At 49.5% G+C, this 139,262-nt stretch overlaps 6 protein-coding genes across 13 annotated transcripts in view; 2 read left to right on the forward strand and 4 right to left on the reverse strand.

Moving 5' to 3' along the window:
* Positions 1-2,263: 2,263 nt before the first annotated feature.
* Dnaaf8 (dynein axonemal assembly factor 8) lies at positions 2,264-18,263 on the reverse strand. Of its 2 annotated transcripts, XM_057775381.1 has the most exons (10): positions 17,866-18,263; positions 16,275-16,434; positions 14,589-14,726; positions 12,556-13,020; positions 10,318-10,435; positions 7,842-7,983; positions 6,341-6,487; positions 6,043-6,126; positions 3,588-3,852; positions 2,264-3,177 (listed from the first exon to the last, which is right to left on the reverse strand). In XM_057775381.1, the coding sequence occupies exons 2-10, from the start codon at positions 16,380-16,382 to the stop codon at positions 3,160-3,162; spliced, it is 1,485 nt and encodes a 494-aa protein (XP_057631364.1). In that variant the 5' UTR covers positions 16,383-16,434; positions 17,866-18,263; the 3' UTR covers positions 2,264-3,159. The 2 variants fall into 2 exon arrangements, with proteins under 2 accessions (XP_057631364.1, XP_057631363.1); XM_057775380.1 differs by lacking the exon at positions 6,341-6,487.
* Positions 18,264-18,383: 120 nt separating this feature from the next.
* Anks3 (ankyrin repeat and sterile alpha motif domain containing 3) lies at positions 18,384-43,293 on the forward strand. 3 transcript variants are annotated; one of them, XM_057776385.1, is made up of 17 exons: positions 18,384-18,465; positions 21,386-21,557; positions 23,925-24,123; positions 24,318-24,439; positions 26,648-26,729; positions 29,929-30,064; positions 34,731-34,886; positions 36,574-36,711; positions 37,138-37,244; positions 37,464-37,631; positions 38,783-38,907; positions 41,059-41,200; positions 41,492-41,664; positions 41,968-42,053; positions 42,436-42,519; positions 42,712-42,800; positions 42,917-43,293. In XM_057776385.1, exons 2-16 carry the CDS (start codon positions 21,388-21,390, stop codon positions 42,786-42,788), a joined length of 1,965 nt encoding a protein of 654 aa, XP_057632368.1. In that variant the 5' UTR covers positions 18,384-18,465; positions 21,386-21,387; the 3' UTR covers positions 42,789-42,800; positions 42,917-43,293. The 3 variants fall into 3 exon arrangements, with proteins under 3 accessions (XP_057632368.1, XP_057632367.1, XP_057632369.1); XM_057776384.1 differs by having other exon boundaries at positions 42,717-42,800; XM_057776386.1 differs by lacking the exons at positions 18,384-18,465; positions 23,925-24,123 and having other exon boundaries at positions 21,440-21,557; positions 42,717-42,800.
* A 379-nt stretch (positions 43,294-43,672) lies between these two features.
* Positions 43,673-46,109, reverse strand: Nudt16l1 (nudix hydrolase 16 like 1). Its single transcript, XM_057773488.1, has 3 exons — positions 45,337-46,109; positions 44,993-45,253; positions 43,673-44,508 (listed from the first exon to the last, which is right to left on the reverse strand). The coding sequence occupies exons 1-3, from the start codon at positions 45,565-45,567 to the stop codon at positions 44,287-44,289; spliced, it is 714 nt and encodes a 237-aa protein (XP_057629471.1). The 5' UTR covers positions 45,568-46,109; the 3' UTR covers positions 43,673-44,286.
* Positions 46,110-46,259: 150 nt separating this feature from the next.
* Mgrn1 (mahogunin ring finger 1) lies at positions 46,260-95,460 on the reverse strand. Of its 4 annotated transcripts, XM_057773486.1 has the most exons (18): positions 95,200-95,460; positions 76,783-76,901; positions 75,648-75,736; positions 74,585-74,731; positions 72,591-72,708; positions 68,163-68,229; positions 67,787-67,836; positions 65,022-65,069; positions 63,716-63,784; positions 62,232-62,391; positions 59,685-59,794; positions 57,965-58,030; positions 56,353-56,579; positions 54,381-54,504; positions 54,059-54,101; positions 52,471-52,569; positions 50,273-50,317; positions 47,615-47,754 (listed from the first exon to the last, which is right to left on the reverse strand). In XM_057773486.1, the coding sequence occupies exons 1-17, from the start codon at positions 95,285-95,287 to the stop codon at positions 50,277-50,279; spliced, it is 1,665 nt and encodes a 554-aa protein (XP_057629469.1). In that variant the 5' UTR covers positions 95,288-95,460; the 3' UTR covers positions 47,615-47,754; positions 50,273-50,276. The 4 variants fall into 4 exon arrangements, with proteins under 4 accessions (XP_057629467.1, XP_057629468.1, XP_057629469.1 ...); XM_057773484.1 differs by lacking the exon at positions 50,273-50,317 and having other exon boundaries at positions 46,260-47,754; XM_057773487.1 differs by lacking the exon at positions 57,965-58,030 and having other exon boundaries at positions 95,200-95,458.
* A 5,559-nt stretch (positions 95,461-101,019) lies between these two features.
* Positions 101,020-107,912, forward strand: Ubald1 (UBA like domain containing 1). The gene is made up of 3 exons (XM_057776838.1): positions 101,020-101,849; positions 105,571-105,630; positions 106,121-107,912. Exons 1-3 carry the CDS (start codon positions 101,730-101,732, stop codon positions 106,469-106,471), a joined length of 531 nt encoding a protein of 176 aa, XP_057632821.1. The 5' UTR covers positions 101,020-101,729; the 3' UTR covers positions 106,472-107,912.
* Positions 107,913-112,536: 4,624 nt separating this feature from the next.
* C7H16orf96 (chromosome 7 C16orf96 homolog) overlaps positions 112,537-139,262 on the reverse strand; it is a 27,949-nt gene continuing 1,223 nt past the window's right edge. For both annotated transcript variants that reach the window (XM_057775693.1, XM_057775694.1), the window contains exons 2-16: positions 133,208-133,312; positions 130,909-130,989; positions 130,666-130,752; positions 129,170-130,586; positions 128,317-128,402; positions 127,899-128,009; positions 125,760-125,834; positions 124,480-124,644; positions 122,098-122,216; positions 121,597-121,659; positions 119,609-119,695; positions 118,439-118,610; positions 118,164-118,257; positions 115,973-116,053; positions 112,537-115,331 (exon numbers count right to left, since the gene is read on the reverse strand). In XM_057775693.1, the coding sequence (XP_057631676.1) occupies positions 115,120-115,331; positions 115,973-116,053; positions 118,164-118,257; positions 118,439-118,610; positions 119,609-119,695; positions 121,597-121,659; positions 122,098-122,216; positions 124,480-124,644; positions 125,760-125,834; positions 127,899-128,009; positions 128,317-128,402; positions 129,170-130,586; positions 130,666-130,752; positions 130,909-130,989; positions 133,208-133,312 (2,955 nt within the window). In that variant the 3' untranslated portion in view covers positions 112,537-115,119. The remainder of the gene's footprint in view (positions 115,332-115,972; positions 116,054-118,163; positions 118,258-118,438; positions 118,611-119,608; positions 119,696-121,596; positions 121,660-122,097; positions 122,217-124,479; positions 124,645-125,759; positions 125,835-127,898; positions 128,010-128,316; positions 128,403-129,169; positions 130,587-130,665; positions 130,753-130,908; positions 130,990-133,207; positions 133,313-139,262) is intronic.

A 139,262-nucleotide genomic window follows, 5' to 3' on the forward strand; every position in this document is an offset into this window, starting at 1 on the left:
CAGACATGTGGTAGTAGTTACTGAAGTTAAGAGGCAACTTTTGAAGCTGTGGAATTCTGAGATGTTCCATCCAGGTGGTATGTCTGCTCCTCATGGCTGAATACATTTTTTAAAACATTGCAAAGGGACTTCAATTCCCAGCACCCACATGGCAACTTGCAAGTATAACTCTAGTTGAGGACAAATAGACACATACATATATGCAACATACCAATGAACATAAAATTTTAAAACAACACATTTAGTGAAACTGGAGAGATGGCTCAGTGATTAAGAGCATTGACTGCTCTTTTAGAGGTCCAGAGTTCAATTCCCAGCACCCATATGGTTGTTGCAGAATATTTGTTTACACTGTGAAGATGTGTCTTTGCCAAGGTGCCTTATAATTGGTTTAATAAAGATCTGAATGGCCTCACACCTGGGTTCCCGACAATAAAAGAAAGATCTGAATGGTCCATAGCTAGGTGGAAAGAAGTCAGGCAGGACTTCTAGGGACAGAGAGGACTGGGGCGGGGGGGGGGGGGGAGGCAGGGTCACCAGCCAGAGGCAAAGGAAGCAACACTGGCAGTAGGAGAGATGAAGTATGAGCCACGCCATAGGATGTAGATGAAAATAAATGGGTTAAGTAAGTTATAAGAGCTTGTTAGGAATAAGTCTAAGCTATAAAAACAAGTCCAAGCTATAGGCCAAGCGTTTTGTAATTAATAAGAAGTCTTCGGGTTGGAGAGATGGTTCAGTGATTAAGAGCATTGACTGTTCTTCCAGAGGACCTGAGTTCAATTCCTAGCAACCACATGGTAGCTCACAACCGTCTGTAATGAGATCTGGCGCCCTCTTCTGGCGTGCAGGCACACATGAAGACAGAATGTATACATAATAAATAAATCTTTAAAAAATAAAAATTAAGGGGCTGGAGAGATGGCTCAGTGGTTAAGAGCATTGCCTACTCTTCCAAAGGTCCTGAGTTCAACTCCCAGCAACCACATGGTGGCTCACAACCATCTGTAATGAGGTCTGGTGCCCTCTTCTGGCCTTCAGGTATACACGCAGACAAAATATTATATACATAATAAATAAATATAAAAAAAAATAAAAATTAAAAAAAGTCTTACTGTCATTATCTGGGACATGGTGGCTCATGGGATCAGATGACGTTTTCTGATGTGCAGATCGATCTATGTGCAGACAAAGCATCCATATACATAAATCTTATTTAAAAATCATTTATGTGTGTGCATGTGCAGGAGGTGTGTTCCACCGTGTGTATGTAAGGTCAGAGGACAGCTGGTTGGTTGTCTCCATCCACCTGTGGGTCTCAGGCAGCAAACACAGGCTACCAGACTTAGCAGCTAGTGCCTTTACCTGTTGAGCCTGCTCCCCAGCCCCAGGGTGTCTGGCCCACGCTTGTGTTCTCATCATCTTTCAGGACCCAGGGCTGTCATTTGGTCTTTCTTCACTCACATAATAAATTCCAGAACTTTTCCTGAACCCAGGAGCTCTACCTGTTCTCTGGAGAATAGAGCTTTGAATGGCATTTATCTCCTAAACCAGCCTCAAGATCAGTCAGGGGGCACATGGAAACAGCAGAGGCCCCCAGCCCCCGGCCAAAAGCTAGCAAGGCTGTGCAGCCCCACCCTAGGTTCTTGTCTCTGCTGATGCCACAGGGCATGTGCATTTTTGGGCTTCTCATATGGAGACTCCCCCACCTACTGGGGCCCTTCCTGTTCGGGGTCCTGTCTTCACTTCATGGCCTTGTCATTCTTTTTTTTTTTTTAAAGCTTTTTTATATTTATTTATTTATTACGTATGCAATATTCTGTCTGTGTGTATGCCTGTAGGCCAGAAGAGGGCACCAGACCTCATTACAGATGGTTGTGAGCCACCATGTGGTTGCTGGGAATTGAACTCAGGACCTTTGGAAGAACAGTCAATGCTCTTAACCTCCGAGCCATCTCTCCAGCCCGGCCTTGTCATTCTTGATGAGGAAACTAGGTGTGTACCATGATGGCACTTAACCTGGTCTATAGGGGACCATCAGTTTTATAACCCCTCAAGACCCCACCTTTAGAGTCCTTTTTTTTTCCCTGTAGAGTCCGTTTGTACTTGTCTTCTCAGCCCCTCTGGTCTGCATGATTTTCTGAGACATGATGACGTTGCCCAGGTGGTAGATCTAGCTTTGGACCCGGGTCTGCTTTCCCACTACCACCCTCCTGCCTTCCCTTAAAGCCAGTGATTGACAGGCACAGTTGAAATTGCAGCAGAATTTATTTCCTATCACATGAGGCATTCTCAGCAGGTTTTCTACCATTAGTGGGGTAGGGTTGGGAGAAAGAAAGTTTAGGAACAATGAGGTGCTTTTGCTCTTGACGGCTAAGTGGAAGCTGCTGGGCAGAGGGTGGAGCCAAGCTGCCCTGGAGTTCAAGCAAGGGACCTCTGCCCTTGGGCAGGGCAGCCTGGCCCCCTTACAGGGAGGCTGCCTGTGGCCTTGGTAGGGGCCTGTCTTGCATGTGGCATCTAAAGAATATGTCTTGGGGTTGGGATTAATGGCAGTCCCTGTGACTATATCAGACAGGGTTTTTGGATCAGGATTCTGGGCGTGATGCTGGCTGCCAGTGACAACAGTGATCTGTCTGTGATCCTGTCACAGGACCTGTCTTGTGTGGCTCAGGACTTGGCACTGAGATCCTTGCCTAGCAGCAGGACAGCTGGCAGTTATAACACCCCCACACCACAGCTGAGTGCTAAAACATTTGTCAGATGCCAAGTATCCTTCTCTGCCATCCAAACCCTGCCTTGGTAGTGGTTTCTCTGTTCTTCCACGGAGGGAGGAGGCAGGGGAAGACTCTGGGGAGATGAGGTGGCAGAAAATCAAAGGGGCTGAGAAAGCAGGGACAACAGACCCTTAAGATGGAACCTGGGGTGGAGTGGATAGGGGGAGGGGAAACAAGTTTTGCAAAGTAACCAGGAGGAAGCTCAGGTGTCCCCTCTGGGGTCCAGGCCTCAGCTGGTCACACAGCTTTCATTGAGTACCAAGGAGGGAGAGTGGGTACCACTGCATTTCACACAGCGTGACTCCTGGTGTTGAAACTCCTGGTAGGTACGGTGTTCCATCCAGACTGGCAAAGATGAGTGTCACCTTCACTTGGAATGACCTGGAGCCTATGTGTGCTTTTGTGTCTTGGGTAAAGACAAAAAAAACGAATTTCAATTGTTTCCCCTTTTTTCAAAAAGTACATTAAGTCTGCATGAGTGTGGACATGTGTGTGTTAACTTAGGTACATGAAATACCAGAGTTCCAGGAACCTGGGGACCATTTCTTTAGGAAACTATAAATGCATTTAAATATGGGAACTGGAGATGTCAACCCAGTGTTAAGAGTAATTGCTTACTATGCATGAGGCCCTGGATACAGCTCCCAACACCACCACAACAAAAAGTTTAAATATGCTTAGACTGGCTGGGTAGGGTCCAGAGTGAGTGTCTCAGCCCCGAGGCCCATGCTATTAAAAACAGGCGGACTGTAGAGGGACCATGAGGGCTATGTAGATAGAAATCTGCCACCCCTACCTTCTTTTCAGGTTCTTTACCTGAGTTGAGTGTAGCTGGCCCATAGCAGGTAGCAGCACCTTTCTGGCTGGCTGTGTCCCAAGAGGGTCCCCTAGATCCAGGGCATTCTGCTTCTCAGCCCAGAGTTTTATGTGTTTCTTCCTCCCAGTTTGTGATTCAGCTGTATCTTCCGGGGCCTGGGCCTTCTGGTAGACAGGACGGTCACTGGTAGACAGGTGGGATGGACCAGCCCCCTTCCGAAATGCTCTTAGCTGTTGGAGAAGCTGGCTCTTCCCAGTACAGTCCCTGTGATGCAGGAAAACCAACCTAAGGCCTGGTGCTGAAGGCCAGACCTCCCAACACTGAGAAAGGAGGAGAGCCTTGTGTAGTTTCAGCTCCCATTCCAAAGCAAGGGCTAGCCTCCTGCTGTCTGGCAGCATCTGCGATTCGGTTAGGAAGCATGTGAGATGAAGATCCTTGTGGATCTTTCCCTTAGCAATGGGCACGGTCCTGGCTAGTTTGTCAACTTGACACAGGCTAAAGTCACCTGAAAGGACGGAACTGCAATTAAGAAAATGCCTCCCTAAAATCCAGCCAGGGAGCTATGGGACAATGGTCTGTACCCCCGTCACTTGTATTTTAAATAAACGCTGATTGGCCAGTAGGCAGGCAGGAAGTAGAGGTGGGGCAACGAGAATTCTGGGAAGAGAGAAGTTTCAGTCTGCAGTCGTGACCCAGAAGCAGAGGATGCCTTGCTGAAAAAGGTGCCTCACCAAGCCACGTGCCTAACACGGACAATAATTATGGGCTAAAATAAATTATAAGAGTTAATAAAAAGCCGGAGATAATGAGTTTATAATTAATGTAGACCTCTGTGTGATTTCTTTGGGACCTAATGACTACGGGAACCGGGCAGGACAGAAAACTCAGTCAACACTGGGGGGCATTTTCTTAGTGACTGATGGGGGCGGGCCCAGCCCATTGCAGGCGGTGCCATCCCTGGACTGGTGGTCCTAGGGTCTGTAAGAAAGCAGGCTGAGCAAGTGTGAGGAGCAGGCCAGTAAGCAGCCCACTCCACGGCCTCTACATCAGTTCCGCGTGAGCTCCTGCTCTCACTGCTTTGGTCATGGTTGTCAGCAGAGCAGCAGTTGCCCTGACTAAGCCAGGCATCGAGCCTTTGCCAGAAGCAGCTGCACGAACACAGTGACTCCCCACCCAACAGGAGAAGCAACAGAACAAACGTTCTAAGAAAGCTAAATCCGACAGAGGGAAAGGTCTGGAAAGCATGTGGGCTGACACAGTGAGACGGGGGACTGCCATGAGTCTGAGGCCAGACTAGCTACTGAGTGAGACTCTTGTCCTGAAAGGGAAAAACAAAACTATTGACAGAGATGTTCTTAGGATAAACATCCTCCACAGATGTATGGTTAATTTCCCATCTACACAGAGGGAATATTTTTAATATCCAAATCCTGGGCCACCCCGTAGCTGCCATCAACAGCATTTCCCATGTACACTGCCTTCGAGTCCTGTGAGGTAGGAACGGCAGTTTTCTCCTATATTTAAAGGAAGGCATCAGGTCCTGAAGGGATGAAGCGATAAGCTGAAGGGCCAAGTCTGAGTGTGCCCAGGCCTACTGCCTGGACCTGCCTACTGCCTGGAGCTACAGCCTTCATAAGAAGACCTAGGCCTGGTGCCTGGCAGTGAGCCAACTAGCGCCTCAAAGCAGGGCAGAGGGGCATCCCAGCCTGACTCCCTTTCCTTGAATGAGCAAGGCCTTGCCCAAGGGTATTGCGGGAGGAAAAAAGAGATGTCTATGGGGAGGTGCAAAGAAAAAGCCAAGACTTTGTGTAGCTGCAGCTTTCCTGGGGTGCTGCTGTACCACAGGCTCTGGCGGGGAACCTCCCACCCCATCTTCCTGGGATGTCCCATTCTACACCTGAGCCCTGACATTCCCAGTGCTGCAGGCAGCTATGACCCCCATTTCTCATTCATCCTGTGGCCACAGTCTGGGGTCTCGGGCATGTCTCTGACAGGACATTGCTCTTTTTTTGTTTTTCGAGACAGGGTCTCTCTGTGTAACAGAAGGCTGTCCTGGAATTCGTGCCATACTCAGAGATCTGCCTGTCTCTGCCTCCCAAGCCCTGGGGTTAAAGGCATGCGCCAACACCACCCGGCTGGACACTGCTCCTTAATCTACTAGCTCTTTTTCACATCTGGTTAACAGCTGGCCCTCCACGTTTTCTTTACCAGCAGCTGGAACAAGATCAAGCTTGGGAACTGTTTTCAGAGGCTAAACTAAGCTGCCCTGGAGTGGGAAGCTTGATGTCACTCATGATGCCTAGGTATAGTAGGCCTGGCCACACAGGCTTCCCTATGCCAGGTTATAAAGCACAATACCCACTCCCATCACACCAGATGCTGACCCACATGTCTAGGGGGCCCAGGGCACAGGGAGGGAGCTTCCCAATGGGGAGGGATAAACTCTAACGTTACCTCCATTCCCAGGAGGATGCCCCCTGTCCTGGGTCTGCTGTCTCCATGCCTTCCTCCTCACTGTCAGAGGAGCTATATTCAGAGCTGGAAGTAGAAGAAATGGGTTCTCAGCATGTGCTTCAGCCACCTTGCCAGGACCCCCTGGGAATCCAAGAAGAGTGACAGCCAGCCAAAGCTAAGGGGCCACTGGGCTTCCTGCCATTTCTGAAGGGAAGGTACAAGGTGCTCAACCCAGATGAGCTTTGCCTTGTGTCCCTCCTTCCCTCCTGCAGACACCGTTCTTAGCATTGTTCTGTACCTCTCCTGGGACTGGTGCTCTTGTGGTTCGGATGGCTCCGTCTGACGCAGGTCAATGAAGATGGTGGGAGGCTCTGACTTCAGCCTCCTACTCTCTGCCAGCTTCTGCACTGGCTCAGTTTGAAAGCCAGGCTCTGATAAAGCACTTCTGCAATGGGAGGGGTGAGGTGGCCCTTCTACGTGATTCCTGCCACCTGCTGAGCAGGTCTAATCACTGTGCTCACAACAGCTACTGAAGGTGTGTCTGTGGTGTGCGGGTGGGCATTTGGAATCCATCTGTTCTCTAGGGCACCACTACCCCCACAGATCTGGGCAAGTTTGATATGCTGTGTATCAGCTCAGCTGGTGGGCAGGCCTGTTGAAGTGTTCAGGAGGCTGAGGCAGGATAGAAAGTTCAAGGCCAGCCTAGGCAACTTAGCAAGACTTTATACATATATTTTTTGTGTATGACTGTTTTGCCTGCATGCATGTTTATTCACTGGTATGACTGGTGTTCATGGAGGCCAGAGAAGGCATCTGATCCTCTGGAACTGGAGTTGCAGACAGTTGTGAATCACTGTGTGAGTGCTGGCAATCAAACCTGTGTCCTCTGGAAGAACAACCAATGCCCCTAACCACTGACACATCGCTCCAGACTCTTAGCAAGACTTTAAAGATAAAAAGTAAAAAGGTGACTTGGGATGCCACGCAGTGGTAGAACATGGGCCTAGCATGTGTGTGGCCCTGAGTTCAGTCCTCATATGATAAATAAACCCTCAGCCTGTTCCACTCAGTTGGGAACCACTTAGCACAAGCTAAGTCACTCAAATAGATCCATAAAATGAAACCGTTTCCATCCCATTAGCCACGTTTCTAATGCTTGGGAGTTGTGTGGAGCTGGGGCTTCCTCACTGGAAAGCACAGGCTCTGTCCCTTCGGCTAGACAGGCAGAACCCACGACAACTTCAGGGGGGAAAGTCCCCAGACCTCTGAAAATGGTTGCATCTGGGAAAGGCAGAACATTGGGCCTCAGATGACCCCATCTCCAGCTTCACGCTGTCCCAGTTTGCTTCCCTGCTTGTCCAGGACAGGTGGCTGCCCACAGCCCTTCCATCTTCCGACCCAAGCCAAACTACAAAAGTCCAGGGAAAGGTTCCCATTGACCTGGCTGGGTTCAAGGCTAGACCAATCAATCTGGTCAGAGGAGCAGGGTAATGTGATAATTCTGCTGTTCCAAGGGAAGTCATGTTGGTGCCAAGAGAAAGTACCTATTGTGTTAGGGAATGAGACAGCTCTGGGGCTCAATACACAGCTCTGCCTCTGATGACCTGGGAGAGGCATGGCAATCTGAACCTCAGCTTCCCCATCAGTAAAAATATAGATAATGGAGCATTTGCCTACATGAGTCCTTATTCAAAGAGAAAGTACATGCCAAGTGCCCCACCAGTAGGCCCAAATGACACTGCCTAGAGGCAGGCTGGTTCTAAAGCAACGGCTGTGGGTGTGGCTGGTGGAAGTCCCACCTGCTTCTGGCTTCCAGTTCTTCAGTGCCTTGGGGGTTGTCAGCAGATACCTTCTGGGTAGGGTTGCAGACTCTGGACTGAGTGGCACACAGGAGGGCCAGCTGCTCCAGCAGTATGTCCTGAGGGAGTCCAGTGGTGTGCCCTGGGGGTTGCCAGGAGAGGAGGTTGCTTAGCTCAGGTCTGCCTCTCAGTGGTTGACCTTCAGGCTCCAATGTGCCCCACCTCAGACCTCTCTGAGGCTTCAGCTCCTCTTGGCAAAGTCAGGGGATTTTCACATCTTCAAGAGAGGCTGCTACACTTGAGCCTTGTGACATAGGGTCTCAGGTGACCACAGTAAACAGATGTTTGCACTTTCCAAAAAGTAGCAAACAGGCTTATATAGATGTGTGTGTGTGTGTGTGTGTGTGTGTCTCAGGGATGGGGGCACTTGGAAGTGAACCCAGGGCCTTGTGCATGCTATCAAGCATTCTGTCACTGAGCTACAACCCCAGCAACCCCATTCATCTTTTTACACCTTTCTATGAGTAGACTTTGTTCACTGAGATGAGTGCACTCTCTGATGAGCTTGATTTAGCTAGAGCAAGACCCCTATTGAATAGGAGCTGTTTCCAAGTTTTCAAAGCTTCTTTTTTTTTCCTCTTGAGACAGGGTTTTACTGTATAGCCTTGACTGCCCTGAAACTCACTCTGTAGACCCAGCTGGCCTTAAAATCACAGAGATCCACTTGCCTCTGCCTCCCGAGTGTTGGGATACAGACATGTGCCACCACCACCAGGCAATTTTTTGTTGTTTTACAGTGCACAGGAGTGAACATCCTGGGGTATGTGTTTAAACAAGAGATTTTCCAAATAGGATAGCTTCTCTGGTGGAAGTGGAAATCGCACCACTTGGAAGGTAGAAGAAAGATCAGGAATTCAAGTCCAGTTTCAGCTACATAATGAGTTTGAGCTACCTTGGACTACATGTCTCAACAAAATAAAACTAAACAAAAAGGAATAGCTTCATCCGAGAGTCATGAGCATTTAAAATAGAGACTAGGTCCTGCTGTAGCACCCTCCACAGAGGTGCTTATGATACATTACTGCCAACCTTGCAGAGGACCCACTCCACCACACCCGGAAGCTCTGCTGAAGCAGGAATGTTGTCACATGCTCATTAGTGGCACCACTTTGAAGTTTGAAGCAGGAGAATTGCCAAGAGTTCCAGGCCAGTCCAGACTACCATGTAAGACCTTGTCTCAAAACAAAAGTCAAGGTGATGCACACCTTTATATCAGCACTCAGGAGGCAGACACAGGCAGATTCAAGTTCAACAGATCTGGCCGACATATCATGTTCCAAGTTCCAGGTCAACCAGGGCTAAACAGTAAGATGGCATCTCAAAAACAAAACAGGTAGGGCTGGAGAGAGATAGATCAGTGATTAAGAGCAGTTTCTGCTCTTGCAGAGGACCTGGGTTCAATTCCCAGCACCCACACAGTGGCTCACAACTGTAATTCCAGTTCCAGGGGATCTGCTGCCCTTTCCTGGTGCATGCACAGATGACCATGTGGTAGCATTTACATGCCTACAGGCAAAACAATTATATAGAAGAAAAAAATGAACTTAAAAAACCTTCTTGCTGCCGGGTGGTGGTCGTGCATGCCTTTAATCCCAGCACTTGGGAGGCAGAGGCAGGCGGATCTCTGTGAGTTCGAGACCAGCCTGGTCTACAAGAGCTAGTTCCAGGACAGGCTCCAAAACCACAGAGAAACCTTATTTCGAAAAACCAAAAAAACAAAAAACAAACAAACAAAAAAACCCTTCTTGCTTTAAACATCCCAGTGGCTGTTAGTCTAGTGGAGTCTTTGGTCTGGAACTGGACATGGACACCTAGGCCCTGTCCTTGTTCCCCAGCTCAGATGTGCATCTACCTGCTCTTGGGGCCTACATGAGTGGAGAGAACGTGTGGAGCCTTTTACAGAGCTGCTCATAAATCAGGCGGTGGTGACACACGCCTTTAATCCCAACACTCTGACTTTGAGACCAGTCCAGGCTATAGAAGAGAGTTCCAGGACAGCCAGGGCTACACAGAGAAACTCTGCTCCTGTCTTGAAAAACAAAGAGAGCTGTACATAGCAAGGCCATGAGCACAGTGAGAGTATGATGCTTTCAAATAGAATGAGCGTTTCAGCTGCCTGAAAAGGAGCAAGAGACAGGTTCTGCTTTCCCGCAGAAGAGGAAGAGGAACGAAGGAAGCTGGAGGAAGAAAAAGGGTGGACCACAGGGCAGGTAAGTTTGAAGGCCTGAACATACCTGGCTGAGCAGGCAGCTGTATGTATGATGAATAAAGTCTTTTGTAAGACTGGGCAGTGAGTGTGCTGAGGACAATAGGGGGTGAGAGCCCTGCCCATTCCCTACCCCCACCACTGCCACTGAGAGGCTTGGAAGGAAGTACTTATGGAGATTCACTCGGACTTCTGTGATGAAGGTCAGACCTTGGTTTTGGCAGCGGTCAGCTAACCACCACGCAGTTCTGGGAGCATTGTCACCCTGGCTGTCTTTTCGCCCTGGCAGACTCTGAAGGATGTAATCCAAATCCCAGCCTTCAAGTTGCTGAAATGATAAAGCTGGTGATTACAAGGCTGCAGAAAGGTTCTGCAGTAGGAACCCCCACTTTACAACAGCTGCAGCCAGCAGAGTATCATGAGTCATCCATCATAGTGAGGCAGGCAAACATAGGAAACCATTTAGCTTGGGACAATCCCATTTAGTTTTGGTTGTCCGCACCCCCACTGCAATAACTCATTTTACAGTGTAGTTCCTTTACCTGCAGTGTACTAAACAGATGCACACCTCTTCAAACACTGCACTAGCAACATCAGAACTCCCTGCCACCCCCACCTGCATCTCTGCACTACAGTATAAATCTTCCCCGCTCAACTCTGTAACAATCAAATTTAGACAGTTTCCATTCAAGTGTATTCTCAGTATATCTAGGTATGGAGAAGATAGGGATTATCTTGCCGGAGCTGGTCTTGGGTGTTTAGGCAGTAAGGGAGAACTGTGCTCTACTAATCTTTTAGGGAAAACTCCCTATTTACTGCAATCTTATAACTGTGCGTAACTAGGCATTCAGATGATTAAAATCCAATGATTATGGGAAAGGAACATGTGCAGTAGGAAAAATATATGATCTAATCAATCAAAATAGAGAACCATCCAAATTATGTCCCCTTAGCAGCCAGCCCCTCCTTCCTTTAGACCTCATAAAATGAAGTCCTGCTGATCCTGACAGGACTATTTAATTGTTGTCACATAGCTCCAAAAAAGTTATTTTGCTTCTTTGGCACATCTGTGTGAGCCTTATTTTTAATTCTTTGGATAAGTGGCCAAGAGCCTGGAAGCACCCACCCCAGACTCCAAATACCAAATGGAGTGGTGCTGGAGTTTGGGTGTATCTAACATACTTGAATGCATTATCTTTTGTAAATGATTACACACTAAGCCCTTCCTTTAAGGTGAGACCTGCATTCTCCCCCACTTTGCCACCAACACACAGGGTTTGTGTAGCCTTGGCTGTCCTGGAACTCGCTCTGAAGAACAGGCTGCCTCCTGATTGCTGGAATTAAAGGCATGCGCGGCCGCCACCACCTGAACTGTCTAGGTTCATACCAAATTTTTTGCAACTTTAAGAACCTTGTGGTTCTAGCAGGTGCTCAAACTGGAGAGCTTGGCCCAGATGGCTCTGTAGGCACAGCAGGAGGGCGGGAGCACAGATCTACGATGAATGCTTGAGTGAACCCTTTCAAATTTCTGCGGTCATATAGGTGAGGAAGGATTAAAGACATGAAGAGGGACAGAATGAAACTGCTGGCTTATGTAAACAGCAATGAAAATTCTTTGCATGTCTGTGTGCTCACATTCTGTAAGCTGTTAAAGAAAGCAATTCAGGAGTTTATAACTTTTCCATGCCAGGCTGGAGAGTCTTCCAATATGTCCACCTCCACCTGGAAGAAACTCAGTTTGCACAGCTAACCAGGGTATTCTTCATAGCCTTTGAAAATTCAACAAGTATGATTGACAGGTTTCTTTGCTGGTCAGTGGGCAATCACAGAGCACAGTTGTGCTGCCCAAGGCTGCCCACCCACCATGGTGGGAAACAGTGGGAAACAGACTCACCAGCAAGGAATAGGGAGTCACTGCTGTGGTTGCAGATCCATGGTCCCAGCAGCCTTCACACTCCTTCCTCTTCTGCAGTCTCTCATAGAATCACCTCTCCCAACTCCAGTCTCTGTCTCCCTGACTCTCTGTCGCCAGTTCTCACTAATGTACTTAGTCTGACTTGGACAGCTGTTCCTAGCGTGTGGGGTCTGCCCACTGCAAGGACTTCACTTCAGCAGTGCCTGCTTCTGTCTTATGCATGACTATATTCAGTATTCATGCTTGAGGTCATCTCTGTGTTCTCCCTAAAGAAGCTGGATTTGTCTTCTCTGCTGTCATCACTAGTTCTCACTGAGGGCGAGTTCTGTGCCAGCTTTCCACATACTTGCTGGCCAGTGGACCTGAGATTTGGGCCTAAGGTCTTAGAGGACAGCTGATTCCAGCCTCAACAGTGTGGCAGGATTGTGGCCATGTTGCGGGGGAATGGCCTGAAGGCAGGCTAGGCAGTGGACACACTTACCTTGAGTGCGGGGGAATGGCCTGAAGGCAGGCTAGGCAGTGGACACACTTACCTTGAGTGAGAGCACTGGACACCCTTCCCGAGACTGCTCCGAGGATACTTCTGGCCAGGGTCCTGAGACTGCAGCCTGGCTGTGGTCACCACAGGCTGGGTTCTTGGAAGCCTGGGTCACTTTCTGAAGGATATCCTTCTCTATCATCCTCCTCCTCTCCCTGCGGAGGGTTCTGCACTCGTCAGTATCGGAGGGCTCTGTCTTCAGCTCTCCTTCCAAAGGAAAAGTGGCTTCTCCCTGGGAAGTCCATGGGGGACTCTGGGATCCTTTGGGGTTAGACAGGCTTCTAAGGTTGCCTTCCAGCCAAGGTGGGTCCTCCTCAGCCTCCAGAAGAATAGGGCTGATCTCGACACAGCTCTGGCAAGACCAGCCAGGGCCTCTTCTTTCCTGAGGGGCCAAGTCCTTCTGTCTTACCATCTGTCCACTTCTAGGTTCTACGGCTAGTCTTTCAGGAACCAGAATTGGCTAGAGAAAAAAGGCATCATTGGTGAACACCCGCAAAGACATACTTTACAGACACGCACACACACGCAGGCACACACACAGGGTGGTATTCACGATAAGGTAGAGGTCAGAGGGTAGCCAAGAATCAATCTTTCCTTCCACCATGGGCCCTGGGTATGGAACTCAGAGTGTCAGGCTGAGTAGCAAGTGCCTTTGCCCATCAAGGCATCTCATGGGCTCCATTTTGAGCCCTTTTAGTTCAACAACTTGTCATGTCATATGGACGTTGCCACTGTTTCCAAAACGATTCCACCCCCTATTGCCCTTCTCCCAAAGGAGTAGGTAGTCCTTACAGAAAAGAAGAAATCAGTTCATGAAAACTGCGTCACCAAAACTGACCAGAGTCCTGGTTGTCTTCCAGATTCTCCTGGGAAGGACGAGGGGTGCTGTTTTATATTAGCGCCTATGAGGGCTGGGCTTCACAGTGTTTTGGTGGAGATGGGTCAGGTGGACTTCTTCAGCACACCCAGTTTGCCTCAATGATGCTAGGAAGAACTGAGCAGATGGCGGTTACCCAGAGCTGAGAGGCTCCTGGAGCCCAGTCTGGCCCATAGAGATGCTTTGGCCTGCCAGTGTTTTCATCGGAAAGTATGTCAGTCACAGCCACATCAGAAGAGTTAACAGGTCTGACAGGCCTGGGTAGCTAAGAATAAAAGCTGCAGATGGGATCTATTGGGATAGCAATTAATTTTTATTATCAAGCCACTGATGGAGTTTTGGTTTCATGCATGTTTATGTGCACCATGTGTGTGCAGGAGTCCATAGAGGCCAAAAGTGGGGCTGGAAACAGAGTTACAGTTGGTTGTGAGCTACCATGCAGGTGCTGGAAACCAAACCTGGGTCTTCTGCAAGAGCAACAAGCTCTCTTAATTACTGAGCCTTCCTCTCCAGCCCCCGTCTTGAACTTTTGATGCTCCTGCCTCACCTTCCAAGTAGCTCAGATTACATGCTTATACCATCAGGTCTGGGGTAATCATTGAGTTCAGGTAGAGGTCTTGGTCTCTCCCTGGGCCGAGAGAGAGGAGGGAGGGAGGGAGGGATGGGCAGTTCCACAGACTGGAGGCCCAAGCCTGAGCTCCCCCCCCCTGATTTCCTACTAGGGTAGCCAGCATTGAGCACTACTGTAACGACACTCAGACACCTCCCTTAGGCTTCCTGGGGGAGCACTTAGACATTGAACATTCAGCAAGCTTGAGTGGCTATGAATTAGTTTGGTTAGGGAGAAATATTTGAGACAGGCAGCTGTGACAATGGCCAGACAGTACAGAGTGTCTTGGAAGAAAACAAAAAGGGCAGCAGGCAGCAAAAATCAAATAGAAACCCCAATGTACTTACAGTGTTGGGAGGTGCCATGCTTATATGTTGAACACCCAAGTGCTAGGCTGTCTTTGGGGGAGGAAGAGGCAAAACCAGTGGTTTTAAGCATTTAGACCTACACTGTTGGTGGAATCCTTGCGAGATTTGCAATCACCAACCCCATGACCCCTCCAGGGTACTTAGCAGGTCCCCCAAGCCTGTGTCCCACAGACCTCAGGTGAAGAACTCCTCCCTACAGCAATCCAGATCCCAGACTCAAGAGGGTCTTCAGCCAGCTCCTCAGCCAGGTCTGGAATCAGGACGGGTTGGTTTCGCTGAAAGATGAAGGGTTCTTCTTCCTCACAGTCAGACTGCAGACAGACCAGGGTGGTTCAGAGGAGAAGGCAGCCCTGCTTTGCCCAACCACCCAGAAGCCTCTGGGAAGATCAGTTCTCTACCAAGGGCCACATCCTGTGCTGCTTTCTGCAGCCAACCCCAAAACAGGCTCAGCAGCACCACCTCATACTGGTGAGATGTGAGCTTCCCTGATGCACGATTAATAAAAACTCAGAGACAGAAACTGGGGTTCAACCTTAAGGTCCAAAAAGCAAAATAGCCAGTCACTGGCTTTTACCTCGACCTCAGTCCAAAATGGTGATCCTGCCTAAATGGTGATCTTGCCTTCAGGAATCTCAGAATGAGACTGTGTCTGAGAGCTGTCTCCTCCCGCTTTATAATCCTCTCTAGGGCTAGGATTAAAGGCATGCACAGCCCAGTTTCTATGGCAACTAGTGTGGCTACTGGGATTAAAGGTGTGCGTTACCACTGCCTGTTCTGTAAGGCTGACCAGAGGGGCTGTTTTATACTCTGATCTTCAGGCAAGTTTTATTTATTAAAACATAAATGAAATATCACTATACTTCCCTTTTCACAGGCTATGCTCAAGATTTTGCATCCATGCTGGCAGTGAGTAATGGTAGTGAAGGGGTAGCTAAAGGGGAGGCCAGCTCATTTTCATACTGACTTATCATTTAACACAAGGGCTTTGGTTAGCTGTCTCTAACCAGAGAGGAGAGAGGCTGACACTGGCCTGCCACCTTACAGGGACTTCTTCACAAAGCAAAGACAGCACTAGGGCACCGAGGTACTGTCATCGTCTACTTCTTTTGCCACGCCATGCACTGGATAATGCCCGAGTCTTAGCTTGGTTATGTTCATCTTTGCAAATGCTCAGGTCGGGCACAATCAGCTGTTTTGCTTCAGAACCCTTGTTCTTCACTCTAAATGTCCTATGCCAACCTGAGTGCTGAGTCTCTGACCAGTGGATCACCTGTATAAATGACCACTGGTACTGTCAGTGACCCCAAACCACTTCAAGTAGCAGAATTTCTCCAGGACCATATCATTGTGTTCTGAAAAGGTTATTGCTCAGGCTGGAAAGATGGCTCAGCGGTTAAGAGCATTGCCTGCTCTTCCAAAGGTCCTGAGTTCAATTCCCAGCAACTCTGGAATGAGGTCTGGTGCCCTCTTCTGGCCAGCAGGCATACACACAGACAGAATATTGTACACATAATGAATAAATAAATTTAAAAAAAAAGGTTATTGCTCTCAGAGGTTGGCACTGGCCTGGACCTGACCCAAGAGTTGAGAGCAGCAAGTTGCAAAGACCTGAACTTTGGTGTTGAGTCCACCTGGGGGTCAAGACCACTGCAGAAGAGTACATGGAACACCAATACCCATACTCAAGAGTTCTGGCAAACCCAGAAAGAATCCTAAAGGGCGTGGGTACCCAGAAGTAAACTCAGGGATTGATGAGTAAAAATAAACCCTATAGATCAGAGGGGTCTGTAGAGAGGAGTACCCAAAACTGTCCTTGCCCCAGCTGGACAGCTGATATCCAGGAAGAAGCTCTTGCTCACCAGGGAGGAGTCTGAATCCAGGCATGGCAGCTGGTCTTTGGCAGCCTTAAGGATGGCATCCCAGGGAGAAACTGGCCAGGACACCACGTCTTTATCTTTGGATGTCATGGGGACCCAGGCTCAAACAATCATCTCATTATATACCATCATCAGAGGAGCCCTGTAGAACACACGGGGTAGACAGCAGTGTCTAGGCGTCCAAAACCAAACTAGCATGGGCAGCCTTTCCAAAGCCTTGATCATGGTGAAAACACACCTGCAAATTTCCATTTTCCACCAATTTCCTCCCGGTTCTGGAAGTTTATGTTACCAGGTAACAGGAGTGTGTGTGTGTGTGTGTGTGTGTGTGTGTGCAGTGATGAGTGAACAGGAGCACATGGTGTTTGTACATGTAGGTATGTGATGCTTACTGATAGGTGTGTGTGAAAGCAGAGGTGCATATACTGATAAAGTGAGAGATAGATAGATAGATAGATAGATAGATATGGATAGATAGATAGATAGATAGATAGATAGATATGCATGACATGGACATATATCGTGTATATAAATATGTATATTTGTGGTGGTTTGAAAGAAAATGGTTCCCGTAGGGAATGGCACTATTAGGAGGTGTGACTTTGCTGGAGTAGGTGTGACCTTGTTGGAGGAAGTATGTCACTGGGGGGTTGGGCTTTGAGGTCTCCTATGCTCAAGCTACACCCAGTGACAAAGTGCACTTCCTGTTGCCTGTGGATCTCTCAGATGTAGAACTCTCAGCTCCTTCTCCAGCACCATATCTGTCTGCATGCCACCATCTCCCACCATGATGACAATGGACTAAACCTCTGAAACTGTAAGTCACTCCAATTAAATGTTTTCCTTTATAGGAGTTGCTGTGGTCATGGTGTTTCTTCACAGCAATAGAAACCCTAAGACACACACACGTGCATATGTATGTATGTGTGTATGTGCTATAGAGGATATGGAGAAGTTGATAAGTAGCAGAGAGAGGTTGAATCACAGTTAAGGTCTGGGGATGAGCCTCTTTGGTAGAGCATTTGCTGGCACATATAATGGACAGGACATGAATCCAATCCCCAGCACTGAGAATGGGGTTTAGGGTTTGGAGAGACGACCCAGCAGTTAAGAGGGTCCTCTTCTGCTCTTGTAGAGGACCGGAATTGGGTTCACCAAATCACAACTACTTTTAACTTTAACCCTTTGGAGATCCTATGTCTCTGGTGTCCACTGGTATCCGCACTCGAGTACACATCCCAACCTTCACATACATACACATAATTAAAAATAAAATAAATCTTTAAAAATTTGGGGTTTAAGATCTATTATCCACAAGATTTTGCTAGTCATACTCAAACCCCACCCTTTGTATCTCACCCTAAAAAAATTTCCTTGGACCTCAGTGGACAAAGGGACTTTAGGATTGTGGGGTGAAGGCCTAACGGACCAGGCTGATCAGCTAGCGGTGCCGAATCAGGGCGGCAGCAGGGAGTGAGTCGGGTCTTTAAGCCTCTGAAGCTTGTAGGCAAGCACACATGCTTGGCGGTCCTGCACCGAGAGCCGCAGGTGGGGACGCTTTTGATATACCCACCAGTGGATGTCCCATAGCAGGGGCTCTGGTAGTGGGGCACCCAAGACTGATCGTCCTTTAGGTGCACAAAGCGGTGACCGGGTTGAAAGAAGGGTAGACCACGGAGGAAAGAGCATGGCCTGGCTTAGAGGACCGAGAAGCTCACTGTTTCTCCTAGAGACCGGTTGGCTCCGCCTCGCCCCGCCCCGCGCCAGGCGTCGTTGCCTAGGGGACGGGGAGGCAGCAGGACAACCGTGCCCGTACTAAAGCAGAGGGGAGGGTCGCACTGCCGGCCACCCGCAGCCGGGACCAACCCCGGGTACCGCCAATGGCCTCGGGTCGCTCCGCTCGTCCACTTGCCCTGTCCCAGGCTGCACGAGGCCACCGGCCGCCACCTTCTTTTCCGGGCGCCGCCCTCCTCTCCGCCTCAGGAGCGGCTCCTCGTATCTGTCATCTCATTGGCTGCTGTGGTGGGCCAATAACAGCACGCCCGCCAACTTCCCGGAGTGCTCCGCGCGCGACTCCAATCACTTCCGGGGTGGGTCGGGAGCAGGGCTGCTGGCCGGTCAGGGAAGGTGCGGCTGCATCTGGAGGGTGGCGCGGGGACCTGAGGCCTTGCAGGTAGGCCGGCGCCGGCGGGGCTCTCTGAGAGGCGGTGCCTGAGGCGCCCTGAGTCCGCTCCGGCTGCCAGCCCTGGCGCTCGCCGGGCTTGGGGTCGCGGGCCCGGCTCCTGGTGCTGCACTGAGGGATCACGCGAGGTCCCTGCCAGGGTCCAGCCACGCGGGACGCGGGAGCCTGTGTCGCACACGGTCGCCGGGACGCGCTTCTGGGCTGCAGGGCCTCCTCTCTCGAGGCCTTGACGGATCTCTTAAAGGAGTGGAGTGACAGTTGCCACCAGGATGGGATTTTTTTTTTAAAGAAGATAATTTTTTTTAAAGAGTACCATGTATCAGTGCTGCTACTGAAGTTCTGGTAGTGAGGTGCAGAAGACAGAAACATTTGTTTTGTTCGAATCGGTTTTGGGGGACTTGTTGGTTTTTTTTTTTTTTTTTTTTTTTTTTTTTTTTTTTTTGTGATTGGGCGGGTGGGGTTCCGTGTAGACCAGGCTGTCCTGGAACTAACAGAGATCTGTCCCCAAGTGCTGGGCGTGTGTCACTACGCCTGACAGGTTGTATGTTTTTTGAGTAAGCATCTTATGCACCACAGGTTGACCTTGAACTCCAAGGTTGTCCTATCTCAGCGTCCCAAGAGCTGGGGTTACAGGTGTGAGCCCTTCCAGGATTCTGCTATTGTCTTCCCATTAGAGGAGCATGTGTCTCTTGGTTCAGGCTCAGGAGTCTGACCTATGAGCCTGAGGTACAACTTGAGCCCAGGCTGTGCAGCTTGAGAAGCTAAGTGGTTCACGAAAGCAGGCCTGTTTTTTTATCTCACCAGCACACACACACTTCGCTCATCAAGAAGCCTGAAGACTGTTCCCCAGAATGGTGGTCTGTATGTGTTGTCCTTAAAAACAAAAACACAAAAATACAGCCTTGTAAGCTATTTATATGTGATTCTTATCACTGAGATTGATCCTCTACCGTCTTTCAACTTGTTTTAAATATTTTGACCTCATTAAGTTGCCCAGGCCCGCTTGAGATTTTGACCCTTCTGCCTCCATCTGGAAGTGTGCTACCAGGCCCAACTTTTGTGTGTTTTGACAAACACCAACACTGAAGAATCCTAGGGTGTTTAGGAACAGGGAATTAGTACTTTTGGGGCCACACTTCCTTCAGGCTTCCTTTTGGGTTTGCCAGAACTCTTGAGTAAGGGTATTGCTGGTCTGTATCCTCAAGGTCACTGTTGTGCTGTTCTCAACTCTTGGGTCAGGTCAGGGCCTGTGCCAGCCTCTGAGAGGAACCACCTTGCCAGGACACCGTGACATGTGGTCCCAGAGGGTTTCTGCCACTTGAAGTAATTTGGGATCACTGAGGTGGCCCCCAAGGATCCTTAGTACCAGTGGCCATTTAGCTGGGTATGATGGCACACATTTTTAATCTCAGCAAAGACAAGTTTATCTTTGTGAGATCAAGTCCAGCTTGGTCTACAAATTGAGTTCCAAGCCAGCCTGGGTTACACAGTGGGACCTTGTCTCAAAACAAAACAGTGACCGTTTACACAGGTAAAATACAAAACCGAGGCCCTGCTCACTGTAAACTGCCATTATATCTTCTCCCTTTCTCCTCAGCCCCTTTTGTTGCCATGCTGGGGATTAGATTCAGGACTCGAGCCTTATGCAGGAGGCAAGTGCTCTAGTAACTGAGCTATGTCCCAGAATTCTCCTCTCCCTTTTCTGTACTAGCTTCCTTTTGCTCCTAGACTTAGGAATCTACTAGGAAGTTAATGGCTTGGCTTTGGTTTGAGTAGGGTTCCCCAGAATAAAGGACTCACACACCACTCATTGTACACTTATCATTGTGGTGGTCCATCTCTCCTACTTAAGAGGGTTGCAGAGATAGATTCCTGCTCATGTAACATTTGCTGAACATCAGGGATCACCTATAGTCTGTGCTAGGAGCTTGCTTCCTCATCCCCTTCCTTGTCCTATTTTTCTTCCTTTTTTTTTTTTTTTTTTTTTGGTTTTTCGAGACAGGGTTTCTCTGTAGCTTTGGAGCCTGTCCGGGAACTAGCTCTTGTAGACCAGGCTGGCCTCGAACTCACAGAGATCCGCCTGCCTCTGCCTCCCGAGTGCTGGGATTAAAGGCGTGCGCCACCACCGCCCGGCTCTTTTCTTTTTTTGGAGATAAGTTCTTACTATGTATTCCAGGTTGGTCTTAAACTCATAATCCTGTCTCCACCTCTTAAATGCCATAATTAAGTTGGGCATCTCCGTGCATGGCCTTCTGTGTGGCTTGTGGATATGCAAGTGCTTAGTCACTGCATCTCTAGTCCTTACTTTTTTTTTTTTTTTTTTTTTTTTTTTGGTTTTTCGAGACAGGGTTTCTCTGTAGCTTTGGTGCCTGTCCTGGAACTAGCTCTTGTAGACCAGGCTGGCCTCGAACTCACAGAGATCCGCCTGCCTCTGCCTCCCGAGTGCTGGGATTAAAGGCGTGCGCCACCACCGCCCGGCTCCTTACATTTTTTTTAACTTTGAAATTTTATGTATTTTTTAAATCATGTGTGCACATGTGTGGGTTGTTTGTGTGGATTGGCATGTGCATATGAGTGTTGTATCCCCTGGAGCTAAATTTTGCTGCACACCCAAATTAGCAACTAGTGCTAAATAACTCAACTCGCACTGTTTTACCAACAGTGAGGGGGTGATCAGGTTCCTGGAAAATCTGATTGTGGAACCTGTTGTGTGAAGCAGATGCCCCCATCGTCTGCCTGGTGGCAAGCTCGCCAGTGTGGCCCTGTGATGATACTGCTGTTTGAAGAAAGCTAAGTCAGCCTCGGTGGCTTTAGTTTCTTAGGAATGAGATGATAGCCTGTCATTAGTAGGAGTATTTCATCTTTGTAACATCCAGGGAGTAAAAACTAACCCCTGGGCCTCCCTCCGCAGCCATGTCTGAGCTCAGTGATGAAGCCAGCGAGCCAGAGCTCCTGAACCGCAGCTTGTCCATGTGGTATGGGCTCGGTGCCCAGGTCAGCCGAGAGGAGCTGGACGTCCCCTTGGATCTTCACACAGCTGCCTCCATTGGCCAGTACGAGGTGGTGAAAGAGTGTGTGCAGCGGTAAGAGGTCTTGGGGAGCATCCCTTCACCTCACGTTTTAATTAGACTGGAGACTCGCAGAGCTCGAGCCCTATATTACACAGGGATTAGGCCCTCCTGCTTGTCGCAGATGTTGATGGCTCGTGATAGACTCGTAGAAAAAAGAACTTTGATTTGAGGAGAAAAATTTGCTTAAAACTTAACATGTGGCCTACGTTATAAACATCAATGTGTAGTTTACCAGGGAAAGACCCAGAGAAAACAAAAATAGGGATGGAAAGTCAGCATTTTGGCTCTTTGACTACAGGTTTGTTGTGGTTCCTCCAGTGCTTGTCCCCTCTAGCACAGAGGTGAGAGGCTGGCCTCCTGTCCTCACTGCCCACCTACCAGCTTTACCAACCTGCATGTGCGGATTTAGTCCCAGCGCCTGCCTGTTAGTCCATATGGTCTGAAGGGTGTGTAGAAGGCGTTAAGTGCTCATTTGGTACCTTGATGAGGTGCTGTCTCCCAGAACTCTCTGTGCCTTCTCAATTCCTGATGAGCCAGAAGAAAGCCTCAAAGCCATAGGTCTCTGGTTGCAAATCAGAGCCATCCGTTGTCCTTGCCAGTAGAGTATAAGAGCTCTCAGTCTAGGACTGCTTTCCCTAATGGCCTCAGGGATGGGCAGCTAGGTGTGTAGTCAGCACATGTCCTCATAGGATCACCAAGAATCCTGCTGTCATTCTTTGGAGTCTCAGGTTCTTACATGTTGAGTGCCCTGTTAAACAGCATGGTCCCAGAGCAGCCCCCAAAAGAGACTAGGAGGAGCTCTGTGCTCCCTCTGGAGTTCAGGCCCAGTTGAGAAGCAGACTTTGCTCATGAAGTCCAGGCTGGGACTGAGGGAAACTGGAGGTGAACGGGCTGAAGGGTAAGTGTTAGCTTTGCTGAGGCACTCGCCACTGCTTCCTTTGTGGAATTGCCACTCATGAAGGGAGGTAGTGCTGAATGTCAAGTCATTGCAGTGATTCCAGAAGTATCTGCATGTAGCTCTCCAGGCAGGGCTTCAGTCCATTCCAGAATGGACAGATGGCATATACCAGAGTCAGCAGGAGCTGCTAGCGTGTGGGAAGTAGTTGCCTGACTTAGCTTAGTGTGAACCCCACAAGGTACTGATCATACAGCAGATTGTCAGTTGTTGTCAGCCACCACTGGAGGCAAGAACTGTGAGGGGGAAGGCCTGGGGTGGGTGTTATTCTAGAACAGAACTCCCGTCCTCAAGTCTTAAAGTCTGGAGCCTCCACTCTGCTTTCCTGAATATAATTGCATTTCCAGAAGCATAATGGAAACCAGTGAGGAAAGTGGGATACTCAGGGGTGAGGTGACAAAGAAGTCAGCGGCAGTGGGTTTCTAGTTCTCAATTCCTTTCTCTTCCCCGAGCCCTCTGCACAGCTCTGCTGACATATTAGTTACTGTTTTGGTGGCTGGTGGTTAGGGTGTCTCAGCCTCACTGATAAACTAGGCAGTTAGTCTTGTCTGTGGTGGGTCCTTCACACATAGCCCTAACCTGCTGTGTGCCAACAGCTAGCTACTCCCAGATGTGGTAACTGTAAGGAATGACCAGACCTTGCCTAACTCCTAGCTTGAGCATGGTGGATATTGCTATAGGCACAAAGATGGTGAGTTGTTGGCCTTGCCAGGAGAATGGTAAGAAAGATGCGAGTATTAAAGTAGAGACAGTTATATTAGTCCCTTTTTGTTTGTTTGTTTGTTTGTTTTGTTTAGGTGGGAGTCTTACTAATACAGCCCTGTCTGGCCTAGGACTCACTTTGTAGACCAGGCTGGCCTTGAACTCAAAGAAATCCACCTGCCTCTGTCCCCAAGTGCTGCGAGTAAAAGTGTGTATCCGCACACCACATAGTCACCTCTTGTTGCTATGGCAATACTGACAGAAGCAGCTTAAGGCAGGTAGAGTTGTCTTTACTGGTTTGAGGGTTCAGTCCTATGGCAGGGAGGCATGGTGAGTGGGACAGCTGGACACAGTGCATCAGGAAGCAGGGAGAGGTGAAGGCTAGTGCTCAGCTCTACCTCTTTTTTATTTAGTCTGTAAGCATGGCCCGTGGAATGATGCTGTTTATATTTAGGGTGGCTTTTCCCGTGTCAATCTAGAAAATTCCTCAGACCTGCCCAGAGGTTTATCTCTTAGTCAATTTCAGATCCTGTCAAAGTCAAGATTAACCCTTACAAGAGTTTAAGGCAGAGAATGGAAACACCCGCTTGCCTTCTCCCTACTGGGACAGGTGATTACTGCCTTCTGGAAAGTCAGCTTGTCCCACTAGGCCTGGCACCTGGCTCTGATGAAGCCCACATGTGGGATGCTGGGAATATCTAGCATATCTTGCGTTTGTTTAGGAGAGAGTTAGATTTGAATAAGAAGAATGGTGGTGGTTGGACCCCGCTGATGTATGCCTCCTACATTGGACACGATACCATTGTCCACCTGCTGCTCGAGGCAGGGGTGAGTGTGAATGTGCCGACCCCAGAAGGGCAGACTCCACTGATGCTGGCCTCCAGCTGTGGCAACGAGAGCATCGCCTACTTTCTGCTCCAGGTGAGCTACGAGTGGGCACAGGCCCAGACCTAGGGGCTCCCTGGTGCTACACACCACAGTGTGCATATGTACACATGTAATCACTTAAGATTCTTTCAGCTGAAGGCCTGGTGGGTGCCTCCCACCCACCCACCGATGCACATGCCCACCTTTTCTGGAGACATGGGGCATAACAACATACTATTCTCTTGAAGCAAGGTGCAGAGCTTGAAATGAAAGACATCCAGGGCTGGACTGCACTCTTCCACTGCACCAGTGCCGGCCACCAGCAGATGGTCAAGTTCCTCTTGGACAGTGGAGCCAATGCCAACGTGAGGTGATTGTTGCAGCTAAGTGGTCACAGGAGTGGGCTGGGCTTCATCCAACTCTAAGCAAGGAGGCAGGGTCATCTTGCCCCAGTATGAGAGGTAAGATGAAGGAGTGGGATAGATACACCGTGGGACTTAGTGCGTATCTGTCAGTCATCATCATACTCCTGGGCCTCGAACCTTGTTTTATCTGAAAACTGAGGTTAGCCAGGTCCAGATCATAGCATTGAAAAATGGTATTTGGGTGATATATATTAGATGCTAATTCCTTTTTCTTGTTGTTTTGATTATCATCATGACGATAAGGCTTTGATAATAGTTTGTGTGTGTGTGTGTGTGTGTGTGTGTGTGTGTGTGTGTGTGTGTATGTCTGTCTTAATGGAAACAAAACCCTGAACCATGTTTGCTTAGCAGGCATCCTGTCACTGAATCATAACCCAGTGCCATCATGACCAACCAACCCATCTACTTGCCTTTCTATTTTTTTTTATTATATATGAGAGTGTGCACCTGTTCATAGTTCAGGGTGCAGAAGCATGTGTGCCATGCCACATGTCTGGAGGTCAGACAACTTTCAGGTTTTGGGCCTTGCCTTTCCACCTTGCTAGAGACAAGTTGGGTATCCCAGGCTAGCTGGCCTGTGAACTTCTGCCTCCTCCCTCCTACATACACATTTCTTGTTGGTGTGCTGGGATTGCAGACACTTGCAGACTTTTTCTTACTTTTAATAGTTGTCAGGCTTGCATAGCAAGTGCTTGTACCCACTGAGTCATTCTGCCAGTCTCCATTAGTATTTTTATAAGATGGAGTTACTGTGGTTTGACACATTATGTAAGAATCCCTTCACAGCAAGTACCAACTGAGCCCCCACCTGATGTTGGCATGGCAACTCTGGCTCTTGGTGCCCATTGGAAGATATAATTAATTCTGAGTTGCTGACTCTAAGGAAGAAAAAAAGAGCTACTAATTAAAACTCAACATCTTAAAATGATTTTAAGATATATTTTGGGGCTGGAGAGATGGCTCAGTGGTTAAGAGCACCACCTGCTCTTCCAAAGGTCCTGAGTTCAATTCCCAGCAACCACATGGTGGCTCACAACCATCTGTAATGAGATCTGGTGCCCTCTTCAGGCCTGCAGGCAAAGCACTGAGGATACTGTATATGTAATAAATAAATAAATCTTTAAAAAAAAAAAAAAAAAAGATATATTTTGACTTGAGCGACGTTAAGATGTGAAGAGTATGTGTCATCCTATAGTTGAGAGCCGGGTTTAGTATGACTCCTGACTTCTAGTCAAGCAGGGAATGAGGATGTTAGTGTATGGACTTAGTAGAAACAATAACTCATGGGCTGTTGAACTCAAAAGATGAGGCTTGAGTAGGTGGGGGAGACATTAGCACCTGTGAGAAGTGAGCAGTAACTGCTTCAGTGTTTGTTTGCTTACTTAGTTTTGTGAGAGACGGTCTCTTCAGGTAGCCTTGAAGGTAGCCTTGAATGTCCTGGAACTCACTATGCAGACCAGGCTGGCTACCTTTACTTTCCATTTGCTGGGATTAAGGGTGCATTCCACCAGGTCTGGCAGTAGTTGCTTTTTGAATGTGATTAAAGTGGAGATTTAGAATGTGGTAGGAATGGACTTGAGAGAAGGAAGGAAGGAGAGCTTGGTCTTTGGGACTGTTAATGAACCAGAGGGAGTTAGTAAAGCTCGTGTGGTCTTGTCTGTTCCCATCTCACCTCATTAGTTTCTTTGTGTACAATTGAGGCAAGTGTGGGTGGGCGTGTGTGTGTATGTGTGTGTGTGTGTGTGTGTGCAGAAGCTAGAAATGGTATTTCTTGGGAATCACCCACCTTTTTAAATTGAGACTGGGACTCTTACTAGGACTTAGGGTTCACAATTTGGACTAGTTGCCTGGCCTGGGATCTGCTTGGTTTTCCTCCCAGCTCTTTAATTACAAGCACACACAACCACACCGACCATTTTACCTGGTGCTGGGGAATCAAGTCAGGTCCAGATGCTTATGTGGCAAGTACTTTACCAACTAAACTGCCTCCTTAATCCTAACACCCCAGCAGTTCTAATTGCATGAGAGCCTAGGCCTGAGCCTGTACCCCTGCTCTGCATGTAGGGGTCTTGGCTTGATTTTGCCTTTGGCAGGAGAGTTCGTTCATTGCCTCACTCCTCTCTGTTAACCATCTGTCTAATCTCATCTTGCAGAGAGCCTGTATATGGATTCACTCCTTTGATGGAAGCAGCTGCCTCTGGCCATGAGATAATTGTGCAGTATTTTCTGAATCATGTAAGTAACTATTTATTACCTTGTAATTTAGTCACAGCAAATGGGACTCATTGATGAAACAATAGACTTTAACTGGGATTTCTTTTACATGGAAACCTATAGAGTCAGCACATGTGTGTGTACATACATATATACCTATGGAATAGAACATTTGTGGGAGTCTTGTTTTCTCCTCCTTCTGTAAAATAGATTCTGGAAACTGAACTCTGATGACGGAAGTTACAAAATAATCCCACACTAGTTCAGAATTACATATAATAAAATGTTATTTATTTAGGGGAGGCTCACAGATCACTGTCCTAGATCAAAGTCCTCTGCACGAATGGGGAACAGGAACCGAATCTAGCAGCCAGAAGCAAGAGCCGGAAGCAAGAGAGCCATCGCATGCTTTACAGCTGCATTTATAGTATTAGAGATCATGCCCACGTGGGCTGGTATCTTAAAGGCTATTGGCTGAAGAAGCTCACACAGCAGAACTCAGGTCTTGGGCTTTGCGGCAGGATCCTTTACCCACTGGGCTGTCTTGCTGACCTGTAGGCAGTACATGTTCATTGAGACTTTACAGTGTTATTTATAATGATGTGAACACACTTTGTTGTCGTTGTTGTTTTGATTTTTAGTTTTTCATGATAGGTTTCTCTGTGTAGCCTTGGTTGTCCTGAAACTCACTTTGTAGACCAGGCTGGCCTGGAACTCACAAGAGATCTGCCAGCCCCTGCTTCCAGAGTGCTTGGATGAAAGATGCTGCTGCCGCCTGGCTGAAGACACATTTTAGAAATTATGAGAAACTTTTTTTTTTTTTTTTTTTTTTTTGGTTTTTCGAGACAGGGTTTCTCTGTTGTTTTGGAGCCTGTCCTGGAACTAGCTCTTGTAGACCAGGCTGGTCTCTAACTCACAGGGAACTTTTAATCCTGGTGCAGGAGATTAAGACCTGACCTTGCACTTGCTATGCAAGCTCTTCATCACTGAGTTAGAGCCTTGGTCCTTTTTAAACTGTTTTCTTTTGAGACAGGATCTTACCAAGTTGTTCAAACTGGTTTGATCTCACCCTTTAGTCCAAGAGGACTTTGAATTTCTGATTCTCCTGCTTCAGTGTTCTGAGTAGCTGGATTATAGGCCTCTGCCAGCCAAGCCAAATGACTGGGATAGGAAGGAAGGAATCAAGTGTCAGTGACAGTGTCCAATGTAAACCTCAAAGGACTTCAATCTTAGGAAACAATCTGGTAATTGTTCTGGTAATCTATTTCTCCAGTAGATACATTTAGGATTATCATAGAACATACATAGAATTATCACAGTTTTCCCAGGTGTGTACCCAAGAGAACTGAGAACCTGTGTCCACACAGAACTTGTACCCAGTTCACAGCAGGAGTCTTCCTAAGAGCCCCAAAGGGGAAACAGCGTGCATGTTTTTTTATTTTTGTTGTTTGGTCTGTGAAGTTAGCATCTGATGTAGCCCAGGCAGGCCTCAGAGCTATCTAGTTGAAAAGCTGGCCTTGACCTCCTGATATTCTTGCCTCCACTGCCCAAGTGCTAGGATTATAGACATTAGCCACTATCCCATGATGTACTTTTTGTTCCTGCATGGATTTTTGGTGTCCTGTCCCTGCACTCCCCACTCCTCCCTACTTCCACCTAGTTTGTTGACCTCTACTGCAAGTTCCTCTGGATCACAGAGTGTTGCGTAGAGTTATGGTATAGGTCCTTAATTATCTCTCCGGTTAAATTCCTGGAAGAATCTTAAGAGTCACCTTTTATGTTTTAAATTCCTTCTGATTTGTCCTCCAGAGCCTTGGTAAGCCAACTTACCACCATGGTATTAGACTGTATGGCTAAGGCTTTTAAGGAAGAAAATTTACTTTGGCTTCTTTAGTTTCAGAGTAATGCTGTAGATGGAGTTCCTGTCCCAACTGCCTTTTCTCAAATACCTGGCAGCCACTTTCCAAATTACCACACAAAGGCTTATATTAATTACAAATGCTTGACTGATAGCTCAGGCATGTTAATAGCTAACTCTTACATTTAAATTAACCCACTTCTATTAATCTATATATTGCCACGTAGCTCATGACTTTACCTATATCATCTAGCATGTTTTGCCTCCTGGGCCACACTCTCTGTATCTGGCTGGTGACCCTCTTACTCCACCCTTTTCCTTCTCATCATCCTTAGTTTGGTCACCCTACCTATATTTCCTGCCTGGCTACTGGCCAGTCAGCATTTTATTAAACCAATTTGAGTGACAAATCTTTACAGTGTACAAGAGAATTATTCCACAGCATAAGACTTCTAGTAGTATTCTGGGCAGTTGTAGCACAGGCCTTTAATCCTAAGACTCGGGAGCAGAGACAGACGAATCTTGTGAGTTCAAGACCTGGTTTACAGAGTGAGTTCCAGGACAGCCAGGGCTACACAGAGAAACTCTGTCTCAAAAACAAAAACAAAAACAAAAACAAAAAAAAAACCCTAGAGAGGAATGAATGCAAGTTTTAGCTTTCTTTTTCCATTTTATGTGTATGAACCTCCAGCTGACACAACATTGATACCCATATTCAGTGTGGGTCTTCAGTTAACCTAGGCTGTAATCTCAGCTAGGCTATCCTAGCACTTGGAAGATTGAGGCAAGAGGATTGTGAGTTCAAGGCCAGCCTAGATACACAGTGAGACCCTGTTTGAACAAAGCAAGTGTGGTGCTGCACACCTGGAATACCAAAATTTGGGAGATGGAGGCAAGATGAAAAAGTCAAGGCCATCCTTGTCTGCAGGCAGTCTCACAAAACCAAAGGATGAGAGACGTCATGTTGAGTTTGGGAGGATGTGTTGAATGACAGGTTCTCTATTAGAGATAGACATAGGGGTGTGGAGGGTGAGGGTGGGCCTCTACCTACAGGTCCCAGCTTCTTTTTCTCCTTGCCAGAACCATTGGTACCTGGCAGGCAGTACTCAGGAGGGAGAATGGCTGCAGATGCTTGGAAGGGTTGATGAATGCTCTTCATGATGGGCTTTCTGGCCCTCTTCCTTGTTGTGAAGGAGACAGAAAGTCACTAGCCCCTCATCCCTACCTCTACCCCAGTGGTATCTCAAACCAGGGGAAGTGATCATGAACCTACTTTGTCTTCTCATTCCTTTGGGCCTGCAGTCTGCTGAGCTGGGGGATTTGGTGAGGAGTTTCTGACTCTTCTTTCCTGAACCTTCTTAGGGAGTCAAAGCAGACACAAGAGACCACAGTGGGGCCACAGCCCGCATGCTGGCCAAGCAGCATGGCCACATGAAGATAGTGGCCTTGATGGACACTCACTCGCCTGCACTGCCTAAGAGCCTTTACCGGAGCCCAGGTACCTGATTTGCCTCTGTCCTGATGGGATCAGGGCTGCCCTGAGCATCCAGGATACTAGGAGAGACGGAGCCCCTCCCTGGATCCCCTTCTTTGCTCAGGCTGGGCTCTACCTAAAACAGCCTGTGCAGCCTGAGGATAAGGGGAGGAGGAAGCCTCACAGAGAGGCTCCTGGCTTCTAGTTCTTGGTTTTGACAATCTTGTGCCATGCATATTTTACTAGTGTATAATCAGGTGTCCTTTGTTGCCTCTGGATGTTGAATCATAACCATTTTTTTCTCAGAGCCCCAATAGTCATGATGGTCATGCCCCTTCTAGCATTTGTATGTTTTAATTTTTTACATTTAGATGTCTGACCCACTGAGTTGTGTCTCTTGTGTGGTATGAATTCTGGAACCAATTCTCTTTTCCAAATGTTCACACAATTGTGCCAGCATCATTCAGCATGATTTACATGGGGTTAGATACAGCACCTCTATCACACATTGACTTTCCATCTTATTAGGGTCTCTCCCCAGAGTTAGATTCTGGTGGTCTCTGTATCCATGCACCCAAATACAGTTTTATCAGAGGCTTTTTTGTTTTGTTTTGTTTTTTGAGATAGAATTTCTCTGTGTAGCCATGGCTGTCCTGGAACTCACTCTGTAGATCAGGCTGGCCGCGAACTCACAGAGATCCACCTGCCTCTGCCTACTGAGTGCTGGGATTAAAGATGTGCACCACCACCACTCAGCAACCAGAGACATTTTATAGTGTGTTTTACTGTTGATTAGGACTTGTCAGTGTTTCCTCGGTTATTATTTACCATTCTGTATGAACTTGAGTGTCAACTTGTCTTCCACCTTAAAAAGTGTTAATATTTTATTTTATTTTTTTATTTTTTTGGGATTTTCGAGACAGGATTTCTCCGTAGCTTTTGGTTCCTGTCCTGGAACTAGCTCTTGTAGATCAGGCTGGCCTCGAACTCACAGAGAAATATTTTAATTGATATGGTAGAAAAGGCATATGTGATGGTCTACAGCTGCAATCCCAGAATTTTGGATTGAGAGGCAAAGGTAGGGGGATGCAAGTTCAAAACCAGTGGGCAACACAGACCTGATCTCAAAACAAAAGCTCACATATGTCAAAGAGACTATAGGAAATCTGTAAATTCACTGGTTTTATGGTGTCAGCTTGTCCCATCTAAGAACACAGGTTGTGTTTTTGTTTTTGGTGTACTTTTTTTTTTTTAAAGGAAGGCTTAAATTTTTCCTAATGTCTATTTTTCTGTAACTAAGTTTATTCTAAAGTATTTATCATCTTGTCTGATGGGTTGATGACATTGCTCCATCTTTTTGGTATTTCCATGTACAAGGCAGTTGACTTTTACAACTGATCTTGATCAAGTTAGTTTCATTTCCACATCTCCAGGAGTTTCCAGGTGTGCTACCATGCTGCTAGTCTGCAGGCAGAGCTCACTCTCTGCCTGTCATGCTTTTGTGCCAGATTTCATTCTAAACACTGGAGATAATGCACATCCTTTTGTAGGACCTTTGGCTCTGGGAAGGTGTGTGTACCTTTCACCATATTGGGAAAGTTAAGTTCTCCATTGATTCTGAAATTCTTATTTATTTATTTATTTATTTATTTATTTATTTATTTATTGTCTGAGCGTTCATTACCCATAAAATTTATTTTTGACTGGCCTCACGCTTAGAAGTAGAAGCTCCCAGGACAGTCTGCATCTCTGTCAGTCTGTCCCGGCATTTTTCTTTCACTTCTTTCATTCTCTTGCCCAGAAGTTTAACACATTCTTGAGCCTTCTCATTTTTCGTAGTGTATTGTTCCTTCAGAGCAGTACATCTGCATTTATGTTGCAAGACATTTGCAGGAATAAGACACTGAATCTCAGGTGCTTTGGTCCTGGGCTTCTTACCCTTTTTTTTTTTTTTTTTTTTTTTTTTAAGGGCTTTCTGACAAAATACTGGCAGATACCATCATCTATCTTTAGAGGGCCTGAAAAGTTTTCGGATTCTGCTTGCTCTTTGGGCCCCAGCTGACAAAGCATAGTGCTGTCTGTCAGGCCGGTAATATCCTTCTCTTGCTTTTTTTTTTTTTTTTTTTTTAAACAATAACCAAGTTGAATGCTCAGATTGGTATGCACAGTACATCCCCTAATAGACTAAAGCTTCCTTTCTCCAGTTCTCCTTGGTCTACAACAGGAACACCCCTCATTGAGCAGCAGTCGTACTGTGCTGTGAGTCAAAGCACCTTGCTTAATGGGAAAGCCTTGTATGTCACTCCCACCGACTGGACGGTATAACTCTTCCACTCTTCCCCCCAGCATCAGCAGCTACTGATGTAGTCATGCATATCTCCGAAAGTATGAAGCTCGCTTTCATGGTCCACTTCAGTGAGTTTCTGATTGCTAGTGACTGGGAAGGAGGCATTCAGCTTCCTCTTGATACAGCCTCGAGTGCGCCACAAAAAAAAAAAAAAAAAAAATGGGGCTGGAGAGATAGCTCAGTGGTTAAGAGCATTGCCTGCTCTTCCAAAGGTCCTAAGTTCAATTCCCGGCAACCACATATTAAAAAAATAAGATTCTGATATTCTTTGAGACAAGATTTTAACCCAGGTCTTCATTCTTGAATAGCAAGCACCTTACACACTGAGCCATCTCCCTAGCCAGCTCATGTCTACTGTTTGCCTTTGCCTGTGAAAATCTGCAGTGGATTTCGTTTTCTATTAGTCACATGGCAGGTGTTTAGAACATAGTTGTTAATTCTCCAGGAATTCTGTAATTTCGATTTGTATTTTCCCTTTTACTTAAAAGTTGTTTAATAGAGGTTTTGCTGTATTTTTGGTAGTTTTTTAAATTTTTAGATTGAAAGTCCTTTTTAAATTGTTTAATATCTCATTTTATCCTATTCATTTTTTTCCTAATTTATTCGTCTAGAGAGTAATTACTCTTTCCAGTTTATGGAACCCACTGATGCCTTCTTTGTCACCTACTAGTCAGTGATTTTTTAATATTCCATATGTGCTCACTTATCTGTTGATTGTATTTCTTTTTCCTCACATTTGCTGTAGTTTCTGGAAGCCTTGAGAAAATGACCCCTAGGGGCTGGAGAGATGGCTCAACTATAGAGGACTAGAACTTGGTTCCTAGAGTGCACATCTGGTTCAGGAACCTGAAGCTCCAGGGGACCCAGTGCCTCCTACTGGCCTCTGTGGGTATCCTCATGCCTGCACACACATGCCCACAAAATTAAACACACACACACACACACACATCACTGGATGGTCCATTTTCAGAGCTCTTACCTAGTGAAGGATGTGGGCATGCTGAGCTGGTCAATTTGAGTGGCTTTGCAAATAGCAAACAGATGTCATTTACTTCCTTAGAAGTCATTCAAATTGGAAATAGGAAATTGTTTATTTAACAAGTTGTGATTAATAATATTATTTTTATGATGCCACCAATTTATCCCTTGAACTTAAAAGAAGACTTCTGATTATAAACAGTATGGGCTTACAAGAAGCATTTCTTGACGCTAGGTAAAGAGGAAGAATTAATGGTTTCAGCTCCCTATTATAGAACAGTGGCTTGCTAGTTGTGATGCCTCCAATATCCAAAAACAGTCCTGGTGAACATTTCTTTTTTCTTAAGACAGGGTCTACCTCCCAGGTGCCTGGATTAAGTGTACGTGTGCACCACTACGCCCAGCCCATAAATTGTTTTTTTGTTTTTTTTTTTTTTTGTTTTTCTCTTCTCTTTTTTTTTTTTTGTTGTTGTTGTTTTTTTTTATGTATACTGTATTCTCAGTATTCTGTCTGCATGTCTGCCTGCAGGCCAGAAGAGGGCACCAGATCTCACTATAGAAGGTTGTGAGCCACCATGTGGTTGCTGGGAATTGAACTCAGGACCTTTGGAAGAGCAGGCAGTGCTCTTAACCACTGAGCCATCTCTCCAGCCCTTTTTTGGTTTTTCGAGACAGGGTTTCTCTGTGGTTTTGGAGCCTGTCCTGGAACTAGCTCTTATAGACCAGGCTGGTCTTGAACTCACAGAGATCCGCCTACCTCTGCCTCCTGAGTGCTGGGATTAAAGGCATGCACCACCAATGCCCGGCTTTTAAGTTGGTTTTTTTGTTTTGTTTTGTTTTGTTTGTTTTTTTGAGACATGTACACAAGGAGGCCAAAAGAGGGCATTAGATCCCTTGGAGCTAGGATTTCAGGTGTTTGTGAGTTGCTAATGTGGGGACTAGCTAGAAGTTGAACTTGGGTCCTCTACAAGAGCAATAGATAGAGCCAGGTGTGGTAGTGCACACCTTTCATCTCAGCATTCGGAAGCTGGAGGCAGGGGAATCTCTGTGAATTTGAGGCCAGCCTGGTCTACAGAAATTCCAGGACAGCCAGGGCCACATAGAGAAACCCTGTCTATGTAGGCTCAGACTGGCCTTGAACCTGCTGCAATCCTCCTGCTCTGTCCCTAATACTGAGGTTATGTGTAATACCACCATACTCTGCTTAATATTCTCTAAGATTTTATCTTCAGTTTTGTTTGTATGTGGATTACAGCAAGTGAGTCACTGTCTCAAAAGCACACAGATACAGTCTGTTAGACTGTAGTGTTGGCAAATGAGCTTATCATTGAATCAACAATCTTAATTTTCATGTCTGACTTACAGAAAAATATGAAGATCTGAGCTCTTCAGATGAGTCCTGGCCTATTCCTCAGCGTCAGAGGCCCTGTAGAAAGAAGGGCCTCAGCATCCATGAGGGGCCACGCGCTCTGGCCAGGATCACAGCTATTGGACTTGGAGGCAAGACCCAGACCAGCTATGGTAAGAGCCACAGTTCCCAAAGCTCTTTGGTATCATTTCCCAAGACTGTCTTGGAAGGGTACAGGACTGTTCTGGAACATGGCCCCTGGCCTCAGGCTACAGTAATAAGTACTATAAGAGCGAGACTCAGAACTGACCTAGTGAGTCACTGCTAATCCTGAGACTTGGTTTCATTCTGGGGATCTTCCTTTTTGTTGGCTGTCCCATTTACATAGATGGCATAGCAATTGTGACGTATAAGGATTTTAGTCCCACTGCCCTGGCTGTGCCCACGTTCTGATCCTGAGTAGCTGGATTGCAAACATGGGTCACTTCTTTGCTTCTACATCCCTTCCCTTCCCTTCTGGATTTCACCTCTTAGCCTGGGCTGGTCTTAGACGTGCCATCCTCCTGTTCCACCTCCTGAGCGTTGGGATTACAGGTGTGTGCTGTCATGCTTGGTGGATTTGGAGTTTGTTGTTTGCAATGCTGGAAAGAAAGCCCAAGGCCCCGTGAATGCTAGGGAAGTACTGCATCATGGAGCCACATCCATCTTTTTGCTTTCTATGGCAGCTATATTCAGGAACTATATGAATCTCTATTGCATTGTTCCTTTCTAGGTCAGAGTTCTCTAGACCTAGAAAGGGACTTTCTTTGGTTGGGGTTGGAGTTCTGAAACTGTACTTGTCCAGCACATAAGGCTTCAGATTCCATCCCCAGCAACATCCAAAAAGAAGGAAGAATTCCATAGTTACATAGACATCTAGTAGATGGATATACGCATGTAAATTTGGGGGGTTTTACTAAATGTACCCAGATAACCTTTTAGTTGAGAAGTCTGTAGATTGAGCATTCTACTGTCTGTAGGAGGATTTTTTGTCCTATCTGCCAGCTCCCAAATAACCACACAGAGACTTCTTATTAATTATGAAAGCTTGGCCAATAGCTTAAGCTTGTTTCTAACTAGTAGTAGCTCTTATAACTTAAATTAATCCATTCCTATTAACTTACTTTCTGGCTCATGGCTTTATTACTTTTACTCTGGCCATGTTGCTTTCCTACTTCCTCTGTGTCTGGCTGGCTCCTCAAGACTCAACCCCTTTTTTTCCCAGCCTTCTCTCTGTCCTCAAAATCTGACCTAGCTATTGGCTGTTCAGATTTTTTCTTTTTTTCTTTTTTTTTTTGTTCAGATTTTTTCTTTCTTTCTTTCTTTCTTTCTTTCTTTCTTTCTTTCTTTCTTTCTTTCTTTCTTCCTTTTTTTTTTTTTGAAGCAAGGTTACCCTGTAGCTTTGGTGCCTGTCTGTCTTGTAACTAGCTCTTGTAGACCAGGCTGGCTTCGAACTCACAGAGATCTGCCTGCCTCTGCCTCCCGAGTGCTGGGATTAAAGGCATGCGCCACCAATGCCCAGTTTGGCTCTTTAGCTTTTTATTAAACAAATCATTATACAGTGTAAAGAAATATTGCACAACAACTGTCTGCTTCTGCCCTTAGAAAAACATTAGCAGGTGCTAATGGGGACTGACCTTGACCTGGGTGCTAGTCTTGACTACACCAAGCTCATTTCCTGTGATGTGCAAACTAATCTCTCTTGAAGATGACCAAGTTGCTGTACAAGGAAATGAGGTGGCAGCTGTGGGGCTCCCTCAGCCCTAGAGGGGTGATGCCTTCACTCATATCTGAGGGCTCACATGTCCATTCCGTACACAGAGCAAGTTCCTCCACGGGGCTATGTGACCTTCACCAGCAGTGATGAGAACACCTTGGAAGTTGAGGGCCTCTGCTACCGAGATGTCACCTCCCCCATTAATGAGCAGGATGTGGAGAGCAGCAGCAGCAGCAGCCGGGGTACGCACCCCCAACCTGTTGGGTTCCCATAGAGGAGATAGAGAAGGCCCCAGTTCTTGTGAGGTAAGCCAGAGTTGGCCATGGGCAGGTGAGGGCAAGCATCCCAATCCAGGGTTCCCACAGGCCAAAGAAGCATTCCGTACTCACAGGGTCAGTCCAAGGGCTTCCTGGAAGTCTTCCCAGCAGGAGGCATGTGCTATGACCTGGCAGTGCTTTACCAAGTTCCTACTTCATGCCAAGCTCTGTTGTAGGTGCGTGAGATTTATGAGCACACAGTTAAAAACTACAAGCTCTGCTGCCCTTTAGTGTGGGGTTGTGATAGGCAGCCAGGCCAGACAAGCAGTGCTGAGTTGTTCAAGAGCCAGTTGAGAATAAGCTAATAGGACACAGGAGCCTCACTGGTGAGACAGGTGTTTCTGTTACCAGAGGAACCCACTTTCTGTACCAGTCTTGGGCCTGTGTGGAGGAGCAGCAGCGATGGCCTAACAAGAGCCCAGGGGCTCAGCAGTGAAGCTTCCATAGAAAGCAATGAGGTAAAGTTCCCTCCCCTCCTTCCTCCCTTGGTGTTGTAGGAGACAGGTGAATATTTAATGTGTGTCCACACCATGCCTGGAGGACTCCTAACCTTAAGTGTGGGGGTCCATGCTGCAGGTAAATCATGATAGATTTCACATCTTACCCCTGCCATTAGTGAGGAGGCCAGAAGTTTAAAGCCAGGCAAGGGCTGCTCCAACACACCCCTTTCACCGCAGGATTCTGATCATACCCGCAAAAGTTCAGTCCGTAAACAAACCAAGAGTTATTTGAAGAATAAGAATCGTTACAGCAACAGTGACAGTCAGTGGCCTTCCAGCACTGGAACTGTATGCACTCCAGGCTCTGAACCTCAAGCTGAAAAGTCCCCCTACTCAGGACCTCAGGTGAGACCATTTGAGAACCCGATGGCTGAATGCTTAGGGAGGTGGCACATCTATGACTGCTGCAGGGTGGGGGTTGGGGTCATTTATTGTGTATTCATGACAGGCCAGGCACTTTTGAAAGGAGAGGAGGGTACTGGGTTCTCCCCACAGGGCTCAGAGGATTCCTGATGAGCAGCAGGCAAGCAGTGGGCTTGGTGTCTTTTTCTTTCCAGGAGCAGGGACTGCCTATTCCCTTGCTGTCCTACTCTCTGGGCCTCCCCAAGATTAGGGAGATAGTAATAGGATGCTTATGAGCTGGGGACAGAGTAATGGCATGTGGTTTGTACGTAGCAAAAATGTAGCCATCCCCCCACTGTGGAGCACCCTGGTGGAGCATTGTCATCTCAGGGTGTGATGCACACGTGCCGTAAGTCCCAGCTCTGCTGCTCTCTAATAGCTTGTAAACTGGGCCGGCTTTTACCTGCAGCCCTTTCCAGGGTCTTAGGCCTGGAACACAGGTACACCTCTCAGTTGTACAGGCATGTTACCAGCTGTGCTGGGATCTCAAAGCTGTTTCTCTGAGAAAAGTGGTAGAGGAGCAACCTTGGGACATTTTTTTTCCTTCATCTTTAGCAAGTAATCATGGGCAGAAATGCATATTCTGGTGTTGAAAACTAGTCAAGAGGCTAAGCAATTGAACTCAGCAGTAGCTGACATGGCAGGGTCAACAGGCAGCCTGTGCTGTCAGTAACCATTTAGTCTGAAAAATGAAAAGTTTGTGCCATCACTAAGCACCCCCGACACACACATGGTATTTTGGAAGGAGTGCTGTGGGCCTGGTGGAGGCAGGATAAGCACAACGATGGCCACACAGACATGGAATCAAACTGGCCCCGAGTTCAGCAGGATAAGGGGCTGAATAGAGCCTTTCAGAGGGAATTAAATGTCTCTAGACACAGACCTTAAGACCAGGAGGCAGAATATTAGGGAGTCTCTGAGCTCCCTCCTGAATTCTTAAGCCTTTAGCTATATCAGCACTCATTCTCCTCTGTTGGAGGCACTATGCCCCAAAAAAGGGCAGTTTAGGGGCTCTAGTCAGGCTTGGGGTCAGATGGGAGAAGATCAGCTCTCCATTTCTGGCCTCAGGCTTCCCAGTTGTCTCTTCCCTTCAGGACCTTGCCACACTGCTGGAACAGATTGGGTGTCTGAAGTACCTGCACGTGTTTGAGGAACAGGATGTGGATCTTCGTATCTTCCTGACCCTCACTGAAAGTGACCTGAAGGAAATTGGCATTACGTGAGTCCCCTAGTGCTCCCACCCCAGTCATCTCAGCTTCCTTCCAGCCTAAGAGGCTTTCTTCCAGGCTGGCCTTTGTGCCCACACAGCTCCCAGGTGGCCTTGCTGCTGTATGCTGGACCTTTTGCCTTTGTTTTTGTCAGTTCACTTTCTTGTGATTTTTAATTTTTTCATAACTGTCATAGTTCTGGAGTTAGTGTTTTTATAGCACAGGTTTCTTATTTCCTAAAAGCTTGGATATAAAGTCTTTTAATATAAAGCCCAACCATATAATATGCCTTTTCTCCCAAAACATTCCATACACAAAATTGTAGTTTGTGTCTTGACTATAACTCTTCATGGGTGACCCTCACACTTGAAGTGCTCTCCCCTAGGTGGCTCTGGTGCGGCAGGTGTCCTGTTCTCAGCAGGGCTTCCTCAGTGTTTGCCTATCTGGGGATGTCTGAATCTCTCCTGCACTTTGGAAGGACAGCTTTGCCAGGTAAAGGATTCTTGGTGACAGCTGTTTGCTTTGGCACTCTGGCTGCCTCAGCCTTCCAGGGTTTTGAAGGATAATGTGCAGGTACTTTTACTGAGGGTCCCTGCATGGACAGGCTGCTTTTCTTCTGTTGCTCCAGGATTCTGTATGTCTTTAACTTGGGTGTGTGTCCTGGTATCCATCATCTGTGGAGTTCATTGGGCTTCACGGATGTTCATGTTTTTCATCAGTTGTCGAAGTTTCCAGCTGCTAGCTCTTGAGACCATTATCTGCCTTGCCTGTCTTCCTGAGGTCTCCTGGAAAGACCCGGCCTAGCCAAGGTTTTTTTTTTTTTTTTTTTTTTTTTTGGTTTTTCGAGACAGGGTTTCTCTGTGGTTTTGGAGCCTGTCCTGGAACTAGCTCTTGTAGACCAGGCTGGCCTCGAACTCACAGAGATCCGCCTGCCTCTGCCTCCCGAGTGCTGGGATTAAAGGCGTGCGCCACCACCGCCCGGCCTAGCCAAGGTTTTTAATCTCATTCCTCAGACTGAGTTTCCATTGTGTTCCGGTTGCTGGCTCCCCCTGTGCCTGCCATGGGCTGTACCTGCCTGTTTTAGACTTTATTTCAGTTACCATACTTCTTTGTTTGGTTCACATTTTCCTCCATTGTATTTCCATTTTGTATTGAGTGTTTCCACATCATCTTTTAGGTCTTTGATTATCTTTAAGATGTTGGCCTTTGTCTAGCAGATCTGCTGCAGGACTTTCTTGGAACTTCTGTGATTTATTTTTCTCTAAATGATGCATGCTCTACTTGTCTTTTAATTTTATTGCTGAAAATGGATATTTAAGTCTCATGAAATAGTAACCATCAAAGTCAGGACTCCCCCTTTCCCTGGGATTTGCAGGTTTTGTTTTGAGCTTCTTGTTTGCAGCCTCTGTGCAGAGGACTAGCTGGAGGCTGAAACCTGTAGGTGTCCTCAGAGCCTCACCTTTCCTTAGGCACATGTTGTGATGCTAACTGTCCACCCATCTGTAGTTACTATGACACAAGCTGCTTTTATGTAGTCAAGGCTGATCCTGAACTCTCGTGCCCACCTTCCATGTACACCAATGTTCTGAGCATGCAGGTACTTTTCAATGTGCTAGTCTTGTCTGGCTCTTACAGGAGAATGGAGAAGGTGCTGCCCCTTAGACCCACTACTTATTCCCCTATCCCTATCTTTTTAGCCAGAGAGTGAGTATGGCTGATAGCAGTGGCCCTCAGTAATTGCTGTACTTGTATTCCATGCTTCATACTGGGAGAACCAGGGTCTGCCTTGCCTACCCTGCTTCCTGCATGCTGGGTCTGGGTGACTGCTGCTATACAGAGCTGAGCTTAGCCTAAGCTGGCTGTACTCAGTCACAGCCTGCAGTGACCCAGGTGGCTCCTGCAGATTCTGCCTGTGCACCTGTCTGGAGGGGAGAGATTCCTGGAGATCTCCCTTGAGAGCACAGACATAGTTGTCCAAACCTGAACCCAGTGATGGTAGAGGCTATTTGGACATTCTTGTTTTTGTCCTCATCCCCAAGATCATCTGAAACCTTCCTCCTTCAGAGTTAGGTGTTCCCTAGCAACTGGCCTTGGTGGCAGGTTGGTACCAAGGCCCATGCACATGATAGACGCTGACTTGTACCTCTGATTCACTCTTTCAGGTTGTTTGGGCCTAAAAGGAAGATGACCTCTGCCATTGCCCGCTGGCACAGTAGTGCCCGCCCCCCTAGTGATGCCCTGGAGCTGGCTTATGCTGACCGACTAGAGGCTGAAATGCAGGAGCTTGCTATCCAGTTGCATAAAGTAAGTGGAGAGTTCCAGGTGGGCTATGGATACAGGTGTCAGAGTACATCTAGAGTTACACCTTTGTAGCAGAGGATATGGTGTTGGCAGGGGACTGGAGACAGGAAACTTGAAGGGGTCAAAAGTCATCTGAATGTAGGAGGGAAGAGCAAGTAGCCCACAAAGGAGCCATTCCTAGAATGGACTACAGAAAAGCAGACAGGCAGTCCAACAGACTCTGCCCTTTGGGGAATCAGCAAGCATGGGTCTTGGCTCCTGACTTAGCCCCTCTGGCCTGGTGTTTGCCTGCAGTGCTGTGAGGAGGCAGAGGCCCTTCGTGGCCAGGTGTCCCAAGAGCAGGAATTGCGGGCTGTAGTGGAGAGCTGCCTCCTGGAGCAGGATAGTGCCCAGAAGGACATCCATGCCCAGCTGCAGGAGGCCCAGACCCTAGCCAAGGATGCTGCCCTTGTCCTGGACCAGCTTAGGTAAGTGGGTTCACACACTCAGGCAGTTACCCCCCACACTTGCCAGTCATCATCCCTTCCTGATCCTCTAAATAGGTGGGAAATGGGGGAAAACCATGGCGCTTGCCCCTTACTTTCCTGTGGCTCTGTCCACCACAGTGCAGACCCAGGCTTGACTAAAAGCAGGCTGGGGAGCAGCATGACAACACCAGTATGGGGCTTCCAGGGCTGGCTTCAGGGCTGAGGTGGTTTTTGTTGCTCTGTCTGGGTTGGGGTTGACAGCAGGACCTCTTACACACTAACACTTGGTCATATGTCTGGCAGGGCCTGTCAGGCTGAGCTGTCAGCTCGAGTGAGGCAGGACCAATCCCCTATTGAAGCTTCCCTAAGTCCACCTTTTCTCTCGGCAGGTGAGAACAATAACCTGGCTTTGGACTAGGACAAGAGTGGTGGGCAGGAAGCCCTAGGCTAAGTTCCAACCAGTGGGCTCTGCCTGTTACAATGGCAACCCTGTCCCCAGAACTAGCCCACTTGTGACAAGAGATGCACTATTACACTTAGGGGTTAGATGGCAAGTGTAAGGGCCTTTGTTTCATGGCTGACTGCACTGTCCCTGAGCCCACTAGTGGAGTTGGGTGGCTGGGGTCATCAGGGTTGAGCTCTACTTAGGCCTGAACCTTAAATGGCAGTTGTTAACTTGTAGCTGGGTACATCCCTGCCTGGGGCAGTCACTCATATATCAGCAATGAATGAGGACATAACCTGTGGCCAACCTGCCCTTTTGCACCACAGATTCCCAAGGCTGGCCTATTCCCCTGCAGGCCTTGAGCCTCCCTGAGTTGTCAGGGGCCCTGGAAGACTGTGTCCATGAGATGGGTAAGTCTCTAGGAGGGCAGCCAAGGCTTTAACCTCACCCTTCCCCAGATCCTCTTCCAAGGATTGAGACTGAGAGCTGGCCATACCCAATCAGCTCAGACCCCAGGGCCACCTATTCCTAGTGCCCCGAGTTCCCCTTCTACCTTGTTGCTGAGACTTGACACACAGAACACTAATTGGCCCTATCCTTAGGGCAGGCATTATGCTCTGTAACACAGAGCCTGGAGAAGCTACAGACGCTGAATGGGAAGAAATGGCGGGAACCGTAGCCAGGAGGGATGGTGAGAGTACCCACATGCCCATGGACACCCTGGACCACCTAACCTCCCTGTCCCTGCTTACCAGGTTGTTGGTTTTTTTTTTGTTTTTTGTTTTTTTTTTTTTTAAATTTTTTCAGATTCTGACGTTGGGTGATGGATCCACCCTGAAGTTATATGAGTCATGCAAGACAGGGCAGTGAGCAGATGTCCACAGCCGCCTAAGGGGTGGAAAACCAGCCCAGGGAACAGCTTGTGGACAGGAGGACAAGACTCAGTCCCTGCTTGGGCAGCTTGGGCCAGCCCTGAGGCAGGATGAATGGCCTGACATCCAGGTCCTGGTGCAAAGACCCCAAGCGGGTAGGAAGCTCTGACCCAGACGGGGCTGTGGGAAGAATGTGTCCCCCCCCACATGCAGGTGCCACTTTGAGGTTTGGTCTTAAGGTGAGGTCTGGGGTGTCTAGAAAATGTGCTGTTTGTTGGAAAATAAAATTATCTGCAGGTTGATTGGGGGCTCATTTCTGATCATGTGACATGTATTTCTGACTATCAACAGCAGACCGTAGTAACCTATCTATAGTTAGTTCTGTTCTCCATCTGTTGCTCCAGGATCTCTCCCCTGCTTGGTGACTGTTCTAAGCCCTAAAGTGAAGCTGGCAGACAGCCTTTCTTGAGCTGTGGGAGTTTTCCAATTGTACCAGTGTTTGGACAGGCTGTAGGTCAGCCAGCGGTGGCACAGAGGTGCTGCTGTTTTTCTTCTGCACATCAAGTCTGTGCTTCCATCTACGCCACACCACAAGGGCCAGACTGCTTGTCTTTAGGGCTCAGAGTCCTATCGTGTTCTTGAACCCAACCTCCACACACCTCAAAGAAAGATGTCGCCATGCCACCCAGAAGCAAATGTGAGCATCAGAGGAATGGCTTTATTGTCTTCTTGTTTCCTCAGTTCCACAGAGTTGAGCCCTTCTGGGGAGGAGGAACCAAACCATGTGGGACACAGCCACTCTGAAAGCAACCCACAGTTTACACACCAAGAAAGAAAAATCTAACAGAAAAATCCAACAACAACCCAAATGAATAACAGCCTATTGCAAGCTGGATCAGGTTCTGGGCTAAGGAAAGGAGTGGTCTAACATGGGTCATCTCCATTGAATGAAACCCCTCACCAATCCAGGAGCCATGTACCAACCAAGTGGTTACCTCGGAAAAGTGGGCTCTAGCTGGGCCTCCACCTGTCATGAACAGACTCACAGGACAGTCTGAGCCTTGGAATGAGTGAGAACATCCTCAGCTTGAAAAGCTAGGCCCAGGCCACCCCACTGAACAAACCTGAGAGGGTAGTTAGGTCCCAGGGACTGCTTGGGACAGTAAAGATGAACAGCTGCCTGCTTGTCCCTTGCAGTCAGAAGGGGTGCAAAGCCAAACACACTAGAAGGCACACTTCTCGGGAAATCCAGGGCCTGTAGGCAGAGACAGCCAAGGGAGGGCAAGAATCCACACAGGAACCTCCTCAGGATGAGGCCGGGAGCAGCTTTTCTAGGGCCTTCTTCTGTTTCTCTGTGGCCGAGGCTAAGGCCTCGGCCAGCTTTTCCGAGGGCATCATGTTGAGTACCTTAAGGGCAAATAGGAGCTGGTACTTGGCAGTGCTGACAAAGGCATTGCTCAGGAAGTTAGGAAAGCCTCCTACTCGATCCTTCTGGGTGTACAGTGGGACACGAACAAGGCCCAGCACCTGTGGGACAGAGGGCATGGGTGGGGCTGGGCTCTCCTTTCAGGGGTAGGACCCTGGCAGGGTCTGGCCAGGCATGGCTGGAGCAGAAGAGCCTATGCACTCCCCACCCTGTCTGCCAGCACTCATGATCCCTGGTATTTAGGATCCCTAAACCCCTTCCGCCAGAGTATCCATAAACCCTAAAAGCTTTCACATAACCTCTCATGAGACAACCCCAAACCCCACCACCTAGCCTTTTTGGTCTGTCCTCAGTTTCCCAAGCAGACCCTGACCGTCCCTTCTTTCCAGGGATCCCATGCCCCACTCCCAGGATTGACAACGGCAGGCAGCAAGGCAAATGTAAACAGCCCCAAGTCTCTCTTCCCACCCAGCGTGGCCAGGGTGAGGCCCCTGCGGGACACTTGTTACCCATCGTTGCCTTCTGTGGTGCCAGAGTCAAACCTCAGGAGTGGGAATGGGGGCGGGCCCCAGGCAGTGGTCCCACCTCCAGACCGTGGTCCCGCGAGTGCACAGCGCTAATCTCCACAGCATGCAGCTGCTCCAGTGTCAGCTGCCGTGCATACAGATGTGCCACCACGCGTTGTGGACCCTCAGTCAGGTGTGAGCTCAGGTAGTCAGCTTCGGTAAGGCGCAGGCCGCCCAGGCCCAGACCCAGCACACGGTTCAAGCCATCCTCCAGTGACCAGAAGCGCCGGTCCACAAAACCCCCGGGGAAGCCCAGCAGCCCGTCGAAGCGCATCTGCATCTGCAAGGTAAACCAGATCAGGGCGCGGGGTTCACAGGGCGCCCCAAGCCTGTGTCTGCCCGCTCGCCCACCCAGCTCCTCACCAGCACTGAGAACCGCATGGGAATACGACCGAAGAGCTGCCCGGGGTTGGCGGCATACAACATGGCGTGGCAAGAGTGGCTCCAGCCGGGTCCCAAGCGCATTGCTTCCTCCCGGCTGATCTGCTTCAGCTCCGGAACCGTCGTGGTCGACATCTTGATACGCTCCAGGCCCACCGCCCAAATGAGCATGCGCGACTCCGCCCACGACACACAGGCCCAATCCACGCGCATCCACGTGTATTGGCCCGCCCCCACCAATCCTGAGAGCCTGGGGCAGAACTCAGAAGACTGGAGCCCCAGGCAAGAGGGTGGCGTTTACCACCCTCCAAGGTGCACAGATGACCGCACCCACAGACCAGAAAACTATAATTCCCAAGATGCACCGCGCAGACGCCAGGTCATCTGAGTGAGATATATATACTGAGCATCTAGAGAGTCCCAGACATCCCTAATGGGACAGCTGCAAATCTTAATATCTACTTCATCTCTGAGGATGCAGATTTCCCCTTGTGCTTCGACCCCGAGCTTGTGGCTCCACCGTTGTTCTGTGAAACCATGCCATTAAAAATTTAAGCATCTAAGTGACCCCCTTTGCCCTCCTGCGGGACATCAGAAGTGCGGGGATGGGTGTAAGAACTGGGACAACCTGTCTGGTACCTGGAGGCTAAGATCACCAAATTGCTCAGGAGAGGTGGGCTAAATACCATGTCCAGCTTCACTCCAGGCAGAGCAAACAAAACAAATAGCAAAAAAAAAAAAAAAAAAACCTTTGCCTGTATACTACTCACTGCTCTTCTCACACAAGCAAATGAAGGTGGTACCAAAATCAGTCAGGAGTTACCAAAAGCCACTAAGTGTCCTGCCACCACACCAAGGACCAAACCTGCCCACGGTGCTGTGCCAGAACAAAGGCACACGCAGAATATTGCTGCATGATTTTATTACTATAAATATACAGTAAAAACAACCCCAAAACTAGCCAATCAGGGTCCATCAAATGATAGCACATGTGAGTCTGAAGTCTGCCTCCCACCTTCCAAAGTGCTGGCACCAGTACACGGCCAGAGGCCAGGGTGTTGGCAGGGGGGGGGGTGGGCATGCACATGCTGACATGTGTGCATTATGTGTGCGTTCAGCAGGAGAGGGCAGATGGATATGCAGACAAGGCTCTGTTCACAGAGACCAGGCCAGCCACTGCTAGAAAGGGGCAGAGCCAGAGCCAGAGCTCAAGCAACCCTGAGCCTAAAAGGGGGGCTCCAAGCATTGCTACAAGTTGTCACCTGGGTGAGTGGCAGGGCAGTTCCATACCTGCCCACCAGGTCAGCCGCACTGCCTAGGCACTTCTGTCCTAGGGCCACCCAGGGGCCTTTACCTTAGAAACAAAGTATCACAGCCTGGCAGTGGTGGCACACGCCTTTAATCCCAGCACTTGGGAGGCAGAGGCAGGCGGATCTCTGTGAGTTCGAGACCAGCCTGGTCTACAAGAGCTAGTTCCAGGACAGGCTCCAAAACCACAGAGAAACCCTGTCTCGAAAAACCAAAAAAAAAAGAAAAAAAAAAAAAAGAAAAAAAGAAACAAAATATCACTGGGGCACTGCTCCTAGGCTGGCTCGGACAGGAGCCTTAAGACAATTAACCAACGGGAAACAAAACAGGACGTGTAACTGCCGATGTCTGCTATGGAAGCTGCTCAGGCTCTTCCCTGGCAGGTGGTGGGCAGTGCTGCCCTGCAAGTGTGAACATCTTCATCTTGGAGGCTGTGAGGGAGGGAGTGAAGCGGGGCCTGTAAGGGGTCCTGGGTACCAACCACTGCAATGGCTGTCTTGTTAACACACTCTGACCACTGAGGTCTGCCCCAGCTGCCCCGGCTGTCAGAGGTCACTAGTAGGGAGTAGAGAACAGGACACACATGGGACAGGCAGACAGGCACCATTTCCTTCATCAACCGTAACCAGGGTTGCCCACCCTTCCCGAACTTCACTTCTTGGGTAGATTCTCTTCTGTTGGTTTAAGTGCTCAGAACACCAACCTTGGCAGTTGGAAGACCCTCTAGGGCCTATGGCCCATGGAGGAAGCTGCTGTCCTTCATCTTGTACCATTTACAAATATATCGACCATAGAAAGGAGGGTGTGTGGAAGAGCAGTCCACTGTGCAATTTCATCAAGGTTCACTATGGCCCCTCAAAGCCCAGAAGCCACATCAGGCGTGCAGACAGGAGAGGCCAGGGTCTCACTGGGCTCCAGGGAAGCCTCCTGGCAATTTTGGGGATATTGAGGGCTCTGTGCTACCAGCTGAGCCAGGCTCTCAGAGTGGGGTCAGCTCAGTAGCTCCAGGCTCAGAACTAGAGCCACTCAGCAGAGGCCAGGGGGAGGTGGTGGTGCCAAGGCTGTGTGGCGTCTCCATGGAGGTGGACCATCCTGTAGGGGGGATCAGAGGAAGGAGGGGTCATGATGGGCTGTTGGTCACACATCTGTTCCCATCAACCCAGAGCCTCGTGGGGGCAGGACCACCTAGCGCCCTCTACCTCGCAACCCAGGTACATGCCATCTAGCAGGAATAGATGCGACCTCACTGAAGGCTAGGGAATGGTATCTGTCTCCTACACTGAGACAGAGCACCCTTCAACACCAGGCAGCAGAGCTGCAGGCACAGGGTAGCTGTGGGTTGCTGGCCCGTGGGTCTCCTGCCCTGGACTACCATTCCTGGACCTCAGCAGCAGAGTCTGGCCAAGAGCTTTGCAGCTGGGTTAGCTGGAGTTCAGGCAGCTCGAGCAAGGGAAAGTGAGCAGATGGGAACAAAGCAAGGTGGTACTTGGGTTGCCTGAGCAAGCAGCTCCACTGGAGCAGAAAAAGCTTCCAGGGGTCCACTCTGTGATGCTGTGTGGTGTTATCCCAGGGAAACGGTATCTGCAGAAGCAGCGGTGACACAGACAAACCAATCCTACCCTCTTATTTTTTTTTTTTTTTGATTTTTTTCGAGACAGGGTTTCTCCATAGCTTTTTGGTTCCTGTCCTGGAACTAGCTCTTGTAGACCAGGCCTGCCTCTGCCTCCCGAGTGCTGGGATTAAAGGCGTGTGCCACCAGCGCCCGGCTTTTTTTTTCTTTATGGTGCAGTCCCCAGCTGTGACCTAAGGTTTAACTGCTGAAGTCCAACCTGAATTCCAACACAGCTGTCTCTTCCTCCTACAGAAGCTATAACGACAGCGCTGTTATTTCAGGAGCACAGCTTAAGGGGCACAAGAATGTTCTGAGAAAAAAATGAACCCAAACAAAAGCAAAGAAACCACACCAGGCCAGGTTCCCTAGCTGCAGTCTAGAGTCTGGACACCAGCTTGGCACTTCCCAGACAGACTGTTGAATCTGCCATGGTGCCATTCTTCTGGGGAACCTGACATGAAAGGCTACCAGCCTCTCTGTAAGAACCTTAGGAAGGCCGGGCAGTGCTGGCGCACGCCTTTAATCCCAGCACTCGGGAGGCAGAGACAGGTGGAACTCATTTGAGGCCAGTCTGGTCTACAAGAGCTAGTTCGAGGACAGGTTCCAAAAATAAACCCTGTCTTGAAAAACAAACAAACAAACAAACAAACAAACAAACAAACAAAAAGAACCTTAAGAAGAAAGAGTCCCCACCTTTGGGCCTAGCTTTCAGGGATGTTTCTGTAACCAGCAATCTAACAGGACTAAGAGTGGTGTGTGTGTGTGTGTGTGTGTGTGTGTGTGTGTGTGTGTGTGTGTGTGTGCGCGCGTGCTACTACAGAAGGCTCCAGAGACAAGATGGACAGGTTTTCAGGGGCAACGATGGTCTCAAGACAGGAAAGCTCAGCAGGGCACGAGAGAGTTGGATGCCAGAGAGGGGACAGAGGCCACAATGACAAGTGAAGAGAGGCATGAAGAAAGCCCTCTGGACAGAAAGCAATGGGGTTTGTCTTGAGACAGGGTTTCTCTGTGTAGCCCTCACTGCCTTGGAACTCAGATCTGCCTGCCTCTGCCTCCCAAGTGCTGGGATTAAAGGCTTGTGCCATCACACTGGCATTATTTTTTTAATGCTTACTTTTATTTCCATTTTATAGTATGAGTGTTTTGCCTGCATGTAACTCTGAAGTTGCATGCCTGGTACCCACAGATGCCAGAAGAGTGTTCCAATCCCTTGGAACTGGAGTTATAGTTGATTGTGAGCTGCCATGTGGGTGCTGGAAATTGAACCAGAGTATTCTGGAAAAGCAGTCAGTGCTCTTAAACACTGAACCTTCTCTCCAGCTCCACAGGACACAACAGACCTGGGAGGACACATGTTCCATAGACAGGAGCGTTGATGGGAATAGGTGATCTACAGTCTCCCATGGCTGGTACAAATTTGAACTACTGCTTAAAGCCAGGATGAATATTAAAGAGGGATGAATATTAAAGGCCTATTTGGGCTAGAGAACAAGTTTAAGGCCAGTCTAGGGAGTTAGTAAGACCTTGTCTCCAGGGACAGAGACCTGTAAAGAAGGCTGGGGATGTAGCTCAGTAGTAGAGTGCTTCCTACTTAGGTTTAATCCCCAGTACGAAATTTTTGTTTTTAAAAACCACAGTGAGACTACTGTATGCAGCCCCCAGGATGCTGGTCCACATATTCCTAGGCTTCCTGATCCTCCAACTCCTTCCTCCAACGACGGACAGGAACTCTAGAAGCCTGGGTTGAGTCACTGTTCAAACGACTCTACATTATTACTTTCAAAGAGCCTGGATGGGCACCTGTCTGAACGGGAGACTCTCTGGTTCCAAAGCCAGGACCCCAGGAAGCCACCTTTCAGACACAAAGGTGCAGCAGCCATCAGTGGGCTCTGGACTCTGACTCCAGAAAGACCTTGCAGGGGATTGGGCTCTTCTCTGCAGATACACCGCAGATACACCCAGTCAAGCCAGCAGAAGTATGGAGGAAAGGTCACGTACCAGCTTACTCCTCTATACCAACAGAGCAGGACTCAGGACCCAGGGCTGTGCAGAGAGGAGGGAGAGACAGATGGAGCTCAGTTAGCAGAAAGACATGGACTTTAGGGGCAGGGGCAGGAACTTTCTAGAAACAGACTGCCCACACATCGCCTGCTGAAACCAAGTAGTAAGTACAACGAGGACAGACCCTGGAGAGCTTTCTAGCCGAGAGAGACGTGTGTGTGAAGGCAGCAGGCACAGTCCTCTTGTGGCTATGGAGTCAGGCCTCAGGGTCATGGAGAGGAGCTGGCAGAGGCACCTGCTTTTTCAGTTTTTTTTTTTTTTTTTTTTTTTCCTGGCTTCTCGAGACAGGGTTTCACTGTAGTTTTAGAGCCTGGCCTGGAACCAGCTCTTGTAGACCAGGCTGGCCTCAAACTCACATAGATCCACCTGCCTCTGCCTCCCAAGCACTGGGATTAAAGGCGTGTGTCACCACCACTCGATTTCTTTTGTTTTTTGAGACAGGGTTTCTCTATGTAGCTCTAGCTGTCCTGGAACTTGCTCTATAGACCAGGCTGGCCTTGAACTCACAAAGATCCTCCTACCTCTGCCTCCCAAGTGCTAGGGTTAAAGGCGTGCGCCACCACCGCCCGGCTAACTTCCTCACTGTCTTATGAACTTTCCCCAGCCTCGTTTTCCCATCTCCAGGGGAACTGGATTCAGTGACTTCAGCTGCACCAGGAGGTGGTGGTGCCAGTGTCAGAAGTGAAGACACCAGCTGCATGTGTGCTCTTCACCAAGATGAAGATATGCAGCCTCCTCTGACAAGAGCCAGGAGAACAGACGGTAAATGTCATTGTGTAAGGAAAAACACGCAGGTGTAAAGCCACCATACAAACTCCTTCCCCACACCCCAGTGCTGAACACATCAATGGTAGCACCAACAAGATGTGCAGGAACAGCAAGCTGGCCTTCTGTCACGGGCAAGCCTCTACAGGGGTGGTTCTCGGAGAGCAGCTAGGATCCGGAAGCAGTCACCGTGCAGAACCCTCTCCAGCTGACTGCCTCCCTCCTACTTGGTACACTTAAACGAGGCCTACAGTTATCTCTGTGACCAGTCCTGATGTACTGCAGGCCACAGAGGGAATAAAGTATTCTGTGCTTTCAGGTCCACCTGCAGGAGCAAAGCTCATACTGGTAACTCAAGAGACCCAGGGACCTCCCCCAAATTCCTGCTTAGCCAAGCTTACAATAAAGATGGGTACTTGAGGTGCTTCCAAGGAACATACTGCAATTGTGCCCTTTAGGATATGCTGCTCCCAAACATGCTTCCGGTAAGATGACCCATAGCTACTCTCCCACACCTCACGGCCCATGTTCCCAATCAGCCTCTATGGGTCACGTCACATTCAGGAGACAGAGGCCCTTTTCATCAAAGGGTGTCACAATCACCCAGTACCAAGTAGCCCTGGAAAAGTGAGCAACACTGACCTCAGGGCCAAGCAGGGAGCAAAGGAGTTTCCCTGACACGTGGAGTAGCCCATCTCCTTAAGTGGCTGCTCTAAGAACCAGTCTCAGAAGGTGAAACAGCTGTTTATCAGGATTCTCAGGACCAAAGCAGTTGTAAGTTTGAGAGACCCACTTATAACCAAGATTTGGAGCCCCAAGTATGAACCCCAAGTGTAAAGCTGAGAACTTCATCCTAAAAGAACAGACAGCAGACGAACTAAGTGATAGCTTGTGCCTGAACCTTTAGAAAAGAACACTAAGTACCTAGCCCACTGCCTGTGGCCACACGCCCAGTGCTCTGGCCTGGCTGGAATGAGCTGCTGTACACCTGGGTAGTGGCCTAGGTAAGCCACAGGCATGGGCCACAGAGGAAGGCAGACTGTAGCCTCCGCAGAGCAAGACTGGCCTCCCTGGGCCTCCGCAGGCAGCAGCCAGAGAAAGGACTTAGTACTTTGGCAAATAGCTTGTCCTGCCTTCCTCAGTCCAAGTTCAGGGTGGGAAAGAACCCTAGGGCTGCAAGAAGGCAGAAGGCAGACTAAGCCTGGCTGAGTCCTGGGCCGGCTTAGCAGAGTACAGCTCAGAGTCAGAGAGATGCCCTGGACTCTGAAGGGACACAACATGTCTCACTCGAAACTCCCCTTTCCTTCCCTTACCCTCAGAGACAGAGGTAGGCTCTGCCCAAATGTCTATACGAGACTTGGTGCCATTACCTGGTAGGTAAATGTCGGCAGGAGGGACTGGTTGGCTGCAACCATGGTGCTGGGGGCTGCCATCCTGCAGGACATCATCAATAGAGGGCACTCGGCTCCCTGCAGCAGGTAGAGGAGAGAGATGAGGACGCACAGGCAGGGCCAGGTCCCTGTGGTCCACTCTGACCGCAGGGACTCCAGGGACCACAGTGAGGAGCACATCCATGAGGTGGGAAGGTTTCTTTCTTTCTTTCATTTCAAAAACAATCTGGCTGGGGCCAGGTGGTAACTGTCTTTTGCTTTTCCTTGAAACTGAGCAGTAAGGAGTGGCCCCATGACCCTGAGTGGTGGTGGGCTGTAGGGCAGACTTCTGAAGCAGCCCTGAGAACCATGGCTACTTTTGCCCCACACAATTCCTCAACAGCTTGAGCCTGCATTCCTGATTCCTGTTTCCTATAGGTGACTCTTCTGCCTAGGTAAAGAACTCTCAGAGGGTGGGAGGAGCCTAGGCACTAGGTGGGAAGCTGAGGTCCTCCCTGCCTGAGATAGAAGACAGAAATACAAGGTCAGGCTAGAGTGGCTAAAGACACAGCACATTGCCTCACAAGGGCCACTTTCCTCACTCCCAGGGTGCCAGCCCCCTGCAAGTGGACCTCATGGGGGAACCTCTCAGCAGGGCACGACACAGCAGCTGCACGGATTGAGTAAGACATCACCATTCTGCCGGGCGATGGTGGCGCACGCCTTTAATCCCAGCACTCGGGAGGCAGAGGCAGGCGGATCTCTGTGAGTTTGAGACCAGCCTGGTCTACAGAGCTAGTTCCAGGACAGGCTCCAAAGCCACAGAGAAACCCTGTCTCGAAAAACAAACAAACAAACAAACAAACAAACAAACAAACAAACAAAAAGACATCACCATTCTCTGGACCTCACTGCCAGTTACAGCCATGTCCTAGTCAAGTGGTTTTGGACATTCCCTAGATGTCAGTCCTGAACCTTGCTTTACTTTTCTGTCCAGCCGTGACATGATAAGGATTAAGCAGAGGCAGGCCTGGGGGCTCCTTACCACCTGACATGTCCAGCAAGAGGAGTGGGGGAGGGCTGGAGAGATGGCTCAGAGGTTAAGAGCATTGCCTGCTCTTCTAAAGGTCCTGAGTTCAATTCCCAGCAACCACATGGTGACTCACAACCATCTATAATGAGGTCTGGTGCCCTCTTCTGGCCTTCAGACATACACAAAGACAGAATATTGTATACACAATAAATAAATAAATATTTAAAAAAAAGAGGAGTGGGGGAAGCCAAGTCTCCTAGGCTACCCATTAAGCCCTCCACTATAGAGAGGTAAGGAGATATCAGCTGTCCTCAATTTGTCAGGAAAAGAGATAGTAAGGCAACTTCAGAACACACCATGACAAATAACTCGCACACCCGGGCAGTCCTTCCTGAACACACATGAGGTGCTGGCCAGTGACACAATGCCCTTACCACCACCCCTGCACACTGACCGTTCAGGTCTCTGAAGGTAAGAGCTGGGGCAGAAGACTGTCCCTAGCCAGGACCCAAAGTTTATCAAGGGTGTGAGGACAGACCTGGAGAAGGGGCTCACCTTGCTTTAGGGATGGCTCATCCACCTCCTCTGTTCCAAAACTCTAGGAGACAAAGAGGAAAAGCTCTTGTGCAAACATCCTCAGACCAAAGGGGCCAAATTCCTGAGACTAGGCTAAGGGCAGTGGGCGGCAGCTGCCACCCAGGACACAAGGATGTCACTGGAGGCTAGGTATCACATGTGGTCTTGCTTATAAACCCTCAAAGTGACTCCTCCACAGGGCACCATAGTCAAGGACACTGACTTGTCTGCTGTAACATCACCATCACATTGTGGCAGTGCTTAGAGGCCCAGCCAGGGTCTCACCAGAAGCAAGCCTCACCTCAGGGGAGCTGCTCTCCCGCAGCGCAAGTTCCACACTGCTCGGTGGGAGAGGAGCATCCGAGTCCTCTGAAAGCTTCTCCTCGTCCTCCTCGTGGATGGGGGATGATGGAGACCGCAGGGTGCTGGAGAGGAAGGAGGTAGTGCTGTAGAACGGCTACATTAGGAACACAATCCTGCCAAAGCCACACTGGGCCAGCAGCCTTTGCATATGCATACCTGGAGGTCTTTGGGGAGAGGTGGCATCTCTGCACAGATTCAAAAACACAGACCTGACCAACAGAGGCTCCCCTAGGAGAGGTGAACTTCAGCACAGGCCTGAACAACCAGAGAAGTGGACCTGCCCAACAACCTCCCACCCCCACAGATACCAGCACAGGCCTAACAGCCTGACACTAGAAGGGACACACTGAGCCCAGGCAAACAGCAGAAGGGACTGTATGTCTCTGGAGTTGTTCTGCCATGTATTCATAGTATAGGGGCCTGGGCAGCTTGCAGAACACATACTTTCTTTTACTTGGCTCCTTAAGGAAGTCAGCACAGTCAGACTGGCCACCCCATGCTAGTCTCCAAGTGAGCAAGCCTGACTCTTGGCCAGCCTGAGGAATGTGCTACTAGAGAGGACCCTTGTGGTACCAAAGATGAAGGTGCAGCTCTGCAGCAGAGAGAGCACGGGGCTGGCATGCACACGGCCCTCAGCTCTGCAGCAAAGAGAGCACGGGGCTGGCATGCACACGGCCCTCGGACAAACTCCAGAAACAACCAGATACACAAAATCCAACTCTGACAGATTAATAACTAGGGCAGAGAAAAGCACAAAAAGTTGTACTCCAAACACCAAATCATCCAGTCATTAAAAGATTCAAGTTTGCAAAAGAAATATAGCTCACGGGCTGGAGAGATGGCTCAGAGGTTAAGAGCACTGACTACTCTTCCAGAGGTCCTGAGTTCAATTCCCAGCAACCAAATGATGGCTCACAACCATCTGTAATGAGATCTGGCGCCCTCTTCTGGTGTGTGGGCACACATGGAAGCAGAATATTGTACACATAATAATTTTTTTTTTAAAAAAAAAGAAATATAGCTCATAGTGGTGACATATGCCTATAACCCCAGCACTAAGGAGGTAGAAGCAGGAGGATCAGGGCTTCTAGGGCAGCCAGTCTAGGTTGCATGAGAGTATCTCACAAGAACCAAAAGTAATAAAACTGCCAGGCACGGTGGCGCACGCCTTTAATCCCAGCACTCAGGAGGCAGAGGCTACAGAGCTAGTTCCAGGACATCCAAGGATACACAGAGAAACCCTGCCTTACATAAATGAACTAAAGCCGGGCGGTGGTGGCGCATGCCTTTATTCCCAGCACTCGGGAGGCAGAGGCAGGCGGATCTCAGTGAGTTCGAGGCCAGCCTGGTCTATGAGAGCTAGTTCCAGGACAGGAACCAAATGCTACGGAGAAACCCTGTCTCGAAAACCCCAAAAAAATAAAAAATAAACGAACTAAATAAAATACATACATATATATGTATATATGTATGTAATGGTCTTGGACATTCCGTAGATGTCAGTCCTGAACCTTGCTTTACTTTTCTGTCCAGCAGTGGCACGATAAGGACTAAGCAGAGGCAGGCCTGGGGGCTCCTTACCACCCGACATGTCCAGCAAGAGGAGTGGGGGAGGGCTGGAGAGATGGCTCAGCGGTTGTCTTGGGGGCACTAGGAGCCTCAGCCCAGCACCGTTCCTGATGTACTGTTCTGCTCAGTGTTGCTGGCTGTCATCAACTAGAGAAGGGTCTGACCTGTTGCTGGACATTTTGAGTCCCAGTGATCATGCATCATGAAGTTCTGTAAAACCCACCAATAAACCTCGCCAGTCTCTCACATGCACACATAAGTAGCCGCACGGCCAGCAGAAAACACCCTTTTACTCAATGTGATAACACACCTCACCAAGGCAGACTGGGCACTGGCCTCACCTGTCCGGAGATTTACTCTGTGGCTTTCCCTTCTGTAGGCCGCTTTCTATGATTCGATCGAGTCCAGCGAGAGGACAGCTGGCCTGGGACAGACCATCCGAGATGCCTGAGTAGGTGATTTCCTCATAGAGGGGAGCTGATGGGATAGCCGGGGAGACAGCCCGTAGACCATTGAGTGCCTCGAGTAAGGAGATGGGCTCATAGCCAGGTGGGACACTGTCAGAATTCTGTGGGGACAAAGCCAATGAGGAGGGCCCAGCCAGGCTTCTTGCCCACAGCCATGAAGCCCCAGAAATGGAACATTCTCCTCCCCAGACTTGCTTTGCTGACTGTGTCTTGCTCATGCCACCTTCCAGGGACTCAAGCCCCAATTCCTGTCAAAAGCTACCTTGCAAAGTAGAAGCTATCCTGTTGAAGAGTCCCTCAGCCACCAGCTTCAGCACACACCCAATACCCAGATGATCAGCAAGGCCCACAAAAGCCACTGTCTCCATCATTGCCAAGCCCTTACACAGCTGCTGTTCCCAGCTTGCAGAGGTCAAAGTGTGAGGGGTTAGTGACAGCAAGAGAACTCAGGAGCAGGCAGAGCAGAGCCATGCCAGAGGCAGGAGAGCGTTGCCAGTGCTGCCCTGGGCCAGGAGAATGCGGCCTCCGGGGACCCCAAGCAGGGTGTCAGTAGGAGCGTGGCTACCATAGCCCCGCATCAGGAATAGATGGATTTGGCAGGGGTAAGGGAGAAGGAACGTGCCCAGCTTCCAGAGAAGAACAGTCAGGCCATGGAGTGCTGTAGGATTATGCTGTATTGCTCCCATAGGCTCTCACAAACCAAGTTAGAGGAGCAGGGCTCCTAAGTGCTTCCTATAGGAAGCTCTGGCCTGCCCGCCCTTGGCGCTGTGGATAACAGGATGGGGCGGCACCCCTAGGGAACGTGGTATGCACCAGACTGGTGGTGGGTCTTACTCCTCTGGCTAACTCTCACCTACTCCCACATGCCTTCAACTTAAAGATGAACCAAGCTCCTCCCCCAGTTACAGTAGTTACATTAGCTCTCAACAGGCTCCTGCCAGGCCAGCAAGCCTCCAGGAAGAGGTCCAGCCTGGCTGCTACCTGACTTTTGATCTCCCTGTCTGATCCCGGGGGTGCAGGGAAAATGTCAGAAAACCAGAGTCCTTGGCCCGAAGAGTCAAACTTGAAGATATAGCCAGCCAGGGGTGCAAGACGGACAAGCATGCCGGGGGTGGGGGGGGGAACATGTGCAAAAAGGAGCAGCGAATACCAGTTCCACCTTCAACATCCATTCCACTGCCAGCAAGAAAAAAAAGGGAAACAGGGCACTCAGAAGCCATGGCGAGCAAAGCTGGCGAGAAGGGCAGTGCCTGAGGTTGGCCACCACCTGGCACCAACACCAAAGAACTGGCTTTGCGCCAACAGACCTTCGGCTTTGCTTGGTCCACAAAACTCCCTTCCTGGGCAGGGGCACCGGGACTAGGAGAGCGGATTTGACAAAGTGTGTTAAACAGAGTAGCTGGGGTTAAAATGACCTCCCACACTTACTGGTTTCAAAAACAGGGTCTGGGGCAAAAAAGAGAGCTATATGACCAAACACACTTACTGTTTCCCTTTTAGGTTTCTTGCTGGCCAGGGAGGCAGGGTGCGACTTTGATTTTTTAAAGGGACACTGTCAAAATAAAAATCACATGTTTTACAACTTCTACCTCCACATGGCATGGGGACTGGTGGGCGAGGCGGGCCTCTGGTTTACTGCCCTCCATGCACGCCCAGGAATTCTATAACTATGGTTGACCTTAAGACCACACTCAACACAAGAAGAATTCTGCATGAGGCCCTGTGCAGGCTGCCTGCACATCAATACCCAGTTCCTGGGAGCCCTGTAGTGTGCCCACTCAGAGAGGAGCCTAACCTCAGCCCAGCCTATTCATGGTCTGGGGCTCCGGCCAAGGTGACCTGAGAGTGGCTAGGCTCTCAGGCTCGCCATTACCCTAATGATTCTCTGGAGACCACATTTGGGCACTTCACAGGGCAGGTGGCAGAGAACAAGAACCCACTAACAACTTAAGTACTTCGAACCCTGCAAAAGGCAGGTGGTTCCCAGGTAGATTAGAGTTCCTGGCTAATTACAAATCAAGATTATACCCACCCAGTAACTGGCTCATTCAGGATAAGAGGGCCAACAGGAAGGGACCTATCTGTCCCTCAACCACCAGGACAGAAACAACAAGCAGCCCCACACTGCTGAGCATGAATGGGGTCTCTGCGACACTCAGATTCCTGCTTTCACTGGGCATTCCCACCTCAGGCCGTCTCTCCTGCAGCCAGCAAGCACACGGTTGGCGAGTGTCCTAGTACGCTAGAAGGCACAGGTGTCTCAGCAGCCCTTGTGTGTGTGGCAGGGGATGACCCACCGGAGTGGGGATTCTACACCTCGAGTCCAGGTGTCTGAGCACAACCTCAGTTTTTGAAAAAAAAAAAAAAAAAGCCAAAAATCTGCATTTCATGGGTCCTTTTAAATGTTGACAAAAGGCAGTTACAGTGGTACACGTCTTTAATTCCAGCACTCAGCAACCAGAGACAGGCCGAACTCATCAGTTCAAGGCCATCCTGGTCTACAGAGTTAAGTTCCAGTACATTCAGCACTACACAGACAAACTCTGTCTCAGAAAGATAAATCAAACAAAAATGTTGGCCCAGTTTTCAGAAATCTACTGTGAGAGTGCATCGCATCTGGGGAACTTGCTAATTGTAAATAAATAAAGCAGACCTTCCAGGAACAAAGGCTATGCCCCCTGGATGTCAGGCCACAGGGCTTATTGCTCTTTCCTCTTAAAGTGGAGGCAAGACTTTCAAAAGTCTGTGGTCCCTGCAACAGATAACATGGGAACCCAAGAAGGCCCTGGCCAAGACTGGGCTCTCCCTCGCTCTCTAACTGCTGCAGCTTTCTGCAGACTTCCACCCATTTCTAGGCATCTCTCCCTCTCTCTGAGCACTTCTGCCTGAGTCTTATCTCTTCATTTATGTCTTGCTCTTTCCATCCTTTAATTGACAAGACCTTTCTGGTCTGCCTGAAGCAAAATCTACATAGACAGTGGGTCTACGGAGAGAGCCTCCAGACTGAGGCTGAAGCCAGCCCACAGGCAGTAACATATAGGTGCCCTCCAGACAGTGTCGCCTAAAGCAACAGTGGAAATGCTGGCAAACATTCAGCTCAGAGGTCCCACCCTTGCCCAGCAGAGCCTGGTCCCGATTAATACCTCATAGGCTGCAGTGGGAGCTATGCCTGCCTAGCAGGCAAGATGAAGAGGAAAGGCACTTACAGAGTGCTCATCATGGTCCACACTCTGGGCCAAGACAGGGCTGAAGGAGATGGGCGACAGGGCCCCTGGCTTCTTCCGAACAGCCCGGATCTGCAGGAGAGCTCGGAATGCTGTGGCAGAAAGAGAGAGAGAGAGAGACATCTGAACAAGGACAGAGTCTTCAGAGGCATGGGTGGACAGTCTAGACTATGGACACTGCCGCTCACAGTGCCCAGGAACAAGGAACATGTTTCCAAATCAGAGGTGGAGGAGATCCTTAGCAGATGGGAGTCCTGGGCAGCTAAAGATCAACAGCTGTTTAAGGACCTCTGCTTAAGTCACAGAGGCTGTGGCCACCACTCACGGACCACAGAGATCTCCTGACTACAGGCTCCTGCCTGTGAGTTCTTCAGAAGGCAGAACAGGAGCAGGGAAGTGCAATGTCTATCACAGAGACAACTGACATCACTAGTTATACAGCAGAAAGGACAAATTAGGACAGAGGTCATCTCCTAGTGCCAGTTCTACCCACAAGAGCGGCCCAGCAGGAAACCAGGCTACATTCCTTAGACACAGTGAGTAGAGGTGAAGCCATGAACCTGTGACAAATGTGCCACAAGTCAGGAGCCTGCACCCTGAAGAATCAGCAGGCACAGGACACTGGCACTTCTAGCCACATCTGCATTTTTCAGTAGGATTCCCACTCTCTCTGAAGGACAGGCCAGTGACACCTTGGTCTGTGATGGGAACCTTCCGTCTCCACCTCCTATTTGAGGACCCTAACTTGAAGTCATGGCACACATGAAGATTTCAGAGGCCCAGTGGCAAGTCCTGGTTCCTGCAGTAAGTTCTGGTACATTCTAGGTCCTACACCAGGGCCCTTTCTTCCCAGTCTTCCGACCTCAGCCTTACACAAAGCAGCTATCCTGACCATAACCCATCACTTTTATGGTTTGTTCTGCAGCTTCCCATCTGCTTCCAGCACTGGACACAAAAACACACAGCTATCAGGGCGGTGGTGGCTCACACCTTTAATCCCAGCACTAGGGAGGCAGAGGCAGGCGGATTTCTGTGAGTTCGAGGCCAGCCTGGTCTACAAAGTGAGTTCCAGGGCAGGCTCCAAAGCTACACAAAGAAACCCTGTCTCGAAAAACAACAAAAAAAAACAAACAAGCCCACACACAGCCTGTGTGCCCTGTTCATCTGGGGTTCCTACAACAGCCTCATGTCTCCACAACCATCCATACGTGGATACACAGCAGCTAGGTGAGGAAGGCTACGCATTGAGGGGTGGAACTGAAGTCATGCTCTCTATATACAGTCTAGCCTAGGGCACATACTTGCTCTAGCCCTGTCTGACCTCTGGATCCCACCAACACTACCAGAATACTCCAGGACACGACAAACTGGGTAGAGGTGCTCAGCTTCACTAGCAGGGAAAATTTGCCCAGGCTGAGGCCTGTAGTGAGGTCTTGGGACACCCTAAGCAGCTCTGTGTATTCAGGACGGTAGGTTCACAAAGGGACACCCTAAGCAGCTGTGCATTCAGGACGGTAGGTTCACAAAGGGACACCCTAAGCAGCTGTGTATTCAGGACGGTAGGTTCACAAAGGGGTAGTGCTGAAAGGATTGTTCCAGAAAGATGCAGGTCCTGGCCACCCTGTTCACTGGGTACCACCCTGTTCACTGGGGACCACGTATGGAAGAAAAGGACCTCTCCTTTGTCACAAGTGGGCACCAAACCTGCAGAAATCTAGGCTGGAACACTGTCTACTTTCCTTGAAAAAAGAGCTATGAACCGCCCAAGCCAGTCCCACCTATGGTCCCCTGTCCTACCTAGGCTAGGTCTCCCCTGGACACTGAGAAACCCAGACTAGGTACTATATTGTCCTTGTCTGTATATGCAACCTGTCTTGTGACCCAATGGAACTGCCACAGTGCAAACTCACACATTAGATGGACACACATCCAACTCTTAGGGGACAGTGACTATGGTGGGCTGCTTTCAGACAATGGGATCAAGAGCAGTAGCCGAACCCCCCATTTCCGAATGAAGAAGCCATTTCTGATACTTTATAGCCATGAGCTAAATGTTGGCAGACAACCTGACCACCACCCAACACAATTTTCTGCTTTTGACTCACTGTAAGATTTTCAAAAATAGTTCCTACGAAACCTTAACAATAGATTTTGTTCAGAGCTGAATCTGCCTTGGAGCACTTCTTTGTCTTTTAGCTTTCCCTGTCCTGGAGACAGAAGGATCAACATCATGCCTTGCATGAAAAACTCATGGAGGCCGGGCGGTGGTGGCGCACGCCTTTAATCCCAGCACTCGGGAGGCAGAGGCAGGCGGATCTCTGTGAGTTCGAGGCCAGCCTGGTCTACAAGAGCTAGTTCCGGGACAGGCACCAAAGCTACAGAGAAACCCTGTCTCGAAAAACCAAAAAAAAAAAAAAAAAAAAAAACAACAACAAAAACTCATGGAGTTTCTATTCTTGTGCAATAGGGAGTGGTGGTCCCCAGACTGGATCCTGCATCTTCCACAACAGGGCCCCGGGTAATGCTCACGCAGCCGGCAGATGGGGCAGTTGTTGGCCTGGTACCGCAGTGTGTCAGCACAGGAAGTGCAAAGGCACAGGTGGCGGCAGGGCAGGATCAGCGTGTCCCGCAGGTCTGACAGGCACACCACACACTCACTGCTGTTGTCACTGTTCTCGTCATCGGAAGGCTGTGGAGACAAGGGCCTGTGTGTCAGTGGCTTCACAAGAGCCTGAAGGTGGGCCGATGCTGCCTGGAGCAGGCCCCCCTGTGTTTCCGTGTGGCACCATCCCCAGGGACTGTGTGGCAAAGGGAGTAGGAGGTGTCAGGGCACAGCAGAGCAAACACCAAGGAGGGAAGCACCAGGCTCACGTGGAGGGGAAGAACCCTACTCTCCCAACCGCAAACATGATGACTCTGCTATTAGGAGCAGAGAAAGGAGGGACTGCACTGAAACACGTCTTTACAGCAGCCGGGGTTGTTCAGCCAAAATCATGGAGCAGCTCTAACTTGGAAATACTTTCATTATATGAGCTTTCAGAAAGCACACCAGGACCTGAAAAGTGAATGAGCAAATGCCTTAAACATAACTGGGTTAGCCGGACCTGCTTGTTTATTGGAACACCGCCACATTTAATTATCTTTACACCGTCTGGGGCTACTTCTGAGCTATGGATGCAGCACCAAGTAGGTGCCATAGAAACCAGTGATGGCTAACGCGGCACAGTGGTGCACACCTTTAATCCTAGCAATTGGGAGGCAGAGGCAGGAGGATTTCTTTGAGTTTGAGGCCAGCCTGGTCTACAGAGTGAGTTCCAGGGCTAAGGCTACACAGTGAGGGAGAACCAGTCTTGAAAAAACAAATAAATGACAGATGGCTCACAAAGCCAAAAATATGATCTGAAAATTTAGTGATTTAACAAGATGCTGGCCAACTTGCCGGGAGAGGACAAAACATTCCAAAACTGCTGTCTTCTGCTGTGGTTGGGGTAATGAAGTGTCCCTCTAAAAGACTTATGGATTGGAGGATCTGAAACCCAGCTGTTAAAGGAGGTTCCCGGAACTCTGGGAAGGAGGACCTCCCTGGAGAAGTAGGTCACTAATGGCAGGTACTTCGGGGGCACGTAGTTTGGGTCTAACCCTTCCCATCTCTTCTGCTTCCCAGCTGCCATGACATGAGCTACTCTGCTCCACCTCACTTTCCCTGCCATGGACTGACACTTGTAAAACTGTGAGCTGAAATAATCATTCTTGCTGGAATTGCTGTTTCTCGGGTAGTCAGTCAGACACACAAAAGCCTGATAGCTTAACTACTAAAAGGAGATTAAGGGAAAATGATGGACCCTGGGTTCCGGACCTCCAGGGAAAGGCATTTTTCCCATCAAACCTTGTGGGCCCTGGGTCAGGCCTGTGAAATCCCAGCCCATCACCAATGATGTGCCCTCTAAAAGGCAGGTAGAAACCTGAGGCATATTACCAGCCTGGAGCTCAGTTAGCTGCCCACAAGGACACACCTTGGTCTCCTGGTTGTTCTTATTCTCAATGCCGTAGATCTCCTGCAACAGGTAGCTGACACGGTCCACCTAGAGAGCAGAAACATGTGCTAGGGTTTGGTCAGTCTCCACTAGTGGGCTTCCCTGTACGTAGACCACCTCCAGAGTCGCAGGTTCCAGGGACAGTGTGGCTGAAAGTCTGTGGTACCTGTTGAATCCCTCCTCCTGAAGAAGGGCAAATGCCAGGAAAAAAAAGCAGGGAACCCTGACCTGTGCTGAGTCAGCAAACAACACAGGAAGCAAGGAATGAAGTCAATGGTCCCCCATCCATACATCCCAGAAGCCCAGGTCCCAAGCTGCCCACAATTATTGCCATTACCAGAGAAAAAACACTTTGGACACATTCTGTCACCCACAAGAAGGCCAGAGCTGCTGTCTGTAGGTAGCAGATAGCAAATCATGCAACTGTGCTTTTCACAAGACATGAGAGTCGTATCTAACCAGTTAGTTTTGACCAAAAGGCCTCATGCTGTTCACTCCTGAAGTGCCCTAAGTTAATTGTTTCTAAAGTTCCATGGGCCACAGCACCCATCCAGAAAGCCAGGATCCTCGTAGCTGACTTTTAGGAAACAAAACCCTACCCCCAGTGGTATCATCAGGGTCTGAACCCGCCAGGCTTCACTCTATCCATCCTTTAAAGGCTAACAAACTATACCCTACACTAACTAAGCAGATCTCTAGCACTTGGGTAGTTACACACATGGCCTTGGAACACAGGCTCCTGCCTGACAATCAGTCTCATGATCGAGGTCTCAAATGGTTCTGGTAGGCATCCCACTAAATTCTTATTTTGCTCAAGTAGGCCGCCAGGAGTAACTGCTCTGCGTAGGATCACAGAATGTGATTCCCAAGAGTTTTCCCAGTCTCCCTGTACCTGGGATTCCTCCCCATCTCCGGTGCTGAAAGAGTCAACCGAGTCTTCACCTTGTGCTGCTTTATTTCCAGGAATTTGTATAAGCAAGAGACGGCTGCCACATTTCTGTTCCTGTCTTTCCTAACCTCCTCTGCCCACTCATTTAGCAATACTAACTGAATGAACTAACTGCATTCTATGCACCATGGTTCAAACTGGGCAGGATGGAGGGACCTGCCCTGGTTGCTGTACCACAGGGTAGCTATACAACCCATGCACTCAAAACGCAGACCCCATTATCCCAGAGCACAGCAGGGCAGACTCAGGCAGGCAGCTCCTGCATGACCAGGAAGAACAGCCCACGGAGTCGTGTGTGCTTTCTGCAGTCCAAGGGCCATGATGTCTGGCACTTACAATTTGCTTCTGCTTTAACGGCTTCACAGAGAAGCTGCCATCCACGTGCTGTGGGGAGAGAGACAGTTAATCTCAAATTGGTCCCTCCAAGCACTCTTGCCCATGGCCTCATGCCTGCCTTCTACAGAACCTGGAGCACCTTCTTCAAACACTCCTGCAGAACCCAACTACCCTGAGTGATCTCCAGCATGCATAACTGAAGCCACTCAGCCACACTCTGATATTGGCTAGCCAATTCCATTACCCAGAGGCAGTATTTATGGAGCAAGAGCGAATAAACAAGAGTTCTTGGGTTTGGCTCAGTCGGGAAGGGGACACAAGCGCACACTCAGAACTAAAACATAAGAACAAAATGGAATAGAACCACAATGTGTTCAATGATATCCACGGAAACAGACTGCTCAGAACTGGAAAGATTTATTAAGGTATTAGAGTTGAGATTTTTTTTTGTTTTTGTTTTTGTGCGTGTGTACTTTATTTATTTATTGATTGATTGATTGATTTTTCGAGACAGGGTTTCACTGTAGCTTTGGAGCCTGTCCTGGAACTAGCTCTTATAGCCCAGTCTGGCCTCGAACTCACAGAGATCCGTCTGCCTCCCAAGTGCTGGGATTAAAGACATGTGCCACTATGCCTTGCTTTAGAGCTGAATATTTTTTGCAATAATTAATGTTATTATACTTTGAGTCAACCAAGATCAGCACTCAGGAATGCCCAGTAAAGTTGATGGGCACTTACGGAAATTTCTAGAATGTGGTACTACAAAAACAAGCCTTTCTTTACTGAGCTCCAAACTGCAAGGACTAAATGGAATGTCTGTTGGTGATAGGCCATCCGCCTCACCAGATCCTGTTGGGAGCACTTTTCCCAACAAGACCCAGACATGGGTACTCAAGAGGAGGCTGGCCTCTGTCCAGCCCACTCATGTCACCTGCACTTCTGGCCCCAGGGGAAGCCCAGAGACCGAGGTCACAATAGGAATGGGCTCTGCATTGAAAGAACACCTTGGCAAAAAACCCCAAGTCAGCAGGACTCAAGATGAGTCAGCAAGAAATAAGTAATCCCAGGCCATTTTCAGTGGGGTCCTTGTGACCTAGGCTCCAGCCTGAAGCTCTGAAGCTAAGTCTTAGCTGCGTGCTGAGGAATAGTAAACAGCCTAAAGGAGGGTGGGGTCTCGGGGGCATTAGCAAGCAGGAACGTAACACCCACATCTCTGACAAGTAAGGCGATATATGTATGTATGTATGTATGTATGTATGTATGTGTATGTATATGTATGTATGTATATGCTCCATTTTTTATTGGATTATTTGATCTTTTGATGACCAATTTCTTGAGTTCTTTGTATATTTTGGAGATCAGACCTCTGTCTGATGTGGGGTTAGTGAAGATCTTTTCCCATTCTGTAGGCTGTCGTTTTGTCTTGTTGACCATGTCCTTTGCTTTACAGAAGCTTCAGTTTCAGGAGATCCCATTTATTAATTGTTTCTCTCAGTGTCTGTGCTACTGGGGCTATGTTTAGGAAGTGGTCTCCTGTGTCAATGTGTTCAAGTGTACTTCCCACTTTCTCTTCTTCTGTGAGGTTCAGTGTGGCTTGTTTTATGTTGAGGTCTTTGATCCATCTGGACTTGAGTTTTGTGCATGGTGATAGATACGGATCTATTTTCATTCTTCTACATGTTGATATCCAGTTATGCCAGCACCATTTGTTAAATATGTTTCTTTTTTCCATTTGATATTTTTTGCTTCTTTGTCAAAAATCAGGTGATCGAAAATGTGTGAATTAATATCCGGGTCTTTGATTTGATATGTGTGTATACGCACACACACACATATATGTATGTGTGTATGTATGTATGTGTGTATGTATGTATGTGTATGTGTGTGTATGTATGTGTTGTGTATATGTATGTGTGTATGTATGTATGTGTGTATGTATGTGTTGTGTGTGTATGTGTATATATGTATGTATGTGTTGTGTGTATGTATGTGCGTATGTATGTGTTGTGTGTATGTATGTGTGTAAGTATGTGTGTATGTGTATGTATGTATGTGTGTATATATGTATGTGTATGTATGTGTATGTGTGTATGTATGTGTATGTGTGTATGTATGTGTGTATATGTATGTATGTATGTATGTGTGTGTGTGTATGTATGTATGTGTGTGTGTATGTGCCTGGGGTTGCACCACAGGTGGCAGATTCTCATCCAGCCCACCACTGTTCATTGAGCATCTACATTGCAAATCAGGTACCATGCCAGCTCTGAGATGACAGACAAGAGGCCACTCCTGCCCTGGCACAAGTAAGAACAGTAAACACTTGCTCAGAGGGTCAGGAAAGGCCTCCCGTGGGGAGGAAGCCTCCCCAGCCCTATCTGGACTGCAAGCTGCAGCCAGCAGGAGGGCAAAAAGGAACAGATCCTAAGTGAGGCAGACACACATGCCAGGCAAGGCCAGTGCTGGGTGGCACCTGAGGATACTCAACCTGGTGGAGGTGGTGGCTGGAAGAGGGAAGTTAGTCTGTGGCATGGGTCTCTATGTGGGCATCCTAGCTTGTGCTGGTGAGTTCTTAGGGGTCCTACAGGGTTGGCTTCAGTCTAAACATTCTACCTCACTGTGACTCTAAAAACTCTTTTAACAACCCCAGAGGATAGTCAGCCTTAGGACCAGCACCTTGGGAACTAAGAATCTGTCATTTAGCCCTGCACCAAGCTCGGACCCCCACACTCAGGTCACAGGGTGGTGGCCAGGATGGCACTTACCTTCTCAAAGGCAGCCAAGAGCACATGAGCATGTCCAGCCACTTCCACAACTGAAGCAGGGAAAGACAAGAGAGGAGAAGCCACAGTGAGGTCATGACTGGGACTCTTTCCCGTCCCCTGCAGGCATGATTTCTAGGAGTCACAACCAGTGGCAGAGCCCGGATCCACTCCTGTCTTGCCCTCATCTCACCTCACCCTTCTCTTTTGAAGATGTTCACATGGGAATGCCACCGTCACGAGCCTCTCTGTGGGGTGTGGTGGACACCTTCCATTTCCAAAAGAGGCCTTTTGATGACCCGTGAAGAAGGAGCTCGCTTCCTCCCCCACCGGCCCCCACACTTGAAAAAGAGGATGAGGAAAGACCAAAGACGCTCACCGTCTCCCTCGTCCACCACAGCCTGTATGACAACTGGAAACACACCCCGATCCAGGTCAAAGTTCAGCTGAAGAAAGGAGGCAAAAATGGTCAGACTCATGGACGTCAAGCAGTGAATTAGTCAACCTGAACTGGAGCGAGCAGACGGAATCAAGGCCCTGGCGACATTAAATCACTTGGGCCATACAGTTCCTGACGGGCTCTCCAAGCAGAAACTCCGCTTTCCCTCCTCTCAGTGGGTGTGCCTGCTCTGGACAGTTGCTATAATGGATATCTCAGTGTCTATCTTTTTGTAACTAGATTTTTCTTCACTGGGCATGCTTTCCAAGTTCAGTTGGAATCCCAATCCTTTTTATGGTTGCAGTCATTCCGGCGGGGGGGGGGGGGGGAGAAGCCATATTGTTTGCCCACTCACCAGTAATCCGTGGGCTGCTTCTACATTGTGACCACTGTGAACAATGCTACCATGTATCTGTGTAGTCTCTGTCATCCAGACCCCTGGAGACATAGCTCCAAGTTTTGGATTAAATTTAGCTATGCAATTGCTTGATGAAAAGCATCTGGTTTAAACCCCACCAAAGATGGAATCAGACTGACACCACTTGGTTCATCCTTCCCTTTCTCAAGACAGTAGCTGCCCCCCTCCAGTGAACTAGAAACCCCAGAACTGGTACCATCTTCACCCACGCCCCTGGCCCTCATTCCCTGCACCCTCCTAGCAGAGGAGTACTCTGGGATTCACCTGATCCACATCTGTGGGCTACTCCCTGTCCCTGTAAATACTCTCAGCTCCTGCTTCTTCCTGTGACTAGGTTGTCCTCTGTCCCCAACTCCCTGATAGACAGAAACTGTAGAGGACAAAATCCAGCCTAATTCAGCCTACGCAGTCTCCAGAACTCTCCTGGTATCTCAGGGAAGCAGCAGACATTTCCATTGTTCTCACTAAGGAGTCACTCAAAGAAAAGTGGACGGGCCAGATGTGACAGTGCACAGCTGTAATTCCACTACTCAGGAGGCAGAGGGTAGTGAGCTCATCAGTGAGGCCCTGTCTCAAACAATGGTGGTACACATCATTAATCCCAGGCGGGAGGATCTCCTTGAGTTCAAGGTTAACCTGGTCTGCACAGTGAGTTCTAGGAAAGTCAGAGCTACACACTTGACCCTGTCTTAACAAACAAACCAAAACAAATAAAATTAAAAAAAAAAAAAAACTCTTGTAAACTGTGAACATACTAAAAAGCATGGAATCCTGAGAATGAGCAAGCTGTGGCACGTGGATCACAGCACAGTTAAAAGCAAACCAATCACAGAACAAGCAAGTGAAGCAACTAGAGAAAGGGCCAGGACAAAGCACAGCCTAGGCCCTGTTCATCAGGGCCGAGGACAACGCCCTCTCCTCACAAGCAGACTTTAGCCGGGACCTCCACAGCCTCACGACAGAGCCCTAGAGCCCTGGGCTGATGACTAAGCACACATAAGTGAACGGAGACTCACTGGCCAGAGGCACAGCTCTCAGCACATACAGAGCTCCCTTCTCCCTCAAGGTCAGGCTAGACCAGCCTGGAACACAGGACAGAAAGGCCTGTCTCTCCTCATCAGAAAAGCTGTCCCTCGTGAAGTGAGCAGGAGGAATGAGCTTGGGCACCATCTCCACCTAAACCCAGGGCCAGGTCTGTGTTTCCACATGAGGCTGCTCCTACACCAGTGACAATGACTTCTCCCGTGGACGTCCTCCCCTAGGCCAGCTCTGGTCACTGCGGGCTGTGGATGTTAGTGTTGTTTATAAAACAGGAAAAGTTTCTTCCACACAGCCCGGGCTTGAGGGGTGTGTGTGCGTGCTCTAAGCACACACTTTTAATTCCAGCACTCGGGACAAAAGCAGGTGGATCTCTGCGGGTTTGAGGCCAGCCTGGTCTACAGAGCAAGTTATAGGACAGCCAGGGCTACAGAGAGACCCTGTCTCAAAAAAAAAATTCTTAACACAGGGAATTTCCCACTGAAAATATAGATGAAAAAGGAGTCAAAACACTACAAAAAACTTTCAGGAGGGTATGGTTATTTGAATGAGCACACCCTCTCCCCCAGGTTCACAGAGTCGAATACTTGGTCCCACTAGTGAAACCCTTTGGGAAGGAATAGGAGGTGTGGTTGCTGCAGGAGGTATGTCACTGGGGAATGGGCTTTGAGGTTTAAAAAGTCCATACCCTCCCTGCCTGGAACTTCTGGTAAGATGTTAACTCAGCGTCTGCCCCAGTGTCATGCCTGCCTGTCACTGCGCTCCCCACCACGATGGGCAAAGACTAACCTGCTGAAAAGCAAGCAAGCCCCCAATTAAATGCTTTCTTTAAAAGTTACAATGGTGCCTGGCAGTAGTGTTGCACACCTTTAATCCCAACATTCGGGAGGCAGAGGCAGGCAGATCTCTGAGTTCGAGGCATACCTGGTCTACACAGTAAGTTCCAGGACAGCCAGAACTTTTATGCAGAGAAATCCCGTCTAAACCCCCCCCCCCAAAAGAACCCACATCATTGGTTATGGCATTTCATCACGGTGCAGGAATGGAGCCACACACAGGACTTCCAATAGAATTCTCTGCTCATTCACTGTGAACAAGCCTCAACCTGAGCCTGTTTCTCATCTCCAGTCTCAGTGCAAGGCTGAGCACAATGCCTGGGACAACATGCTTAACACAACACACTTGCTTTTGTGTTGAGGCTACAGTGTCAAGGAAGACTTGTGAGCAGGAAGCAGCTGCTCTGGTCCTTCAGAAGGAAGATACAGGCAATAGACTGGGATAGCAGCAAGTGGCATGCAGGGCAGTCACAGCACCTGGCTGGACAGGGTCATTGTGGAACAGCAATATGGGGCCAAGTCCTGCGCATTTACCCAGCGCAGAATTCCCACAAACTGGGACTTCTAGCACCTTGCTCTGTAATGAGGTCTCTTGTGAGACCCCTGCAGAAGAACAATTCAGAGTGATGCTGGTGATGATGACGCTGGCCACACGCCGCCTTTACAAGGTCCATAAACTAGGCCCAGGAACCGTTTGTTTGGGTGCAGGTGAGCTAGCTAGGAGGAGCAGAGCCCTGCGCCATCCTAGGCTGGAAGTTCATAGGAAGCCTGAGTGCATGGGGCCCTCTACACTCTGAGTAGCCTCCAGGCAGTCTGTACTGTTCTCAGTGGTACTCTGCAGCTGTGCTGGGGGAACTCAGCCCAGAAAACAACACTCTGGGGAGGGTGGTCAGTGATCTGGTCCTGCCCTCCTCTCCCTGTGGTATCTCAGGGCTTACAGAGCACTGCACATAGCACAGCTCCCTCAGAGACACCCTCCTGAAACCTGCACACAGCTGTGCACTGTGGTGCACACACAGAAGCCTTGGACCAAGAGAGTGACAATGGAAGAGGACAGGCTTCCACCACCAGAGGGAGCCTGAGGAAGCTGCTTGTTTGATCTGCAGGTATGTTTGTGCACCAGCTCAGTGCCTGGTCCCCCAGGGGGCCAGAGGAGAAATTAGAATGACAGACTCTTGAGCTGGTCTGTGGAATCTAGGAATCTGAATTCAGATCCTCTACAAGCGGAGGCAGCACTCTTTTCTTTTTCCCCCTTTGGTTTTTTCGAGACAGGGTTTCTCTGTGTAGCCTTGGCTGTCCTGGAACTCACTCTGTATATACCAGGCTGGCTTCAAATTCACAGGATCCGCCTGCCTCTGCCTCCCTCCAGAGTGCTGGGATTAAAGGCGTGCACCACCACCTGGCTGTCTGTTTTATCTTTAAGGTAGAACAAAAGAAAGCCTCATATGGAAAGAGGCTGTTGGGACAGGGGGAGCCCAGGCAGTTGCCACCAGCATGAGTCACACCCAAGTTCTTATATTCAGAGACCAATCCAAGCCTTGGAGTTTCACAAAGGGGCTCCCAAGCAAGGGTCTCTGCAGGTGGCTGCCGAGAAATAAGGACAGAGGAGAAAGACTCTGAGAAAACTAAGTAGACACCACAGGCAAAGAAGGGCGGGGAGTAGGGAAGACTAACAGAAGCTACTCAAGCTGTAACCCACAAGAGGCCTGGGAGGAAAGGCTGTGCTGTGACACGCAAAGCTGTGCCGTGTGATTCAGAAACAAAAGGAAAAGACGATGAGGGACAGCAGCTAAACTGTCATGCTGCTGTCTGGGGACAATGACAACAGGGAAACCTCTCTCTGAACCTTTCCAGAACCCAGCACTATAGCCTCCAAGACTACCACACTTGTGGCCACTAAGCCTTGCCCACATCTTACTCGTTAGTCCCTCTGCATATCTGACCCAAGACAAAAACCTGGCCATTCCCAGGCTGCCAGGGCCAGGAGGAATCTCCTTGGCACCCAGTATAATGTACCAGGCAGATGACAGAAAAACCAAAGAAGAAATAAAAGAAAGTAGGGGTTCCCCCAGTTACCTCATCATCCTTCCACTCGGAAAAGTCAATCTTGAAAGAAGGCAGCGAGAACTGTTGGCTAACGCCCCTCTTGTAGTGGACGGTCTCAGACTGCAGAGAAGGGTTTTTACAGCTGTACCTGAAGGCAGCAAGGCAAGCACCTGACTCCTGTGGAGCCATGGGTCCCTGCACCCAGCCTCCCACCTCCTTCTGTTACTCATCTGATAGCCAGCTGAGCGGGCAGCCATTTGTTTTACAGGGGTTAAGAGCCTCAGTTATCCCAGATAGGAACAGGAAGCAACCCTCTTGGCCAGGTGGTCCTGGCTCTTACAGGTGCTTCCCACTACCAGCTCTGCTCACCACAAGGCTGCCCTGTCCTGCCCATTTCTTCCAGAATCCCTGCCAGCCCAATACCTCTGCTGCCCTCTGGATGGGAAGAACATGTCTATGAGGCATTTAGTGCATTTACTTTTTCAGAATGATCGTAGTGCAGAACTCCCTATGCCAATGCTTGCTCCTAGCTGCCTGCTTCGCAGTCCCAGCCTGGCACTGCGCATGAAGAGTCCATGCACATGCATGCCCACAGCCGCTCTTCTGCGGCTTTGCTCTAGTGACCCAGGCCAGCTCCCTGCCTTGCTGGTCCCCGCAGTGCTGCAAGGACCATCCTTTCATTTATGCAGAAACTCATCTCACTCCCCAGGCTGATCATTAGAAAACAAGAGCTGAGCCAATGTCCCCCATTCACGAACGCAGCCATTACCCATCCTATTCCCACTTCTCACCCCTGCTTACTGTCCCAGGGCTTCTCTGGGTATCTAAGACAAAGGCCACATTCAGAGCCTGGGAAGCTGGGGGATATCCCTGCTGTCCTTACTGTCAGTGCCAGTGTGAGAGGGAACCCCACAGAGAGGTCCAGCCTGGATACAGTAAAAAAGGCCAGTCCAGGATAAGAGTCTCAGCAGCCTGGGCCTTCAGGTATAAGCTGTGGAAGCCCAGAACCACTCTATTTCAATTTTCATGACAAGATGTTATGGGGCAAGAAAGGACCAGAGGACTGCCTAGCCTGCAGCTCAGCACAGGACCCTGCAGGCTGGGTCCCGGAGCCTAGCCTGCAGCTCAGCACAGGACCCTGCAGGCTGGGTCCCGGAGCCCAGCCTGCACCTCAGCACAGGACCCTGCAGGCTGGGTCCCGGAGCCCAGCCTACACCTCAGCACAGGACCCTGCAGGCTGGGTCCCGGAGCCCAGCCTGCACCTCAGCACAGGACCAACTGTGGAAAGGCAGTAATTTCCTAACTGCCCACTGCCACTCAGGAGAAAGTCTGTTGGCTGCTCAGGGAGGAGTCCTAGAGGGAAACCTTTTCTCAACCAGCAGCTAGTCTGATGTGTGGGGAGCTGGTCAAGGACACCGCTGTAAGAGCTAACTCCCCAACCTTCATTTCCAGCTGAGGAAACTGAGCAACAAGCGGTTGTATGTACTGATCACATCGGAAGGCACAGAGCTGAGAAACACTCCAAGCTAGCGTTCTCGGTCCTTACTCCCCAGGGCTAGATCTGAGCCTTTTCAAGGTCCTCTCCATCACAGCAAGGACACAGACACTTTCTGCCCGTCTGTGAGGCCACTCAGACCAGGGCTGGCTTTCCTGCTGAGGCAGCCCCTGCTATGGTCAGGCTGTGGTTACAGGCTGCAAACTCCTGAAACTGTCAAGACTCATTTTAAAGAGAATCTCCAAAAGTTCAAATCTGTAATTATAACAACAAAATACATGTATGTGGTATCCACCCAAACTCCTGACATACAGCTCCCAATCTTTTCAAGTTTTCTGGGTGCTGGGTATCCCTCTATCCAAAGGAGGGACTCTATGGAGGCTTTTGGAGGAGGCTGATGACCTGAAAGACCAAGCCACCACTAGCAGTTGGGGACCTGTCAGCCCACTGCCCTCTCCAGGGAGGGGGAAAGCCCATAAGACACTACAAAGCCTGCATAAAGCCCAACGTGCCGCACCGAGGGACTCACACTGCCATGCCGTTCAAGAACTCCTCTACTGCCTGGCAATAAATGGTGATAGCCACGCGGGCATCAGCATCAAAGGTGAATTCCAGACTGTAGAGCACACGGGGCTTCTCACCGTCCTCTGTAGGGCTGTCTGCATCGTCTTTGTACCTACCAAAAGTGGGCAGAAGATGGCAGGTCAGGAACCATAGCACCAAGAACTGGCCTGCCCACACAGCTGCAGGGCATAAAGTTAGCTGCTTGGCTATGTTTGCTTTGCTAGCAAAGGTAGAGGGAGGCCTGGTCCCTGTGGTACAACAAGATCTATAACCCATTGATGTGGGATTCCCTTCTGTATGCTGTGAATACCACTGGTTAATAAAGAAGTTGTTTTGGTCAGTGGCTTAGCAGAATAGAGCGAGGCGGCGAAACTAAACTGAATCCTGAGAGAAAGAAGGCAGAGTCAGGGAGAAGCCATGGAGCCGTCAGAGGAGAAAGACGTGAGCTGTCATTTGAAACCTTGCCAGTAGGCCACGAACCTCGTGATAAAACATAAAATAATGGAAATGGGTTAATTCTAGATTTAAGAGCTAGCCAGCAATATGCTTAAGTGATTGGCCAATCAGTGATTTAAATAATACAGTTTCTATGTGATTATTTCACGAGTCTGGCAGCCAGAAAATGAACAAGCAACCTTCCTACAACAATCCTGGTCTGCTCCCCTTTCTTACTGCCCCCAGAAATAAGGGAAAAGTGTTTTTGGTATGGATATCTTAGGTTTAAAGCAATTTACATGCTATTGGCAACAGACTAACTCATGCCAAGTGTAGCCACCTTGCGTACCCTATGCACAGCAGGAAACTGAGCGTGTTTCCCGCCCCCACACTTCAGATGCAGGGGCACCCAGTAGGCACAACCGCAAGGGGTGGAAGAACCTCTAGCTTATGGCTCAGGGTCCTGTTTACAGAGTCTAACTGCACGTGAGAACAGAGACCAGGCCCTCCCGATATCCCTACCCCTTCCTAAGCACCAAGCAGAGCCTCTGCGCCACACAGGGTCCCCAGGAGGGCAGCACTAGCGGAGTTACCTCACAAGCCGGAGGGAGTCTTTGCGGATGTTCACCAGGCTCCTCAGGGTCTTTACTGGCTCATGGGGGGCAGGAGTGACATAGGGAAACTAGGAGAGAAAAATACAAGTCAATGCAGATGACTCTCCTAGCAGCAGCAGAGACCAGGAGACAGACGTCAAGGGAGACCCCAACAGGTATTCCTGGGCTCTAGTCCCCATGTGAGGTGCTGAACCGATACTGGACATACTGCTCAGAAGACCTGAGCCATTTGGCCAGGATATGGGGAGGGACTGGCCACACCAAGCACTTGGTTATTTAGCCAGTGTTCTCAGCTGTATGCAGGACCCTCAGAAGTGGCCACAGTTAGGTTCTGCAGGCATTCTCCTATGGAAGGTCACAACTCACTGCCCACAAAGACAGTCTGCACAAAACACCAACCCAAGTATTTGGGAAGATAACACATGTGTATACATGTGTGCATGCTATATAAATATATATGTAACTGGTGACATGAAACTATGGCTGATTCTGTCTATGTCTTCTGCCCACAATACTGTGCTGGAGTTTGAAAGGAGAGACTAAGTCTGGTACAGGTACAGAGATTGTCCGTATTCTCTATCACAACCCAAGTGGATGTCCAACTGCAGTAGGATCGTTTCCTCTCACTTTTTCTCTGTTCCTCTTTGCCCTCCCCCCAACTGCCTACTTTTTTCTTCTTTATGATCCTCACTATCTGAAAAATGGGGAAAGGGTCTGACTTCAGTCTTCATCCCAACGCGAGAGCCCTAGACATATACCAGTTGCCAAACGGGTACTGAAGGAGTGGACAAATACGCTTAAATTATGTATCTCCTTGGCAATTAGTGGGATCATGGCTCGTTCCACCATTCCACAGAACATGGCTGTTATTTCTGCTCATACAAAAGGCCTAGAATGAAGTCGCCAACTCTATGCAGCCTGGATGCACTAGTTCAATAATGGCTATTCTGTCCCTTAGTGGCCCAATCCTGACTGCCTGTCAGAGGCAGCCCCAGGTCACATGCTCCCTTCCAGCTCTGCCCCATCTGGGGACACTTGGTGCCTACTCATCCTCGCAACTAAGATGGTCCCAGTACTCACCCCAGTCACGAGCACCAGCCCTGCGGAGACCCACCTGGACTGGACGACTGCCCAGGAAGTTCAGATCCATGTTCTCTCCAAAGAGGTAGCCTTCAGGATGTGGGGTGTCAAATTTCTCGCCTCCCATGAAAAAGTGCGAAGCAAAGTAGTTTCCTGCTTAGAAAAAGGAAACGTGTTTGTCCCTAGAACACGGCGTTCAGCACAACCCTGTGGGGACAACCAAGAAGCCCCAGGGCTTCATTCTGAGCGGCTCGAGTTCTGGTTCTGCCTTCTGTAAACAGCTGGCCACTACAACCTGCCTCTCCCTGCTCACAAGTATCAGCAAGTTCTGAATTTGAATGTCACTGTCCTCAGGAGTCCCGTAAGTCACACCCTAACTGCAAAGGCGCATTCAAGCTCCACCCGTACCCCGGCCTTGGGAACAGGTGGAGTCGCTGTTGGTGTGCTAGTCACAAAAACCCCAGAGGGCTAGGAAAACTCTCACCCAGTGTCGACAAAAGCATGGAAGAGGGAGATCTGGACACGTGTACACAGAGGGAAGGAAGTGGGTGAAGATACGGGCAGAGACCGAAGGGAAGTAGCTACCAGTCAGGGGTAGAATGGGTCCTCCAGAAGCCAAGAGAGAAGCAAGGAAGGATTCTCCTTCAAGTCTTCACTGGAAGAAATTGATTCCTGATTCCTGGCCTCCAGAGTTGTGAGGGGACACACAGCAGTGGTCTTACAGTCATTGTTGATGCCTGCTTCTCATAGCTTCTCCAGAAATCCCACGTAATTCTTACCCTCGCACTGTCTGTACCTGTCTCCCAAATCTGAGCGCCATGAACTTAATACCCAGCGATGATCAAAGTTTAAAATTTGATGTTGATCTGGATTCTTTCTCACAAGTACTGAAACTTTAAGAAGCTCTACCTAAGCCGGGCGGTGGTGGCGCACGCCTTTAATCCCAGCACTCGGGAGGCAGAGGCAGGCGGATCTCTGTGAGTTCGAGACCAGCCTGGTCTACAGAGCTAGTTCCAGGACAGGCTCCAAAACCACAGAGAAACCCTGTCTCAAAAAAAAAAAAAAAAAAAAAAAAAAAAAAAGAAGCTCTACCTAGACCCTGGAGCACTTAAAACATACAGGGCACAGTGGTTAAGAACACTTGCTGCTTTTGAAGAGGTGTGGGTTTGGTTTCCAGTACTCACAACCACCCCTGTGTGAACCAGGCATGCACGTGATGCAATACATACATGTAGGAAAAATACTCATATACATAATAGAGAATAAATATATATTAAAAAACGTTAAACTTGCATTTCTCTCCTGAGGAAAAAGATGAAGAGCTTCAGATGTTGAAAGAATTGAGTACACATACCCCTGAAGAAAACCAGAAGCCAGGCCTCTCCCAAACATCCAGCCTGAGGCTGGTCCACCACCCCAGTACTCTCCAGCACAGACGACCTAAGCAGAAGCCTCGGTGACCGTGTGCCCATGGATGTTAGGACTGTCCAGACTGTATTATCCCTCAACTTCACAAACATCAGGAACTTCTGGATCCCTAAATCCATGAGAGTTCTTAGGGTCCCTGTGGGAATTCTGGGCCTCTCAGGCAACCAGGAACAGCCAACATAGGCCTGTGACTTAAGAACCACAGCTCCAAGTTAAGCAATGATGACACATGCCTTTAATTCCAGCACTTAGGAGGCAAAGGCAGGCAGATCTTGGTGAGTTTGAGGCCAGCCTGGTCTTCAGAGTGAGTTCCAGGACAGCTAGACTGTTACACAGAGAAACCCAGTCTCAAAAAAAAAAAAAAAAAAAAGGAGAAGAAGAAGAAGAGAAGAATCACAATCCCAGCTATTGTAGGGACAAGGCCATAAGGTAGATCAGGGCCCAGGAGATAAGGCCAGGCAACTCTTACCCAGGGTAGGAGCCCAGAGCTATGAAGTCAATTCAGCTGTCCCTGACTATGGGAGCAGCAGGCAGGACCCAACCTCAACTCTAGTGCTTGCTTACCAGGTGTACTGGGCAGTCAACTGCAGCCAAACAAAAAGAACAAGGTGACAAATAGTTCAAAACTTAAGGCCTGGGTTTTATAGACTGCCTCACAATGCTCCATAAAAGACCTGCACACCCGGCAGAGCAGAACGACTCACACACGTGTACAATGATGTGCGCTAATAAGGTCAGAAGAGCATACTGGATGTACTCCTGGGTCCTGTTTGACAGACACAACACACAAACTGTGAGAATAAACAGAATGGTCTCACAAGATATACTGAAAGGCTACCAGACAAAGCCATGTGGGGTCCAAGAAAAGGGCCAAAGCCCAGGCTTTCTGTTCTGCAATAGGTCTTCGCAGTAAACATTTCACATGGTGGCTTTGCCAATAAAGAGAATGACTGCAACAAAGACAAGTATAAGAACATATTTCCAAATCACCTGCAGCCACACATAGCTCTGCTACCATAAAAGTTCTGGTAAAGCCGGGTGGTGGTGCACGCCTTTAATCCCAGCACTCGGGAGGCAGAGGCAGGAGGATCTCTGTGAGTTCGAGGCCAGCCTGGTCTACAAGAGCTAGTTCCAGGACAGGCTTGGACAGGCTCTAAAGCTACAGAGAAACCCTGTCTCGAAAAACAAAAACAAAACAAAACAAAAACAAAAAATGCTGGTAAACATGAGCACCTATGGGGAGAGAATCTCAAGGCGGTGTCTGATCATGTCTGGCCTTGGCTTCAATTCTGGCTGACCTCTATACACCTAATCGTGCGTCTGAACCATGGAGCAGCTGTAAAACAGTCTGTGTATGTCTATCCTCACATTCACAGCACATGAACGGCTGCTAGGAAGCTCGCCTGTGCTAAGATCCTTCGGATTGGCTGGCACTGCACTAGTGGGCAGCAAGAGATGCAATAGGAAGATGCAAGGAAGATGCAAGGAAACCCACTGATACCACACATGACCTATGGCCCAACTCTTAAATACCCTTGGAATATCTATTCCTTTGGGGTACACTCCACAGCAAGGGTAGCCTTGGTCTGAAAGGAAGGCTTGAGAGAAGGCACAATAAACACAGAAGCTGAGATGCCCCAGAGCCCCAAGCAGGATATAGGTATCTGGTTGGGAAATCTTCTGCCCCAACCTCCTCCAGAGGTCCTTTAAGAAACAACCACATTAGCCAGACAGTGGTGGTGCCTGTCTTTAATCACAGCACTAGTGAAGCAGAGACAGGTGATTCTCTAAATTCAAAGCCAGTCTGGTCTACAGAGTGAGTTCCAGGACAGGCTCCAAAGCTACAGAGAAACCCTGGATTGAAAAATAAAAAAAAGCACTCGGGAGGCAAAGGCAGGCGGATCTCTGTGAGTTCGAGACCAGCCTGGTCTACAGAGCTAGTTCCAGGACAGGCTCCAAAGCCACAGGGAAACCCTGTCTCGAAAAACCAAAAAAAAAAATAAATAAATAAAAGATAAGAGGTAATAAAGTAAACAGTATCAGTATGTTTCAATCTCAGGCCCCTTGAGAACCATCCCATGGTATACAGGCAGAACAGTAGAGGAGGGACGGTACAGAAGGACGTGCCGGAACTTCACCCGGTAAGCCACAGCCTCGTGGCAATACACAAAATAATAGAAATGTTAATTTAAGATATAAGAGCTATCTAGAAATATGCTTAAGCCATTGACCATAGTTTCTGTGTCCGTGTGGCCAGGAAACGAAAGAGCAATCTCTGCCTACACATGCTCACAAATGTGTTAATAAAACGAAAATTTTTTTTTTTTTTTTTTGGTTTTTTAGAGACAGGGTTTCTCTGTGGCTTTGGAGCCTGTCCTGGAACTAGCTCTGTAGACCAGGCTGATCTTGAACTCACAGAGATCCGCCTGCCTCTGCCTCCCGAGTGCTGGGATTAAAGGAGTGCGCCACCATCGCCCGGCTTAAAACGAAAATTTTTAAAAGGAAAAAAAGAGAGAATGAAAAGACAAAGCATGTCCTGGAATCCCAACCAGGAATTTAGGGCAATCTGGGACACACCAACTCCAAAACAAAAAAGGAAAAGTACAGACCAACCTGGAGAGAGCTAAGGAAAAAGATCTGGAAAGGGCCACAGGAAACCCTGTTGACAAATCTCAGAGGAAATCACAAGAACATGGAAGTGGGAAACAACTTCACTACACTTTGCAAAACCAACAGCAATGCTAATTCTCACCCATTCATTCAGGTTCTTATTGCTGTTTTAATCTCATCAGAGAGAATCCGGGACTAGGGAAGAGGTTCTTGATCTAAACCAGTGATTCTCAACCTTCCTACTGTAACCCTACTGTTCCTCATGTTGTGGTGACCCCACCAACTATAAAATTATTTTGGGGATGGGCGGTGGTGGGCACACCTTTAATCCCAGCACTCGGGAGGCAGAGGCAGGTGAATCCCTTAAGTTCGAGGCCAGCCTGGTCTACAAGATCTAGTTTCAGGACAGTTAGGACTGTTACACAGGGAAACCCTGACTCAAAAAAACAAAAAGAACCAAAACAAAACATAAAAGTATTTTTGTTGCTATTCCATAACTGTAATTTTTCTACTGTTATGAACTGAACTGTAAATATCTGATGTGCGACTCATGTGAAAGGGTCTTTTGACCCAGAGGGTTGCGACCCACAGGTTGTGCTAGACCCTTACTTAAACATTCGCAACCAAATCCACTAAGCCTTTGACTCAGACCTGGGCTGAAGGCAACTTGCTCAGAAAGGCCTTCCCCTCAGCACCTCAACATCCCACACCCTCCCCTGAACATGAGGGCAGAGGCTCTGCATTTGAATGTGGGTGCTTCTCACCTTGCCTGAGACCTTAGCATCCTAGGAATGTGGACTCCTGATCCATACGTTCCAAAGGTTCCAGTCAGTTTAGTCCCTTCCCCTCATATTCCAGGCACCCAAGGTGGAATAAAATGTCACTGCATCTGGCCCTATGTTCCCTTCCCATCTATTTACTTAGCTTTCCTCCTGCCCTCTAGTCCAACAGGTTGTGCTTGCCTTGAACTCTGAAGTGAAGTCAACCTCAACCACCTAGAGGCTGCTCACTGTCCAATCTTCCCTGAACAACCCTGAATCACAGCATGCCTCTGCTATGATGGCCTATGCAATTAGAGTTCAACACACACCAAATGAGGGAAGGCAGAGGATGTTGTGATCAATGTTTGACAACAGAGGAGACAGAGGCACAGAGAGGTCATGAGTTTAGGTCATACAGCCAATGAGATGTGCTCACTGTCCCCCTGTGCCCTTGTCCTTCAAGCAAAGTGACAAGACAATGCCTCATAGTGTGCATACTCTAAGAAACCCAGCAGTTCCTGGGCCCAGTGAGGGAGCATCAACTTGCTGGATGGTTTTGATCATCACCCCTGTAAGGGAGCAAGAAAGGCAGAAAAAAGATCATTGCCATGCATGAGAAAGCATACTAATTGTGCCTGGTAAAAACTCTTCTTGACCCCTCACAGGACAGGTGTTGCCAGTCCACAAAGTGCTGACACACTGCCCCTAAACCCAGCTCCATGATGCAACCTGCAAGATCAAAACATCATAGGTCCTAGAAGAACAGTGCTGTCAGGAAAGCCACCCCACACCCAGGCTCCAGGCCTCCTGCTAAGTGGGAGGCAGTGAGGGCAGCAGACCTACAGCTTGCCAATTGTCAAGGGTAAATCCACCCCGCTACAGTGAACTGTTCACTGGCCCCGGGGTTGAATCCATAAGTGCACACAGACCAGGACTTCTCTTTGCTCTAGAAGGAGCTCCCAGTCTACTCCTCTCTAGGGCTCAAACCTTTATGTAACCTAACACGGGAAGAGATGCTGACAGGACAGGAAGGCGAGGGAAGTCACCCCTAGAAGGGCTCTTGACTTATCTGCAGACTAGAGACAAGAGGCCCAGTCATCACCTTACCTCACTCAGGACACCCTGAGGACAGGCAGGAGCGAGCATGCAGAGGAACTCTGGCAAGTGAAGACGCTTCTAGTAATGTTACCCACACTCTTTTTGCCTGAAGGATACCTGTGGCTCCCCAACTCCGAGCATGAAGGAGGGATAACAATGGCAAATCAAGTCAAGCACAACACTGAGTACAAAAGATTCTAGCTCCTCTGTCTCCACAAGCTTAGCCTTTATAGCCATTTTCTGTAAGTTTCCACAACCTCCAGGATGGCCCCAGCTGCTGGGCACAGGAGGTGGCTGCATGCAGGGCAGATGGAATAATTCTACAGCCCTTTATGGAAAGCAGTCAGTAGGATACACCAAATGTTCCCAAGTAACAAAACAACCCAGAAACAAGTGTCAGGTCCCAAAGAAACGGAGAACAAATGGCTCTCACCCCCACCCCCAACCTAAAACCTCTCCTGTGCCTCAGCTTCATCTCCTTTCACCCAGCTTCTGATTCCTACAGAACCCAGCCATTCTGGCCACACAATCTCTTGGTTCTTTAGCTCCTTCACTCTTGATTCCTGGTCCTCCCCACAGTTCAGTCCAGTCCAGATGCCCTGGCTGAATTCTCCCTACATCTACAATAAAAGCTTTCTCACTCTACCTTGGAGACATACTGCCCTCATTTCCTTTATCTGATGCTGAAACCCAGGAGAAGCATATAGGAGTCTCAGTCCCAGGAGCTTAGTCTCTCTCCTAACTAAACAAAGCTACTAACCTGACTCTCCCAAGGTATGTATGGATCATTTGTTTCTGCTGGTTTCTGCCATCACCAAATCCACTCCAAATTCTAGTGTCTGCCTCTTCAGCCACTTCTTCCCTCCACCTGTTCTAATCAACCATCTCTTATTGTCTACTCGGGAAGTGTCTCTCTGGTCCTGAAGCCTGCTATGCCCTCCTTGGGAGCCCATCACCCAATCTCTCCATCTCTCTGGCCTGCTATGCCCCCATAGGCATGTCCTCCCCACTGCTGGAAACCTCCCTTTCCCCCAAAGCCTGCCCCACTCCAGCCCTTTGGCTGTTTTCTGCCCTACCTTTTCCTCCACTACTGGGAGGAGCTGCTGCTCTCTGCCACACTGCTGTGCCAGAAAGCTCCGCTCAGCCTACTGGGCCTGTCATGTGGAAAGGGACACCTCTCCTTTGACAAATTTCTTGGTCCCCTTGGGGACGACTTGGATTAACGTTCACCTCCTCAGGAGCAGCAGTGCCATAGCTTCTGTAAGTCCTCTAAGACACCAGAACCCTCCCCAGAAGGAACTCCTGTCCTAGAAGTCCCGCTGCATCCCACCCCTCCCGGGCCTTAGATATGGCCTTTCTCTCTTCCTCTTCTGACTCGGAGATTTGAAAGCCTCATTGTCTAAAAACGGCTTGACCTCAGTACAGCTCAATGGCCAAAAATTAGCACACTCAATTTTCAAATTCTCTCATATGGTGACAATTTCTGCCACTGAACAAACAAACAATCCCCAAATCTCTGACATCTCAACTTTCTCTGTTCTATACTTCTTAAAGCCTCTTATCGCTAAGGTTTCTCTACTTTCCAATCTTAAAAACCTTTTATTTCTAAGATTTCTTTGTTCTCTGCTCTCCAAAAATCTCTTAAGACTATGCTGTAAGCTATTAGGATTTGTAAATTCATTGGATATGGTTAAAAAATCTGTAATATCTGTAAGAGAAGGGGCTGGAGAGATGGCTCAGCGGGTAAGAGCACTGACTGCTCTTCCATAGGACCTGAGTTCAGTTCTCAGCAATCATATGATGGTTCACAACTATCCATAGTGAGATCTGGTGTGCTCTTCTGGCCTATAAGTAGACATACAGGCAGAAAACTATATATATAATAAATAGTCAGATGGTGGTGGCGCACCTTTAATCCCAGCACTCGGTAGGCAGATGCAGGTGGATCTCTGTGAGTTTGAGGCCAGTCTTGTCTACAGTAAGTTCCAGGACAGCCAGGACTGTTACACAGAGAAACCCTGTCTGGAAAAACAAAAATAAACAAACAAAAATCAATGGAGTTCTGATAACCTATTACTCTAGCCCTGGTAAATCACTATCCTAGCCACAAGTTCAGAATTCTAAGTTTCCTTCAGCTGTTTTCTAAGTATAGACTTAAGGTGTGTTTCAGCATGCTGAAAACCATACACCCAATCTAGATTTACAGCCCTCTGGACAGGAGAGAGTGGACATGCTTTAAACCCAAAACCATAGCTTTTGCTATGACTCAAAGGGGTGAGTCTACTGCTTTTTCTACAATGTGGATTCCATACAGAGTACAAACAGTAGTGATGCTAATATATCTAAAACTTTTATCTTTTTCTGTAAACTTAAAAAATTCTTATAAGCAAACCAGACAGTGGTGGAGCACACCTATGATCACAGGGGGTACACAGCAAGATTTTGTCTCAAAACAAAACAAAGAACAACAAAAACCCCACCCAAACAAACAACAACAAAAAATCATGTAAGGTTCAGCAAGTTGCGACTTGGATTCACCTGTCATGGGTCAAATTGACTCCAAATAAGTATTCCTATCAATCAACAGCCTAAGCTTCCCCTCTACTGCCTGTCCTGAGAGTGGGCTTCTCCTTTCTCTGGTCTTGGAAATCCTCTCCTCCCCTAACTACGGGGACCATGGGCCTGGAAGTTTCAGCCGTACATCCAAGACACATATTTTCCTCCCAGCTCCTTAACTTTATCTTCTGTCCCTAGTCTATATCCATCTCAACAGATATGCAATCAAATGAAGAGTGTGAAATGCTCCTACAACATGGCAGCCCCAAGGGTTCCCTCAGAAACTGCATCCCAGCCTGCTCCAAAGCAGCTTGCACTTCACTAGGCCCAGGTGGTTCTTGAGAACCTGGGCAGTGAGTAAAATAGATGTCCCTCAGCCCACACTTGAGAGGGTCAGGCAAATATCATGACAGGCCCCTAATAACTCAGTTAAAAATTAGGCCTCAGTTCCCACCTCCTGGAACTGAACAAGTCAGTTCCTGAGGAAGACCCAACAAAGGGCCATCGATCACCAACTGCCCCGACAGTAAGGGGCAATCGATCGCCAACTGCCCCAACAGTAAGGGGCAATTGATCACCAACTGCCCCCACAGTAAGTGCAAGGGTAATGGCAAGCACTAAGCCAGAGCCAATCCCCCACCAACCACCCACACACATACACACACCAGGTACCTCAAAGCAATAACCAAATAAGGACAAAGCCTGGGATTTGTCCAGATTTGCCCATGCCTACTAGCCCTAACCAATTAGAAGCGTACTAATATGCCCACTTGCATAAACCAATCCTAAGCAGAACAATCACACTGCTTTTAGAATTCCTTTATTATATATAAAAGAGTATGCACGCTTTTCTTGGGGGGTCACTATTCGCCATTTTTGCCTTTGTGTTGGATGTGCTGTCCCAGCATGCTGGTACCTTGAAATAATAAATGCTCTTGCTGACTGCATACGTGGATGGTGGTCTTTTGTGGCACATCTCCAGGACCCCCTAACAGCATTCCCACCTCCCTTCCCAGCCTTTGGCCAACACTGCAGCCTTCCTGCACCCTGACAACAAAGCTCTAATCTCAGCTGAGAAGCAATTATAGAAGAGACAAAGTTGCCCCTTCTCATCAACAAAAGGCTGGGATTTCAGGTCCCAAGGAAACAGAGAACAAATACTAACTGCCATGCCTGGTTTTTTTTTGTTTTTTTTTTTTTGTTTTTGTTTTTGTTTTTGGTTTTTCGAGACACGGTTTCTCTGTGCCTTTGAAGCCTGTCCTGGAACTAGCTCTGTAGACCAGGCTGGTCTTGAACTCACAGAGATCTGCCTGCTTCTGCCTCACGAGTGCTGGGATTAAAGGTGTGCGCCACCATCGCCCAGCATGCCATGCCTGTTTAATACAGCAAAGCACGTGTTGGCCAGGCTCTCCCGGCAGCACGGGTGCCTGAGTCCTCTCAGCACTCCTCATCCCACTCCCAACCCTCAATCTCTACAGCCTCCGAGCTCGCTTCCCTTCTGTTCAGCTGCACATCCAAAAAGCCCCGCCCCCTCAGAGACTCGCTGAACAAAGACAAGGCACCAAAACATTCAGATCCACATTCTTGGTGACTATCACAACTTCCTCCATTGTTGCCGCGGGCAGCCCAAGTCCCCACTAAGTGCTCAGCTTTTGACTACACCTGTGGTGGGCACATCATCACCCCTCACCCACAACTTATAAAGTCTCCCTGCTTTATTTAGTTCAGGGGTGCAACTTCATTGGCCTCAATCTCTGTGACTGGAGAACCCACCTGGGAGTTGCTCTGCTCAAATAAACTTGTATTTTTTTCAATTCATCTTGATCTGGTTTACTGTGTAGGTAAGAAACTTTTGGGGGTGGGGGTGGCAGAAAACCTATTCCCTTCTCCCAGCTTTACTTTCCTATAAAAACCTGCCACCTCAGTTACTCATTCTCGTTGCCCTCTTGGTCCTCTTCTATTGACTCGTGGTCCCCTCTCTTGTCGCTCTCTTCTCATCCCCTCCCACCCGCCATGCCTCAGTCTATTCTGCAGGCCATGTTCAGTCTGTAGTTTCCCTCATGTCTACAATACAAACCTGCTCCTCAACCATGCCTAGAAGCAGTCATGTCCTTGCTTTCATCCAGCAAGCAGGTAGACAGGTGCATGGGATCCAGACTGAAGTAACACCAGGCAGGCCCACAGAGCAGCCACCCTTGATTTGAAGGTGGTATAGGCAGGAGTCAGCACTGCCCAGAGTCATCCAGAAGACTTCCAAGACTCATACCAAACAGACTCTGGCGGGCCCAGGGCTGGTCCCTTGAAGAGAGCTGGCTTTCAAGGCATGAGGTCTAGAAGCTACACCTGGTTTCCGTCAGGGAGCTGGGCCACAAGAGGCAAGCAGCCTTTCAAGGACCAGAGTAAGTTGTGGGCACAGGCATAAAACCTCTGTTCCCAGATGTCTAGCCCAGTGTTCTCCTGACAGTTTGGCTGGCGGCTCCCACCGAGTGAGATTGGAACAGAGCCCCAGTAAGATACGACTGACCAGCAACTCTCCCTGGCATATTTGTTGCAGGGAGCATTGAAAACAAAGAGGCTCCCAAACTGCGAGAAGGGCACACCTCCACACCTAACCCATTATGGTGCCCAAGCTGGTCTCGAACTTAAAGGCTCAAGTCTCCTCCCTCAGCCACTTAAGGGACTAGGCTACACTTTGCCTCAGCTTTTATACTTTTGGGGGTGTATGTGAAAAACTGGGGATAAAACCCAGGGCCTCATACGAGCTAGACAAAGGTCTCCCACTGCACTGCACACACCTCCAGTCCATGAGGTAGAGTCCTGGAACTCTGCCTCTAACAGAGGCTTCAGCCCCACCCAAGGCAAGGGGACTTGGCCTGTGCCACACATCTAAGGAAAGAGGAATACCTCTAGGTAAATGGAGACACTATTGCAGAAACTGCCCCAGTGTCTGCAGGTTGATGACAGGGAAAGAAATGTGGGCTACCCAAGACCATGGAGGGTTACTCAGCTACTGCAATGAATGGAACTCACATACCACCAGAAGGTAGGTCACAGGTCTGAGCCCCCCACCTCTCCTCCATTGCTTCTTTTCAGTGACCTGGTAGGTTGTGATTTCTTCAAATAGTAGGGCAAGGCAGAGGGCACCACATGCCGGCCATTTAAGTGTTTGGCTCTAGTGACCACACCTGCTTTGGTCCTCAACTTGGAGGCCTTCCAGCTGTGTGAGGAAACGGGCGGGCGGGCCTCAGCCTCTGCATTTTCAAGGACACAGCTGATTAGAGAGCTCCAAGTAGGCAGGCGCATGACCTCAATGCAGAGTCCTCCAGGTGCTGCTACCATGCTGACCTGAGTACTGGGACTTCACAGAAGTCAGAGGGGAAACCTGTGTTAGAACCACATTCCTGTGTCCCAAGGACCTCACACTTTTCATATAAGCATAAAGATTCCCAGACTTGGGTGCCCTCACCTGAGTTCCTGTCTGACTCACTTCCTGAGAATGAACCTTCAGGGACACATAGCAGGACTGTTGGGTCACTCTGTCCTCTCCACCCCATGGCAGACAGGGCACACAGGACTCTTCAGTGAGATCACAGATCTGCAAATGTGGCTTGATCAACTCCATATATAAAATGCCAAAGCAGAGAGAATCTGCCTCTGCCTCCCAAGTGCTGGGATTAAAGGCGTGCGCCACCATCGCCCGGCCTAAGATTTTTTTTTTTTTTTTTTTTTTTTTTTTGGTTTTTCGAGACAGGGTTTCTCTGTGGCTTTGGAGCCTGTCCTGGAACTAGCTCTGTAGACCAGGCTGGTCTCGAACTCACAGAGATCCGCCTGCCTCTGCCTCCCGAGTGCTGGGATTAAAGGCGTGCGCCACCATCGCCCGGCCCGGCCTAAGATTTTTAAAGATTTAAATAGATGTAGAGCCAGACATGGCATGACACACCTATACCCCAGAAGGCTAAGGTAGGAGGATAATGAATTTGAGGCCAGCCTGTGTTAGAGGCCTACTCAGGGGTGCAATAAAACTATACAGACATACACAAGAGATGATTATTATGCTTATGAGTATAAATAGTCAGCATAAGGATGGCCATTCTCCCCACATGGATGCATAATCTCTACCCAATCCAACTGTTTTTGTAGACATTGACAAACATACAATTTCTACGGACACATAAAGAATCCCAAGTCATTTTAAGAAAGAACCACTATAGAGAACTTGTTCTTGTAGCTGGCCTCCATTAATCAGCCATGTGCTGCTACTAGCATTATGTAGACCAGGCTTTCCCACTGTGGGCTCTTTGGACCCCCAAATTCTTTATTCTGAGGGCTGTCCTGTGGCCTGTACCTACTAGATGCCAGTAACACATATACACCCCGGGCTGTGCCAAACTATGCACTGCCAAATGCAAGCCTCAGGAAGTGGGGGGAGGGGGTTGACAAAACTGTCTCAGTTGAGAAACACTGGGAAAGAATTACAAAGGAAAGGGAGAGAATGTTGTCCAGAAATAAACCATTTTGCATTTATGATAAACCGAGTTTGGACAGAGATGCAGAGGCCCCTGACGGAAAGAGGATGGTCTTTACATGAAATGAAGACATGGCAGCATGGCTCAACTTGCTACCATGTTTGACGACCTGAGTTCAATCCCCAGGTCCCACGTAGTATAAGAACCAACTCCAGCAAGTTATTCTCAGACATCACTCTTTCCTTTTTTTTTTTTTTTTTTTTTTTTTTTTTGATTTTTTCAAGACAGGGTTCCTCTGTAGCTTTGGAGCCTGTCCTGGAACTCCCTCTGTAGACCAGGCTGGCCTCGAACTCACAGAGATCCGCCTGCCTCTGCCTCCCAAGTGCTGGGATTAAAGGCGTGCGCCACCACCGCCCGACGACATCACTCTTTCTTAAACCAGAAAAAATTAGGATGACTGAGAAAACAACTCGGTGGGTCAAGGGGTGCATGGCAAATGTGAAGGCCAGAGTTTGGATCAGTGTCCACGTAAAGGCTGGGTGAACACAGGAGCAGAGTTGGGTATGCCCAGAGCAACGTGAACAGCTAGAATAGCCAAATTTGGCCAGTTCTGAGTTCGAGTGAGAGATCCTGCCTCAATATAGAGGGCAGAGAGCAAAAAAGAAAAGAAACCCACACACATTTATAAGCATGCATATGACATGCACAAACTCACCGCCACCACCCACCAAGGTAAAGAGAACCTGTGAAACTTAATCCAAAAGCATTATTCACTTTGAAAAACTGCTAAACTGAGCCATCCAATCTGTAATCCCAGAAGGAAAGAAGCTGAAACAGGAGGATATCCATGAGAGAGGGAGAGAGGCCTCATGGGCGATGTATTAAGTTCCAGGCCAGATGGCCTACAAAATAAAACTCTATCAGAAAACAAAAACAAAATATCTATCGAACAAACCAAAGAGTTAGAGGTATCGCAGTGGTTAAGAGCACTTGTTCTCACAGAGGACCAAATGGTGACTCATGACAGTCTCTAACTCCAGTTCCAAACGATCACGTCTTCTGACTTCCAGGGGCACAGGCACACATGTGGTACACACACATACATATAGGCAAAACATTAACATAAATGACTCAATCTTTAAGTAGGTAAGAGCTGGCTGCTTTCCTAGAAGACCTGGACTGGATCCCTAGCACTCCTATGGTACCTCACAACCGTCCATAATTCCAGTTCCAGGAGATCAGCCACCCTCTTCTGGCCTCCACGGACACCAGGCAGGCATGTGGTACACAAACATGCATATAGGCCATGCAGTGGTGGCACACACCTTTAACCCCAGCACTTGGGAGGCAGAAGCAGGCAGATCTCAGTGAATTCGAGACCAGCCTGGTCTACAAAAGTGAGTTCCAGGACAGCCAAGACTGTTCCACAGAGAACCCGTCTTGAAAAACAAAACAACAACAAAATGTACGTAGACAAAACACCCATATACATAAAACTAAATTAATCCCAGCAACTAGGACGTAAAGATCTTCATGAGTTCCAAGGCCTGGCCTACATAGAGAACTCCAGGCTGTGAGGGACATAGGGGTGGCACAGACATCTCTGTGCTCACAGATATGCAGCAGGGGAACCTGGAATGTTAAGCACACAGGGTTGTTCCTTCAAGGGAAGGGATTCCAGAACTTGGAATCTGAGGCAGGAGGATCCTGAGTTCTAGTCAGCACAGGTTACACAGAAAATTCCAAGCCAACCTAATGAACAGTAGTCTCCAGAAGATATCATCATTATGTTAAGCCAAAGATACAATACCTCTAGATTGTATGATTCTATTTATGTGAAATGTCCAGAAAAGGAAAAATGCAAAGCAGAAAACTAAACCCTGACTCTGCTGTTAAGACTGACTACAAACAGGTACAGACTAACTGTGGGGAGAGAAAGGTCACAATGGGTTATGGTGGCTGAACAATCTACCTACTTACTAGAAATCCTTTCATGCGGCTGGGTGGTGGTGGCACACGCCTTTAATCCCAGCACTCGGGAGGCAGAGGCAGGCGGATCTCTGTGAGTTTGAGGCCAGCCTGGTCTACAAGAGCTAGTTCCAGGACAGGCTCCAAAACCACAGAGAAACCCTGTCTCGAAAAACCAAAAAAAAAAAAAAAAAAGAAAGAAAAGAAAAATCCTTTCATGCTTCCAATGGATCAGTTATATGGTACACAAGTTATACCTCAACAAAGCTGCTCAGGGTGGAACAAACAGGATGAAAACAAAGCAGATATATTTGAATTCAAGTTCAGCATTGTTGACAGCACATGAAAAACTCCCTAAGGAAGAAAACTGGACCACATGAGAAGTTAAGCATTACTTGGGGAGTTGTAGAGATGCTGAGTGGTTAGGGATACTTGTTGCTCTTCCAGAGGATCTGGGTTCAATTCCCAGGACCACATGGTGGTTTACTCCAGTTCCAAGATATCCAACACTCTCTTTTAGCCTCCTCGGGCACCACGCATTCACATGGTGCAGACAAAACATTCACACATAAAATCAAAAATGAATACATCTAAAAAAATTTTTTTTTATTGCTTGAGCTCAAATGATGGCTCAGCAGTTAAGAGTACTTGTTGCAGTGGTGGTGTTTGCCTTTAATCCCAGCACTCAGGAGACAGAGGCACAGGAGCTCTGTGAGTTGGAAGGCCCCCAAGAAAGACCACACAGAGAAACCCCACCTTGAGGGGTGGAGCGGGGGAGGTACTTGTTGCTCTTGCACCTGACCCAAGTTCAGTTCCCAGGACCAACATGGTAGACAGCAACACTCTGTCCAGAGGAGCCAATTCCCTCCTCTGGCCTCCACAGACACTGCATGCACTTAGCACACAGACACACACAAAATAAAAATGATACTGTTTTTGAGACAGGGTCTCGCTGTGTATCCTTGGCTGGCCTGGAACTTGCTGTATAGATCAGGCTGGCCTAGTCTACATAGAGATCCTACTGCCTCTGTCTCATAGAGCTATGACTAAAAGTTTGCACCACCTAAACAAACAGCTTTAAGGAAAACAACGACTCAAGGAGGTTGTGACACACACCTTTAGTCCCAGCACTTAAGAGGCAGAGGCAGATGGATCACTTTGAGTTCGAGGCCAGCCTGATCTACAGAGCGAGTTCTAGGACAGCCAGGGCTACAGAGAAACCCTGTCTCAAAAACACAAAAAGGAAAGGAAAGGAGGAAGGAAGAAAATAAAAACTATCACCTTCTCCTCAAAATAATCAAGAAACCAGCAGAAGTCTGAAAAGGCAGTTTCATAAAGTTGAATGATTGATTCATGGGAGCACCCCTCAAACGTTCTTCAACATTTCTGTCATCCCCAGTTCATGCACCAAGATCCTGAGGTTCCCATGTTAAATGAATAACAATGAAAGACACATTGTCTACATAGTTGTCTAGAAGGCTATGGAACAAACTAGCACTCCGAGGTGCCAGCCCCAGTACCAAACGCACACCAAATGAAAATCTCTAAACTGGGCAGGCCCAGAACTCAGAGATATGAATGGCAGCCCAGTCAAGCCCAGGTGGCCAATGGATTTCAGCTGCTGTGCCACAGCTGGCTAAGATATTCTGGGGTTGTTGGCCGAGTACCATAAGCAATCAGAATGCCTGATAGAGTGGATCTGTATGCACACATATGCCACACATTGTTGTTTGTCCTACTGCCTGAGAAAGGGACATTAAGACTACTCAGGTGTCAGGTGAGGGGGCGTGCCATAGTAAGCTAGCTTTCCAGTATCTGTTACACCAACTGCCAAATACTGTTAGGGTCTGGTCAGTCACCTAGTTACCTTTGAAGCAGTTATAGTAGCTAAAGTAGCTAACATTTGCAGAAGAATCCTTAAGTGCCTAGCACTATAAATTAGCAACCCATTTTACAGAAGGGGAAACTGATATGCAGATATCAGTCCTTAAAGTCTCTAAGGGAACCTCTGGAGACACAGCCTGTACTGGAGACTCATGAAGGACATCCTGACAATTCCCAGAACCTCACATGAACAGAGTATTCTCTCAAACTTGAGAGGACATCAGACATACCAGAGAAAAATGGGCTTAAAATGCATTTCCCTAGGCCAAAACAAGTCTTGAAGTTTCACCCAAAATGTTTGAAGGAAGCAGATACTTTTGGACCACACAGGAAGGAAATCTGGTCTAGTTGGTCTGAAAAGCAAGCATCATATTGGACACCCAAAAGACTGGACCTAAAGGCCTGTTTGGAGGCCAGTGATAGGTTCAGTGTTCTAGCCTCCCCCCCCTCCGGAAACTGTATAGAAATAAATGTAGCTAAAGTTCTGTTCAGCCACAAGCATCCATTATCAGGGCAACACGCATTGCTGGGTATGGTGGGGCACACCAGCAATCTCAGCACCAGAAGCTTAAGGCTGGAGAACTACCTCGAGTTTGAGATCAGCTACACAGTGAGTACCAGGCCAGACAGAGCTACATAACAGGGCTTTTGTCTTTAAAACAAAACAAAAACAAAACAAAACAACAACAACAACAAGGCAGGTCTAGGAATGTGACTAAGTTGATAGAGTACTTGACTAGCATGCACAATGCCCTAAATTCAAGTCTCCAGCATCTCATAAAATTGAGCAAAATAGTACGGGTAGAGGCAGGTGGACCAGATGTTCAACATCACTCTCAGCTATATAATGAGTTGAACTAGCCTGGGCTACATAAGAAGATCTGTCCTTATATTTATTTATTTATTTTTTAAAACACAAGAGGAAACAGATAGGATAGGAGCAAGCCTCCTCTGGGAGCCCATATCTGATGTTGGTCCCAGCTCCAATAATCTATGTGTCTGCCCTGAACAAGAAGGCAGAGTTTGCCGGGCGGTGGTGGTGCACGCCTTTAATCCCAGCACTCGGGAGGCAGAGGCAGGCGGATCTCTGTGAGTTCGAGACCAGCCTGGTCTACAAGAGCTAGTTCCAGGAGAGGCTCCAAAACCACAGAGAAACCCTGTCTCGAAAAACCAAAAAAAAAAAAAAAAAAAAAGGCAGAGTTCGATAGTCCTCTCCAACCATTCCAACTACTATCCAGTCCTCCAGGGGGGAACCCCAGTAGCTCCCCATCGATCATCTCCCTGAGTCAAATACTAGTGTCCCGCACCCGAACGCTAGGAAGAAAAGCCTGGGTCCAAATCCGAAAGAGTTGTCACGATCCGGGGCCGGTTTTCATGCCTCCAAAGCCTGCGAACCCGGGAGGTGAGGCAGTCCTCACCGCATTCTGATCCCAGAGATGCCAAAGCTGTGTAGGGCTGTGCAAAGTAACTGGTCCAAGGTCACCAGTTAGGAAGGGGCCGCACAGGGTGCGACAGTGGCCAGTTGGGATAGCCAGGGCCTCAGCCACGCCTCAGACTCCACAGGTACCAGGAAGGGGCACAGGAGGACGGTCCGCCGCAGGACAGGGCGCTCGCTCGTCTTGTCCCCAAGCTTCCTGGTGTCCCCAGCCCCCGCTCCAGCCCGCGCCCCCGGAAGCTCACCCGACTTCGGGGGATAGCGGTAGGCTGAGTTGGCCTGAATGTCGATGTCCTCCACGCCCGCGATGCGGCGACTCAGGATGGAGCCCATGGTGTGCAGTTCGGCTGGCCGGTCGGAGAGGAAGGGGTGACGGCTGCGGCGTTCTCACACCGACATGGCCCAGTGCAGGCCGCACAGAGGCGCGTCCACCGCCGCGGCAGCACCTCCCCACAACCCCCGCCCCCGGACGCCCTGGCCTAGCCTGGCGCCCCGCCCCGTCCCGCAGCTCCAGGGGAAATGGAGTCTGCTCCGGCCTGGCGCGCAGGACCACGGAGCGCGTGCGCACTGTGCTTCCCAGATGACCCTCACGTGAGCTGCCACGACGGGACAAACCAAAAAGTCCATGCTGCGAGGGGGGTATCGCCCACAGATGATGCTAATCTCTGAGGCCAAGATGGATGTTGACCCCAGAATGCCTCAGTCCCTTCATTTTCTATCCAAGGTAGACACTTGTGGAAGCTCCAGCGTCTCCCACATCAACCCAGTCTGATAATCTCTGCATACCACAGCGGCTCTCCCCACTTCCCGAGCTCTTCTCCCGTCCCCCAGCCGCAAAGGGAACACCTTTTACCTGTCTGGAACTGGGTGGCCGCCAAGCTCTTAGAGGAATGCAGAACTTGGTTGGGTCTTGGCTAAAACCCAGATCATCTCTGTCGGTCAAGACATTTGCAATAGGTACGTAATTTTACAGCACCCACTGAACACAGACTTCTCCCCATTTTACACATAGGGAATCTGAGGCACAAAGCAGGGCAGACTGCAAGTAAAGCAAGTTCAAAAGAATCAGGATACCCACTGCCACTATACCTTGGCTTTGACTCTCACACTTCAGTAAGGATGCCAAGAAATCTGTTTTTATGATTTTTAGATAAGGGACTGAGTTTCTTAGACATGCTTCCCAACTTGAACCTGCTGTGCCAGAGCAGCTAGGGATAGCAGCAGGTGAAGCGTCTGGCATATTCACCATAGTCCAAAGTAGAATGGACTACACCTGAACAAAGTCCTCTAGGCTCCTCCCACAAAGGGGTCTGCAAGGGTGCAGAGAAGGTCAGCTGCACAGGCCTTACTGACCTCCTTAAAGAGGGAAGAGGAGTGAAGGCAAGAGACCCTCAAGTGGGGGAGAAGGTAGGGAGCCATAGCGAGAGGAGGGACGCAGCCGAAGCACTCAGATACTATGAGCAGACAGACAGACAGACAGAGAGCAGGCCGAGGGGGTGACCGAAATGGCTGGACGATGGAATAACAGATACAATATATATATATATATATGAACAATCCAACATTCAAAGGACAAAGGGCTAGCCCTGGAAGCAGTGCTGAGGAAAAAGAGTGGCTGTCCAATCAGAGGGCATGCTCAAGGTTGCCATTCACCAGAGATGAGATTTCCCTCAAGGCCATGCTGTTGAGACTAGCAAAGACCCTCCAGGACCCAAGAGGGCCCTCCAACTAAGGAGCATGAATGAGCATCCTAAGAAGCTACATTTCCTGGCTGGGAAGCTCTTTTTCTTCTTACATGGGAACCAAAGTTCCATAGTCTGAAGTGACTTCCTTTGTCCCTCAAGGAGCAGGCTTCACCATCCACCTCTACCGTGCCTCCCACCCCAGCAACCTCCTCCATCCCCAAAGAGTCACGCTTCTGGTTATCCTTCAGCTAAGGCTGCTCCAGAGTCATTAATTGTATGGGAGCTCTCCAAATTTCTTCAAACTCAACATACACCAGCAAATTAGCACTATCAACCAGTAAAGCAAGAAAACCACAATACCTTTGTAAACACACTTAGGACTACAATGGAGATGTGTCTGAACCAATCGAGGCAAGGCCCTGATTATTCAACTACACCAACGATGCAATTTCAATACATCTACCTCACAGGCTGCATTGAAGACAGTCACTGGGAACTACATAGCTCCTCAGCATCCCACCACCCTCTCTGTGACCACGGCACCTATTGCAACCAACTTAAGCTGCAGAGGAACCAGGACTGCCTGGCTCAAGTGCCACAGCCACCACAAAGCTCATAGCAACACTCTCTTGACGGGCATCCCATTCTGTCCATGGCAGAACCAGAATCCACGGACAACTTGAGGCACTGTGCTTGCATTTGCAACTGCACCAGGCTAGTTCAATTACTCAGGATTTCAATTTCACCAGGAATCTTGTACACCAAAATGAAATGACCCCATATATGACAATGAAGAGAATCCAGGTGTTTAATGGAGCCTGAGCACATTTCGTACCCTATGAGATCTACACAGGCTAAACTTCTTTTTTTCCAGACAGTGCCTGTCTGTATTCCGGGCTGGTCTCCAAGTCATGATTTTAAGTGTTGGGAGTATAAGTATGTACAACCACACCCAACTCCAGGACCAAATACTGTTTATATGCTGTCTTGCCTGAGGGATCTACACATATTCTCTCATTTAGTTCTCTGGCATAAGTTCTATTTGCATTCTCAATTTATCCGAGAGGAAAAAGTAAGGCTCAGGCAAGTAAAATGCCCCACTCCAGTCACACATAAATAGAGTGATAGCTAGTGTTCTCAGTCTAACGGAATCTCCAATCACCTAGGAGATGGTCCTCTAACGTGACTGTGTGTATTAACTGATGTGGGACGACACATCTTAACCGTGAGTGGCAGCATTTCCTAAATGGTATCAATAATTTGAGATGCTGATAGTGGGATCCCAGACTGTATAAATAGAAAAGCCTGGGCCACTGAGATAGCTCCCCTGGGCCTGACTCTGATCCCATATCACAGAAGACAAGAACTGACTCCACAGTTTTCTTTGTACTCCACACTTACAGCATGGCATTCATACACCCACACAAACACACAACTGAAGTGGGATGTGTCCTCCTGTATATGTGTGACTTTTATTGGCTAATGAATAAAGCTGTTTTGGCCAGTAGTTTGGAATATTCCTGGTTAGCTCTTACATCTTAAATTAACCCGCTTCTATTCATCTGTGTATCACCACGAGGCTATGGTTTACCAGAAAGATTCTATTGTCTTTATCCTTCAGCAACTACACGGTGTTTCTTTTGACTCTGCCTACTCTCTCTATCTCTGTTCGGATTTCCTGCCTGGCTTTACTCTACTAAGCCATTGGCTAAATGGTTTTATTCATTAGCCGATAAAAGCAACACATATACAGAAGGACGTCCCACATCACACAATAAATAACTATAAAATAAAATGGAGGTGAAGTGAGCCTGGATCCTGTTTTCTGGACTGTGGGTGTGATGTGACCAACTGTCTCAAGCTCCCACCCCGACTTCTCTGCCACAGTGAACCATCCCTGCCACTGTGAGGTGGGATAAACTCTTTCTACTTTAAATATCTTTTTTTTTTAAAGATTTATTTATTATGTATACAACATTCTGCCTCCATGTATGCCCACATGCCAGAAGAGGGCGCCAGATCTCATTACAGATGGTTGTGAGCCACCATGTGGTTGCTGGGAATTGAACTCAGGACCTCTGGAAGAGCAGTCAGTGCTCTTAACCACTGAGCCATTTCTCCAGTCCCCTACTTTAAATATCTTGAGCTCTTAGATCAGTGAGCTTAAGACAGACAATCTGGTGTAGTCTTCAAAAAACAAAAAAGAAAAGTTCCTTCTGGTGAATCTCCTAACAGGTGCATGCAAATCTCACATGTGTTGCATGTTATGTGTACATTTGGTTACTGCCTGCTTTGATCAGAGACAAGGAAAATCCTGAGGGCTCTGATATTCTCGCTGAAGTGAAGATCCTGGGCAAGGCAGGTATTTCACCAAGTAGCCAGCTTATTAAACATCAATCTTAGAATTGGAATTCAGGTGCTTCAAAGCCCCTCCAGCTGTTTATCCACATGCTGCTGGAATATAAGCTCCACTATCAACATAGTAAATGACTAATTTTATTCAACAAATATTTGCTACCATGTGTCAGGTGATGAGTCAGGCAACAGAGATCAAAGGGCAGAACACCAGAGGACTACTGAGGAAGTAACACGCCCTTTACTGACTAGCTCTGTGAACCCAAAAGGCTCTCAACTTCACGACCCTCTGGCACTGCAAATGCCATACTCTTCATCTCACTCTCCTCGGCCCTGCTCTCAGGTCCCACCCCAGCCCCTAAAAAATCCAAAGTTCCCCCTCCAGCCAGGTGAATGCTGGCAGAATACAGTGTTGCTTTCTTTCCCTGCCATCCCTGGGGAAAACAAGCTAGCTGAGGGAACTCGGGAGTAGGGTGACCTTCCCCCTTGTCAGCCCTTTCTGTTCTGCAAGTATAAGACCCACACGGAGTAGATCTTTCCGGGCTAAGCAAGTCACCACGTGCCAAGATAGGGTAGGGGCGTGTATGTGTGTGTGTGGGGGGTCTGATCAAGTCACTGAGATGACTACATAAGAGTGGGTGTGTGTTCATGCACGCGTGCACGACATTCCTAAATGGAAAAGATTCCCTCTTTTGCCAGAAAGATCCTGCTGGTCCAATGGATGCTGCTCTTTTCTTCTAGCTCTAAATGTCACAAGTGTAAGGTTGAAATATGTCTTAAGCTTGCTTATCTATAAATATGGGAGGGGCACTTCCTAGAATGACCAAGGACAGATCTGGTACACAGAGTACCAGGCCCTTTGCTAGGCCCATCATAATCATCCATCCCACACAGCACATCTAGGAGCCCTCCCACACAAGAGGAACTTGAGGAAACAGCAGTCAAAAATGCCATCCAGGTCTGTCTAGCAACCAACCTGCCCACCTTCCTTCAGGCTTTGTTGCAGTCTCCATGGCAACAAAGGAAGCAGCGCCAGTGCTGCCTCTTATGTGATTTCCTCGTATGGTGGCTTTGACTACAGTAATGCACATGCGAGATGCTTCCTAGAGATGAAGGCATGTTCTCAGCAAAAGCAAAACTATTTTGATACTATTTCTTTGCAAAGAACAGTGCTCTGAGTGACCCCCAAAAGGCAGAAAAGAGCTGAAATCCTACTTCCTGTAGACAGATGGGAAAGATGACTAAGAAAAGGAGACACTCGCTTGTCCCGTACCTACTCATAAACTAATCTCCCAGCTCTAAATCTCAGGAGTCCTCCCAGCCTCCCTTCAGTATTGCAGAGCCTAGAGATCTTTCTGTCCCTGCCCACCTTCCTCTAACCACCCAATCGGAGAGTCAGTCCCTAGGAGTGAGGAACCAGGAAGAGCACAGAAACTTCCCCAGCTATCAGCCCATCCACTCCTTCACGGCCACGGCAGTCCTACTAGGAAACAAAGGATCTGGTGTATTAAAACGCCTCAGTAACCCGTAGTCTGCTCCCAGGGTTTGCTTACTTCCTTGGGGCAGTGTCCGTGTTATGAGTGCCCATTTGTTCACGGGGTGTCTGACCTAACGTCCCCATCCGGGTCGGTTCTACTGTGGCAGGGGGCCAGGGAGAGCAAAGAACCCAGCCACCGTCTCTAAGGCCAGGGAACAACGCCAGCTCTCGCCCCCAGCCTCCGGTGACGGTCCCCACTTCGGGCCCGCCGCTCTCCCACCCGCGACACCAACCGGAAGCGGCATGTGCGGGGCTGTAAACACGGCTTGCAACACCCCACCCCACCCCTCCGCTCCCGATCCCGCCTCCACGCCACGTGACGCGCCCGCCCCCGCCGCCGCCTGATTGGACGGCCAGCTTTGTTTACCTTATATGGCCAGGTCCTAACACCCCGCGGCCGCCCATTGGTACAGTCGCGGCCTCACTCAGGTGACGTCACCCGACACAGAAAGATGCAAATAAACCGGGGCATTCTGGGAATGGCAGTTCGTGACAGCTCTCGTAAGAGCTTCGCGTGGTCCTGGCGCCCGCAAGATTACGGAGCTTCTTCTGCTTTTGCGTGGGAAAGTGGGAACTGAAGGGACAGGGACTCCAAGGCGCCAGAGACCACTGGCCTGGCCAGAGTTTCACAGGAGCTGTCTTTTCTGTGGACTTTCCTCCTGCGCAACTGGCCGAGACTTAGGCGACGATGCCTTGCTTGCGCAGGAAGGCTTCGTGGAGGTGGTGACTTCAAGCAGCGCCTGGAAAAGGCATATGCTGTGGTTCACCGAGTGTCTTCTAAGTCTCGGGACTTTCGGAGCCTTGCAGCCTAAGGCAGTGGAGTTTGGTCAAAGCTTTCGGAGAGCCTCCAAAGAGAGTGCCTGCTAACACTGTGATGCTAAGCACGGCAGGCTGCAGGACGTGACAAGCCTCTGCTGTGGTCCCGGTCCCAGACTTGGCATCACAGCCCGGAGCAGGAGCTGCGCGCCCTACTGAGATCCGCTAGAGAAAGGGCGTCCCCTCTCCTCCCCGGTCCGTTCGGCGGGGGCGTCGCGGACTACACATCCCAGCATGCTCCGCCGGCCGCCGGGCAGCGAGGCGCGGTGAGTCAGAGCGCACAGTAAATATTTGTATTAGCCGGGGCCGGCTCGCTAATGGTGGACGCGTGAGGCGAGGCGCGAGCGCGCAGGGAGGCCGGAGCGGGCTGCGCGGCGGCGCCATGTCCGTGAACATGGACGAGCTCAAACACCAGGTGATGATCAACCAGTTCGTGCTGACGGCGGGCTGTGCGGCCGACCAGGCGAAGCAACTGCTGCAGGCGGCCCACTGGCAGTTCGAGGTGCGTAGGGGGACCGGGGGCAGGCGCGGGCGGTGTGGACACGTGCCGGGGTGCGGACTGCGGGCTTCACCGACGGCCAGGCCAGAGCCCCGAAATCGGGGCTGCCCCGGGGACCCGGCGATCAGGACAGGGACCCCCCCCACACTTTTGTCCCGGTAACGGCCGAGGGCGAAACAGACGGCCGCCTGGAGGACGCCCAGGGCCGGGCCGAAGGCGGAGTCGCTCCGAGCGAACGGTCCCAGGGTCGGTGTGCCCGGTGGGCGTCTTGCGGCGTGTGCGCACACGTACATGTGCATTTGTATTTACGCACGCACCGCGCTTGGGCGTCAGCAGGGCAGAGCGAAGGTTGTGGGCATGTGGGCGCTTGTGTGGACACGAAGTCCGGCCCGAGACCGTGTCTGATGTAGGGATAACGTGTGTCATGTTCGTTGTGTGTGCAGCCCGTACATAGGTGGCGGTTTGCGAATGGTGGCCTTGTTGGGTATGGTGCGGTGTGTGTACACACATACGGCATAGGGTGTATAAGTGGTGTGCAGGATCCTCAAACTAAATTGTTAGGATGTGTATATGTGTACCCCAGGACGAAGCTGTGACTGGGGCGGGATCCTTATGAAGGCCCGGGTGTCCTCAGGCCTGACAGACGAACCTGTACCTTGGGATAGTGTACTGCACACGGTTCACTAATTTTAGGTCACTCTAGACAGGAGCGGAGAATGGCAGTCTGGCTCCCAGCTACTCCCAGGTTTCTCTTGGCCTGTAAAGTACTGTGCTCAGTCTTTTGCGTTACTGAGATGCCTCTTATCCTCTAACTCAAACCCCCAGCTTCTCTCCTTGTTAGCATCTAGAGATGAGGCCAGAGGGCTTGAAGCCGTGTTCCTCACAGGTGTGTCCAGTTGGGAACCCCAGAACGTGGTTTCCCAGTGGGAGCCATCCCACAGAAGTCTCTGGGAAGAGACTTAGGCTTAGCTTCCTGGTGCAGGGGTGGGATCAAAACCGTGCCCTCCCTCCCACCTCTAAACCAAGCCTTTGCTCTGCTTCCCTCCTTCCCACCAGACTTTCAGGCCATTGCCTCTGTGCAGGAGACAGGAGGGGAGGCTTCATTCTTCAGCCTCAGTTTCCACAGCCCTGGGGGTAGCAGGGTTTGAATCAGCCTCTAAGGCCTGAATGGTCGGCCTCTCCCCTCCCCCCCTGCAGCCCCACCCCAGGGAAGTGCCCTACTCCCCACCTCTGCCACAATCCTAATCTGCCCAGTCTCTGGGGCTGGATGTGGTAAAACTTGTAAAACCACATTCATGGCAGTCGCTGGAGCCCAGTGGCTGTGCTCACAGGCTCCCTCCTTGCCTGAGGCTGGGCAGGCAGGTGTCCCACAGGAAGCCGGCTGTGGGGAGGACTCTCAGCCCACCCATCAGTTTGGGACAGTCTGTCCCTCAGGCTTGAAGGAATGGACTGAAAATTATGGCTGTTAAAGATTAGGGAAAACTGTCCCCATAAAGATTAGGGGCTTCCTGCAGCCTGGAAACGGTCTGACTGACACAGCTAGGGGTCTCTGTGCTCTTGGCTTTGCACAGTCCATCACCCCCCCCACACACACCGTCACCATAGATAAAATTAAGAGTAGGCTGTGGACCACCACCACCCTTGACCTGAGGCATCTGCCTAGGAATGAGGGGTTCATCATGGTTAGCCCTCCCTCTCTCTCTTGATTGACAATATACTCCAGGCAGTGTTTCTGGGTCACATTCTCAGACTCAGGTGCTAATGGGGGCAGAGGCTGTGGGGGAGGGGACCTCTGTGTAGCTGAGCAGTTTCTCAGTGGCCTTTAGAGGACAGTAACAGGTATGTCGTGTTGGAGTCCTGGGTGGGTGGGTGCGTGGGGGAGGAGCTGACCCTGCCATGGAGTCTTGGGTGTCACCAGGTTCATCCGCACTCAATGCTTGGGAACCATGGTGTAGGGTGTCTCCAGCAGGAGATGCCCAGGATAGTTCATTTGAATATATTTGGGGCGGAAAAAGAGCAAACCCTGGGAGTCAGACGGGGTTTCTGGGTGTGTTGGTGAGGCTGGGGCCTGGAGTCCCACTGGCTTTGGGCTGGCTTGCCTGTCTGTCTGAGGAGTAGTAACGCTTCACTGGGACTTGGCAGGCTCCTCAGGACCCCTCACCCGCTGACGGCCTTCCTAGCCCAGCACTTCACAAGAGCAGCCGGTTTCCTCTTTTCCTGAAGGGGCCCAAGACAGGGCATGGTCAATACAGACATCACCCTTTAGGTTTCCTGAAGCCACTTTGGAGTTTCCTTCCCCGGATCCCTTTTTCACTGCACTCTGGCCAGTTTTGAGAGTTTGCCTAGAATCTCAGTCCAGGATTCTGCCCCCATCGCTACCTCATGCCAGCCAAGAGCTTTAAAAAAGAAAGTTACTTCACCCTCAGTTTTCCTGTCTGTAAAATGGGTGATATCATTTCTGGCCTCTGAGGTTGATGTGCCCCTATTTTTTTCATTTTATTTATTTATTTATTTTTGAGGCAGGGTTTTTTTTTGTTTGTTTGTTTTTTGTTTTGTGCAGTAGACTAGGCTGTCCCGGAACTCACTTTGTAGACCAGGCTGGCCTTGAACTCAGAAATCTGCCTGCGCCTGCCTCCTGAGTGCTGGTATAAAAGGTGTACACCACAATGTCCGCCAAAAGTGTTCCTGTTTTGATAGAGCCCTGATTGGAGAGGCTGTTGCTTGAAACCAGCCAACAACAGGTGGCTGCAGAGTTGTTTGCAGTTTGTGGTGGGTTCAGTTTCTGGATCACTGTCTAGCTTTCCATGTTAGGGCCATCCCTCTAGAGAGAAGCAGGTCTCTACCCTGTAGGCTAAGACTAATTCCTTAAGGGTCCCATGGCTCAGACTGGAGAGATGGTTAAGAGCTGTGGTTGCCCTTCCAGAGGACCCAGGTTCAGATCCCAGCAACCAAACCATGGCTCACAACTGTCTGTAACTCTAGTTCCAAGGGACCCAACAGACACATGTGCAGGCAAAACACCAGTGTCGTACATAAAATAAAAATAAAATCATTTAAACCAGATGGTCATGGCGTACACCTTTAATCCCATCACTCAGTAGACAGGCAGGTGGATCTCTGAGTTCAGGGCTAGCCTGGTCTACAGAGCAAGTTCCAGGACAGGCTCCAAAGCTACACAGAGAAACCCTGTCTAACCCCACCCTCAAAAAAACAAATAATAGGGGCTGGAGAGATGGCTCAGAGGTTAAGAGCATTGCCTGCTCTTCCAAAGGTTCTGAGTTCAATTCCCAGCAACCACATGGTGGCTCACAACCATCTGTAACGGGGTCTGGTGCCCTCTTCTGGCCCGCAGGCATACACACAGACAGAATATTGTATACATAATAAATAAATAAATAAATAAATAAATAAATAAATAAACAAATAATAATAATAAAATAATTTTAAAAAGTGAAAAGAGTCCCTGGCTCACATATGAGGAAACTGAGGCTCAAGTGAGGATTTGCCACCCATTGGTGACAGACCCAGGCCATGATAGAGTCCAGACAGTGCCGGGGTAGGGGACAGTGGCAAAAACATGTTATACAGGTCCTCACTATCCGTCCAGCCTGCTGTGAGTTCCATGACACCTCCCCAGGTGGTAGTCACAGGCACACTGCTGGACATTAGCTCACCCCGTCCCGCTGGGATGGTTGAAGGGTAAACAGAGTCTTTCTCCCTGCAGACAGCTCTCAGCGCCTTTTTCCAGGAGACCAACATCCCCTACAGCCACCACCACCAGATGGTAAGTGTCCCCTGGAGACACAAAAATGGCCACACTGGCGACTCCTAGTCTGGGGGGGCGGTGAACTTACTGGCTCCACCTAGGGAGACCTTAGATGGAGGAGGGTGGTGCACTGGGAGGGTAGGCCTTGCATGAGGTGGGTCTACAGGAGTGTGGACAGCCTGGGCCCTTCAGAACCCAAGAACACTGGCCCTTGGAGCTCAGCTCCCGCCAGGCAGTCTGCCAGGGCTGCCGTGCTGACCACAAGCTGGAAAGCCTCATGCCCAAGGCAGGAGGCATTGTGCCAGGTGGTATGATCTCCATGAAGCCAGGCCAACCCATCTTGATGCCTTTTCCTGTGATCTATTCCCTGGGTGGTGGGCCAGCTGGGGCTGCAAGCAGCTCACGTGACTCCCAATAACTCCTGGGTATGTGTCTCCTTTTTAGAGGCAGCAGAGGCCCTATTAGATAGGGATGCTCAGTCCTCCATCTGTCCTTTCTTCCCCCACAGATGTGCACTCCCGCCAACACCCCTGCCACGCCCCCCAACTTCCCTGATGCCCTCACCATGTTCTCCCGTCTCAAGGCCTCTGAAAGCTTCCACAGTGGTGGCAGCAGCGGCAGCCCAATGGCCACGTCGGCCACGTCACCCCCACCGCACTTCCCCCATGCCCCTGGCAGCTTTGCAACACCCAGCTGGCCAACCGCAGCCTCGCCCCCAGGAGGCCCACAGCACCACCAGTCGCAGCCGCCCCTGTGGACTCCGGCACCCCCTTCCCCAGCTTCAGACTGGCCTCCTCTGGCCCCCCAACAGGCCACCTCAGAACCAAGGGCCCACCCTGCCATGGAGGCAGAGAGATAAGGGAGGCCCCTCCCCCCTCCCGGAGGCCAGGGCCCCGTGGGGTGGGGGAGAGGATGTCTCTGTGGGCCCCTTCACCCCTCCTCTGTCTGCACCCACATACCCCAGAGCCCTGGAGGGGAGAGACTGGACTCTAGCCAGGCATTCTTGTGCCAGCATGCACAGCTGCACACACGCAGGTTCACAGCACAGGAACCCCCAGCGCGCATGGATTTGACTCAAAAGTGGCTTGGGTGCCTGGTGGGCAGCACCTTGGAGACCAAGCAGCCATCCCAACGAAGACTCACCTGCCTGGCCTCACCACCTGGAGTGTTTCAGAGAATCACTTGGTGGCGGAGATGTGGCTGACTCCTGTCTTGAGGCCAGTAGGCCTAGATCCCCACCCTTGGGAATGCAGAGCCTTCTCCGCATGTGTGCGTGTAGCTGTGTCTGTGTATTTATACGTGTGTCGCTCTTCAAAAGCAACCTAGTTATGGGGCAGCTGGACTTTGCATGTTAGAGTGAGCCCCAAGTCCCTTGGCCCACCACCCCCTCTTCCCAAGGGCCCTGCCGTGCTCCACCTCATCTGCCAGCGTTGCTGTTTCCTGCAAAGGATTATGGGAAACTCCAGGACTCTTCTGCCCATCCCTCAGCGCCTGCCTGCTGGGGTTCCCTGCATGCCCCTTCCCCAGAGCCCAGGGGTACCTGATCCCCATTTCCTATCCCCCTTTTAACAAAAGAGAAAAGAATTTCAACCTACTACCAGGCTCTGTAGTCTTGCCTCATGTGTATCCTGGGTGTTGCTGACTGCCTCTGGGAAGAGATGCTATGCTGAACAAAAGCCACCCATTCTCACCTAGCTCCACGCTGTTGGATCTTGCTGTCCTGTCTACGTGGCCTGAAGTCATCTAGCCTACCAGAGGCTAACTCTGTTAAGTTTCTTAGCCTTTATTCCCAGACTCTCACCTCTTCTGTACCCCCTTTCCTGATGAAATGTTGGATCTCAGCTCTGCTTTGAGCAGGGCTTATACCTGTCTGCTGGGGCTTCACATGGATCTTCTTGGACCTTTAGCCTAGCCGCCAACTTCAGGGCTTGATGGGTCTCCCATCCCAACCTAGATGCTTATCTGGAGGGAGAGAATTGAAGCGGGAGGGAAAAGAAAGTGAGTTTTACTCTACAGTTCCTCCATGCGGGGATGGTGGGTGATTGTTTCTAGAGGATCTCTTTGGGGGTCGCTTGTCATGTGGGCCATGTATGTATGGTCTAGTGTGAGGTTTTTGTTTTGTGGATTTTTCTTTTTGAGCTTGTCCTGGAACTAACTAGCGATTGTAGACCATGCTGGCCTCGAACTCCCAGATCTACCTGCCTCTGCCTCCTGAGTGCTGGGATTAAAGGCGTGCGGCATCGCCCAGCCTAGTGTCAGTTTTTTAATGCTCAGCCACCCCTGGGTGGCTTGCGATGGCCCATACCCACCCTGCTTAAAATAGTGTTTCATGCAAAGTGGGCAGCAGTATCACCCTGGATCTCTTTGGCTACATAGGGCCTCAGTGTCCAGGCCCACACCCCAAGTAAGATTCTAACAGGTCCTCCTGTTACTAAATAGACCCTGAGAGGTAGTTCGGTTTGGTTTTGCTTTTCAAGACAGGGTTTCTCTGTGTAGCCCTGGCTGTCCTGGAGTTCATTCTGTATGTGGACCAGACCTCAAACTCCACCAAGGTGTATGCCGCTGCCACCACCTGGCTGACGCTGAAGTTTTTTTTTTTTTGGTTTTTTTCGAGACAGGGTTTCTCTGTGGTTTTGGAGCCTGTCCTGGAACTAGCTCTTGTAGACCAGGCTGGTCTCGAACTCACAGAGATCCGCCTGCCTCTGCCTCCCGAATGCTGGGATTAAAGGCGTGCGCCACCACCGCCCGGCAGACGCTGAAGTTTTAAGAAGTACCCTATAAGACACCTAATAAACTGGACCTGAGGCTGACATGGGCTAGCAGTTTGGGGAGGCTGCTGAGAGTTGGAGTTGGGCATCTCAAGTGGTTACACCCACTAAAGCAGAAGGGATCTTCTAGCCTCAGCACTGTTAGCGTCTGGGCAGACAGTGTCCCCACGATGCCCAGCATTCTGGTTTTTTTTTTTTTTTTTTTTGGTTTTTCGAGACAGGGTTTCTCTGTGGCTTTGGAGCCTGTCCTGGAACTAGCTCTGTAGACCAGGCTGGTCTCGAACTCACAGAGATCCGCCTGCCTCTGCCTCCCGAGTGCTGGGATTAAAGGCGTGCGCCACCACCGCCCGGCTATGCCCAGCATTCTGGAAGCCTGCCCACTAGATCGAGTAGTGCCCATCCCAATTGTGGTGATCAAAGCCCTCTGTAGACACCACTGGTGCCCTCTCCGGGAATGGCAGCTGCTGGTCACATGGGTCACATGCCTGGCTGCCTAGACAGACCCCAGCTTTCCCCACCCATCTGCATCAGTGCTGGGGAGAGTAGCATGCAGACAGTGATCCATCCCTCTGCTTACACTTAAAGCCATTTAGTTTACACTTGGAAAAGGTGAGCTCTCTGGTGTGCCAGTTATACTTCAAAGCTGTTACTAAAAATACACAGCTCCCTCTACCAGGTGGTTCTGATGCAGCAGCTAAAGCACACAGCCATCTGACTCCTGAGCTCCAAACTTGAAGGATGAGGGTAGTTTGCTTGAATTTTTTGAGAACTTGCGTGTGGTTTTATTTTGAGGGAGGGTCTTGTCATGTGGTTAAAGCTAGCCTCGAACTCGCCTAAATGCTGAGATTACAGATGTGAACTATTTTTTTAAAAATCCTTTTTTTTTTTTTTTTGGTTTTCGAGACAGGGTTTCTCTGTGGCTTTGGAGCCTGTCCTGGAACTTGCTCTGTAGACCAGGCTGGTCTCGAACTCACAGAGATCCGCTTGCCTCTGCCTCCCAAGTGCTGGGATTAAAGGCGTGCGCCACCATCGCCCGGCTAAAAATCCATTTTAAGTGTCTGCTAAACAGCCTAGGTCCCAGGCTTCCTAGAACTGCCCTGGATGAGGGTCGTAGACTGCTACTTGAATTTGTATGCTGGACCCTCCTGCAGGTGGGACCTAGGAATTCATTTCCTAGTGCTGATGAAAACTCACAGTGGTTACGACTAACTTGAGAGAGCCAGGTGTGGCTGATGATGCCTTCTAACACAACCCCAGGACCCTCACCAGGAAGCTGAGAGGCAGAAGAGCAACAACGATCTGTGTGTTCAGAGGTTTAAGCCATCCTTGACAGTGCTTCCTCTCAAGCACTTCCTAGGAGCAGCCTGAGCACCAGCTGTGGGCTTACTTGTCCGGCACACATGAAGCCCTGCTGGTGGTCCCTGACACTGCCTAAACTCTCAGGTGTGATAGCACACACCTGTAATCTTCCAGCTCTAGAATGCATAACAGGAGGGTCAGAAACTCTGAAAGCAAGCCTGGTATGCAAGAGACCCTATCTCACAATAGCCACAAAAGCCCCTGTTAAAGCTGATCGTGTCCCGCTTGCCCATGATTGGAGTTCTCTTCCACTCTTTAAAGATGACATTTGTAGGTAGGGGGTGCTGGCGCACACCTTTAATCCCAGCACTCGGGTGGCAGAGGCAGGTGGCTCGCTGTGAATTCGAGGCCAGCCTGGTCTACAGAGTGAGTTCTGTAGACCCAGGACAGCCAGGGCTACATAGACTGTCTTCAAAACAAAACAAAGCAAAAAGCCATTTACAGAGTGTGTTTCAAGCTCTGTATGTGTGATTTCCAGAAGACACTTCAACACACAGGAATGAGGGAAAACTCAGCTTTGACAGGTGCTGTCCTCTTTGTGTGAGGCTGGAGGACAGTTATCTCCGGCTTATAAACCTTGTGATGGACTCGCACTATTGCCTGTTTTGTTAACCATGCCAACATTTTAAAGTCAAGAGGTTCATGTAAAAAGCTTCACTTCTGACTTACCTTGGAAAACTGAAATTTGTGGGCCTAGATTACTTCAAGGCCACAAGTGGCGGGAACTGGCCGTCACACTAGGAGCACAGCCTGGCCCACTTCTGGATTGGTCCCCTCCACTTCATTGGCTACATGAGTAGCTGTGAAATCCATTTCCAGCTGTTGTTTTGAAATCAGCCAGTCTCTGACACTTGCTTTTCACTCAGAGCAACTGCAGAAGGAAAAGCCGACACTGACAGGCAAAGGGCACTGGCTGTGAACACTGGTCTACGCTGCTGTCTGTAGCTGTCAGGGCGACTTCAGACAGCCTTGAAGAGCAGACTTGTTCTTCTCGGGGAGTCTGAGAGGTGGGGCCACACCCAGGGCTGCTCAGCGTCCCCAGGGTCTGTTCAGTTCTCTGAGTATACACCACCACCAACCCAATGCTGGCTATGGTCCTAGAGGTCTCTAAGGGGCTTTTCACAGCAGTCCCTGCCCAGCGGAGGACAGATGAGCCCTTTGACTGGGGTCTCCTCGTGTGGTGAGGCCTCCTTGGTTGACTAAAACAAAGCTCTTTTGCTGGGATGCCATTTCCAGTTCCTGTGTCTGGAAAGGCCTCGGTTTGCAGCTATTGCATAGGTTTAGGTACAACGTATATCTCAACAGCTCTTTTGAGGGGTGGAGCTGGCTCAGGATGGCAGAGCCATGTCTGACCCCAAGCAAGGTGCTGGAGGACCAGCGGCAAAAGTCTGCTCTGGTCACCAGAGCTGCACCCCTGCTGCAGTCATTCTGTACAGACCGGATAAGGCAAGGTTGTTGAGAAGAGGAAAGCCTCTAGGGTATGGTGAACTGGGGGGGTCACTGCAGAGCCTGTGTGCTAGGAGTTGGGCTGGAAAGGCTCTTCTGTCCAGCACCAGAGCTTAGCCTTAGTAAACACTGGCTCTCCCCAGGATAGACTTTTACCTTGTCAGGAGTTTATGCCTTAGGTTAATGAGTTTGTGATCTTTGACATGGAGAAAATATTTGTGACCATTCCCAGCAGTGTGGAGCACCGAGCAACACCTGCCCTTCACCAGCACATCCAGGTGTCCCTGTTCTCTGCAGACACCTCCCGCTTTGTGCCGCCTGGCCCCCTGCAGCTGCACACCCTCCCTCACCATGCCAGCCGCCTCAGCCTTTGTTTAAAAAAATATATTTGTTTTTTTGGTTGCGTGTTTTGCCTGCATGTACACCACATGCAGGCCTTGAGGCTAGCAGAGGGCTTCAGATCCCCCAGAACTGGAGTTACAGACGGCTGTGAACCACCATGTGGATTCTGGGAATCAAACCTGAATCATTTGGAACAGCCAGTGCTCTCAGCCACTGAGCCACTTCTCCAATCCCTTGTTTGTTGTTTTTTGAGTTGGTCTTACTAAGGCTGACCTTGAATTCTAAGTAGCTGAGGATGGCCTTGACCTTCTTGCATCTCTGCCTCTACCTCCTGTATGCCAGTGATGAAGGTGTGCACAGCATCGCCTCAGTCTTAAAGCTCAAAGGCTGACATCCTGAGATGCCCTACGCCAATCGGACAAACCGAGGCAGTTGGTCCCCACCCCTCCATTCAGTCTGGTCTTGCAGCTACTCCCAGTCCAGGTATTGTGAGCCCCATGTGAAGGAAAAGGCTGAGACAGGCTTGAGATGGGGCTCTGCTCTCAGTGCCTTCCCCTGTTGTGGAGTCGCCCACATTCCTGGCAACTACCTATGCCCAGTCTCCAAGCTACAAGTCCTCCACTTGTCTTTGAAGTTGAGTTCCCAACAACATGTTCCAAAGTAAAAGGATGGCCACTGACCTGCAGAATCGAGGACTTGCCCTCTCTCCAAGACTGCAAGAACGAGCTCGGCTTCTGACTGCTAAGGGTCTAAACCTTAAGGAGAGTCTCAGAAGGCCACTTTGAAATGACCAGCTGGGCTAGACATGAGTTTGTGAGGGGAAGTAGTGCCCTTTTTGAGGAACAGGTGAAGCTCCAAAGTGTCCACTTGCCAGGGACACATGCGTTGGCACAGCCCAGACCCCACTTCCCCAGAACAACCTGCAGCAGAGGAGGGGATGGTACCTCCTAGATGAGTCATAGAGCTGTGTAACCCTGAGTCTGTGAGCCACATGACATGTCCACCGCACGGTTGAAGCAGCTCAGGGGATGTGCTGCCATGGTGCTCAACAGCTTGAGTCTCTGCAGATCTCGAGTATTCTGGATAGAGACACTGAAGGCTAGCCTCAGTGGCCAGAAGAGGGGCCAGCAAGGCCCACCCATGAGGAAAATGGACAAGGCTGCTGACTACAGAGGGCTCCAGACCTAGTTCCACATCTACCAGCTGAAAGGATTAAGTCTGTCTTTCTCCCCCTCCCAATCTTTCTTTTTTTCTTTCTTTCTTTTTTTTTTTTTTTGAGACAGGCTTTCTCTGTGTAGCCTTGGCTGTCCTGGAACTCACTCTGTAGACCAGGCTGTCTCAAACTCAGAGATCTGCTTGCCTCTGCCTCCCAAATGCTGGGATTAAAGGCCACCACCACCACTGCTTGGTAGGGTAAGATTTTATTCTGGGCAGAAAATGGCCAAAATACCTATCTATGTCATAGGAGTGGAGTCTCCAGGGAGGAATAGATAAGTGGGTTACCTAGGTTAGGACTCCCCAGCCTCATTTGGACATCTTTCCAAAAAGAAAAGGGGAGTTGGCTATGGGTGACCTCGGGCCACAAACTGGAATTGACCAGAGGCCTCAGGGAGCATTGGAAACAGACAAGCACACAACACCCCCACATACCAGTGGCCTCCTAAACCAAGGGTTTCTTCCAGCACACCAGCCCTAGGCAGCATTTGGAGCTCTCCTTTCCAGGTCCCCTCCCCCAGCTCTCCTGGAAAATGCCCCCTCCCAGCTTGTCCCAGTCCCCCACTCAACCCACCGGCTGGTGCCCTATAGGGGAGGAGCCCCCCCCCATGTGTTCAGGAAAGTTGTCTGCCTCTGTGAAGTGAGGTGGAACTCTCAGCAGTAGAACAGAGAAAGGATAGGGCCTGAGGAGAGAGGAATGGTAGAAGGAATAACCCAGTTTGAGGCGGGGTGTGTGTGTGTGTGTCTGGCTGCACTTGCACCCTACACTTTATGCCCCAAGACTCGTCACTATTGCCACAGGAAGATGGGACCTCAGGGTGTGCTGTTCTTCCACCAAGTACATGGGCTGTGAACCTGCTAGGCTCAGAATAGGTTTACAGTACTTGGAAGGTACTTCACAGTCCTGGACTACTCCAAGGGTGGTATTCCAGTCTCTGTGGATTAGTTAAAACATAAATATAAGTGAGCCGGGCATGGGCTACAAGAGAAACCCTGTCTCAAAAAAAAAAAAAAAAGTAAATAGTTAATTAATTCAAGGGCTGGAGATGTAGCTCAGTTGCTAGAGAACATGCCAAAGTCCTTGGTTTGATCCCCAGTACTGCAGAAACTGGGAAGCAGCACATTCCTGTAATCCAACACTCAGGTGGTAGCTGCTCATAAGACCAAGGTCATCCTCAGCTACAGAGTGAAGGCAAAGCCGGCCCAGGATACATGAGACCCTGTCTCAAAAATAAACAGATCAAAGAGATGCTCAACAAGAGTGCTTGCTGCATCAGCATGAGGACCTGAGTTCAAATCCCTAGAGCCCATGTAAAAAGCTGGGTGTGGCCTTGCACATATCTATAACCCCAGCCGTGGAGGGTGGGGATAGAGATAGAGGGTCACTGACTTGCTGGCCACCAGCCTAGCTCCATGTTCAGTGAGAGACTCTGTCTCAAGGGAGTAAGATGGAGCAGGACGGGGCTCGATAGATGGCTCAGTGATTACAAGCACTGGCTGCTCTTCCAGAGGTCCTGAGTTCAATTCCAAGCAACCAGATGGTGGCTCACAACCATCTGGCGCCCTCTTCTGGCGTGTGGGCATACATGGAGGCAGAATGTTGTATACATAATAAATAAATCTTTTAAAAAAAGAGCAGGACATTCAGCATCTTCCTCTGACCTCAGCACACACACAGGGGCAACACCCCCCAACCCCTGCACCACACACACACCACCTTATAGCCTCTCCCACACAAGTAAGAGCCATGATAATGGTCACAGGAAATAAAAAATAGTGAATGGTGAAATTTGCTTCCCATGGGAACTATTGGCTTCTACAGAAGATTCAAGGAGGCAGAAGCCAATCCTGACGACATCTTAGCAGAATGCCAAGGAGAGGGATTTTTGTTTTTGTTGTTTGACACAGGGTCTCTTATATCTCAGGCTGTCCATGAACTCACTGTGTAGCTGAGAGTGGCCTTGGCCAGGTCCTCTTGCCATTCCATCTGAAGTGCTGGTATTGCCAGTGTATACCACCATACCAGCTTCTCTAGAGGTATCAAACTCGGTGGTGCATGCTAGGCAAGCACTCTGCCGACCCAAAGGGGTTGTTTTAAGACCACTTTGTACTGTAGAGGGAAGTGCTTAAGAAATTCAGTTGACTCTATGAAAACCTTCACTCAAAAGCTGTGTTATTCATGAAAATGTTGGCCAAGGATTGTGTGGTTTGTGTTTTAGGTACATAGTTAAACGCTGAGTCTATGTGGGTCCCCTATGCAGACCCTTCCCTCTATATCCAGGGTCCCTGCAACCCTTTCCTGGGTCTGATCCAGGGCCCCAGGTCTCTTCCTTAGAGTGAAGGGGACCCCATGGTAGTTGGGTCACAGGCTTGTGTCTCACAGCTGGGTGTGCTCCTCTGCAATCTGGGTGCTGGCTAGGGACTCCAGCCGCAGAGATTTCAAGTGCCTTGTGGGTCCAGGGGCCTCCTGCTGGTCCCTTGGGATCAGTGGCGGTAGCTGTGGCACTGGTGGCAGGGATGGCGGCCGAGCCACCGTTGTGGCAGAATGTAGAGTGGTACCAGAGCTGATACTGGTGCGGGGGCCTAAGGCTGGAGACGAAGCAGGAGAAACACATGCTGCGTTTAGCATTTCCGGAAGCCGCTGGCCTGATGGAGTTCTCCCCCCAGGGAACAGACTGGAGATGCATTGTAACCCATGGCCAGGCTGTCCACTGCACCTCCTCTGGTCCTGGTTCTGCACTTCCAAGGGTGACTAAGACACATGACTCCAAAAATGGACACTAGAATAGAATGGTGCACCTGGGGGTAGGGGCTTGGAGCTGGGGCTCAGGTGTCGGGACTGACTGAGCCTCAACCACGTGGTCTTTGGAAAGGACAAACAGCAGGAGGCAGACAGGAGGAAGTGCTCTGTGAAGGTCCTCTGGAGGTCCAGAGACAGGAACCAGGGAAGCTCAAGGGCCCAGTTCTCTCAGACAAGAAGCCCAGGGCTGTAAATGGCCTCCTTTGTCCCCCCGTCTGCAGATGGGGGGAGCGCCCTCTGGGGACAAGAACCGAGCAAGAAACTCCCCTGAGGGGAGTGTAGACGGCCAGAACCGCTAGTGGCCAGAGAGCAAATGGCTGCCAGGATGTGGATGAGCAGGCCAGAGCTGGAGAGGTGAGTGGAGAGGGGCGGGGGAAGGACCAGGAGAAGCTGGAGATCTGCCAGAACCCCAGGGGGGTCAGGTACTCACGGGGGTAGCCCGGAGAAAGTAAGGATCCGGGGCGCACACGATCGCTCAGGTTTTGAACTGAAGGATAGGAAACCTTCACAGCTGAGGAGAAAAGATGTGACTAGCTGGGACCCATCCAGAGTTCTGGCTCCTGCATCAGGCCAGACTGTTCACTCTGGTGAGATCCAAGCGAGGTAAAACTGTTGAGCTCCTCACAATTCAAGTTCCGCTTTATTCTGTGGTTCTTGGGAATACACTACCTGCTGAGAGAAAAGCGCCCCCCTCAACCCCTGTCGAGGGCTTCAGCGATGGAGATGGATTGTCTCCCCGCTGGTCTAGTCTCCTCTCCTGAGACTGCTCCACACCCGGAGGACCTCCCTTGTGTGTTTGTGAAATGCCTCACCTGGTTGTTATAGGTAAGGATTCTGGAGGCCCTGGCCTAGGTGGTATTCATCAAACAATAACCCCTGCAGTCATGCTTCAGTGATCCCTGAGGCCCAGCTGAGTCCCCTCCCAGCAGATCTGCATTGGGGTTGCTGAGCAAGTCACATCCTGCCTGGGCAAAGGGCAGGGGAGATGCTGTTCTGCCCTTTGGAGCTGCATGGTGGACTCCTAAACGGTATTTTCCGTGGAACTTACAGATGTGACCTTACTGGAGCAAAAGATCTTTGCAGGTGTGATTTCAGGTCTTGAAATGGATGGTCCTAGATTACACTAAGCCTGAAGTCCAGTGATAAGCGTCTTCATGAGAGTCAGAAGAGAAGGAACCGGAGGAGAAGGAGGCGGCAGTAGCCACCATGGCAGCTGGAGTGATCAGGCCCCTGCAAAGAGGTGCCAGCTGCCCCAGGAGCTGGCCGGGGCCTGAAGAGACTTCGGACAGCTCTGAGTACAGCTCTACTATACTGTGACTTAGGATGTCAGATATGGGTAAACTGTCCTGTGGCTCTGGGGCCCTGGGGTTTCAGGGTGAGCTCTGACAGCTGCTGGAGGTGTGGCCTCAGCCTAGTGCATGTCAGGCTCCGTGCTCTGGTCCATAGGCAGCCCGTGGAATTCCTGTGGGTTAGATGCCCTGGGATCCTGTATAACTCCTGATGTAAGCGCTGCAGTTCTTGGGCAGGGGTAAGCTTTAGACATATCGTTCCCAGAGGAAGACATCCCCATGCGTGTACAGAGAAGCTCCGTTTTTGTATTATTTTATTACACACCCAGTGAGGAAACTAAGAATTTTGGGGTCCTAGACACCAGAATAACCACAGCAACCGATTCAAAATGCACAAAGATTGGGGTCGTTCGCTGCTCTGACCCTGGGCTCCTTGGTCTGGGTCTGGCCATGGTTGTTTACCCTTACCTAGTTTCTATGCTCCAGGTAGACTCACCCTCCCGCAGTTCTACCCAGTCTACCACAGGGCCTTGAATCTGCTCTTGCTCCACACAGACCACACTCCTCCCTCTCCTCTGCTAACTCACTCCTGTATCTTCTTCAGAAGTGTTCAGGATGCTGTCTAATCGCTCCCCCATGGACCAGCTTTGCCTGGCACAGCCCTCCACACCAGCGCGGCATCCCTCCCTAGGCCAGCCTTTTGCCGGTGTCCAGCTGCCCTGTGGCTGGGCCTTCAGCTCAGCTATTCATTTCTTTTCCAGTACCAGTAAAAGAACCCAGGCCCTTGCATTTATGAACTCTGTCACAGAGCAATATACCTTTTATCCCAAGAGACCCCAACTTTTGTGCATTTTGAAAAGGTCAGTTGGGGCATTTTTGTTTATTTTGCTTTGTTTCCGTAGCTCTGACTGTTCTGGAACATCATCTGTAGACCAGGCTGGCCTTGAATTCAGAGACCCACCTGCGAGGCCAGCCTGGTCTACAGAGTGAGTTTCAGGACAGCCAGGGTTACACAAAGAAATCCTGACTCAAAACAAAATAAAACAAATGAACAAAAACCAAAAGGTGTGTGCCACCATGGATGGCTGGTTCAGTTTAGTTGTTTATCTCTGTCTGTCACTAGGGATTCTTCCCTTCTGTTTCGTGCTTTTAGGCCCACCCACCCACCTGGTGAGATACCAAGCACACAATGAGGACTCTACTCTTGGAAGTGACTGTGAGGGCTCCTCAGCCAGGGGCAGCACCAGCCCTGAGTCCACCTGCATTCCCCCGTCCTGGCCAGCAGAACCAGACCTCAGGGTAGGAATCCCAGGAAACACCCATGCTCCTCACCTGCCAGGTCCTTCTCCCCAGTCCGAGTCCCAAACTGGGTGTTCATTCGGCCTTTGTACAGGACCCCATCCACTCCCAGGATGTCCACCTCAGCCTGTGGAATGGCCCAGGTCCCAAGTCAGGGACTCCATTGCTACCCCTTTCTCTTGATGCACACAGACACCCAGAGCCAGGACATGGCCTCAAGGTGCCCTCAGCTCAGGGCTTCATCCCACACTTGGGGTTGGGTATGCAGGCATCCAGCCTCTGTGAAAGGAGGGCAGAGCCAGACTCACCGTGTCATAGTCCATTATCTCAGGGTCCCCGTAAGGGTAGACTGTTGACAGGTCATTTGGTTTGTGCTTGAAGATGGTCCCATTTCGGGGTCCATCACCCCAGTCCTTCTGGGGGCCTAGACCCTCCTCATGGACTCCAAAGTTGTGGAAATGCAGCTGGTGCTGTTGTTCCCTGGACAGGGCAGAGGTCAGCAGCCACATGGTGAACCCTCACAGAGGAGCCCTGCACAGGCCCCAAAGAAGTTGGGTGGTACAGCAGGCCTGGAGCTTGGTGAGTAAATACAGAAATGGACAATTCTAGGAGGGAAATCGCCCATACTCCCTTCTCTAACCAACCACACCTGGAGCCTGGGCTCCAGTCAGCAGACAGGGGTTTAGGTGAGCCACACGTCATTCATCCTTCCCTTGCAGTGGTTAATGCTCAGCTGTTCATTCCCCGACCCCTGGCTCACCCCTGGCCAGAAGCTCACACAGACTGGGCCCTGGAGGGACCCCCTGGAACCTGAGAATGAGGGAAATGAAGAGGAGGTCCAGGTAGCCAGCTAGGTTGAGGGAGGAAAATGATGGCAGGTAAGGCCCCCAGTCACTCTTCTAGCTGTGGTGTGGTTGTGGGCAGGTCACATTGTCTCAGCTATCAAGTGGGGTGAAATTGGAGTACATTTCCAAAGGAAGCCATATGACCCAACAATACCTCAGCAAGGGCTTCCAGAGGATCCTCAATTACCCACCAGGAAACAAGCACGTTAGTTAATACTATATTCCAAGGATTATAAAGACCTAACAAGGAGCCTGCCCATCACCACACTCTCCCTATTCGGTCAGCCTGTGCATGCTAGACAAATTGTCGCTGAGCTATATCCTCGGCCTTGTTCTGTTTCTTTTGAGGCAAGGTTTCACTCTGTAGCCTAGGAAGACCTTAAGATCCTTTATCTCCGTCTCCTGAGTAGCTAGCACAATATGCCTCTGTTACAAGACCCTCCTGAGTTCCAGCCCACAGCAGATGCCAAATGCAAATGTTGGCTCCTCTCCTCCCCTGCCCTCTGTGTACTTATCAGCCACACCACAACCCCAGATGGGCATCCCGGGCCCTCTTTGGCTCTTGCATTGAAGGAAAGTCTGTTGGCAGGGGTCTTGGGCCTCCCTGGGAATGGGGGTGGACGTGGCCCTCACCTTATCAGCTGCCGTTGCAGATACTCGAAGCTGTTGGCACTGGCTGGCCTCACTTGTGACAGCCCACGGCGGATGGTGATGAGCTGTCTGTGGAGGCAGAGGGGACCAGGGCTGTGGGAGGTGCAATGCCCAGCAGAGGGCTCCGGGCTCCCAGGCCTGGAGAGAGGAAGCCTAGGACTTTCAGGCAGCTCACAGCCTGAAGCCCAAGTCCAAAGCTTGCAGCTGACAGTTGGGGGAAGATACAAACACCGTTCAGAATCTAAAGTGAAAACCAAGCCAGAGCTGGTGATGCACACTTGTAGTCCCAACACTTGGCAGTCTGAGGCAGGAGGATAGAAAGTTCAAAGTCAGCCTGTACTATTAGTACATACTTCATTCAAGGCTAAGGCTACCTTGGACTAGTGTGTGTGTGTGTGTGTGTGTGTGTGTGTGTGTGTGTGTGTGCCTTTCTCCAGTAATAAGTAAAGAAATAAATAAGGAGTAGTCAAAAACCAAAGGAGGGAAATCCTAGAGATTTGTTACAGATAGGGGTTTGCCAGGAGCTATGGGCACAAGGAGGGAACACACTGCTTGGAAGGGCCATGGCAAAGGACTCAGGCACACGTGGGGTCTGCACATCACGGACACACCAACTGTGGGAGCTCCCTTCAAGTGGCTAAGGTTATGTATGTCCATTATCTAAAACAGCCTTCCAGGGAGCTGGGCCCACTCCACCACTCCCTCTGCGCAACGGTCACACACATGCAGACATGTTTGTTCCCGTGTAGACGGTACGCTGCATAGAAACGTGCAGTGAGGCATACTGATCTGCATGTTATAAAGTAAAGGAAGGCACAAAGAAGCAAGCTCCCTAACAGGGACAGACTCTGACATTCATATCCTCCCAATATTATGTCCATGTTTGTGTAATTTCTTTAAAGAAAGCGGGAAAATCACATGCATATGATCTGATTTCCTTTATCATTTTTTCAAGTCGTTAATATTCTTCCACAGCCATGCCATTCAGTATAGTAGCCAGTGGCTAACAAAATTCAGATAAGATTTACCACCCAGATTCTTGTTCACATTAATCCTTAGCACATGTGCACGGTCGTGATCATAGAGATCAGCAGCCCGGGACAGACTACCATCTGGAGCATACAGAGTCACTATGTGACCCAGTGTATCTCCCAGCCTTGGAGAACTGGCACTCAAACACACACCCATGTTCACTAGTCACCTAGTCACACCAGCTTAGAGACATCCCAAATGCCCACAGGCTGACGAATGGATACACAAAGGGCTTTCTGCCCCTACAACTACACTCAGTTGTAAGAAAGAGTGAAGCATTGCTTTCCTCTACAATGTGGAGGAATCTCATTAAGCCCAGTCAGGAAGCCAGACACCAAAGGTCACATATTGTACAGTCCCATCTACAGAAAACATCTGGAAAAGACAAATCCAGTGGCTTCCTGGGCTACAGGGAGGTGGCAATGAGAAGTAACTGCCAATGGGACAGGGGATGGATGCCTTTGGGGGATTAAGCAGTGCGCTGGAATTGACGAGAGGCAACAACTGCAGAATTGCAGGCCATGGGACCACGCCATTTACAATGATAACAAAGTAAGGGCAAGAAGCTGGAACTAAAGATGTGCACCCGAAATCCCATCACTGGGACGATGACACAGGAGGACTGCAAGTTCTGAGGCCAGCCTGGACTACATAGCAAGACTCTGTCTCCACAAAGATTAACGAAGTCTGAAATAACAAATCCCTGCTTTCCCTCAGCGATCCTTCTATCCTTTTCTTTTTCGTGTTTCTAACTCGGAGTGGTAAAGGTGAGAGAGATCTACTCCCCCTTCGAGGGAACCACTAAGGAGGACAGTCTATGGTAGCTATAGAATGGTGTGGAAGGATATGTGTGTGCCTTTGCTTGAGCCCTGTAGAGCGGAGTCATGATGCGAATAGGTGAAGACACTAGGAGAGCGCCCCCTGGTGGTGGTACTCACGGGCCGGTCATCATCTCTACTGGCCGGTCACAGGAGATGCACTTCACCCGCTCGAACAGTTTCCTGGAGGACAAGGAGGTCAGTAGTCAAGTATTAGCAGGTTCCAGGGCTTGGGGTGGGGTGAACTGAAGGTCCCCCAAATCCCTCTGTCAGTGCCTGAGGCCCCAGGACAGAGCGCTGTGGTTTCCCACCTCATGCAGGCCCAGGAATCACAACATCAGTTCCTGCACTAGTGAAGCCACCTTTAGAGAAGGGACATACGGGCACTTGATGGCAAGGCTCTCTGTCCGGGGGCGGGGTCACAGACCCTGACTCAGGCTCTAGTTAGACCTGTCTATTCGGTGGGTCTATCCTGCTTTCCCTTCCCTCTCTGAGCCTTGGTTTCCTCATTTGATTGATGCTCTCTACTATGTCACACCCTCCCTGACCCCTCCCCATGGCCACGGTCTAGAATTCTAGGCATCCGTCTCTCGGCCAGAATACCAGTATAAGCACCCTCACTTCTTAAAGCCTGCGGCACTGTCGGGATCGAATCGCAGGCCTTCTATCAGGAGCTTCCGAACGATCTTCCAGACCTCCTCTATGTCCTTCTTCAGGCTATTGAGGTCACTGTGGACTAGCTGCCAGTCACAGGGAAGAAAGAAGTCCCGCCAGTTAGCTGACCCCAACAACCTGCAGAGTCCCACAAAGAATGAGATAAAGCAGCTCAAGACCCAGGAAAGGGAGAACCATTCAGTTCACGCCTTTGCGGGCGCTGTTGGCATAGGGGACTTGCAAATAAGACTCCAAGTAGCCATTACGAGAAATGCCACCAGCTCCTGTGTGGCCAGAGGCTGGAAAAATGTTTCTCCAGTGAACCCTGTATCCTGACGTGGGTCACGAATATTTATGGAGGGTTTGCATATAAAGTGGACAATTGTTTTAGTGTACTCATAAAGTTATGTAACCATCACAATCAAATTTATTATTATTACTTTAAATTTTCTTTTGAGACAGGGTCTCTCCACAGAGCCCTGACTGTCCTGGAACTCGAACTCACAGATCCATCTGCCTCTGTCTGGGATTAAAGGGATTAAAGGCATGCACCACTGTGCCCAGCAAACTTATTCATTTATGTTTGTTTTTTGAGACATGGTTTTTCTGTGTAGCCCTGGCCATCCTGAAACTTGCTCTATAGACCAGGCTGGCCTCAAACTGGCATGTGCCACCATCGCCTGGCAATTTTTCATTTATTTATTTAATTATTTGAGCCAGTACCTCACCATGTAGCTGAGTCTGGCCTGGAAGTCACAGTCTTCCCGCCTTAGCATCAGAAGAGCCGAAATGGCAGCCTTACACCTCCACACCTGACTTCATAATCTATTTTAGAACATCTACATCACTCCCCCCCCCCAAAAAAAAACATTTCCATTTACCCCTATTTCCTTCCAAATCCCCAGCCCCTGGCAACCAACAACCTGCTCTCTGTCCTCAGGATTTGTCTGTCTGGATCCCTTTTCTTTTTCCCTATAAAATAGGGTCTTGCTAGAGATTACCTTGGCTGACCTCCAGACTCACTGTAGCCCAAGCTGGACTTGAACTTGTGGACCTCCTGCGTGCTCGGATTCCAGCTGTGCACCACACCACCCCCATCCCTGGGAACAGTGAGTTATGTGTTAATTCCTACTCGAGTCACATTGTCAGTCCAGCTTTAGATTCATTCCGTCCCACTGAAGCAAGAGAAACACAGGCCAGCTGTGCTGCAGAATGCTATGGCGTTGTGGCTTTGCAGTGATTTGTGTCCTTTCTTTGAGGAATTTGTCTCTGCAAAGACGGTGCCATCAGCTTGGCTCACTGCTCACCCAGCAAGGAGCATGAATGATGTATGGATCAATCTCCAGCTTACAGAAGGAAAGCTGAAGCCTGTTCGAGACACAAACCAAGAGCCACCCAGTTAAGAGAGCCATGGAGCGCCCTGGGACTGCCCGTCTGCATTCCCCAGGCGTGGCACGCCGGGGCAGTCACTGACAGATGAACAAATGACAGGCATGGTCCTTTCTGCAGGAAACCTCCTCACCCCAACCTGTTAGTTGGGGTGCTTGCACCGCCCCGAGAGTTCTGGAAGTCAGCCTCCAACATGGCTGAGATACGGCTGGGACTCATTCCACTGCAGCTATTTCCTCTTGCTCTGAACAGGGTGACGTGGAAATGGTGGGAGTTTCATTGCACATTCTTTTTGTTGCCTTGGGTCACTTGGTGTGTGCAATGGGGGAGTGGCTGCCATGTTATGAGGCCCTTTTTTTTTTTTTTTTTTTTTTTTTTTTTTTTTTGGTTTTTCGAGACAGGGTTTCTCTGTGGTTTTGGAGCCTGTCCTGGAACTAGCTCTTGTAGACCAGGCTGGTCTCGAACTCCCAGAGATCCGCCTGCCTCTGCCTCCCAAGTGCTGGGATTAAAGGTGTGCGCCACCACCGCCCGGCATGTTATGAGGCCCTTAAGTGGCCCCAAGGAGTCGGTGTATGAGACACTGAAGCATTCTGACAACAGTGGCTTCACCTGGCTCGTTCAGGCGGTACAATGGGAATGGCATACCTCACTCTGACTTGGGAAGTCATAGGTCCCGAGCCACCTAGTAAGCTGCTTCCAAGGTCTTTAAAAACCATCAGCATTAGCCTGGCGGTGGTGGCGCACGCCTTTAATCCCAGCACTCAGGAGGTAGAGGCAGGCAGATTTCTGTGAGTTCGAGACCAGCCTGGAATACAAGAGCTAGTTCCAGGACAGGCTCCAAAACCACAGAGAAACCCTGTCTCGAAAAAACCAAAAAAAAAAAACAAAAACAAAAAAAAAAACATCAGCATTTGCTCCTTGAGGCTGTTAAGCTCTGGGGCAAGTTCTTGCGTAGCTCACCTTAGTGTTCAGGTCCTTCCTGAGGTGCTTCAGTGACTTCTTCCAATCCCCCTCATAGGTCGTGATCTTCAAGAGCATGCTCTGAATCATCTCGTTCAGCTCCATCGCCGTTACCTCCAGGTCCACCCGGTTTGCCTTGCTTGCCAGGGCATCCCTGTCAGCTTTCTAGGCAGAGGGGGTTCAGGTCAGCAAGACCCCTGATCTCTGGGGCCAGCTTTTCTAGTTGAAGACCATGAATGTGTAACCTTGGCTTAAGTTCAGTGGTGGTGTCTACACTGGCTCAAACATAGCTGTGGGATCTGAGCCAAACAGGAAAGTTGACTGTGATTTTTATTTTATGTCTATTTTTTAAACACAGTCCCATGTACACCATGGGATACAGGCTGGTCTTGTATCCCATGGTCAAGATGACCTTGAATTTCTGAGCCTTCTGCTTCCAGTGGTGAGGTTATGGATTCACACCACTGTGCTGTGCTGAGGACTGACCCTAGGGCTTCATGCACACTAGGAAGGCACTCAGCCAACTGAGGGGCATCCATCCAAGACCTGATGCCTGCTTCTTTGTCTTATTTTGTTTTTTTGAGACACGGTCTCTCTAGTAGCCCTGGCTGTCCTGGAACTCACTATGTAGATCAGGCTGCCCTCGAACTCTGAGATACACCTGCTTCTGCCTCCCAAGTGCTGGCCTTAAACGTGTGCACCACTACTCACTACTGCCCAGTTATTTTATATATATATATATATATATATATATATATATATATATATATATATATACATATATATTTTTTTTTTTTTTTTTTTGAGACAGGGTCTCTCTGAGAAACAGTCCTGGCTGTCCTGGAACTCACTTTGTAGACCAGGCTGGCCTCGAACTCACTGAGATCCGTCTGCCTCTGCCTCCCAAGTGCTGAGATTAAAGGCATGCGCCACCACTACCCAGCTGATTTTTAAAATAATAATGTCACTAATCTCCAGTCATGGGAAAGAGGAGTGGATAGGTAACTTTTGAGGTTTCCCAGATTTCCTGAATGAATAGAGGCAGAGGGAATGCTAGCTGCTGCCTTTGCTGGGTGATTCTCTGACTGGCAAATAAGAGGCATGGGATGAACAGTGGGAGGCAGGAGGGTGTGGGAGGCAGGGGATGAACAGGGCATGGGAGGCAGGGGATGAACAGGGCGTGGGAGGCAGGGGATGAACAGGGCGTGGGAGGCAGGGGATGAACAGTGTGTGGGAGGCAGGGGATGAACAGTGGGGGGGGGCAGGGGACCTCAGCTTACTTCTCTCAGCTCCTGGTCCATCGTAGTTTTATCGGCTTTAATCTGATCCAGCCTTTGGATTTCATCCTTGAGGCTCTAAGGGCAAAGTATAGGCAGGTCAGCCTTTGCTGTGGCCTTGAGGGTCACATTTATTTTGTGCCTCCAACTTTGCCACGTTCTAGGAAGGGAACTGAGGTCATGTGGGTAAGGAGCAGATGGCTGGGTTAGAGCTCCTGCTTACAGACAACTGGGACAGAAGAGAAGCCACAGAGACTAGGGACAAACTAGCCCTAGTCTCCCGTGTCACCAGAGGTCAATCCAAGGAAGCACAAAGCAGTGCTGGCCGTGCCGTTCCCTGGACATTTAATCCAGTCCACCTCATCTAAGCTGCAGTGGGGTCCCAGCATCCTGACATCAGCAGGCCATACATCATGCCCAAGGATTAGAGGGGAAACCTTAACTCCCATCACCTAACTTCATGAACTCCCCTGTTGTTGCTGGCCTATCTCCACTTAATAAACACCCCTCAAGACCAGGCGTTGGTGGCACACATCTTGAACCCTAGCCCTCAAGAGGCAGAGGCAGGAGGATCTCTGTGAGTTCAAGGCCAGCCTGGTCTACAGAGCAAGTTCCAGGACAGCAAGTGCTGTTACACAAAGAAACTCTGTCTCAAAACAAATAAACAAACAAACAACGAATAAATAAATTTCCCTGTGACAGAAGCAGCAGCTTGCCTGCTTGGGAAGTGCCTCCCTGGTCCCCAGAGGCTGGAGTCACTTTTCCTCCCAAGCCAAAGGGACTTCTTCTCTCCTCGCATCTGGTCTCCCTCACCCATCGGAAAAACTCCCAATTTAGCTGCCCAGATGAGAACTGCACTCTCAGCCTGCCTCGCATTTATATCTACTGGGATGTAAATGGAGGTCACGGGTGTGGTGAGCCTTCTTCACCCTCTGCCCTAGTTTCTAAGCAGTGGAATTTGGTTCTGAGCACACTAGGCAAGCGCTTGCTGCCTCACACCTAGCTCCATTCTTAACCCTGCAGGAGGAAGAACTGGTTCAGGGGAAAAGTTATGAACATAACTATTGCTACAAGAAATCCTCTTATTAAAAAAAAAAAGAAAAGAAATCCTCTTTTTCAAAAAAAAAAAAATAGAAGAAGGCCAGGTGGTGGTGGTACACATCTTTAATCCCAGCACTCAGGAGGCAGAGGTAGGCATATAACCATGAGTTTGAGGCCAGCCTGGTCTACAAAGCGAGTTCCAGGACAGGTTCCAAAGCTACAGGCTACAGGGAAACAGTGTCTCAAAAGAAAAAAAAAAAAAAAAAAAAAAAGGAAAGAAAAAGGAAAAAATCCTCTTATGCATACACTGATCTCTTTGACAAATGTTACTAAGCCTTAAATCTGTCCTACAAAGGTCCTCAAGGATACACACTGTCCAGGCCCTTTGTGTGGGGGATTTTAGAAAAGATTTATGTGTATGAATGTTTTACTTAAATGTTTGTATGGGCACCACGTACATGCCTGGTGCTCATGGAATCAAGAAGAGCACACTGAACGCCCTGGGACTGGAGTTAACAGGTAATTTTAAGCTGTCACATGTGGGCTGGGAATGAAACCCAGGTCCTCTGCAGAGTCGCAGTGTTCTTAACCGCTGGGCCGTTTCTCCGATCCCTGGGATTTCTTTTTTCTTTTTCTTTTTTCTCTTTCTCTCTCTCTCTCTCTCTCTCTCTCTCTCTCTCTCTCTCTCTCTTCCCTCCCTCCCTCCCTTCCTTTTTTCCTTCCTTCCTTCCTTCCTTCCTTCCTTCCTTCCTTCCTTCCTTCCTTCCTTCCTTCCTTCCTTCCTTCCTTCCTTCCTTCCCTTTCTTTGTTTTTTTCAAGACTGGGTTTCTCTGTATAGACTTAGGTGCCCTAGAACTCATTCTGTAGACTAAGCTGGCCCCAAACTCACTGAGATCCGCCTGCCTCCGCCTCCTGAGTGCTGGGATTAAAGGTGTGCACCACCACCTGGGTGATTGAAGTGTACCTGGGTGATTGTGCAGAGTAAAATGTCATCTGTTTCCCTTGCATTTAGTGGACCCCACTATAAACCATTTGGGGACGGTCTCATCATCCCAAGGAGGAATTCTCCTTGCCTCCCTGTTGGTCCTCAGACCTCCTAACCTTGAAGTCATCTATGCGAATCTGGAGCTTTTCCACCGTCCTGTCGAGCACCATGTAGTGACTCTTCATTGTCTCAATCTGGTGGCCCCAAACTCTCTCAAGTTCTTCTTCCTAAATGGGAGAGACAGTGACATCCAAGGATCTGCTTCCAATGTTGCCAAAATAGGAGGGTCCTAAGGTCAGGAAGCGATATCAGGCCTGTGCACACCAGGCTGGCCTCTGCTGGCACATAAAACACTTATTGATGGGGGACAACAGAGCCACCTGCCCATGGACTCTGCATGGGTGCTGTTGATGCCACCCCACCCACTTCTGCAGGTCCCTTTCCAGCAACAACAGAGCTTGATTGGAAGGGTGACAGTCAAGAGGCGGGTCCCTAACTCAAGGCAAGCCACCATCTTCTGCCCAGGGCACTAACCTGTAGCCTGGATTTCTGGAGGTTACAAATCTTCTCCTCCAGCACATTCATTGTGTTGCCAATCTTGGCAGGGCCTCCAATGTTAGCTGAAAGTAAAAAGAGGGAGCGACCGCTAAGAGGAATGTCGGAGGAACGTGACGTGAGAGCTCCCACGCCTATGCTGTGTCCCAAAGAAATACAGTGAGCCTGGGGGGACTTGAAAAGGATGGTAGATTTTCTGATACAGTTTCTACAAAAACTCACAAAAGAACATATGAACCAAGCATGGCGGCACATACCTTTAATCCCACCCCTTAGGAAGCAGAGGCAGGCAGGTCAATCTCTGTGAGTTCAAAACCAGCCTGGTCTACATAGTGAGTTCCAGGACAGCCAGGGCTATTTCTCAAAAAGAAGAAAAAGAAAAGGAGGAGGAGGAGGAGAAGGAGGAGGAGGAGATGGAGAGATGGCTCAGCCGTTAAAGCATTGCCTGTTCTTCCAAAGGTCCTGAGTTCAATTCCCAGCAACCACATGGTGACTCACAACCATCTGTAATGGGGTCTGTTGCCCTCTTCTTGCTTGCAGGTGTACATGTATACAGAATATTATATACATAATAAATAAATAAATATAAAAAAAGAAGAAGAAGAAAGAAGAAGCTAAACATGGTGCTGTATACTTGGAATTCCAGCACTCAGGGAATGGGGGGGGGGGTGTTTACTATAAAAAGAGTAGATTATTAAGAGGCTAGTAGTGCTTAAGCCAAAGGGACAGGTGGCTAAAGTTTGAATGAAGATCTTGTTGAGGAAACCTAAGGAGCCAGACTACAGGGAGGGCCTGAGCCTCTGCTGCCCTCCCCGGGGTTGACCAGGCCTACCCAGGTAATTTAAGCGCTGGTGCAGGCTGGTCGACAGATGGGCAAACTCTTCTTTGAGAGAATCGTGCCTGATAGGCATCTGGGCTATGTGGCTCATGGAGTACTGGACAGCCCTCTTCTTCTCCTCAGGGCTCTCAGCTTGCATGGCAGTTACCATGGCCTGGGACAGGACTGATCTGGGTGCCATGGGGTGAAGAAGTGATGATATGATCTCTTCAGGAAGGTCTTCTAGCTCATCGTCACTGAAGGGCATGAAGTTAGTGGCTCCACGGCTAGATCCTGCACCCAGGAAATCTGCAAAGGCCCCTAAAGGCCCACCCTCTGCTGCAGCTGAGGCTAAAGAAGCCATTTGGGCTGCAGGAACATCTTTCACTGCCTTGACCGCAGCTTTGGCTGCCCGGGCAGCTGTGTTTGCTGCTGATGCATACGCTGCAGCAGTTGCTGCAGCTATCGCCACGGCGGACTTCAGCTTCTTTAGGGCCGACGGAGGGCCCTTAGGGTGCGCTGCTTGGGTCATGTCTTTCTGGGATCCATCTTTGGTGGCCATGGCCCTGGGAACTGTGTCTTGGGAAGCCTCATCTTTTGGGGCTCTCTCACGGGGGGCCCCATCTTTGTGGGTTCTGTGCTTGGGAGCTCCACCCTTGGTGACTCTGTGATGGTGCACCCTATCCTTGCGAGTCCCATCCTGGGGAGCCTCTTCCTTGGCAATCTCCTCCTGGGGAGCCCCTTCCTTGGGAATACCATCTTGGGGAGCCCCTTCCTCAGGAATAACATCCTGGGGAGCCCCATCTTTAGGGATCGCTTCATGATACATTTCGACGTAATCATATTCAGATTCACCCCCTCTTTCTTCAATATCTGAAAGTTGGCGGGCTCCTACTTCAGGAATCTGGTGTCGTGGCCACACCTGAGGAGGCCATGGTGGTCCAGGTTCCATGCCTGGGAAAGGAGCCCTGTACATCTGGCCCAGAGGGACAAATGGACCTAGGCTAGGCTGGAAGGTACTCATATTCCACATAGGCCAAGCATTAGCCCCAGGCCAGCCTCTTGGTGGTAAGGGCCATGCGTCTGGGGGAGCCAGTCCAGGTCTAGACCAAGCGGCTGGGATGAAACCAGGACCAGGTCTCCCACTAGGCCCTGGTACTTGTCCAGGTGCAATTATAGATCCAGACTGAGACACGGAGACCTGAGCATACTCTACCCCCTGGGGGGCGCTAAATTCAGCAGCCTGGGTGAAGGCATCCTCCTCAAGGACTCCCGTGGTTTCAAAATGCAGGACGGTCTGCAAAGGGGTGGCACTGTGGGTAGGGTGTGAGACATCAGTCTGGCCGCCGTCCTCAGCCGGCCCCAAGGTAGGTTCTGGAAGAGAGGACATACTCTGCCACGTCTTGGACGGTTCCAGTTCCATCTGAGGTCCCTGTAGGGGAAGGGATTGAGTTGACCGTCTGTTTCATGACCCCTTGTCCCATTCCTCCTCCTCCTCTTCCTCCACTCACCGGAGTGAACATGGCCTCATGGAGACTACTCCAGAGCACCATATCCTCAGGTTGGGGGACAGCACGAACCTTGTTCTGGATGGTAACCTGTGCCATGGGGTGGAGAGGGAGTGTGAGCTAGGGTTGGGCTGCTGGGGGGGATGTTGTTAACATGAGTTCTTGCTCCCTGAAACCCTTTCCAGGCAGTGCTGTTCCCCACAACTATTCCAGCCCGAAAGCCTAGGGCAAGAAACAGAATCTCACCACTTCCCGCTGCAGGGCACCCAACTTCCGGTTCTGTATTTTCAAGTCTTCACAGACAAGCTCCATTCTTTCTGGGTTCACCTGCCAGGAACCATAATCTGAGGCTGGGGTACAGGTTCTGGTCTCAGCCTGGCTGCTTCTCACCATATTAAGCAAGTGAGTTTGGAATGACCGGATATTCCAAGCAAAGAAAAAGGTTCCATAGATTTAAAAAAAAAAAGTTTGGGAAGTGCTGGGCTAAACACCTTCAACAATTTCTGAGCTTTTCAGAACATTGAAAGAGTAGAACATTAAGAATCTTAGCTGGGTAGTGCTGGCACAAACCTTTAATCCCAGCATTCAGGAGACAGAGGCAGGCAATCTCTATGAGTTCGAAGCCAGCCTTGTCTATTGAGTGAGTTCCAGGACAGTCAGGGCTACACAGAAAAGCCCTGTCTCAAAGAAGCAAACAAAACAAAACAAAAGACTCTTGAAGAGGAGAGCTGGCAGTGTGACCCAGGTGGTGAAGTACTTGCCAAGCGTCTATGAGACCCAAGGATTATCCCCTGTACTGCATAAAACCAAGAGTGACTAGACATGCCCGCAATCCTTTTTTTTTTTTTTTTTTTTTTTGGTTTTTCGAGACAGGGTTTCTCTGTGGCTTTGGAGCCTGTCCTGGAACTAGCTCTGTAGACCAGGCTGGTCTCGAACTCACAGAGATCCGCCTGCCTCTGCCTCCCAAGTGCTGGGATTAAAGGCGTGCGCCACCACCGCCCGGCCACATGCCCGCAATCTTAACACTGTGCTGTGGAGCGGGAGGCCCTAAGTCACTCTTTACTACCTATCGGGCCAGAGGCCAGGCGACTAGAGACCTGCTCCAGAGCAGGTGAAAGTGGAGCAGTGACTGCAAGAGGTGGGCCAAGAAGGAATTGTCACTCAGACAGACTTGCCCCAAGGTGTCCTTTCTAGTTGTCCGGTCTGGTTTTGTGTGTCAACTGGACATGAGCTAGAGTCATCAGAGGAAGGAGGAAATGCCTCCTTGAGATCCAGCTGTAAGACATTTTCTCATTTCATGATCAATGGGGAAGGCCCAGGCCATTGTGGGTGGTGTCTTCCCTGGGTTCTGCTCCTAGGTTCTATAAGAAAGCAGACTGAACAAGTCATAGGGAACAAGTCAGCAGCAGCTCCCCTCCACGGCCTCTGCATCAGCTCCTGCCTCCAGTATCCTGCCCTGCTTGAGTTCCTGTCTTGCCTTCCTTTGGTGATGAACAGCAAGGCTGAAGTGTAAGCCTAATAAACCCTTTCCTCCCCAGCTTGTTTTTTGGTCATGGTCTTTCATCACAGGAATAGAAACCCGAACAAAGACACTAGTGTTTCATGGTCCTGCTTCCTGACCCAGCTCCAGATCAGCCTGAGACTCAAATGCTACATTAAAACCGCACTGTTTGGGGTCAGTCGCTCCACCTCGGTCACTTTGCTGGCCTGGAAGTGAAGACCTGGTTCCTGAATCCAGTTTGATTTCTTCTGCGGTCTGGACTGCTGCCTCTTGCCCCAGGGATTCTGTGCTACTCTGTGGTTGGCTAGGCTGCGTTTAGGCTGGTGGATGGGGTTACATAAGAACTGCGTGTCTGTGCTGGCTCTTCCTGCTTTTTAGCGTGGAGTGTGCTTGCGATGAGAGGAAAGTTGGTGACACTGAGTTCTGGAGTTGCTAACTCTTGGACAACCTGAAACCTCCCAGCACTTACATGGTGGCTGACAACCATCTGCATCTTCAGGTCTAGGGGATCTGACACCCTCTTCTGGCCTTTGCAGGCACCAGACACACACGCGGTACACAAGCCATGCAGGCAGGCAAAACACCCGTGCACATAAAATTCAAAAACAAACCATGTTTAAGCACTTTAGAAAGTAAAACAAGGGCTGGAGAGGTGGCTCAGGGGTTAAAAGCATTGACTGCTCTTCCAGAGGTCAATTCTCAACAACAACATGGTGGCTCACTACCATCTGTAGTGAAAGCTGGTGACCTCTTCTGGCCTGAAGCATATATGCAGGCAGAAGACTGTATACATATTAAATAAATATTTTTTTTAAACAAAAAGGAAGTAAAACAATAAATTCTATTGTTTATCCTAAGTCAAGATGAGCTGGTACCACAGGAGGTTCAGGACAGGGGACAGGAAAATGGCTGGGGAGAGTCAAACCCTTCTCGTCCCTTTATGATCATGTTCCTTAAGGACAGGCCTAGAATTTTCCTTACTGCCCTAGCCCCTGGAGGTCTAACCAGCATGCCAAGTGAGGATAAGGGTAGAGGGATGGCTACCTTTTCAAATATGTACTTTATCAGGTCCACGTCCTTCTGGAGGGTTTCAACAGTGTTCTTGAGTAAATGGAGATCGGTGAGCAGGTCCTGCAGAGTCTTCATGATCTGAAGAGGGAAAAGGGGGAAACCCTGGAATCGGTGTGAAGGCTAAATCACATCAGAAGTTCTCGGTGACAGCCATCTAAGGGATCCTCTTGGTTCTCAAAAGAATTAAGATGAATGTATCCACAGATCAGCAAAGAACACGAAGACATCAGTGCTTCAAGTGCATGCAGGTGCGTATGTGCGTGTGTGCGTGTGTGCAGAGGTGTATGTGTGTGCGTGCGTGCGGGTGCGTGCGTGCATGCATGTGTGCTTGTGTGTGTGTGTGCATGCGTGCTTGTGTGTGTGTGTGTGTGATACATATTGCCACAACGGTCTTGAGAGAAACAGCACAAGCAACGAGCCCTTGGAGGGTCAGAAGCAGGGGAGATGGAACTAGATTTTCATATTTATTTATTTTTATTTAAAATTGCCTATTGACTGACTGGCTGTTGGAGGCTAGCCTGGAACTTACTATACAGCCCATACTGACCTAGAAATCTCCTGCCTCTGCCTCCCAAGTCCTGTGAATTCACATTTTCAAAGATGTGACTGATGCTGGTTGGTGACAGAGGAAGGTGGTACTAGCAAGGTAACCTCTGGAACAGAACTCATGCTTGATGTATGATCCCAGCATGTGATCATAGCTCAGCTCACAATGATTGGGACTGTGTCTGTGACTTTATAGGTTTTAATTTGTCCGCTCTAAGATGGGTGTGAAGGAAAAAGTGATACTGTGTATAGATGTCCCAATGTAGAACTAACGCTTAGCAAATAGAGGAACGGTACAAGCCAGTACCTACAGCTATCTCAGGGCAAATGTATGGAACTTTGCACTGAAAGGTGGAGAGTGAGCCAGGTGGTGGCAGCACACGCTTTTAATCCCAGCATTCAGGAGGGAGACGCAGACTGATGTTTGTGAGCTCAAGATCAGCCTGGTCTACAGAGTTCTAGGACAGCCAGGGGTACACAGAGAGACCCTGTCTTGGAAAAAAGAAAGGAAGGTAGGAAGGAAGGAAGGAAGGAAGGAAGGAAGGAAGGAAGGAAGGAAGGAAGACTCAGATACCTGCTGTCTAAGGACACTTATTGTGTGTGTGTTTGTGTATGTAGGTGTATCTCTGTGTAGGCCAGAGATCAACCTGGGTGTGGTTCCTCAGTTACCATCCATCTTATTTTGAAGTGGGCTCCTTGATCACTCTAGGTTGACTGGCCAGCAGGTCCTCCTGACTGCATCTCCAGCCCTGGAATTACAGGCAGACACCATGCCTAGCTTTCTTTACATGGATGCCAGGGGTAGAACTTATATCCTTGTGCTTGTCTGGCAAATACATCACCAACAGGGGCATCTCACCAGCCCAAGAGACTGTGTTTCTTTTTCTTCCTTTCTTTCCTTCTTCCTTTCTGTCTTTCAGCCCAAAAGCACTGCCTCCCCTCTCCCTTTCTTTGAGATGCGGTCTTGTTATGTAGGCCAGGCTGACCTGAAGCTTGAACTCCTTTGCCTCAGTCTCAGGGATGCTAAGTTTCCAGGCATGAGACATAGTTCAAACTCAAAGGCATAAATAAGTTGGAAATAGAAGAACAGGAAAAGATACTCTCTGAAAGCAGTGACCTAGTGTGTCGATAGCAAACACATTAACACTTGCTGGATGCAGGCGCAGAGCCCACAGAGGCGTTTGTTGTAGCTGACTGACAGCGATGGTGTCACTAAACAAGCAACATATCAAGGCAGTGGCTTAGACTTCCATCTTAAAACACTGAGATGGCACAATCCTCAAAATCAGGAGGCAGAGTCAAAAGGGCCATCCTCAGCTACATAAGAAACCAGCCTGGGGCTGGAGAGATGGCTCAGTGGTTAAGAACATTGCCTGCTCTTCCAAAGGTCCTGAGTTCAATTTCCAGCAACCACATGGTGGCTCACAACCATCTGTAAAGAGGTCTGGTGCCCTCTTCTGGCCTTCAGGCATACAGACAGAATATTGTATACATAATAAATAAATATTAAAAAAAAAATAAGAGACCAGCCTGGGCTACACAAGACTCTCTCAAAATTAGCTAGCGCTGGTCTCAGAAAACAAAAAGCCGGCGGTGGTGGCACACGCCTTTAATCCCTGTCCCTTTAAGAGGTACACCAAGGGGCTCCAAAGCACACGCAGGTTGACACAGCCATATCCAGAGCTGCGGGGCATGGCAATGAGAATGCGACAGTACTTCACTACACTGTGGGAAGGGTGACAACAAAGTCCAAAGTGTCTCTGTTCCCACAACAGCTCCTGACCCTTTCTCTAAGCCAACACCTGTAAGCAGCGCTATATAACCTCAATCCAAGTCAATCGAAGTCATTTTAATTTGCATGATATACACCAGGTGTGCTTTGGTTGGAGGAGGAAAAGGATAGGGAGTTTGGAACAATTCTTTTTTTTTTTTTTTTTTTTTTTTTTTTTAGGCAGGGTTTCTCTACATAGCCCTAGATGTCCTGGAACTCACTCTGTAGACCAGGTTAGCTTCAAACTCATAGAGATCTGCCTGCCTCTGCCTCTGGAACAATCTTAATATCAAAGAGCTAATGCCATTCTTCATTTTCTCCTATAAGGTCAGGTGCCAGAATGTCTAAGAAACCAAGGTTTCAGCCAGACAGGGACCAACTGCAGCTTTTCCTGGAGGTGAGAAACGGAGGGTGTCAGGGAGGGGCCTGCAATTTGGGGAAATTCTGCTAGAGGGCGCTAGTGCACGGGCGGCGGTGGTACGTGCCGTGGCTGGCTGAGCTGACATCAGACTGGGTTAGTCTGGAAGGAAGGCTGAGGCTGCCATGGAAGATCAGTTTTCTTCTTTCTTTTTTCTTTCCCTCCCTCCCCCTCGCCCTTCATCTCTCCTTTCCTTCCTCCCTCTCTTCCTAAGACTGGGGTCTGGCTATCTAGCTACAGCTGGCCTGGAACCTGACCTGTTGACCAAACTGACCTTGAAGTTGAGGTAATCCTCGCGCCTCTCTAGTTCTCCAGTTACAGGCCTGCTACACCCAGCCTGGAGCCCAGGTTTTCTTTTCTCTTTTTCTTTCTTTCTCTCCCTTTCTTTTCTTCTTTCTTGCTACCTTCCTTCCTTTTTTCTTTATTGTTTGTTTGTTTTTCGAGACAGGGTTTCTTTGTGTAACTCTACTGTGCTGGATCTCACTCTGTAGACCAGACTGGTCTTGAACTCACAGAGATCCACCTACCTCTGCCTCCTGAGTGCTGGGATTAAAGGCGTGCACCACCATTGCCCAGAAAGCCCAGGTTTTCTAATCCAGCAGCCCCCACTTGGGTCAGTGGGCACCTGCTGTGTCTGGGGTGTCTTCAGCTGCTATAAGCAGGTAGTACCTCTGGTTTCTGGTGTCTATGGGTGTCACTCAACATCCTCCAATGCACAGGACAGCGCTAAGCCACGAAGAATGATCCTACCCACATTGTCTACAGTACTGGGGTAGAGAAGCCCTGCAGTCTAACTCTGCTTAATAATGACTTGTTGTGGGACAAATGTGCTGACCAAAGCACAGCCCTTGGACCCTCCCAGGCCTCTTGGCCACTGTGGAGCAGAAGCCCTCTGGTGTTGGTCCGTTTGTCCTGTCTGGAGTGGGTACTGAGAGCAGCCGTCTTTCCTTGTACCCTTCAAGGGTTAACTACAAAGAGGAACAGTAACCCAACCAACCCCAAGAAAGGGGGTGGAAGGGTCAGTGGAGGTGACTCTCAGCATCTCTGTGATATCCGGCCTGCCATCCTCACAGCCTGGTGTGTGCACACACTTAGCTAAGCAGCTCTCCTTGTTCTTGCACCCGCTACCATGGCAACCTCTTTCAATGGGTCACTGTGGTAACCCTGGACAACTTCAATCAGGCTGGGTCCTAGGCAGCCTGCTCTAATGACTGGGACATTCCTTTTTGGTACAAACAGTCCTCCGAGGGTTTCGGTGGCAGGTCTGACCCTGTCCACGAGACCTCTCCAGAGCTGGACAGGTGACCTTGCTCAGCTACTCAGGCACTTGAGGATTCTAGAAGCCTTTATTCACCGAGCTGAAAGACCACAGAGGCAGGCTGTGGCTAGCACTTCTGACATCTGTATCCACACCCAGGCCAGGCCACCAGGGACAGCCTGATCTCTAGCAGTGTTGTCTTGGCGCCTAACAAGGCTGCTGCTGGCCCAGGGACACCTGCTCTGTTCTCTTCCTGCACATGTATCTCTTTTACCCTTCTGCATAATTTAAGGATATTTTGTTCCTTGAAAAGAAAATCCTCTCTCTGTTAGCAGTCACTCCTCAGGCCACTTCTACCTAGAAGCCACCAATCCACTCTCTGACTCTCTGGACTCGTCTCTTCTAGAGACTTTATAGAAACGGTCTCTCACAGCTTCTCTCTGCAACCCCTTCCTTCTGCAGGATGATTGACACCCTTCCTGTGTTGCTGTGATCTTTTGCCCAGTGTCAGATCTGGCTGTGCTGGCTGGATAAGGCTCCTGCTCCTTCCAGCGCTCCACACACTCAAGGCCCTCCCCTCCCCCCACACCCTGTGTTCCTGCAGGGCCCCAGGGCTTCCTGACTCACTGTGATTGTATCCACCAGTTTTCCTGTGCAGGCTAAATCTCTGAATGATAGCAATGGTGGTAAGCACAGGCTGGGCACCTAGACAGTGGCACGGTATGATTTCGAGGGAGTGAGAAACCTTTTTGGTTTGAAATGGGCACTCACATGGCCCAGGCTGACCGTGGACTCTGTTTACTAAGGATGACCTTGAACCCCAGATCCTCTTCCCACGTCACTCAAGGACGCTGCCTCCGTACCTGGTTTATGTGGTGCTGGGATAGAACCCATGCCTCAGCGTGCTAGGCAGGGACTCTATCAACTGAGCTGTATCTTCAGGCCCAGTGTATGTGAATTCCAACTACAGTCCTGGGAAGAGGAAACATCTATGCCCAGTGATCAAGCCCCTCCCTTCCCCAGACCCCTGTGCCCTCCCGCCTGCTCACCCTGACAGCTTTTACTGGCTGCTCTATCTTGACCTGCAATGACCTCATCTGCTCCGTTAACCTGTGCCTCCTCTTCTCCACCTGAAAACTAGAACTAATGAACTCATGCCTCATTGTTAGCTGCCAAGCTGAGAGGTGCAGCAGAGGCAGAGTGGGGTTCGCGGGGTACACAGTGAGCACTCAGTTTTCCTGGACAGGGAGCAAAGGGGCAGGGAAGATAAAGCAATGGGACAGTATGAGGCCCCAGAAAGGCAGGAGACAGGACATTGAGATGGTAGGCAGGGCATAGTGTTGCCTTAATCCTCTCTCCAGACACCAGCGTTGAAGAGTTCACTCCCATAGCCCCCGTGGCAGACGCCCAGTCTAGGCTCTCGTCTGACTGAGCCTTGCTAGGAAACTGGAGGAGGCTCTAGTGACATTGACCACACTGGGGGTGGAAAGAGCCCTTCCTGCGTCTGAACCCTCCCATTGGTGACGGTTACTCTGCACATCTTTCTGGCATTGGGCTTTTCTAGCCATCAGGCCTCACAGACCAGCAGAGCATAGAAGAAAAGTGTTCCCAGTGCCCGGTATGGCTTCACTCCCAGTCCTATCCTGGCACCTTACACCTGGCCCTCACAAATGTCACCTTGCCCAGCTGGCACACACTTTTAATCCCAGCACTCCAGAGGCAGAACCAGGCGAATCTCTGTGAGTTCGAGGCCAGTCTGGTCTTCAGAGAGAGTTCCAGGACAATCAGAGCTATGCAGAAAAAATCTTGTCTCAAAAAGCCAAAAAACAAAAAACTTTGTGTGTTTTCTATGGTGTGTTTGTGTGCACATGTACTGGGCATATGGGGGCCAAAGGTCATCCTCAGACGTTACCTCTCCTACCACCTGTTTGAGGCAGAGTCTCATTACTGGTCTGTATGATGGGACAGCTGGCCCTTGATTGCCGAGAGTTTTCCTGTCTTTACCTCCTGTCTTATTGTAGTTGAATTAGAATTG

The sequence above is a fragment of the Chionomys nivalis genome, chromosome 7 (assembly GCF_950005125.1).
Source record: "Chionomys nivalis chromosome 7, mChiNiv1.1, whole genome shotgun sequence".
Lineage (NCBI taxonomy): Eukaryota > Metazoa > Chordata > Mammalia > Rodentia > Cricetidae > Chionomys > Chionomys nivalis.

Bases quoted from the DNA above. Each gene is read 5' to 3' on its own strand.
- Dnaaf8 (XM_057775381.1), bottom strand. From the start codon at position 16,382: ATGACATCCAAAGATAAAGACGTGGTGTCCTGGCCAGTTTCTCCCTGG. The intron at 13,021-14,588 runs GTCTGTGGGACA...TTTTTTCTCTAG, and splicing joins GGAGGAGTTCTTCACCTGAG to CCAATTCTGGTTCCTGAAAG. The intron at 7,984-10,317 runs GTCTGACCTTCA...GGCAACCCCCAG, and splicing joins TGACCGCTGCCAAAACCAAG to GGCACACCACTGGACTCCCT.
- Anks3 (XM_057776384.1), top strand. From the start codon at position 21,388: ATGTCTGAGCTCAGTGATGAAGCCAGCGAGCCAGAGCTCCTGAACCGC. The intron at 34,887-36,573 runs GTAAGAGCCACA...TTCCGTACACAG, and splicing joins CAAGACCCAGACCAGCTATG to AGCAAGTTCCTCCACGGGGC. The intron at 37,632-38,782 runs GTGAGACCATTT...TCTTCCCTTCAG, and splicing joins CCCCCTACTCAGGACCTCAG to GACCTTGCCACACTGCTGGA.
- Nudt16l1 (XM_057773488.1), bottom strand. From the start codon at position 45,567: ATGCGCGTGGATTGGGCCTGTGTGTCGTGGGCGGAGTCGCGCATGCTC. The intron at 45,254-45,336 runs GTGAGGAGCTGG...TTTACCTTGCAG, and splicing joins CCATGCGGTTCTCAGTGCTG to ATGCAGATGCGCTTCGACGG. The intron at 44,509-44,992 runs GTGGGACCACTG...TCTGTCCCACAG, and splicing joins CGCGGGACCACGGTCTGGAG to GTGCTGGGCCTTGTTCGTGT.
- Mgrn1 (XM_057773484.1), bottom strand. From the start codon at position 95,287: ATGGGCTCCATCCTGAGTCGCCGCATCGCGGGCGTGGAGGACATCGAC. The intron at 59,795-62,231 runs GTGAGCATTACC...TTTCTGCCACAG, and splicing joins CTGCCCCATCTGCCGGCTGC to CATTCCGAGCTCTCCTGCAG. The intron at 54,102-54,380 runs GTGAGGCTTGCT...TTTGTCTCCTAG, and splicing joins GGGAGAGCAGCTCCCCTGAG to AGTTTTGGAACAGAGGAGGT.
- Ubald1 (XM_057776838.1), top strand. From the start codon at position 101,730: ATGTCCGTGAACATGGACGAGCTCAAACACCAGGTGATGATCAACCAG. The intron at 101,850-105,570 runs GTGCGTAGGGGG...TTCTCCCTGCAG, and splicing joins CGGCCCACTGGCAGTTCGAG to ACAGCTCTCAGCGCCTTTTT. The intron at 105,631-106,120 runs GTAAGTGTCCCC...CTTCCCCCACAG, and splicing joins ACAGCCACCACCACCAGATG to ATGTGCACTCCCGCCAACAC.